The sequence below is a fragment of the Acanthopagrus latus genome, chromosome 20, assembly GCF_904848185.1.
Source record: "Acanthopagrus latus isolate v.2019 chromosome 20, fAcaLat1.1, whole genome shotgun sequence".
Lineage (NCBI taxonomy): Eukaryota > Metazoa > Chordata > Actinopteri > Spariformes > Sparidae > Acanthopagrus > Acanthopagrus latus.
Genome location: NC_051058.1, coordinates 22,462,430 through 22,579,679, shown reverse-complemented (window position 1 = coordinate 22,579,679; position 117,250 = coordinate 22,462,430). Strand labels below are relative to the sequence as shown.

Below are 117,250 nucleotides of genomic sequence, written 5' to 3'. Positions count from 1 at the left end.
ATCTGTCTCTGACCTGGTGCCAGACTCTCAGACACTCTGGGGCCCTGGCAGAAGTGCAGAGTGTCTGACTCAGGCTGGGATTTTAGTCTCCTACAAAGCATTGAGCCATTTATTTCACATCTAACCTTGAGAGAAGAAGCCAAGGATCTTTTATTGAAATGATGATTGCTGGCTTGAGGAGGGATAAGTGAAAACACTGCGCACATATCACATGTCCCCTCACCTCAAATGTATTCAAGGGAAAAACAGTTACTGGTGGCTGTTAAGTTGCTCTTCTCCGGCGGTCACCAGTTACTCATGAAATTTTGCAAAAACTAATGGATTCAGGAATGACTTTTATGATTCAATATTTCCACTGCAGAAATATCACTCAAAACTTTTCATGCTCTGTGCCAAGGCTGGCCTGCAGTTGAACCCCTTTAAAGGGTGGCTGTCCTCCAGTTCAACCCCATCAACAGGCCAAATGTGGGGTCTTGTTCCACTACATCTGGAGAGATTGTCTGCAGCAAAGGAGCCAAAGCTTTCATGGAGAATGGCTCCACCGGGGCGAGCAAGACAGGTGCAAGGCCACCGGTGGCTCCATCCTTCCTGTATATAAGAGACAGAGAGAGGGGGAGGGTCAGCTGTACCAGGAAACCTTGAATCTGGTGAGTAGCACTGGACATAATATGTTAAAGGGGAAACTGGTAGATTGGATGAACCTGGTGACTGGTCTGTAATGATCTCCAATATTTTCAGAGTTGCTTTGCATGATGTAGTGGACTAATTTGCTCTTCTGCTGTCACAGAGCTCATTTGCAAAAGTTGCAAACGAGCTCTGGCTCAATTTCTGTCTTTTTCTCTTTAGAACTTGTAGATTCAGAGCAGAACGGTCTTGTCTGATTCATGGAGTTTCTTTATAACCTCCAGCCAGTGAGGAGAAGCTCACATTCATCTTGATAAGAGAGTTCTTGAAGTGCAAATGTTGGTGTGAAACTGAGGGCAGGGAATAGAGAAGAGGAATGATGAAACAACCAGTGGAGTCGCAGTAATACTCTGTTTGCTTTCTGCATACATGCTAATGCTGATCTGCAATCAGAAACAGTCTCATGTGATACGCACAGACTGACATGACGTGTCGTCTGAGATCAGCGTTTACAGATATTAGCAAGACTGAGACACAAAATATCTGTGATCTACCTCAGAATGAGTAACCCATCTATGACTAATCACTTAACAAAGTGAGCGAGGTTGTATTAATGTGGGCAACGTTCAGTGTAAGCGGTGATTAATAAGCCTCTAAATCTGCCAAGAAATTAAAGACAGAAGAGCTTGTTGGCTTGTGACCAGGAATCATTGTAGGGTGATGAGCAGGTGTTACATTTCTAACTATACAAGCTTGAGTGCCATGTTCCAACCACCGCAGGACAAAAGACTTCCTTTATATATCTCATATATCATTTTGAGAAGAAAATATTATATGTATTTTTTTGATAAAGGTTTTTATAATAATCTTTCTCATATATTTTTATGTGTGACAGACATCTGTCCACTCCAGTAGCTGTTGTGCACTGAGAGGTATTCTTCCTATTTAGATTCCACTTTATTTTGTGAGGTTATTAAACATTTTTAATGTTATTCACACTGGAATAGCAGAATAGAACAGCTTTTTATAATAGTTTAAAGATTGGACCTAAATATAGGTACATTAAATCCACATGTAGGCCCAATAGCTAGATTTGGGTTTATTTCCACTCATAAAATATCTTTGGTTAAAAAATTATTATTTCCACATATCCTAAAAGTTTTACAGTAACACTAGAGTCACTTTTCATACCACTGATGCCTTGAATGCAGTGAACATTACAGCAGATCTTTCAAAATGTACTATATCATATTAAAGAAGTTATAGGCATGAGTTTGTTGATACCTTGTACCTTGTATCTCCACGATTTAAGTGAGAAGTTAGACAAATTAATCGTGTCAAGTCAATTCCACCCAAACAGCCCAAAGAGAAGGTTTTTCTATCCTTTGACCCCCTTGAATCAGATAGCAAAAAGGAAAACAAAGGAATATAGAACAGAAAGAAAATAGTACTGAGAGAAGAGGAAGGGAAGCAGCACGGAATGACAGAAACAAAGTATTTAACGAAAAGAAATCAGCAAAAAAGAAAGTAAACTTCAACATTCAGGAAAATTAATATTTTGCTTTCTGGCAGAGATGAAGGTCGCTGGAGCCAGGAACAGTTGCCCGGCAACCACTGCTCTAATAACTGCTCCATGAAACATTAAGCGTTGTTTACACTTAGAGTTCAGAGTTATGCTAAAAGGCTGCTGGCTTCATATTTAATGTACAGGCAATTATTCTCAATTAAAGTCTGCTAGAAGCTGATTACTTGCATCTCCCAAAATACTGTAATATCTTATATTTGGTATGTAAAATCATATTATGATAAGTAACAAGTGACTGACAGCTTGTAGATAACCAGTATTTCCTACTTACAATAAGACATTTAAGATTCAGTATAAGTAACACAGAGTTCAAAATCACACGTGAATAAATAGGTGAAGAGTTAATCCCATGACATACTTTCAATAACAGCCTCCTTGTTTGCATAATCAAGCAGAAATGCATAAAAGAAATGTTAAAAAAAAAAAAAAAAATGAATAAATAGTGAGACAATAGGGAGAAAAATGAAAAAATAAGGCAAAATAAATGTATTATTTACATTCATGCCATGGGTTTTCATTTTTGGTGCATTTAATGGAATAATAATTTATTTCATTATTTATTTATTCCTCTATTTCAATTTATGCCAGCGTCGGTCTTCCAAACACGATTATAATCCGTCACTAACAGCTGAATTATCACAGTCATGTTATCCAGCTCAGGACGCACCTGAAGAACATGGAGGAAGAATTTCGACCACAGATGAAGAAGATGGCTGTGGCCATGGGCGCTTCTCTCACAGAGCAGGACATCGACCACATGCCTCCAGGGATGACATCACAGGGTGACACTCTGTGTGTGTGTGTGTGTGTGTGTGTAAGAGAGAGCTTTTGCGATGGCAGTCATTAATCAACAGTGACAGGTATGATGAGTTACGTGTGCGTCATGATGATGAACTCACTTGTCTGACGTCATCTTCTGTGATTCTCTGCAGGAATCTTCCACTACAGCCGGTTTCTGGAGTACATGAGGCAGTTCAAGACCTCCGAGCAGCGAGAGGAGGCCATCAAGAAGGCCTTCAGGATGCTCGACAAAGATGGCAGCGGCTACATAGAGTGGAATGAGATCAAGTATGAACCCAATTCTCATTTAAAGGAAAATGCTGATGTTTTACATAATACATATCATCCACATATTTATAGAAAATATCAAAAACAGTCATTATCTGTGCTCGTCTCTGGATAGACCAGCCTGTGAAACTCGTTATTATACTATTCTTGTTGTTATTATTACTTTTTTATAGTAATTCTAGTAGAAGTGGGAATATAAAAACCTTTGCTGCATAGATTTGGTCATTAACTTGAGATCTCTTGCTCGTTTCTTTTTCCAAAGGTACATTCGGTCAACTGTGCCAACTGCAACCCCATCAGCTCCCCTCTCTGATGAGGAGGTGGAGGCCATGATCCAGGCTGTTGACACTGATGGAGACGGACGCATCGACTATAGAGGCAAGGTGTTTTACATTTTACTCTCTGTGGTGCATTGGCCTGTAGTCACCACTAAGGGTCAGCAGTTAGTAGCTCTTCATATCTGAGGGTAAAATAGACTCTTAACATCAGGCTGAATCACACTGTAGTCAGAACATAGAAAGTTAATAGAATGAACTCAACAAACTCAGCATAATGTCAATATCAGTGACAATATAATCAATGTCAATATAATGTCAAACGGTTATATTTAGTTCTTAAGAAATATATAATAATTGCATGAAGCAAAAAACAAGATCTAACAAACCAAACGCAGCTCCCAGCCTCACCTCGTCTCTTTGTGTTCCCCTCCCTGCCCTGCAGAGTTCTCTGACATGCTGAAGATGGAGAAGGAACTCAAGAAGTAACAGTCATGTGGTTCATCAGTGCTCAGGGTGTGACGACGAAGAGAGTGTGAAAGATGAGAGGAGAGGAAGACAGAGAGGCCCTACATACCAGCTGTACCCTCCCTGTAGGATGCTCTCCTCCGGTGGATCATGAATTCAGGGAGTTCATAAAACACGGTTACTTTATTGGCTACACGGCTTTGTGTACCCCTGCTTAAGAATGAAAGAAATATAATAACATATAAGAAACATCCTCATTATAGTTCTTTATTTCCTTATTTACACTAACTGTGTATATAAAATAGTCAAAGACAAGTGATTGGGAGGATAAACAGCCTATACAAAGCGTAAAATGCAAAGAAATACATAAACTTGTATAATTCCCAAGTTAGAAAATCTACATAAACTGTATAATACCATAACATGACGCATCAATCATCGCATGTCTGGCATGTTAGTGGCTCAGGAGAGAGGGAAGGCAACAGAGAGTGGGTCTCCTGTCTACCTGATCACTAGTTGGCTGTTGTGGTCTTAAGGGCAGGAATTAAAGTTCCGATTAGGGAGGCAAATTTTAAGTAATTTCCTTAATTGATAGTTGGCTGCCTTAACAATCGATTATCGATCAATCAGTAACAATACATGAAATATGTTGGATCTTATTCCAGTAGCAAAATATTTTAACCTCTGACATGATCTATGTTTGATTTAAAGTCAGAAACTCTGACCTGGAAACTCAGGATCTTCTTGCTGTGAGGAAACAACTCTAGTCACTGTGCTGCCATGATGTGCGGCATAATACTAATTTAAACTGCGGTGTTCAACACTTATTTGTGGTTGTATTATCACGAATGAGCCTGAAGGCCTTGTTGATAAATTTGTGGCAAATGTTTTCTTTCCTTTTTCATTTACATGATTTAAAAGAAAGACATGAAAAGGATTCATCCAAAAACAATGACACAATGAAGGACTTTGAAACCATTTTACTAAAACACTCTGCATCTGAACAGTTCTATCCTGAATGTACTCTCTTGTGTTTCATAAGATTTCTCTGTTCCTTAAATCTTTCGCCACAAACATCACAGCCAAAGGGTTTGTCTCTTGAGTGGACAATCATGTGTTTCTTAAGATTTCCCTTTCCTGTAAATCTTTTTCCACACTCACTGCAGCCAAATGGTCTCTCTCCTCTGTGGAATCGCATGTGTGTCTCGAAGCTTGACTTAAAGTTGAATCTTGTCCCACAAACATCACAGCCAAATGGTTTCTCTCCCGAGTGGAGTCTCATGTGCGTCTTCAGACTTCCCTGCTCTGTGAACTTTTTTTCACACACGTCACAACTAAATGGTTTCTCTCCTGTGTGGACTCTCATGTGTAATGTCAGACGTCTTTGCCCCCTAAATCTTTTCCCACAATCGCCACAGCAAAACGGTTTCTCCCCTGTGTGGACTCCCATATGTCTCTTAAGATTTGATTGAACACTAAATCTTATTCCACACACATCACAGCCAAATGGTTTTTCACCTGTGTGGACTCTCATGTGAGTATCAAGGTATGTCTTGCGGTGAAATTTTGCCCCACAAACATCACAACTAAATGGTTTCTCTTCTGTGTGGATTTTCATGTGTGTCTTCAGAGGTCCCTGTAGTGTAAATCTTTTCCCACAAATGTCACAACCAAATGGTTTCTCTCCTGTGTGGACTCTCATGTGCGTCTTTAGACGTTTCTGCTCTCTAAATCTTCTCCCACAATCACCACAGCCAAATGGTTTCTCTCCCGTGTGGACTTTCATGTGTTTCTCAAGAGTTTTTTTAAGGCAGAATGTTGCCCCACAAACATCACAACCAAATGGTTTCTCTCCCCTGTGGACTCTCATGTGTCTCTCAAGGTGTGACTGCTGGTTGAATCTTTTTCCACACTCACCACAGCCAAAAGGTTTCTCTCCAGTGTGAATTCTCATGTGTGGCTTTAGATTACGCTGTTGTGTAAATCTTTTCCCACAAATATCACAACCAAATGATTTTCCTCCGCTGTTGTCTCTCGTCTGTGTGTTTACCTTTTTCTTCAATCCACAACATTCATCATCATCATTGTCATCACTCTCTTCAGTTTCAGGTCCAGAATCTGACAAAGGTTCTTGCCAATCATCAGAACTGACCTCTGTCTCAGAAAAGTCTGAACCCTCCTCATCAGTATTTAGCTGTGTATGACGATCTGGTTCTTGGTTCCTTACAGGTTCAGATCCCCCACTGTCCTCTCCATCAGTTTCTGCTTTTATCTGTGTTGCTGAGCTGCTGGCTGGAGGCTCTGCCTCTCTGTTGTCCTCAGTTTGGATTTGATGAAACTGTGAAGTCTGAAGTTTCTCTTCATCATCTTCACTCTTCACAGTGAAGGCAGTAAATGATGGCCTGGTGATATCAGCCTCCTCCAGTCCATGAAGCTGCTCTCCCTCCTGACTGGTCCAGAGTTCCTCCTGTTCTTCTTTTATGTGTAGGGGCTCTGGGTCCTTCTGGTCCAGCCTGGGGCTCCACTCAGGGGAAACCTCTTCTTTAATCACCAACAGCTGCTGGACATCTGCAGGGAACACTGAAACACACACAAGACAAATGTTTGCAGGGACTTTCCAGGAAACTATTATTTTTTTCTAAAAAATATCACATCAAAAATGTGAAAGATGGAGTCCCCTTAAGTAACATTTGAAATCAGAACTAGAACATTAACTATCTGGATGATGCAACCATCAGTGATGATAAGTGAGCAGGGATTAAGTCTTCATCACTCAAATATTTGTTACAACAAGCTCAAACATGTAAACATGTAGAAAATAATATTCAATCTGTCTGCAGCCTGTCATCCACTGCGATGTACTACACAAGCACAGCACACTAGCATGATTGATACTGTTAGCAAAATATTAACATAAAAACAGCACACTAAGAAGAAATCAGACAAACGCTTGTGAGACAGCCCCTCCTGCCTACCTGTAGGGTTTGAATCTCATCAGCAGAGAGAGGAGGACTTACTGATTTCTGTGTTCTCCATCTTCTTCAGTTTACTCGGTATTTTAATTTCAGCAATATTGTTTTATTGAAAGTCTGTTTCCACAGAAGAATTATTTAGTTTGTGGTGATTTTTTAAAATCAAAATGAGCTGCAGCCTCTCATTAGACCTCAAGAACTGAAAATAAGAAGCTCAAAGCAGTTTAACCAGCTGTGTTTCATCAATGAATCAAAAGAAACAGGACGCGTACAACTGATAGGCATGGCACACATACCTGTACACCATGACCGCAGTGACATTTCAATGACGATTATTAAACATGAAAAGGTTGATAAATTATTAATCTATGGAGCTGAAACAGAAATGTCTGTGGACGCCTTTACAAAGTAGGGTTGAGCAAAATTTACTGACATATGAAGATCTCCACTATCAATCATCATGATGGGCGATGACGTCCCTGTGCCAGATTTTAAAATGTCTGCATCACTGCACCACATGTTCATAACTTGGCTGATTTCAGCCTAAAAAAGCTAAAGTTAGCCAGTGAGCTATACTGAGAAAGATAAGCAATGTGTTACTTTAATATCAATGATCCTCCACGTCCCAAGCATGGTGAGACTTCTGTATGATGAGCTGGTTGTCAACATACAAACATAGTTCAATATCGATGAAACGTTCATGACCGTGTTTGATGTTTTACCTTAGTTAAGGTTTTCATAGTAAACATATTCTGGAAACGTTTTGTAAAATACATTTAATTTATATAATAGATATATGTGCTCACATACCATCATAGGTCCGAATATTTCTGAAAGTGGCTTAATTGTAAGAACCAGATGTGGCAGTAAATGAAGAGCTGATTTTACCCGTTTTGGTGACGACTGTACTGGTGTTCATGATGCTGAATCTGGTCAACACTCCTCGGTGTTTGGTTCCGGATGGTCCAGGTCCTTCGGTATTGTGGTCCGGTTTTGAGGTGAGAACGGCAAATCGGGACAAAAAGAATCGATACGAAAGGTTGTTGTGTCCGAAAAGAGGAATTTAGTTATCTGGTGACAGGGCGGCGCCATCTTGGATCTCGCGTCGTCCCGTGTGAACGTAGCTCTCACGAGACAGTGCGAGATCAAAGATGGCGGCCCCCACCCACTACACTGCTGTGTAAACAAACCTCTTTCCTCGGAACATTTAAACATTTTTGGTTTAAATTTTCGTCATCTCCTGTTTCTCGTTGTCAATCCAAAACCGGACCACAACACAAAACGACCGCGGGCCGCCTGGAACAAAACACCGACGAGTGTTTTAACAGATGTGGCATCATGAACAAGGACGAAAGACGCTCCAGCGCAGGTACACCAACATCCACATCCCCTACAACACACAACACACTGTTGTAAGCAGTATTCATACAATGGGGACATACTACTTCGTGATGAACTTGAACTTTGACCCTCTTGCTCGGATATCCGTCGCAGTCTTAGCTTGAAACTCTGGAGCACAAATAACGTGGTATTTATACTTTAACCTGCTTTCATCTGTCATCTGTCAGTGAGCTCTCAAATGTTTGTGCTCTCTGTGCTTTGTTTACATTTGCGTGACACACAGTGACTTATGCGACGTGTCTTCCGCTGCGCAGAGGATTGTGGGTCAGAATCAGAATAACCAGAAAAGCATGCTGGCTCCAGTACTGCAAAATGCGTCCAGATTTATTTCGACATCCTGGTCTTTAGCCAGGCCTTGGTGACAGCTATATTGAAGTCAGTGGGAGATGATGGAGAAAAACACTAAAACCCAACATATCTACGTCGTATGACTTCTGATAAAGAAATGTTTCTAGAAAATGAAAGAAAAGATTACATTTCAGACAGTAGGCTAACCACTGGATTTCCTCCAAATGATTGATAAAACAGGTTGGTCTGACCAGATATCACTGATGAGCCTGCGGTCAGACTGCAAAAAGGAGCCTTCCCACCAAAAAATAAAGGGACGAACAACATGCTTACATTGCATACATTTTCTGCCAAGTCTATAATCTAATTCACATTAGTCATGCTCCAGATACTCAACTAGCCCGAGGAAGGCCAAGTTTATTGCTTCACTAATCAGCAAAGCAGTTTTCAGGTGTGCTGACACATTCCTACAAGGGCTTCAAGTGATCAAAATGTTTTTCATCACAAGAAACTTGGCTTAGCTTGCACAATGTGCAATTTGACCATGGAGTGATGTTTGATTGCTGGGTTGGTGTTCCTTTGTGCACCTTTGTAAATATTGCATTATAAATCTGCCATTTCCATCTTGTTAGATTAAAGTCTACCTCATTGCTCACTACTTCTACTGACACATGCCCATGTCCTGTAGCCAAACATTTCTTAAGGGAGTGCCATCTTTCACATTTTAGCAAGGTTTTAAATCTTTTCCTATGTGTTTTTTATATATCCAAGAAAAAACCTCCCATATTTCTTTGTGTGTTTAAATGTTTCCATGCAGATGTCCAGCAGCTGTTGGTGGTTAAAGAAGAGGTTTCCCCTGAGTGGAGCTCCAGCCTGTATGAGGAGGACCCAGAACCCCTCCACATAAAAGAGGAAAACAAAGAACTCTGGACCAGTCAGGAGGGAGAGCAGCTTAACAGGCTGAAGGAGGCTGATATCACCAGGTTCCCATTCATTGCCGTCACTGTGAAGAGTGAAGATGATGAAGATAAACCTCAGACTTTACAGCTTCATCAAAGTCAAAATGAGGACAGCAGAGCGGCAGAGCCTCCAGCCAGCAGCTCAGCAACACAGATAAAAGCAGAAACTGATGGAGAGGACAGTGGGGGATTTGAACCTGTCAGTAACCAAGGACCAGATAGTCATACACAGTTAAATACTGATGAAAAGGCTTCAGACTGTTCTGAGACTGATGTCAGTTCTGATGATTGGCAAGAACCTTTGTCAGGTTCTGGACCTGAAACTAAAGAGAGTGACAGTGGGTTGGAGGAGACCACGGCACCTGAGTCAGGTTCAAATGCTCCAAAATATATAGAAGCTCATGTAAATGATGTGGGATGTAGTGCTGGGGAAAGTCTTGAGACACACAGGAGAGTCCCCAGAGGAGATAAATCATTCAGTTGTGATGTTTGTGAAAAACTATTTACAGATCGAGGAAGTCTGAGGAGACACATGAGAGTCCATGCAGGAGTGAAACCATTCAGCTGTGACGTTTGTGGAAAGAGATTCATCCAGCAGGGACATCTTGAGACACACATGAGAGTCCACACAGGAGAGAAACCATTTAGTTGTTGTCATTGTGGGAAAGGATTTACAGAACAGGGAAATCTGAATAAACACATGAGAGTCCACACAGGAGAGAAACCATACGGCTGTGGTGATTGTGGAAAAAGATTTACACATCAGGGAGGCCTGAAGAGACACATGAGAGTCCACACAGGAGAGAAACCATTTGTTTGTGATGATTGTGGGACAAGATACAGCTTTAAGACAAATCTTGTTACGCACATGAGAGTCCACACAGGAGATCGCCCATTTGGTTGTGATGTTTGTGGAACAAGATTTAGCTTGAACACAAATCTTAAAAAACACATGAGAGTCCACACAGGGGAGAAACCATTTGGCTGTGATGTTTGTGGAAATAGATTTACAGAAAGGGGGAGTCTTAGGAGACACGCAAGAGTGCACACAGGAGAAAAACCATTTGGTTGTGTTGTCTGTGGTAAAAGATTTACACAACAGGGAACTCTGAAGACACACATGAGTGTCCATTCAGGACAGAAGTGTTCGGTTGCCGGGTTTATTGTAGAATAGATTCATTGTGCTTCATATTTCCATTGTATTTTGATGGGTCTTTCTCATATGTTTTTTTTAAATTAAAGCTTTTTTCATTACTATGTTTTACAGTGTGTCCACAAAATGCCTTTATTTGCCTTTAACTCTGCAGATTTACATTATAGACAGGTGCTTACATATCTCCTGTAAAATAAAAAATGTGTAATCTGTTCATTTTTAAATCATGTCAGAAAAAAACATTCAAAACCCTGCCTGTAAATGTATTTTGGGCTTGTCTGGAATAGGTGTTTTAGGATATGTTTAAATACATTTTTGGGAATAGGGTTAGGTAACGTTTTTTCCATATCTGAGTTGTATATTTCTTTAAAATTATAAGCGAAGAGCATCTGGACATTTACGTTTGCTCTCTAAGACTCTACAGATAAAAGGCCTCTTTGCTTTGCTTTAACATTATTATTTATCAAATATTTAGACTTGTTGCCAGCCAGTAATTTTTATTTTTAGTGTGAAAAGATTTATCCAAAAGAAAAATCTTGGGACACACAGGAGAAAAAAAACATTTAGCTGTGGTGACTGCGAGAAAAGATTCAGTCCGAGGAGAATTCTGGACAAATACATGGAAGCCAACACATGAGAGAAACCATATATATGCAATTTTTGCGTAAAAGATTTACACAACAGGGAAATATGAGAAAAACAGATGCAAGGCTTTCACAGGAGGCACACCACTTTGTTCTTTCATTTGTGGTACAAGAGTTAAAAGTCCACTCAGCCAAGAAACATTCTAATTGTAATGGTTTTTCTGTGAAAACTGTCTTTAATGTTGTTTTCCAATCTTTCATTGCATGTATTTTTTTTTTTGCTTTCTCTTGTGTTTATTTTGAATAAAATACTTCCTTGACGGCTATTTTTTCCTTTGTTGTTATCCGACCGAAAGAAATCCCTGTCTGAAAATGCTGCTCACCTCTACAGTTGCTCTGCATGTCTAATAATATATGTCTCAAAACATCCGCTGCTGCTGAGAAAGCTGTAATGGCATTATAAGTCATAATAAGCTATTCAGACTTGACTCTACATGTACAACATGCAGTCACAATGATTATGATCGAACAGAAAATGGCTAATTTGTCAGAAGGTAGATGGGTGAGATAGATACAGTTCTAGAACTGCCACATTACTGTGAAAAATTATACTGTTCTTAATCCTGACACTTTCCTCCCTACTCTAGATGAAGGCGAAGAAAGCAGACTGTATAATCAGAGATAAATATTGGTATGGGTTAGAGTGGGGGGTGTGAGGAAATTAACAGATAGTGGCTCATAAGAGGCTTTACTAATTTCCTGCCAAAATTGTGTGTGACTTGTCTTCTAACAACTCAGGTAAGAGTGTTTGAGTGAGTCTACATGCACCTCCAGAAAAATCTCTCACTCAATTGCAAACGGATTTCATTGAGCTAACTCCAAGTGAGGGAAAGAAATATTGCTTTGTAATTGTTGAAATGTTCCAATATAGGTTGAAGTTTTTCCCTTGAAACAAGATGCAAGCACTGTCACACAAGTATTGATCAAAGAATCTTGTCTTGAGGGGCAAGGTGTTCAAGGGGTAGGACTGAAACTTGGGAATGAGTCTATTTGAAAGTCTATGTGACAAACAAAATAAACACTTAGATTGACAGATTTTTGGCACATTTTTAATTTCTTACAAAGACAAAGACAAAACAAGAATTTATTTTAAAAATGAACATAATCCCCAGGGAAAGAAAAACAAGAACAGAAAAAACAAGTCATCCCCCTGAGAAGTTTCTAACCCAAGTAACTTTGATCTCGAGACTTGCATGTTGTGTGAATGTTTTCCCACATGAATCGCAATCAAATGATTACGAATCCTCTGTGAATTGTCAGAGACCTTATCTGAAAACTTTTACCCACAAACATATGTTTATTATCCTGTGTGGACTTTCATATGTGAACTAAGTTTAGCCTGAAAGGTAAATTTTTTCCCACACACATCACATCCAAATGCTATTTTTCTTGTGTGGACTCTCATGTGTCTCTTCATATTTCCTTGTTGTATAAATCTTTTCCCACAAACATCACAAGCAAATGGTTTCTCTCCTGTGTGTACTCTCATGTGTCTATCCTGAGTTTTCTTATGGCTAAATCTTGTCCCACAAATATGACAACTGAATGGTTTTTCTCCTGTATGGACTCTCATGTGTGAACTAAGATTTGCCTTAAATGTGAATTTTTTCCCACAGACATCACAACCAAATGGTTTGTTTCCTGTGTGGACTCTCCTGTGTGAACTAAGACTTGCCTGAAAGGTAAAATTTTTCCCACAAATATCACAACCAAATGGTTTCTCTCCTGTGTGGACTCTCATGTGTCTCTTCAGATTTCCCTGCTGTGTGAATCTTATCCCACAAACATCACAAGTATATGGTTTCTCTCCTTTATGGACTCGCATGTGTCTATTGTGAGTTTTCTTATGGCTAAATCTTGTACCACAAACATCACAACCAAATGGTTTCTCTACAACATTAGCACTCTTCTGCAAATCAGTCTCTGAACAGTCTGACCCCTTTTCATCAGTATACAATTGTGGATGACTATCTGGATCTCTGTTTGTGGAGGGTTCAGATCGTCCACTGTCCTCTCCATCAGTTTCTTTTTTTATTTGTGTTGATGACTCGCTGGCTGGAGGCTCTGCCTCTCTGTTGTCTTTGGTTTGGCTTCGATGAAGCTGTGAGGACTGAGATTTCTCATCATCTTCACCACTGAAAGCACTAAATGAGGACCTGGTGATGTCATCCTCCTCCAGCCCATTCAGTTCCTTGATACAGAGTTCTTCCTGTTCCTCCTTTACTTGTAGGGGCCCTTTGTCCTCCTGGTCCAGGCTCGGGCACCACTCAGGGGAAAACTCTTCTTTAATCTCCAACGGCTGCTGGGTATCTGAAGAAAACACTGAAAAACACAAGAAATGTTGGGAGCCATTTCCTTGGAAATTAATAACAAATCAAAAATCAATGTGAACTAATCAAGTGCATGAGAGATGGAGATCTCAGTAAGATCCAGGACAAGTTGAGTCCACTTACTTTTTCATGGTACAAAGAATCAAATCACCAAAGAATCTATTCCAATGAAAATTAGTAATTCCCACACAGGATCAAGCACAAGAACATGTTCAATTATAGAGAAGGTATTGAGCTGCAAGGTAGTCTTTACACCTTTACACCTCCAATTTTAATGTTTTTAACTATTTTTAGGTCTTTTGAGAACTAAAAATAGTCAAACAGAGACAAGCATCCTATTAATCATTATGTATGTTCATGTGGGTGTACATGAGCAAGCTTGCAGTATAACATTATGTTCACAAGTGTGTGGGCGTGTGTGTATATGTGTGTCAGCCTGTTTGAACACATTCTTTAAACTGAAAGTCACAAATTTCAATCAATTATACACCTCACCTGTGAATAAAGAGCAGCTCTTTGCTGTGGAGACCAGTTGTCTCTGTATACTTGAACCCATTTGTAAATTCTATAGAAAAACCTTGACTAAGGCAGATTCTTTTAACTGTTGTTTATTTTTCATGGCAACCACAATATACAAAAACAAAAAATAAACCCAGGAGGGCTCTCTTTAAACAATGAATAGAAACATAAGAGAAATGCATGTCTGACCTGAGAGAACGTTAATGTGTCTTGAGTCTTGCTTGTTGACTTAATCCTTTCCCACTAACCTCACAGTCAAATGGTTTCTCTACAGTGTGAACCCTCATGTGCTTTTTCAGATTTCCATGCTGTGCAACTAATTTTCCACAAATGTCACAAACATTTCTCTCCTGTGTGAACTCTCATGTGTGTCTTAAGATGACACTTCTGGATGAATCTCTTTCCACAAACATCACAAGCAAATGGTCTCTCCCCTGAGTGAATTTGCATGTGTATCTTCAGACTTCCCTGTCTTGTAAAGCTTTTCCCACAAGAACCACAACCAAATGGTTTCTCTCCTGTGTGAACTGTCCTGTGTCTCTTCAGACTTCCCTGTCTTGTAAAGCTTTCCTCACAATAATCACAAGCAAATGGTTTCTCTTCTGTGTGGAGCCTCATGTGTGAAGTAAGACTTGCCCGTTTCGCAAGTCTTTTCCCACAAAGCTCACAAGCAAATGGTTTCTCTCCTGTGTGGATTCTCATGTGTGTCTTCAGATGTCCCTGGTCGATGAATCTGTTCCCACAAACTTCACAAGCAAATGGTTTCTCTCCTGTGTGGACTTTCATGTGTCTCCTTAGATATGCCTGCTGCGTGAATCTGTTCCCACAAACATTACAAATAAACCATTTCGTTCTTCTGTGGACTGTCATGTGTGTCCTCAGACGTTTCCCTTTCCCAAATCTTTTTCCACAAACATCACATCCAAATGGTTTCTCCCTTGTGTGAACTCGCATGTGTAGAATAAGACTTGCCGGTTCCACAAATCTTTTTCCACAATCACTACAGCCAAATGCTTCCTCTCCTGTGTGGACTCTCATGTGTCTCTCTAGATTTCCCTGATATTTAAAGCGCTCCCCACAGTAATCACAACCAAATGGTTTCTCTCCTGCGTGGACTCTCATGTGTCCCTTCAGATGTCCCTGCTGCATGAATCTGTTCCCACAAACATCACAACTGAATGGTTTCTCTCCTCCGTGAACTCTCATGTGTCCCCTCAGACTTTGCCGGTCCCCAAATCTTTTTCCACAAACATCACAACCAAATGGTTTCTTTCCTGTGTGGACTTGCATGTGTCTCTTCAGATGTCCCTGCACGATGAATCGCTTCCCACAAACATCACAAGCAAATGGTTTCTCTCCTGTGTGAATTCTCATGTGTCTTTTCAGATGGCTCTGCTGGATGAATCTCTTCCTACAAACATCACAACTGAATGGTTTCACTCCGGTGTGGACTCTCATGTGCCTCCTCAGACTTGCCAGTGCTGTAAATCTTTTACCACAAACATCACAGCCAAATGGTTTCTCTCCTGTGTGAACTATCATGTGTCTCCTCAGACTTTGCCGGTCCCCAAGTCTTTTTCCACAAACATCACAACCAAATGGTTTCTCTCCTGTGTGGACTTTCATGTGGCTCTTCAGATGTCCTTGCTGATTGAATCTCTTCCTACAAACATCACAACTGAATGGTTTCACTCCGGTGTGGACTCTCATGTGCGTCCTAAGGGTTCCCAGTGCTGTATATCTTTTACCACAAGCATCACAACCAAATGGTTTATCTCCTTTCAGAATTCTTTCCCCAGCATCCAAAGCACTGTCACTCTCTTTAGTTTCAGGTCCAGAATCTTGCCACTCACCAGAACTGACATCAGTCTCAGGACAGTCCGAACCCTCTTCATCAGCATTTAACTGTGGATGACTTTCTGGTTCTTGATTCCTGGCAGGTTCAGATCCTACACTGTCCTTTTCATCAGTTTCTGTTTTTATCTGTGTTGTTGAGCTGCTGGCTGGAAGCTCTGCCTCTCTGTTGTCCTCAGTTCGGCTTTGATGAAGCTCTGAACGCTGCGGTTTCTCTTCATCATCTTCAGTCTTCACAGGAACAGCAGTAGATGGGAACCTGGACATATCAGTCTCCTTCAGTCCATTAAGCTGCTCTCCCTTCTGACTGGTCCAGTGTTCTTCCTGTTCTTCCTTTATGTGTAGGGGCTCTGGGTCCATCTGTTCCTGGCTAGGGCACCACTCCGGGGAAACCTCTTCTTTAATCACAAACAGCTGCTGGACATCTGAGGGGAACATTGACACACACACACAGAAATGTTGGGAGCCATTTCCTAGGGCATTAATAACAATTAAAAATCAATAAGAACTAAACAATTGCATGAAAGATGGAGTTCTCAGAAGGATCCAGGACTAGATTAGTCCACTTACATTTCATGGTACAAAGAATCAAATCCCCAAAGAATCACTTCCAAAGAAAATCAGTAATTCCCACACAGGATCCAGGACAAAAACATGTTCAATCATAATGATGGTATTACGCAGCAAGGTAGTCTTTACACCTTCTTTTCACATCATTTTCTTCTAATTTTCCATTCTTTATTCTCAACAAACTTTACTTATTTAGTCAACTGCAACATTTTTGGTGCCACTCTAGATTCACTGTCTCTTCAGATGTCCCTGCACGATGAATCGCTTCCCACAAACATCACAACCAAATGGTTTCTCTCCTGTGTGAATTCTCATGTGTCTCTTCAGACTACTCTGTTGCATGAATCTCTTCCTACAAACATCACAACTGAATAGTTTCACTCCAGTGTGGACTCTCATGTGCCTCCTCAGACTTGCCGATGCTGTAAATCTTTTTTTTTTTCCCTAATTTTCCATTCTTTATTCTCAACAAACTTTACTTATTTAGTCAACTGCAACATTTTTGGTGCCACTCTAGATTGACTTAGTGTGAACTTGTGACAACAGCAGGACAAAATAATTTTTGAGCGACCCAAAACAGTTAAAAATCAGGGCGAGCAGCGTGTGCAAAAAGCACAAGCTGTGCACAAAACAGGACACAAAGGTGGAGAGGCAATCCTTGCATTATATCTGTTGTTCTTTAGTTAATGTGTGAGTTATTTTTAAATTATTTGTTCAGAATTCTTCATTTTGTATAATTCATTAAATAAAATATTGTTCTATTGTTACACATTGTCTATTCTATTTAGTAGTTACAACTTAAGAACAATTTATGACCGCAAACAGAAATAGTGCTACTTTTCAGGGATTGACAAGGGACAAGGGATTTAATGTTTTCTTTTATTAAGATCTTAACATTTACAACTATTTGCCAAAATTACAGCATTATTATTCACTATTAACAAAAACAATTGTCATTAAAAACAGTATTATAACAGTTATAGATGATGGACAGTAACAGGCTGAGCAGGAGTCCCTGCAGTGCTGCTGGGCTGGATGGTGTCAGTGGGACATCATCTGGGTCGGTACTAAGGGTGTTTGGGGGTCCTGTCTCCTCTGTCCACCACATCATCCATCAACTAGGTCTGCGGTTCTGACTCGATAGACGGCTGCCATGTCATTAAGAATGTTTTAAGAAAGAGGCAAGAATGACAATTTAATAATAATTATAATAATAATAATAATAAAAATAATAATAATTGTTATAAATCATTCCAACAAACAAAAATACTAAACTAAAATACAATTTAAACAGGAATAACGCCTTTAAAATTAAAATAAAACCATACGTGGTGATCAGCAGTTTATATGTCAGCATTAACCTAATGTATCGGTATGTTTTTACCCCTAACTGTTAGCTAGCTAATAATGATAATATTGATAACATTATGTGGATTCAATAACAGGTTTACCTCTCCACGGTCCTCTCAGCCGGACATACACCAGAGCCATTTCTCCTCTAACTCCACAAGCAGGAGGATTAGAAAAGAAATCAGGAACTCCTGCAGCTCGAACCGATCTGACAGTCAAACTTTACTTTACAGTTTAACGGATCTGGGCTGCATACATCGTGACGTACGTGTAGGGGCGGGAACATCTGGTGACGCAACCAGGAAATGCTCCGAAGGGTAGACTGTCCCATTTAAACAAAGTTGACGCGGCCTGCGGGGCCACACTGAAGTACACTCCTTCGGGAAGACCGCAAAGTGCGGGTCCTTGACGTGTGCAGACCCTGATTCGGGACACAGCTACAGTCTGTGTGGAGTTTTAATAGGCTGTGTTGATTTTGGGGTTTTGAACAGCCGTCGGCATTCACACACTTCCGCAACCGCAACGTCCGCAAAAGTCCGGACATTTGGATGCAGTCTAAGTCGCTTACTTGTATATAAGATGGTTGTGTAGGAGATGTGGGTGGTGGTGTACCTGAGCTGGAGGGTGAACTCTGTCGGAGTCTTTTGTTGCTCCGAGTCGAGCGGGTTATTCCCGTGTTCGCTCCGGCTGTATCGTCCTCGTTCATGATTCAGATTCTGTAGAAACACCCGTCGATGTTTTGTTCCGGTTGCTGCGGTGCTGTGGTCCGGTTTATAGTGAAGAAGAAACAGTAGATGAAGAAAAATAGAAAAGAAACCAAAGTTTTATGACGGAGGAGAGAAGCTCGGACAGATAGGCGCCGCCATCTTGGATCTCGTACGGTCTCGCGAGGGTTGTGTTCCCAGTTGTGCAGAGATCTCACGAGAGACACAGGAAACAGGATAATAAATACAAACTGAGATCTCGCTTCTTTCTTCTTCTTCTTCTTCTTCTTCTTCTTCTTCTGGTTTTACAGCGATTGGCATCCAGCTTAATGGTGCATTACAGCCACCTTCTGCTCCGGAGATCCCTGTTCTCTGACAATTAATCAATACCTTCATGTAATGGAATGTATTTGTTTCTAAATACACAGAATAGAACAAATCAAATTAAGTTTACGCCTCAGCTGAACAGATATAAGTCATAGTCTCACATGACTTCTCACCTGTTCATTGATCGGAACAGTGAATTATATTGGTCAATAGTTTGTTTGATGTAAATTCCAATAATAATGAAATTTTAAAGTGCACAGCTTAGGACACATACAACAAGTCTTATTTCTTCTCACTGTAACCTGCTGATGGGTTGAAGTGTGGTGGAGTGGATGGCGCTCAACTGCAGCACCAACATGCAGCAACTAAAAATAACATAAGATAATAATTAAATAAATAAATGTCTGAACACATCTTGAATGTGTATGGTCAACTCTCATTTCAAACAAGGGAATACAGATTACATATGCTGACCATCTTTCAGATCTGTGTCTCTTCTTCCACCCTTCTTCCACTAAGGATTCCTGCCAGTTTCTCACAGGGTTGTAGAAGATTTTAGAAATAGTGAGGTCATGCGTCATTTTGAGAGTTTCGACAGAAGCCTGCATTCAACAGAATATAAGTGCCATTTTAAAATCACAAAGTTTCATGTCAGGTTCTTATTGCATTATAATCACCTTCACTGTTGAACAAACTGACTGGAGCCAGGAACAATGTTGTTTTTATCATTTGTTTTTCTTTCATGCCTGGGTGTGAGGTATGTGTTTTTTTCAGATTTCCGTGCTGTGCAACTCATTCGCCAAAAACATAAACATTTCTCTTTTGTGGAGACTTGTATGTCTCTTCAGACCTCCCTGATGTGAAAATCTTTTTATACAATCGCCTCAGCCAAATGTTTTTTATTTCTCATTGTACTCTTATGTGTCTCTTCAGATTTCCCTGACTTATAAAGATTTCCCCACAATTAACAAATGGTTTGACTCCTGTGTGTACTTTCATTTGTCTCTTCCGAATTTCCTCTTGTGAAGCTTTCCCAAGAAACTTTCTCTTTGTTGTGGACTCGCACGTGTCTGTGCGTTTTCTTAAAGTTAAATCTTGTCTGACAAACATCACAACCAAATGGTTTCTCCACAACTTGTGCAGCCTTCTGCAAATCAGTCTCCAAACAGTTTAAAGAGAATAAAGAGCAGCTATTTGCTGTGGAGACCAGTTGTGTCTGTATACTTGAACCCACTTGCAAATGCTGTAGAAAAAAAATTATACCGAGACAGATTCTTGTAACTGTTCTTTATTTTTCATGGCAACCACAAATGTCACAAACATTTCTCTCCTGTGTGGACTCTCATGTGTCTCTTCAGACTTCCCTGTGTTGTAAAACATTTCCCACAATAGCCACAACTAAATGGTTTCTCTCCTGTGTGAACTAGCATGTGTCTCTTCAGATTTCCCTGTCTTGTAAACCTTTCCCCACAATTAACACAAGTAAATGGTTTCTCTCCTGTGTGGACTCTCTTGTGTGTACTAAGGCTTTTCCGTTGTGCAAGTCGTTTTCCACAAGCGCCAGAGCCAAATGGTTTCTCTCTTGTGTGGACTCTCATGTGTCTAGTTAGATGGCTCTGCTGGATGAATCTGTTCCCACAAACATCACAAGCAAATGGTTTCGCCCCTGTGTGGACTCTCATGTGCCTCCTCAGACTTTCCCCTTCCCCAAATCCTTTTCCACAAATATTACAACCAAATGGTTTCTCTCCTGTGTGGACTCTCATGTGTCTCTTCAGATTTCCCTGACATCTAAAGCTTTCCGCACAGTAACTACAACCAAATGGTTTCTCTCCTGTGTGGACTCTCATGTGTCTCTTCAGATGTCCCTGCTGGATGAATCTCTTCCTACAAACATCACAACTGAATGTTTTCTCTCCTGTGTGGAATCTCACATGTCTCTTCAGATGTCCCTGCAGGATGAATCTGTTCCCACAAACATCACAAGCAAATGGTTTCTCTCCTGTGTGAACTCTCATGTGTCCCCTCAGACTTTGCCGGTCCCCAAGTCTTTTTCCACAAACATCACAACCAAATGGTTTCTCTCCCGTGTGGACTCTCATGTGTCTCTTCAGATGTCCCTGCCGAATGAATCTCTTCCTACAAACATCACAACTGAATGGTTTCACTCCTGTATGAATGCTCATGTGTCTCTGCAGACCTTGCCGGTCCCCAAGTCTTTTTCCACAAACATCACAACTAAATGGTTTCTCTCCTGTGTGGACTTTCATGTGTCTCTTCAGATGTCCCTGCCGGATGAATCTCTTCCTACAAACATCACAACTGAATGGTTTCACTCCGGCATGGATTCTCATGTGCCTCCTCAGACTTCCAAGTACTGTAAATCTTTTACCACAAACATCACAACCAAATAGTTTATCTCCTTTCAGAACTCTTTCACCAGCATTACATCCAACATCACTTACAGGAGTTTCCATGTTTTTCTGAGCATTTAAAGCCGAATGGGGCGTCCTGGTCTCCTCCGACCCACTGTCACTCCCTTTAGTTTCAGGTCCAGAATCTTGCCACTCACCAGAACTGACATCAGTCTCAGAACAGTCTGAACCCTCTTCATCAGTATTGAGCTGTGGATGACTATCTGGTTCTTGGTTCCTGGCAGGTTCAGATCCTCCACTGTACTCTTCATCAGTTTCAGTTTTTATCTGTGTTTTTGAGCTGCTGGCTGGAAGCTCTGCCTCTCTGTTGTCCTCAGTTTGGCTTTGATGAAGCTCTGAACGCTGCGGTTTCTCTTCATCATCTTCAGTCTTCACAGGAACAGCAGTGGATGGGAACCTGGACATATCAGTCTCCTTCAGTCCATTAAGCTGCCCTCCCTTCTGACTGGTCCAGTGTTCTTCCTGTTCTTCCTTTATGTGTAGGGGCTCCGGGTCCATCTGTTCCTGGCTAGGGCACCACTCCGGGGAAACCTCTTCTTTAATCGCAAACAGCTGTTGGACATCTGAGGGGAACATTGACACATACACACAGAAATGTTGGGAGCCATTTCCTAGGGCATTAATAACAAATTCAAAATCAATAAGAACTAAACAACTGCATGAAAGATGGAGCTCTCAGAAGGATCCAGGACTAGAGTGAGTCCACTTCTTGTGACAACAGCAGCATAACATTACAGTTACAAATCTGCGTGTGCAAAATGTGCAAGCTGCGCACAAAACAGGGCAACAGCACAAAGGTGGAGAAGCAAAGAGAAGATTTCAGTGCTCGAGGCACAAAAACTGCTTCTGGACAGTTTTATTTGTTGCTCAAACACAAACAGGTGAGCATGTAGAAGAGAGAAAGTACAACTAATTCCGTTGTATCATAATATGCCATGATATGGATTAGAACAGTAGTGGAATGGGGCTATTCACTGTAATGAACTGTGTACTAACCCTAGCTCTGCACAATAAAGCTGATGGTCTCAAACACATCAAGAAGGCAAGAACCTACACAATCAACTGAAAAGCATTCCAGGTGACTACCTCGTAAATATGACTGAGAGAATGTCGTAAGTGTGCAAAGCTCATCAAAGCAAAAAGTGGCTACGTTGAAGAATGTAAAACATAAATCATATTCTGGTCTATTTAAACTCCTTCATGTTTACTATGAAAGCGAGATTATCCTTTAAAGTAATGACGTGGAAGCTTGATATTTGGTGCAGAAGACTGGCGAAAGTTCCGAGTGCAAAACGGATGCTGATCTGATAAACCAAGATCACAGATGGTCTGTGTGGAGTTTAAATAGTCTGTGTTGATTTTGGGTTTTGAACAGCCTTCAGCATTCACACACTTCCGCAACCGCAGCGTCCGCAAAAGTCCAGACATCTGGATGCAGCCTGTGTCCTCTGTACAACATGACGGTGTAGGAGATGTGGGTGGTGGTGTACCTGAGCTGGAGGGTGAACTCTGTCGGAGTCTTTTGTTGCTCCGAGTCGAGCGGGTTATTCCCGTGTTCGCTCCGGCTGTATCGTCCTTGTTCATGATTCAGATTCTGTAGAAACACCCGTCGATGTTTTGTTCCGGTTGCTGCGGTGCTGTGGTCCGGTTTATAGTGAAGAAGAAACAGTAGATGAAGAAAAATAGAAAAGAAACCAAAGTTTTATGACAGAGGAGAGAAGCTCGGACAGATAGGCGCCGCCATATTGGATCTCGTACGGTCTCGCGAGGGTTGTGTTCCCAGTTGTGCAGAGATCTCACGAGAGACACAGGAAACAGGATAATAAATACCATAGACATATAAAGAGTAGACGCCGCAACGGCTGCCGGGCAGGGAGAAATGCGGCGGCCATCTTGGGGCGGTCATTCTACTCCGAGTTGAATGAATGTAGGCTACTAAGAAGAACATATCATTGACCTGATATGAGTCTATATATGATTTATATATATTTTCATATTCTCTGATATATAAATCTATCTATCTATCTATCTATCTATCTATCTATCTATCTATCTATCTATCTATATATATATATATATATATGAATCATATTGATACTCTACATGATTTATATATATTTTCATATTCTCTGATATATAAATGTATGTATGTATCTATCTATCTATCTATCTATCTATATATGTATCTATTACATATATGGATAGATATATATTATTTATATTTTTTTTCATATTCTCTGATATATAAATGTATATATAATATATATATGAACATATTGATACTCTACATGATTTATATATTTTTAATTTTCTCTGATATATAAACGTATCTATAATATATGTGTGTGTGTGTGTGTGTAAATATATATATATATATATATATATATATATATATATATATATATATATATATATATATATATATATATATATATATATATATATAAATATATGTATATAGAGAGAGAGAGCCTATATGATTTCTGTTGTGTTTATAGTGTTTGCAAAATACCTATCATACATAACATATATAATGAATAAAATACGCCGGCCAGTTTCTATATCAGAGTTACGATTGATTAAATGCGCTGACACCTAATCGCGCCTGCTGAACAGATTACACTGAGTGGAACGGGTGACCGCCCCAAGATGGCCGCCCCAATTCTCATCAGCGCCAACAGGCAGCAGCGTTCGACGCGGCGTCTACTCTTTATATGTCTATGATAAACACAAACTGAGATCTCGCTTCTTTCTTCTTCTTCTTCTTCTTCTTCTGGTTTTACGGCGATTGGCATCCAGCTTAATGGTGCATTACCGCCACCTTCTGCTCCGGAGATCCCTGTTCTCTGACAATTAATCAATACCTTCATGTAATGGAATGTATTTGTTTGTAAATACACAGAATATAACAAATCAAATTAAGTTTACGCCTCAGCTGAACAGATATAAGTCATAGTCTCACATGACTTCTCACCTGTTCATTGATCGGAACAGTGAATTATATTGGTCAATAGTTTGTTTGATGTAAATTCCAATAATAATGAAATTTTAAAGTGCACAGCTTAGGACACATACAACAAGTCTTATTTCTTCTCACTGTAACCTGCTGATGGGTTGAAGTGTGGTGGAGTGGATGGCGCTCAACTGCAGCACCAACATGCAGCAACTAAAAATAACATAAGATAATAATTAAATAAATAAATGTCTGAACACATCTTGAATGTGTATGGTCAACTCTCATTTCAAACAAGGGAATACAGATTACATATGCTGACCATCTTTCAGATCTGTGTCTCTTCTTCCACCCTTCTTCCAATAAGGATTCCTTCCAGTTTCTCACAGGGTTGTTGCCAAGATTTTAGAAATACTGAGGTCATGTGTCATTTTAAGGGTTTAATTAACACAACACATACAGGAAAACTGAGCCAGCATTCAACAGAAGATAAGAGCCATGTTAAAATCACAAATGTTCATGTCAGGTTCTTATTGTTTCATAATCACCTTCACTGTTAAACAAACTGAGGAGAAGAGAAATACTGCAGTGTGGAGGAGTGTGAGGTATGTGTTTTCTCAGATTTCTGTGCTGTGCAACTTGTTCACCAAAAACATAACAAACATTTCTTTTTTGTGTCTCTCATGTGTCTCCCCTGTCTTGTAAAGCTTTCTCCACAATTACCACAAACAAATGGTTTCTCTCCTGTGTGGACTCTCATGTGTCTATTCAGATGGCTCTGCTGGATGAATGTCTTCCCACAGACATCACAACCAAATGGTTTCTCTCCTGTGTGAACTCGCACGTGTGTTTCGAGAGCTCCCTGTCATGTAAACCTTTTTCCACAATTACCTCAGCCAAATGATTTTGCACTGGTATCATCAGTATTTAGTTGATGATGACCATCTGGTGCTTGACTCCAGGCAGGTTCAGATCCTCCACTATCCCCCTCCATCATTTTCTGTTTTTATGTGTTGCTGATCTGCTGGCTGGAGGTTCTGCCTCTCTGTTGTCCTCAGTTCGGCTTTGATGATTCTGTGAATTCTGCAGTTTCCCTTCATTATCTTCACTCTTCACAGTGACAGCAGTGAATGTGAACCTGGTGATATCCGCCTCCTCCGTCCCATTAAGCATCTCTCCCTCCTGACTGGTCCAGAGTTCCTCCTGTTCCTCTTTAATATGTAGGGGCTCTATGTCCTCCTGGTCCTGGCTACAGCACCGCTCAGGGGGAACCTCTTCTTTAATCACAAACTGCAGTCGGACACCTGCATGAAACATTGAAATACACAAAGAAATGTTGGCAGCCATTTTCTCAGAAAATAATGGAAAAAAAGAGAAATAAATAAAAACTAGGGAAAAAATAAAAAAAGGAAACAGGACAAAAACACAAAGATGCACACCATCGTCAACAAGCAGTCAGGTGGCCTTTGTTATACGGGAAACATTTTGGCACAACATCAGAAAGAAGCATATCAATATCTGGGAAATGTGGCATTTAAAAAAATATTAATAAATCAAGCAAACCTACCCATAATTCATCCAACATCACTGCCACATTATTAGTGTGGTGATCGATCAGGAATAGTTCCATTCACGCACACTTTTTCTATGGAGAAAAAAATCATCTTAGAATTTAGAAGAAAATGTAAACAATGAAATTAGAACAGGTGAAGGTGACTAGAAGTGAAATCACAGAAAACCAAGACAGGGATTGTGTGTATGTCTTATTTATTAGGCCTACTAAACTGCTGACAAAGGACAACTCTTCAGCACAAACAAATACAATGACAAGACAGCAAACAAATTATTAATTATAAACTTCAGGACTCTCAAAAATGCAATAGATAAATAGAACTACCACTTGGCGGTAATATGCCTTCATTATAAAGAAGGTACAGCTCCTAAGAAGCTACAATTTGGTACAAAAACCCTTTGACTTCACAATATGTCAGGTTGCACATTTGACCTCCATATCTGATCAGTTCATGCTTGAGGTCCAAGTGTAGGTTTGTGCTAAATTTGACTAAATTTTTCTCATAGCGATCTTGAGATATCACATTCACAAGTTGTGACGTTTCAGTTACCTTTGACCTCAAAAATCTAATCAGGGCATCCTCGAGTCACAGTGGACATTTGTGCAAAGTTTGAAGAAAATCCCTCAATGCATTCTCGAGATATCACGTTCACGGTACTGGCCCGTACACCAGCAGAGGCATACAAATGAATGAATGGAATGAATGAAAGAATGAATATGGTTGGAAATGGCCATCACTATAGCAGCTGGTGACATTGTTGGTACATTTAGAATAGCGTTTTTGATAAGAATCCAACTGTCATTTCCAAACTGACCCAGTTAGTAAACAAAGGAATGTATTTTTACTTGGGTGGCCCGTGAGTTGGCTCAGAAAGCTAAAGAGATGTGTTGCAGATAATTCTGTGCGTGGGTTAAGTGCAGAGGACATGGCATGAAATTTAGATTCCCAATGATGACAGGATGGGTTCTTATCACTGGCAACACATTTACAGTGACAGCCTTTTCCATACAAAGTTGAGAAGGAAATTCAGAAATAAAACCAACCAGTGCAGAATTACCTGTAGCAGTTTGTAAAGAATTACTTTAGAATTTCAACCTAGATCAACTTTGAGCTTTTGTCTTTTGAATGATAGCAAACTTCTTACATAGTAGAGAATATCACATATACACATTCTTACAATAAGAAAAGTAACACTGTAGCAGTCAAGTTCTTGAAAAAGAGCTCTTTGTTTGGGAAGAGGGAACGTTCGTGAATTCCTCAGAACGGGGAAATGGAAGTGCATGTATAAAAGGGCCTCTCAAAATTCCTGTGAAGTTCTCTTTTTAGACACACTTAGACTGCAGTTCAGTTTTTCAGTTCCATGAGTTAGGCAGTAAGGTCTAATATTTTCCTTTCAATCGGATTTGCAGAATCTTTCACTCTTTTGCATGGAATTCCAAGTAGGTTTACAACTGGTCACACCTGAGTATCTGTCCCCTGCTGTGATAGGGTGTCTAGGTGTTGTCAATGGAACATTCACAGCCTTTACAGAGCCATTTGGTGGAGGAGAAACTTTGATTATCTCAAACTATGTGAACCTTCATGTGTTTCTTCACATTTCCCTGTTGTGTAAACCTTTTCCCACAAACATCACAGCCAAATGGTTTCTCTCCAGTGTGGACTCGAATGTGTTTCTTCAAACTACTTTGTTCTACAAATCTTGTACCACAAACATCACAACTAAATGGTTTCTCTCCTGTGTGAATTCTCATGTGTGTCTTAAAATGCGTCTGCTGATTAAATCTTTTACCACAAACGGAGCAGCCAAACGGTTTATCTCCTGTGTGGATTCTGACGTGTCTCCTCAGACTTCCCTGCTCTGTAAATCTTTTACCACAAACATCACAACCAACTAGTTTCTCTCCTGTGTGGACTCTAACATGTGCCTTAAGATCTCCCTGTTGTGTAAATCTTTTCCCACAAACATCACAACCAAATGGTTTCTCTCCTGTGTGGATCCTCATATGTGTCTTAAGATCTCCCTGTTGTGTACACCTTTTCCCACAAACATCACAACCAAATGGTTTCTCTCCTGTGTGGACTCTCATGTGTCTCTCAAGATTTTTCTTCAGGCTAAATCTTGTTCCACAATCAACACAGCCAAATAGTTTCTCTCCTGTTTGGACTCTGATCTTTGAATCTGTCTTTTCTTTCACTCCAACACATTTATTTATATCCAAACAGCTGGAGGACCCTTTCCCAAAATCACACATTATGTGTCTCTGAAGAGAACTCTTGTAGTGAAATCCTTTACCAAACATAAAGCAGCTGACAGACTTTTTTTCAGCGTTACATCCCACATCACTTACAGGGGCATCCTTATATTTCAGAGCATTTACACCTGAATCAGGTGCCCTATTCCTTTTCCAATCACTATCACTGTCTTCAGTTTCAGGTCCAGAATTGGACAAAGGTTCTTGCCAACCATATCTGACTTCAGTCTCTGCCTCGTCATTAGCATTTTGTTGAGGATGACTACCTGCATCTTGGTTCCTGGCAGGTTCAGATCTTCCATAGTCCTCTCCATCGATTTCTGTCTTAATCTGAGTCGCTGAGCTGCTGGCTGGAGGCTCTGCCTGTCGGATGTCCTCAGTTTGGCTCTGATGAAGTAGCGATGTCTGAGGGTTCTCTTCATCATCTTCACTCTTCACAATGACAGCAGTGAATGTTAACCTGGTACTATCAGCTCCCTCCAGCTCATTAAGCTGCTGTCCCTCCTGACTGGTCCAGAGTTCCTCCTGTTCCTCTTTTATGTGTATATACCCTCGGTCTTCCTGGTGCAGGTTGGGGCTCCACTCAGAAGAAAACTCTTCTTTAATCACCAACAGCTGCCGGACTCCTCGAGGAAACACTGAAACACACACAGAAAAGTTGGCAGCAAGTTTCTAGGAAGTTAATTGTTATAAAATTACAACAAAAAAGGATAAATCAATGAAATTAACCAAACAGAAGTTAGTGTTTCCACTTGTAACACCGTCCAAAAAAGCAAAAACAAAATGATCACAAAAGGAAACGTGGCAGTTCTTAGAGGTCGTGTGACCTAATGACTAAAATCAATATCACAACTCTCAATGAAAAATCCAAATGTCTATTTCAATACCCTTCCTAATTGGAGAGACACCAAAAAAGACCCATTATCGTCTCTCTTTCATTCTGCAAAGGAACAAACTGTTAAAACGATGCCATGAATGTGTGTTTTTTGTCACGTTGATATTGTGACAGAAGCCTCAATCACAGCTGTGGCCCAGACATTGTAAACATGTTGAGTATTTGCCTCAGTTTGCCTTGTAGTCACTGCTGACTTTTCTTACGTGATGAAATATCAAACATCCTGCAGGCTGCTGCAGCTGAAACAGAATCTACAGCTTTAGGATGCTTGTGGCTTCAGGTGAGAGACAACAGATCTAACCGACAGGTCTGAGTGACGTCGTTTGTTTTGCTAGAAGACTAAGACATTCACGGACACTGCAAAAGATAAAGGTGCTGTCTTTTATATGTTAACACTGAACAAATATACTTAATGTCGCAAGTATTTAGCAACACAAAACGTCCAGCAAGTGGTGATGAAGTGTTGGTTTGGACCCTCAGACCTCCCGCAAGAAGCGTGAAGTCCGGACATGGAGCCTGAGTCGCTTACCTCTGTACAACGCGGTGGTGTAGGAGGTGTGGGAGGTGGTGTAGGAGGTGTGGGTGGTGGTGTAGGAGGTGTGGGAGGTGGTGTACCTGAGCTGGAGGGTGAACCCGGTCCGGAGCTGGCTTTATCTGTTTCCGTGTCGGCTGTGTCGTCCGTGATCATGATGCAGATTCTGTGAAAACACTGGTGGATGTTTCGCTCCGGATCTTTTGGTTTGTGGTCCAGTTTGGGGGTAAAAAGGGGAAACTGTAGATGAAGTGATATAGAAAAGAAACAAAAAGGTTTTCTTCTTAAACGTTTCCGGACAAAAATGTTTTATGTCCGAAAAGTTTAGTTAGTTACTTTAACAGTCTGACAGCACGGGGGCGCCATCTTGGATCTCGCACTGTCTCGTGAGAGTTGCGTTCAGAGTCTCGCAGTATTGCCAGATCTCGCGAGAGAAACAACCAACCCTTTCCTTCAGTGGATGGAGGAAGATGCTGCTTGATTAACTTACTCCTCACATACAGTATATTAATACATTTATTTACATTTCTTTACAAAACATTTCAGAAATACTGGAGTTTGTGGTTTTACATCTTTCTTTCTTTTTTAAAAAACTTTTTAAAAGAAATAAAACAAATCCAGCGTGCCAACACACAATGAGGACATATAACACGAGTCTGTAAAAATGTAAAGGAGCTGAAATATTAAGCTAAAGATTTTCACCTTAATGTGTGATGAAAACTGATTTCATGAATTTAGTGTCAAAAAAAAATTTCTTTAGGAACTGATATCGAAATCAAGGTATTGGTATCAATATAATCAGATATCAATCAAATATTTTTAACAAAACCCAGCCCTACTTGAACATGGTATATTATCTGGACCAGCAGACTTTTCCACATCCACTGTGTTTACTGACAGTGGCGTGTCCTCTGGAGCCGGAGAAGGAGCAGTTATACTTCCTGTTTACATCCACTGAAACATTCTGTGGTTCCATTATGTCTAATGGGGAAACATTGCCTCAGATTACTGAGACCAAAGACAAATGAACAAAGAGGTGGTTGGTCCTTCCGTTCACCCAGCCCTCTTCCAGTGAGAGCTAATATATACTGAGGTGACTGGGATGCACATTAGCTGTAATCCTGACAGACTTCATGTTCTCACTGGTCCTGCAGTCATGATGCTCGCTGGCTTCCTCCTTCTTCTCCTCCTCACAGGTAAGATGTCTCTCATCCTCACAGTGTCTCTGTCGCTCCGGATATCCACAAACCTCTGTGAACAGCTGTCTCAATTAGTGAAGTCTGAGGCTAATCAAGAGCGACATGGACGTAGTTTCTGAAGAGGTGTTGTGTGTTTTTTAAAACGTGATGCTTCATGCTGTGAGCATCTCGAAATAAAAGTCCATCCTCCAAATAAACTGAAAACTATCTGAATCACTAGATACTACAAGAAGTTAAAGTGGTCACACAATCCTTAATCAACCCTAATGAGGCATCGTACGTTTGTTAGAAACAGTTTTCTCAGCATCATGTGTATTATGCTATTATTAACACTTAAATGTTATTAATACAGTTATGTCTGGGCTGTAAATGACACATCATTCTTCCATTCAGTATTTTTGTGCAAACATGTACACTCTAAATAAAATATTCTCATCATTCATGGGCATATGAACATTATGTGTTACATTATTTGTAAAAATGTTCAAGGTAATACATTGCTGATTCTTATTATATTTGATCTTGCACAGAATTCATTTGATGGATGAATGATGAATGAATCCAGACACAGATGATACATACAATGATTTTCTCAAAGAGAAGTCAACAAAATAACTTAACGCAAAGCTGCTCCGAGGTTCCAATTTAAAGTCAAAATTAAAACTACAGTAATCAGCATCATATTTCCTGATTTCTTTTTGTTTAAAGCCAACCTCTCTGACAGATAATGTGTCGTGATGTTTCCTCTGTAGATGGAGAATCATCCAACAGTAACTGCAGTTATCGGGATCTTTATCAGTTTTTAAAGTCAGAAGGTGTTGGGACGAACATCATGATCCGGCCGGTTAAAAACCACACATCACCCACTGTGGCAGAACTACTTGCACAAATCTATTCCGTCCTAGATGTGGTAAGTGTTTTCTTACGATTATAAATTAATTATTAATGCTTCTGTCAGAAAGATTATTTTCATTGCTCTGGTGCTTTTCTTTTTCCTGTTGTGAAACCCTGGTACTGAAGAAGCAGATTACACTGTATGTGGACTGAGAATGACGATTAATTGTATCTGATCGGTACATGGCAGCTGACTGGTTCAAATTGGCAGATCCAAATCCAGCCTACAGGAAGAATTTGTAAGATATGGCCAGAATTTTGGTTTGAATCAGTCACAAAATAAATCAAGTGAGTGTGAAAAAGTGGTGATATGATGTCAAAGACATCTTTGGCAGTGCAGAGATGTCTTGCTGTACTAACCAGCTAGCCCCGGCCCGTCCTGTCTCATAATACCAGTCCTAAAGCTCACGTAATTTCAGCCGGCAGATGAATGCCAGAAGTTGTCCCGTCTTACTAATTAAGACTCATTTTTCATTGTCTTGTGCTCACAAATTGCACCTTAAATAATATCTTAACTTTGTCAGTTAATGAAACAACAATATATTTTGTACAATGTTGGTAGTTGTTTGTGAATTCTACCTTTAGTTAAGATTCAACATAATTTGTTTAGTCTGCTGCCTGTTCTAAACTGTGTTACATGAACTCTGATGTAGTAAGTTGTATTAACACTGGATTTGGCTTTCAACTCATATTTCTTTGTTCATAGAACGAGAGGGAACAGAAATTTGTTTCCTACATTTGGATTTATTTGGTGAGTCCCGTCTGAGGAAGAAAACATTTTGAATTCTCATCTGGGAAAATCACATTTATTTTGTTAGAATTAAATTTTCTCCCTGTTTTTTCTTGTTTTTTCTTGGTAGAAATGGCGAGATGAGTACATATCTTGGAATCCTGAGGATTTCTGTGGTATTGAGCGCATTTTTCTTTCTAACGACCAACTGTGGAAGCCAGATATAATTATTGAAGAGATGTAAGTGTATGCACACTGGTTACAGCCTCAGTCCTTATATGATTATGATTATCTTTATGATTATGATTATGATTATCATTTTATGAGAACAACATAAAATTGAGTATATACACTCCTGAACACAATCTTAAGACCGGGGGAAAATTACAAGCATTTGCATTTGGCGGTGGTGGATTGTAACCAGGTTGTAAGTAGAGTTTCAAAATGCAAAGATGCAAGAAGTAAATAGAAGCACTTGTAATAGTAAAGTAACAGAAGCAAAAGACCAAAAATATGGTTACAGTGGATGAACAGCCTGCTTTTCAATAAATGTAGTTTTCAATAAATTTACTACTTTATATTTTTTGTCTTGGGAATGTCAGAAACGCTGTAAGAGCAGCCAGAGCTCACTGCTAGTTTTGAGCAATTCACAGCCACAGGAGCGAGTTGGTGGATGAGCTTCCCCCCCTGCTGCAAGAGCCGACAGACACCTGCCTCACAGCAGATGCCTACACTGAGCGGCAGCCCGAACCTGGAAACATGACAGCAGGTGTTTTGGATTCAGAGTTGCGAGTCTCCAACAGCGACGAGGATGACAACTCCTGAGTGGATTGGGTCGGGCTGCGAAGCCCACAGTTGCAGACAACTGTCAGGATGGGACTGCTCCACCATCAGCTGCATTGCATTTGAGAGATGACAACTAAACTGTACACAAAGCAGTGGGAAGAGATCTGCATAGTCACTGACCACTGCCTTCACCTCGGTAAAGTTGCAGTCCAGGCCACGGGCCGATCAATGGGCCTGATGGTCCTACAAGAGAGAGTCAGGTGGTTAAACCTCACCGACCTCACCATGAGAGAGAGGAGGATCTAGATACACCTGTTGACCCACAGCGTCTCTTTGGCTCAGCCGTAGCCTCAGAAGTGATGTGAGGACAAGAAGAGGGAAGATTAAGCCTGAAAGCTCTGCCTGCCCAGGAAGACTCGGCCGAGCACTGCGGGACCGTCCACTGCAGACATTTTAGCAGGCTATGATGCACCCCGCACCCAGCTTCAGGATCTCCACTGGGACCAGCTCGCAGCACTGTGGACAACCAGGCAAAATGCTGAGGTCACATGGTAAAAAGAAAAAGAAAACTCTTTACAACTAATACGGCCTCCCACATAAATCCAGTGGGGATCACAAGCACCTCATTCTCGTTTCACATTAGCAAGGAGGGTGGTCTGTTGAGACTCTCAGTCATGCTACTTAGACAACCGGGGTTATGCGAATAACCTAATTTTATGGTGTACAATATGTGAAATTCAGTTTAAATAACGCGTGTGTTTGTTCTCATGCAGGACAGATAAGGACAAGATCAATCAGTCTCCTTATCTCACTGTTGACTACCAAGGTGAAGTCTATGTCAAGAACGACATAAAGGTGATCAGCACCTGCGAGATGCACCTTTACAAATTCCCTTTTGACAATCAGAGCTGCAACCTTTCCTTCAGGTCTGCTATGCACCCAGGTTAGTCCTTTAGCTGTATTCTGATTTCCTATTAGTTGTTTTCTTGTGTCTTGAATGACTTAGTCTTTTTTCTTATCTCCAACTGTAGACAAGGAAATTAAGCTTCGTCTCCAGGCTGGGTATGCAGAAACCAGAATGATGCTCATGGAGAAGTTCAAGACCCATGAATGGATACTGTTAAGCTTGTACATCTCTAACCCAGATGTTGGCGATACTGAGACCGAGCAGAGCATGGTGGTTTACGAAGTAAGTATTTCTGGATACAGACAAATGGAGGAGGAAAGTGAAGTTTTTCCATTTCACCTCTGTGTCTCAAGGAAGTGCAAGTTCTTTCCTGAAGTATTTCCATTTTGTGAGTCTTTATTCCATTTCATTTCAGAGAGAAGCATTGTTTGTCACTACACAAAAAATACCTGACATCCATAATGTGCAGGTCAAAATTTTACTGATTCAGCATGAAGGGTTTTATTTTGCCTATTTTGTCAGAGAACTCCACAGGACATCATGTGCCTCTTTAAACCCTAGAAATTTCCAGAGAAGGACTCAGTCCCTATCGAGGAGTTTTGCTGCCAAACCAAGTGTGTCCAAGTATATCACTTTGGTGCAACACAACCTCCAGCTTAAGTCCAATGTGCAATTTACCAGTATCGATGGAATAGATTCTTTACCATTTTGAATGATTTTAAATTGATATATATCGCCTGGAAGGCCAACTTCTGAGCCCAGATCGATGTAGTTGGATGAAGTTTCCTTTTCCTTTTCAGCCTTCCTCTTTCAAAGCTGCATTTAGTTAGTTGCAGTTTTTCTTGAACCAGTGTAGACATGAGGACTATCATGTTTTTACCATGTTGCTTTAGTTCAGCCTTTTCTGAGTCAACCACCTGATCCTTCAGTATTGTTTCACAGATCAACATGGGCAGGCGCTCTGCACTCTACGTTGTCAACTTCATGCTGCCTGTCCTGTTCTTCTTGGGACTGGACTTGTCCTCCTTCCTGATCTCAGACAGCGGGGGTGAAAAGCTCAGCTTCAAGGTCACTGTGCTGCTTTCTGTCACTGTGATGCAGCTTATTCTGAGTGAAATACTTCCTTCTACTTCAAACAGGATTCCACTTATAGGTAAAGAAGCTCAGAGTCACTGCGCGTCATATGAGCAGGAACAGCACATGCTGTGTGGTTATTTGTTCACATTAATGATGATGTCTTCCCCCTTTAGCAACCTACATTATGGGGATTTTTGGATTGATGATGCTCAGCCTCCTGGAGACAATTCTGGTGAAGTATCTGTTGGAGAAAGATTCAAAAGTAAATGAACCGAACGGGAGTCAAAGCCTGAGTGAGGACTGTGGCGACAAACAAGGCAAAGTCAGCCTTAACGACTGCTGTAGAGGTGAGATTCACAGCTACTAAAAGGGAGGTTTGAATAACATTTATGATCTCAGATCAAGTTTAAAACATTCAAAAAATGGACTAAAATGATCAGCAGGATATGAAGAAATATCAGTTTTGATGTCGTGTCAAAAGCCATTCCTCCCCAGTTTTATCCTCCACCTCCTTCTCCCAACGGTCTCATGCTTCTGTGCTAGCACTCCAAACACCATCAGTCCCTGTGCTGAGCTCCCAAACAGCTCAGTTATGTTATTTTAAATGTGCACTAACCATGTTTCATGTCTAATTTATGATTTCAGGCATTCACTCTGCCTGTGTCTGTGACGTCTCTGCCAGTGAAACACCACCTGAACTGCTGCCGGTGGGCCAAGAGGTTAGGGAAGTTTCTTCCTGCAGTATCAAAGCAAAAATATCCTCTGACTTAATAAAATCCAGGTCTGTGACCAGTTAACTGGAGCTATTACCCAATACTGCACTCCAAACTAACAGTGAGAGTGGACTATCTGTCTTTGCTCCTCTTAAATTTAGAAAGAAAACATACAATCCAACTCCATGGCTCACTGAACACACTTCCTAAAAAGGCAAAGAAGAACAGCTGGATTATGTACAAGGCTAATAGGTTAGACTATTGAGTTGGGTATAAAAATAACAATTGAACACAGTGTATTAAATCTTTTTCAGGTAAGCTGCAGCCAACAGACGGAGGAGTCCCATGACTTTGGAAAGCTGTCAGAGGAGCTGAGAGAGGTGGTGAAGACGCTGTCTCTGCTGCTCAACTGCAGGAAGGAAGAGACGAAGCCTGGCTACTGGACCAGAGTGTCGAACAAAATCAACAAAGTTTTCTTCATTTTTTATGTCATAGCTGTCACTCTGTTTTTAATCTATATGCTTTTCTGTTGGAATACAGAATAGTGCGGTAAAAAAGTGTTAATGCAAGGTAAACATCAGAAGTTGTAGGTTGTACTCTGAACCCACAGGGGAAAATCTAATCAAAATGTCTTTGGATGACTGACAATGAGTGACACTGCAGCTGAAGGTGAAACTGAGGTGATTATAAAGTCTCTGCCACAAACTGTGGTGCCTAAACGTCTGTTACTAACCACACGTTACACTTACTCCAACCCCAAAGAGGCACAATCCTTCCTAGTTTGCATGTTTCACACAGTAGTTCAGATCAAATGTAAATGTTGTGGTTTAGTATTCTTATATACTATGCAATGAAGATGTAGACTTATGTCTTGTAGTTCAAGAAATCCACCAAAATACATATCAAATTAAAGCTGCGAGCAGCGTTGGTCAGGCCCTCGCAGTCCACGCACCTCGGGGCATGCTGCCGTCAGGGCTTCCCGCACGCAACGCCTCGAAGAAGCCGTTTCTTTATAATTTGGTGGCCTGCTCCCGCTGGCATTAAGTAATGCACGCTGAAGACAGAAAAAAGAGCGTGTACTGCTGCACGATTCCCCAGACAAAGACTGAGATGACGGTCCGCTTCTGGAGCTGGCTGACGAAAATGTCCACATGAGCCATGATGCAATGAAATAGTTTCGGGAAGAAGCTGAAAGTATCATCGTCCAGTAGCTGAAGAGAATTTTTTCTCCAGTTCTTCCAGCTGCTCTACACTCTGGCGATGATGTCACGCATGCAATACACACCCATTATAAAATCAGAAGAAGGCCTAAAAATCCGTAAAACTAAAACTGTGATGATTTGGAAACCGTAAGAGATTTTTAAAAACTGAATACATGCCCAACAGTTCAAGGTCTTCTCACTCTTTAAAAGGTGGAATAGTATCTGTAGCTCAAAGTATGAAGCACAAGAAGAGGTTGAAAGTCGATGAGTTTTGAAGAGGATTTTAAGATTTTCCCATTTACTTTCCATTCAAACTAATCAGACTGCGACCAGATCGCCATCTATTGGCCGATTTGCACCAAATTTTACACAGAGCCTCATCAGTCCATGGAACACAATTATGAACATTTACGTGATAATCAGACCATATTTTGTTTAGATGTGCAAGATTGTCTGCTTTCAACACAATATGCAGGAATTTTGTTGCAGGTTCCCTGCTCGGGCCCTAATAAAGAATCGCTTCAAAAACAATAGGGTCCTCGCAGGTTCCCTGCTCGGGCCCTAATAAAGGATCCATGGCGGGACTCAAACCCAGAGCAGAAGCAAAGCCTCCATTCACATCCTGCTCTACCACCTGAGCTAAACACCATTATGAGTTCACACTGGATGAATAAACACAATGAGTCCCGCCCACAGACTTTCTGACGAATGCAGGTGGAGCGCGCCGAAAAGGGGCGGTCTCGCTCGTTTCCCGCGTGAAATTAGTGGATTTCCCTCCAAAACTGTAGATGTGTATTTAAATAGCTGTTGGATCGTCACTCTGGTTCCAGCGGCTCTACTCTGAGGACACGAATACGGTCAGTAAACGCTTCTGTACGAATCTGCTTTATGTGTGTGCTTACCTGCTCAGTTCAGGTGTGTTCATGTCTGTGTGGGAGTTGTATAGATATCAGGTGATAAGCCCAGGTGATGTTCCTTTATATCAAAGAGCTCCACATTGCAAAGTAACCTCCATGTTGTCTCAGCCTAGTGCCGGTTAAAATGGAGCCAGCCTCCCTCTCATGTCCGTCAGATTTGTTTTTGCCTCAAATGTTTCTGAAATAACTCTGAACACGAAACTGTAGACGTCTCGTGTAACTGTTTAGTGTTGAGATAAATTCGGCTGGAACATAATTCTGTAATTACATCCACTTAAACGCGCCGCGGACTGTATGTTTTGCCCAATGCACCAAACTCCATTGTGATTTTGGCCGTTTTATATCTGCGGTGTTTATTACATGAACACTGCACAGTTAAGTAAATTTGGGTCACTGTCTCAGAACAAGTCGCTAGTTTCGTTAAATTCGGCTTGAAGTATTATTTATTTATTTATTATTTTAAACGGCATGAAAGCTGGTTAGCTAACGTTTACTGGTCAGTTTAAGTCAGTGGTTATGTTAGCTAGCTGAGTTTAAATTTGTTGGAGATGCAATGCAAGGTTTGGAAACATGTTACCAGCGGCTCAGCTGCTTTATTAACGGGCTACTGACACTATAATGAGCTTATAAAGACGTCTGGGTCATTTCATCGTTGTGTTTTTACAGACGGGTTTGCATGTTAGCTAAGGTGTGTGTCTGTTGGAGAGTGTTAGCATGACGCCATTATCGTGCTGTGTAATGTTAGCTTGTTAATACTATCATCTTTACAGCTGAATATCTGAGTACAGCACAGTTAGCTAACAGGCTCCAGGTGCTCAATAATGTCTCAGTATGTTAGTATGTCAGCATCTAGAAGGTCATTTTGAGCAGCTAATGTAGTTTATACACAAAATAAGCAGCCTCATTGTAGCTGCACAGCATGTATTCAGTGTGTTTGTCTCAGTTCTGGTTTAATGTGTTACTGCAATCACTGCACTGTGTGTCAAAAGATAGACTTTGAAATCATATTACTCGTGTATAAAGCTCTTAATGTTCTCAGAACTTATTACATTTGGTTTACATTTGTTTTACCTTTAAAAAACACATTTATTAAATCAGATGAAAGTAGATTTTATAGTGCAGAGTGATGTGAGACTCCTGAGGTGATGTCATGCACGTGGTCACAGACCGCTATATCATTCTTTATTATGAAATGATAATCCTGTAAGAAATCCCATTTTGCCAGATGTGTCTATACTCTGTCCATACATCTTTTTTCTGCTTACAATCAGAATATGTGTATACACACAGACATATATGCATGTAGTCATCATGTTATACTAAAGTGCCTCCTCCTCTCTCCAGGTGAACAGTGGGACTTGTCTTCAGCTTCAGGTGGAACAGCTCTGACCTGTATGGTGATCAGACCCGGAGAGGAGACACACCTGGTCCAACCAGGTCAGTGCAATATAGGTGCAAAAATTAGAGGCAGAAAGTGTGAGTTTTGTCAATTTCTGCTCATTAATACTCTATGATCAGTAAATGATTTTAGAGGATAGTCGAGTCTCATTCACAGGTCGTTGAATACCGACAGTTTGGGTTGGCAGAAGCCATGACAGTGTCACTGTTGGGACACTAGTCTCTCTCCCTCTTTTTCTGTTTGTCTTTAAAAAAGCTAATTAAAAAGGCAAACAAATTTGCAAGCAAGCAATGTACAGGTTAGTTCAATGGGGAATAAAAGAAGGAAGTCATAGTATTTTAATATTTACTAAGTGCGATATTGTAGCCAGCTGGCATTGTTTCAGTTTAACGAACACCTGCATTTATATATATTATGAATTATATAATTATATTTTATTTAACATGTATATCTCCACTGTTCAGCCACAACATTAAAACAACTGACAAGTGAAGTGAACATTGATCATCTTGTTACAATCAAATGTTCTGCTGGGAAACTTTGAGTTCTGTCATTTCTGTGGATTCTCTTTGACAAACACAGCCACCCAAACACCGTTCAGACCAACTGCACCCCCTCATGGCAAAGAACCCAAGGCCTCAAACTGGTCTTCTCATTGTCCAGATCCCACTTCAGCTGAGCATCTGCTGGATGCGCCAGAACCAACTCCAATCCATGTTGGGGCCCCCATGGATCGGTCTTGGCTCTGACTGCATCCAGTGGAAGCTCAGTTGGATTGAGATCTGGGGAATCTGGAGGTCATGTTGACACCTTGAGCTCTTTCCCACGTTCCTCGGGTCGTTCCTGAGCAGTTTTTGCAGCATTGCAGGCGCGTTGTCCTGCAGGGGGCGCACTGCCACCAAGGAGTGCTGCTGCCATGAGGGCGTGTACTTGGTCTGCAGCTGTGTTTGGGTGACTGGTGTTTGTCAAAGAGACATCCACACGAATGCTGGGACCCATAGTTTCACAGCCGAACATGACATTGGAACAAAATCATCCATGTTATTTATTTCACCTGTCACTGTTATAATGATATGACTCTCAGTGTATACACATGTTAAATACTCTATATATGTCTAAAATATCTATATGTCTATATTTCCTCTCAGTAAATCAAAATCTGATTGACCTGATTTGATTTGATAAAGCAAAACCTGTTTGAAATACTTGTACTTCCTTTGAACCCTGTTGGTTTTTAGCTGGGACTTTTACATTTAAATGGACAGCTTCATTTATGTAGATTCAACACTAACATTAGCCTCGGCGTATTCCCCTAGCAGGCCACTAATAAGGATCCTATTCAGTTTCTGACGTGCAGCTGTGTGGTGGTGAAGTTTTTGGTTTAGAAGCGGTTCTTGTGGTCACATTCATGGTAGAGGTGCAGCAAACTGAGCTGTAAACACCAGCAGAATGACCGGAGACATGTTAATTTTTGGTGGCTTGTGTAAGGTTTGTTAGCAGTAGCATTCTTATTCATGGTAGAAGTGCAGCGGATTGAGAGCTACGACACCAGCAGAACTGAGCTGAGACGTGTTGTTTTGGAGGCCTTGTGGTGTAGAGCTTTCTGGGGACAAAAGTTCAGTAAGAGCAGTCCCGTTGTTAGTGGTCTGCCAGGCTTACCTGGTGTTATTGTAATTTATAGTTTAACTTGGCCAGACTTCAGCTATCTTCAATGGCAAATGCCCGAGTGCAGTCCATCGGAGCTGTAAGCAGTGTTTTCCATGAATGGCAGTAGTCAGGCCTTTGATCAGTTGCTGGTATTGGTAATAGCGTATCTTACGAGCCCTCGTGCGATCCCGCCAACTTACAGGTCCCTCATGTTCAGACACCTATGGTTGGTAGAAGCGTTCACATAGTGTGCGTGTTTAGCTTGGGCTTCGGCCTGGCTAGGGACATGCTCAGGGCCACGGTAGAAGCTAGCCTGACGCCACTAAAGCGGCTTGGATCTCTGCCCTCAACTGTCCATGACGATTTCCCTCGCGAGTTCAGTGTGTATGGGCGCGATGCCTTTGCTTGAAGATAATGTTGAACCTCTGTGATAAAACTAAATGAAAACAATTGCAGGAATTCATTTTCTTTGCAACTGTGTGCAACAGCATCCTGCTTGATAACACCAAGCAGAGATCATTACAAAGCTGTTACAGGGCCCTCGGCCTTAATGCCCAGCAGACCACTGATAACGATCTGAATGTGTTGTGGTGACATTTTTTCTTTGGAAGCAGTTGTTGTTGTTGTTGTCATGTTAATGGTAGAGATGTAGTGAAATGATAGCTACAGATACTTTGAGTGGTTGTTAATTTGTCTGAGTACTTCTGAGTGTATTGAAGGTTTGTTTTTAGTTCTTGTACATGTGCATTTGAGCGCGCAACTGTGTGCTCAGAGAGTGCTTGATAAGCTTTATGAAGCCTTTGGAGTTGTTGTCTTGTGAACTGATAGCTAGGAACAGCTTGAGCGGTTGTTAGTTATTTTGCACCCTTCGGAGTGTATTGAAGGTTTGTTTTTAGTTCTTGTACATGTGCACTTGAGCGCGCAACTGTGTGCTCAGAGAGTGCTTGATAAGCTTTATGAAGCCTTTGGAGTTGTTGTCTTGTGAACTGATAGCTACAAACAGCTTGAGCGGTTGTTAGTTATTTTGCACCCTTCGGAGTGTATTGAAGGTTTGTTTTTAGTTCTTGTACATCTGCACTTGAGTGCGCAACTGTGTGCTCAGAGAAAGCTTGATGAGCTTTATGAACCCTCGGAAGTTGTTGTTCTGCTGGCGAAAACATCGTGGTATGAAGCTTTTCAGGCTAACATTGTTAGCTAAACAATGTTGAGTGCCATAAGCTACAATAGCCAGTTCGCCACTGTAGAGTTCCAGGCACCAAAGGTCAGTAATAGCAATCCAGTTGTTTGTGGTCAGGCTTGTGTGAACTGACCAACCAGACCAGACTTAAGTCCCACCTCAAAACCCATAGGATTCAAGGAGAGTTTTTACAGCCACTGGATAATCACAAAAAATGTATATAAAAAATGTATCTTGAAATAAAATGTAATTGAAAATACATGTCTTCTCACTGTTAACAACTTGACTCTCTATGAGTCCTGTTAATAGCTCACAAAGTGCGTTATTTGACGACCTGAGAATGAGACTCAAAAAGCAGCTGTCTTTGTACAGAATTGCTTTATAAGTATGCCGGCATCATGCAATATATCAATTAATTAATAATTGTCCTCCATAATGCAGGACACTGGCTTGTCTCACATGGCCTCTCTAAGATCTCAACTTTCTGCTTTTAATGCTGATTAACTTAATCTATAATAATACATCATGTTTCATCAGCAAATGTTTAATATTGATATGAATCGACAAAGTAACTAGTAACTAAAGCTGTCAGACAAAGTACTGTGAAAGTATGAATAATATAGTTAAAACTAAATTTATGCAAAATATGAAAATTATTTAACATATATATATATATATATATACACTGTTCAGTTGAAACATTAAAACAACTGACAAGTGAAGTGAACATTGATCATCTTGTTACAATCAAATGTTCTGCTGGGAAACTTTGAGTTCTGTCATTTCTGTGGATTCTCTTTGACAAACACAGCCACCCAAACACCGTTCAGACCAACTGCACCCCCTCATGGCAAAGAACCCAAGGCCTCAAACTGGTCTCCTCATTGTCCAGATCCCACTTCAGCTGAGCATCTGCTGGATGCGCCAGAACCAACTACCATCCATGTTGGGGCCCCCATGGATGGTTCTTGGCTCTGACTGCATCCAGTGGAAGCTCAGTTGGATTGAGATCTGGGGAATCTGGAGGTCATGTTGACACCTTGAGCTCTTTCCCACGTTCCTCGGGTCGTTCCTGAGCAGTTTTTGCAGCGTTGCAGGCGCGTTGTCCTGCTGGGGGGGCACTGCCACCAAGGAGTGCTGCTGCCATGAGGGGGTGTACTTGGTCTGCAGCTGTGTTTGGGTGACTGCTGTTTGTCAAAGAGACATCCACATGAATGCTGGGACCCATAGTTTCACAGCCGAACATGACATTGGAACACAATGATCCATGTTATTTATTTCACCTGTCACTGGTTCTAATGTTGTGGCTCTCAGTGTTTACACGTGTTAACTGCTTTTTACAGACACACTCAAAACCTCCCAAAAAAGGCTAAAAACTTCCACAAATACAAACAAAACCTCCACAAATACACAAAACATTCTCAAATATACTCAAACCTCCACAAAAAACTTTAACAAATTCACTAAAAATTTCCATAAATTCACTAAAAACTTCCACAAATATACACAATACCTCCACAAATACAGTCAAACCTCCACAAATCCACAAAACGTCCATAAATTCACTAAAACTTCCACAAATATACACAAAACCTCCACAAATACCCTCAAACCTCCACAAATACAGAAAAAACTTAAACAAATTCACAAAAAATTTCCATAAATTCACTAAAAACTTCCACAAATATACACAAAACCTCCACAAATACACTCAAACCTCCACAAATACACAAAACATCCATAAATTCACAAAAAATTTCCATAAATTCACTAAAACTTCCACAAATATACACAAAACCTCCACAAATACACAAAAAGTCCATAAATTCACTAAAACTTCCACAAACATACACAAAACCTCCACAAATACACTCAAACCTCCACAAATCCAGAAAAACTTTAACAAATTCACTAAAAATTTCCATAAATTCACTAAAAACTTCCACAAATATACACAAAACCTCCACAAATACACAAAAAGTCCATAAATTCACTAAAACTTCCACAAACATACACAAAACCTTCACAAATACACTCAAACCTCCACAAATCCAGAAAAACTTTAACAAATTCACTAAAAATTTCCATAAATTCACTAAAAACTTCCACAAACATACACAAAACCTCCACAAATACACTCAAACCTCCACAAATCCAGAAAAACTTTAACAAATTCACTAAAAATTTCCATAAATTCACTAAAAACTTCCACAAATATACACAAAACCTCCACAAATACACAAAAAGTCCATAAATTCACTAAAACGTCCACAAACATACACAAAACCTCCACAAATACACTCAAACCTCCACAAATCCACAAAAAACTTATACAAATTCATTAAAAATTTCCATTAATTCACTAAAAACTTCCACAAATCGACACAAAACCTCCGCAATTACACAAACCTTCACAAATATACTCAAACCTCCACAAATTCACTAAAAACTTCCACAAATAGACACAAAACCTGCACAAGAGACGTGAAACTACCACTGCTCTTCTTTCTCATCTTGCAGGTGATGGACAGTTGAAAGGACGAATCACCAAGATGAGCCAATCAATGGAGACGAGCCGCCACAGGAGCCTGAACCTGTACTTCACGAGGGGGATCAAACATGGCTGATATATCTGCAGTTCACTGCTTGTTTCTCCAGAACGAGAGCAGCCAGGAGCTGAAAGTTGTGGGCAGAGGAACAGGCTGCTGAGGACGAGTTGGACGACGGTTTCCCGAAATGAATCCTGATTTCCTGTAAGTCAAGTTTTTTGGACTGACATGTTGTTCTCAGACTGTGAGACTCCCGAACATCCTCATCAAAATAGACTCTTTGGTTTCTGTCCGTCTGTGATGAAGCATCAAATGAGTCTCTTGTGAAACAGACCTGGTTCAGTTTGTTCACTTAATTCACATCATCTTTCTACAAACTCCCCTGTTTTTTATTGGCATTTTGCTTTTATTAAAGCAGAGAAGATGGAAACAATTAGGCAGCTACCGACCTACTCATCCTGTACGAGAAGCTTGGTTTTTTAAACTGAGTACTTACTAATAACAAATAGAAGATGAGACCTGGTGAGCAGAAATGTACTAATTTGAAAAAAAATCAAATGAGAAAACATTTAAAAATATGTAATGAAGAATATTTTCGATATTTTTTTCTTTGTAACCAAATGGAATCAAAATAAAGACATTTTCTTTGTAACTGTGTGACTGAAATGACTTATGTGACTGGTGCTTCTTGTCAACACCGTTTAGCTCTTGTGTGGGACATTTAATGTCTTAAATGTAGGCCACATGTTCACACCTTCACATCTAAATGTTGTTTAAAGTCTTATTTCACCTCTCAACTTTGTTTTTATTCCAACTGTGTTATGTTATTGTATACAGAATCGCATCCTCGCCCGTGGAGAAAGTGTTGCAGAATAACTGCAGACAAAGTGAACCAGAACATACAGTTCACATCAGCAGTTACGTCATATCATTCTCAATTATTAATTGATTATTATTATTATTATTTAGCTGTTTTATTAAACTTTACAAGGGGGACAAACGTACAACATCTAAACTGCTCTCACAGTTAACATATAAACCTTGACAGTGGTTTACTTTTAATTTATTATGTTAATATTTATTTTTGTAAGGAGCAATATTTTAAATAATCTAGTGTGTGGTTCTTTGACCTTAAATGTTCAGCTGCTAGGACAGGATTTAAGTGACAGAGCTGACATGATGTCATCTCTGTTTGTCGGTCAACATTTGAGGTGATGAGGGCGGCACATGACCAGGATGTATGTCTTATTGACCTTATTTATAAAAATAATAATATGTATAATAATATATTTATTTTTAGAGCACTTTTAAAAACAGTTTACGTATTTAGTTTCATTATGATTTTGATGATTTACCACACAGGCAGTATATATATATATATATATATATATATATATATATATATATATATATATATATATATATATATATATATATATATATATATATATATATATACACACATATCCATCCCTAACCCTAACTTGATGTTGTGTGTATATGTGTGTTGTATATATGTATATGTATATGAATGTATATATATGTGTGTGTGTGTGTGTGTGTGTGTGTGTGTGTGTGTGTGTGTGTATATATGTTTATATGTTTATATTTGCCCTTATATTTTGATTGTATTTGTACTTGAATGTATGCGCTGCTATGATAATAATAATTTCCCCTCTGGGATTAATAAAATTAACTAACTGTCTATCTATTGTCATGTCATTACAAGCTACATCATAGAAGGTGCAGGTCTCTTGTGTTTCATATGACTGACAATACAAGTTATTCCTATCTCATAATATATCAGACTTCAATCTTGTGTCTGCCTGCTCATCACTGTGTCCACAGACATTTGTGTATTTAAAAAGATTGAGGCTATTTCATTGTTACTAACTAACTAAAAAGCAGTGTAATGTGCCGAAAGTAACGTATCACTTTAAAATGAAGGTAACTTGGTATGTAATGTATTTCAGTTGCCCAGCCGTGTTCTTGCTGTACCTGCAGGGTGTCGTGTGTCCTCCGGTCCTGCGGGCGGCGCTGTTCGCTTTGACGTCACCGCGCTGTCGCTCAATCTGTGACGTGGATTTTCATTGAGGCAGTCAGTGCTGCCAAATACACAGACTCACCGACGTCCCACAGCTTCTGTCTGCTAACTTTCTCCGCATTTAGAAGTCGGGACAGTGATCGTCGTCCCTTCGTTCATCGCTCGTCGACACACGTCGGTCACAGGTGAGCAGATCCGGTCAGACGTGGACGTTCAGGAGGCTTCTTCAGTAACCGCAGTACCAACTGTTAAAATTCACAAGAATTCACTCGTGTGAGCGTTTATACTTAACTTTAACTCCACTGTGTGTTTCTCTCAGAGACTCCAGAATGAGTAAAAACAGCAAAGTGTTGAACCTGAAGGATAAAATCAGCGGGAATGAGATGGACCTGAGCCTGTGTAACCTCACCGAGGTGCCCGTCAGAGAGCTGGTGAGCTGGGTGAACATCCCGGATCATGTGAAGTGCAGACACGAGGCTGTGCTGCTGTGTGGCCTCATGTTTCTGTGTTAAAATGCTTCTGAAAATGTATTAAACTTTGCTTATTCTTTCATTTATCCAACAGGCTTTATTCACCAAAGCAACTGTACTGGACCTTTCTTGTAACAACATCACCTCCCTCCCTGTAAGTACAGTCACATATACTGAATTAAAACGCATCATTTCACTCCAAACATGATGTTTTCCTGCTTCTGGGCCTTTTTAAATTGAAGCATTGTGTGCTGATGGTCCCTCAGTGAGAGCAGCTCAACTGTTTTCTCTGATTGTCTAATTTGAAGGATCTTTATAGGTGTGAAGAGATAAAAAACAGTTTGAAACCACTAGTGTAAATGTTCCTAATATTTCAATTGAAAGTAAAAGATTTGTCATTAAAGTTAAAGAGGTGGAAAGTAACAAAATAACCTTTTATTTCTCCTCCTCACATTTCCCAAACAGCCTGATTACTTTAGCTTTAATGCATCTGAGGGGAATTATCCATTATTTTTATTTTGTGTCATTGCAAAGGGGAATGATAATATTCTATTAACATGGATTTTAACTCTTTGTTGGGCCATCTGTCTTTTAGCCTGACCTATGTCACTTTTCTCTTTGGCTCTGTTTCTTTCATGTAGCCAGAGTTCTGCAACCTGACCCACCTGGTGAAGGTGGACCTGAGTAAAAACCAGTTGACCTGTCTGCCAGACGACCTGGGGAACCTGAGCAGCCTTCAACATCTGGACCTCTACAACAACAAGCTGAATGTCCTGCCTGTCAGCTTCTCTCAGCTCAGGGTTGGTGCCGGACACAAGCACACTGATTCCTGCTGACTAACCGCTCATACTTCAGAGAGGAAATAGTCTTGGGACCAATATTAGATGCTTGTAAAATCATCAAGTATTTTTCACATCTTCAGGCAGCTTGATACCAGTCTCACTCTTCTTTAGTAGTTTTAATATGCTTAGCACAAAGATTGGAAGTGGCCAAGAGGTGAAATATCAGCCGACCAGCAGCTCTGAAGTTTGAACTGGTAATTTGTGAGTTTGAACAGAGCTTGGAAATCTGTTTACTGTCTTCCTGCTAATTGGCTGCAGCTTCACATTTACATATAGTGCTGACCTCTGCTGATAGATTTCTGTACTCGGCACTTCAGTGTATCAGTTGTCAGAAACTGATATCCATGCAGAGTCAACTGAGTTAAACATCATATCCTTTCTTGCATGATGAGGCTTTGTTCTGACCTTGTTCTCTGTGTGTGTCTTTGCTCTCAGAGTCTGAAGTGGTTGGATCTGAAGGATAACCCGCTGGAGGCCGGCCTGGCCAAGGCAGCAGGGGACTGTCTGGATGAGAAGCAGTGCAAACAGTGTGCCACCAAGGTGAGAGAGAAAGAAAGCCCACGGACTGAGAGGAGATGAATAAAACAGGCATCAGTTTGTGGAACTCAAGGTTTTTTCTTCCAGGTTCTGCAGCACATGAGGGACATCCAGGAAGAGGTCGATCGCACACGAGAGAAACGCCTTCTGAGGGAAAAAGGTGTGTAGGTTTGCATTTATGAGGTCTCAAGTGCCGCAAACATTTAATCTAATATAATTTGTCTTCTTCCTTACCCTCCAACAGAGCTGGAGAAGAAGAGGGAGGCGAAGCAGAGGGAGCGGGAGGCCAGAGAGAGGGAGGCTCGTAAACGGGAGAAGGCGGAGGAGAAGGAGAAGAGGAGGAAAGAGTACAACGCTCAGATGGCGGCTGCAGCAGCTCGGGAGCAACAGAAGAAGAAGAGCGAGGAGAAGAAGAAGAAGAATGGACAGGCAGCAGGTGAGACTGAAGGTCTGGATAATGGACCTCTTAAAGGGATAGTCCTTTTTTTTTCTTCAACGATGAAGTAAAACATCAAGAGAGTACAGAATTTGTTTTTACTGTTTTCTGAGTTGCTTTAATGTCGCTTACTCTCGCTTCACACAGCAGATAAAAAGGTCGCTGTAGAATCGACAGCAAAACCTCGACGGTCTCTCATTGGCCTGGTGTTCAAGCTCCTCCTCCTGCTGCTTCTGGGATTGGCTGGAGTCGCGGCCACCTGCCGACTGACAGACCTGCAGAAGGAAGCCATGTGCGTGCCGGTCAACGTCGCCGTGGACGACGGCCTCACCTGGGCCAAAGAGCAGGAGGGCGTGGTCAGACAGCTGGTGCAAAATCTGTCAACTGCAGCGAAGGAGTTTCTTGAGTCAACGCAAGCGACCAAGAACTAAACTCTCATCTGCCTCCATCTGCTTCAGGAGCTGCAGGCTTTCCTTCCTGTGAATCCTGGGATTTATTATTTTTTTTTTTAATCTGCTGAAATCATGAATCTCGTTAAGATGGGCAACGCTGCATCGCCCTCACCCTCTGTGTTTGAGGGTGCTGGGAGGTGAAGAGTCTGTGCAGAGAGACGAAGGGGGATGGACAGATGTGTTCAAATCATCTTAAATTCCTATGGAATTGTTGTCACTCTTGTACCCTCTTTGTACTACAGCCTGTTTTTAAAAAAACAACACATCATCTTTAATGCCTCCCTGTCGCCCGTGTTCTGCACTGTGGCCTGAACACAGAGCTGGTTTGTGTTTCGGTGAATTACACGGAGCGTGGGTTGTATTTAAGAGATGTTCAGTGAAATGTCAGGTGGCCCTGTCTGTGCTGCACCGGAGTGTCGAGTCACATGTCAGCTGCCAGTCAGAGCTGAGCATCAGTCGGTGTTTGGCAGTCTGAGCATGTGCAGCGAAGGCTGTGTGAATGTAGAACTCACTCGTCTGTGGCCTCCTCTGTCTTTATAGTCTTACATCAGTCAAAGCAGCTAAATCTCACAGCTAAAACACATCAGCCCAACTGATACATGAGTGGATTTTTTTTAATCTTTTCCCGGATATAAATAATGCTATCAGGCTAACAACTAACAAGAAAGTGAAGCACAGAAAGTTATATTTGAGGTCTTTAAGGCGTTGTCCACGTTTACAGATATTTATCCCTGTCATAAAAAAAGATTAAACATAATTCTGTCCACAAGACCATTATGCCAAGAACACCAAAACAATTCAACAACAGGTCGATCAACAAGAGAAGGACAATTCTGAACATGCGTAGCAAATTTTTCCTATTTAAACAAAATGATTCAAAGCAGTTCTTAGACCTCACAGTGCAAATTAAACATTTGCATTGGTGCTAACCAACCAAACCACTAGTGCTCTGTTGTTGTTTCAGGCGGCTGCTCATCATAAAAAACATCGGCCTTGGCAAGTTGAAGTGATGATGTATTTATTTTCCAGATGCTTCTGTTTACACGCCCATACAGACGCATCGTTCTGAGAAATTCTAGCTTTATTTTATAAATCTCTGTTTAAGTGACTGAGAGGCCAAAACACAAAAGAAAATCTATAGTTTTGCAAAACATCAGACAAGTGTGGACGAGGCCTTTGGTACAGTGTTGTTATCAGATCGACTGTCCACCAGAGAGCAAAATGTCTGTTCGGTCCTCAGTATTATACTGCAATGATAAATCAATACACAAATTTAGTTGTTGATTATTTGTTTCTGTTGATTGATGGACCAATTAGTTGAATAATTATTTCAGCTTTGGTTTATCTTAAAAAAAATCATCTGATAAATTATAATTTGTTTTTCTGACCTTTCAAACAGTCACATCTGTGTTGGCCTCAAGTGTTTACTGTTCTCTATGAAAAGATCTGTGTTTGAAGAACCACATCAGTAAAGTGCTGCGGTCAGGATCCTTAAATCATCTGGTGAATTAGGATTGTGTGCTGATCTGGAACAAACAGTCCAATGTCTTAATTTCCTCTAATCAGTCAACATCACGAACTACAGAATTAAGAGACGCATGTCAGATTATTTTACTCTTCTTTCAGTTAAACTTGTGACTTCTGATCTGATTTTTATTTGTTGGGACGTCTTGATGCAAAAAAAAGAGGAAGCTGCCTTTGCTGCTGCGGTTGTTGTACAGCTCTGTCCATGCTCAAACATTGTCAGCGTCAATAAATGGCTATGCACTGCAAGAAATATTTGAACAATGAGATTTATTTTATGTTCTGCAAACATATTTTGAAGAATCAGCCTTCAATCCAGTGATGCAGAATCCTGAACATTTTCGCTTTTGTCACTTGGAAAACATGAATCTGCTCCAACAGCGTCTTTTTCTACAGCTGTGTTGTTCTTGACTTTCTTTGTTGCAGTTCCTCTTCACTGAGGTTTAAGTATTTTTCTGTAGTTGTTCATCATCATTTAAACTTCCCTCTTCTGCGAGCTTCATTCTCACAGCTCCTGTGGACACATTACACAGCAGGCGCCACCTCCTCCCTGATCCCAACACAGTATTTCCACATCACCTCCTGTTGTGTGCTTCGTGCGTTGTCCCGACCTGATCGTCCAGAGTTCGTGCGGTAAAACAGTTTATGAAACCGGTTCTCGTCTGTCGCTGCAGGTCTGTCTGTAGTCTCTCTCCTTCACGTCGGCCATGTCTTCCAGCAGCCTCGTCCGAACTGACTCGTCCACGGTCATCTCGAGCGTCACCTCTTTGAACACCTTACACACCGACACCTGCAGCAGACACGAGGATGATTCTCAGCAGGGCTTCACACTAACTTTTGGATTTGTATTATTGCTGCATCTTACTGAAACTTTTAGGAGCAAATGCAATTTCATTTTTCTGTCATGGCTGAATCATAAATCCTGAGGTAATGAAAAGACAATTTAAAGCTGTCCAGGAGTTTTTGATGGTAGGCTGCAGCACCTATCAAAACTGGATAATATAAATAGATGCTTCTTTATATAAAACTTTGTCGCATTGTCTCCAAAAATGCAACTAGAAGTTTGCAGTCTGGAGAACAGTGTGGCATCCTCTGATCCTCTCACCTCCTGGAAGTCGAGCTTCTTGAACATGGCGATGCTGACCTGGTTGTCCAGTCCAATTTTTACTTGAAACTTTCTGATTCCAAGTTTGGTGACTCCTGGTGGAAGAAAACACACTTTTCACAAACTACTATTCACTAAATGTCACCAGATTTGTTGAAGTGTTTGAAAGCTTTATAAATTCGAAGGCATCAAAGAACTTTGGAACTACATGTGATTATTGCATCTTTCTGACATAATAAAAAATAAAACACGCCTTCAGAAATATTCTGCTCACCGTAACACATCATCATGCGTGTCACCTCTTTCCCGATGCCTTTGCCTCTGTAGCTGGGCTCTGTTAAAAACAAGAAACGTCAAGGAACTAAAATACACAACAACTGCAGGAAAATAGTGTCAAACCAGAGAGATACCTGAGGAGAAATGAGCGCCGTGTTGAAAACAAATCACACCTTAACTGATGTTTGAACATTTAATTATTTCTCAGGACAAAAACGTTGGCCGTCACCTGCTATCATGATCTCCAGCTCAGCCAGCGACGGGTTGGTGGGGTCAGTCAGGAAGATGTTGACATCTCCCACCATGCACTGCTCCTCTTCTACACTGGTGTCCGCCCACCGCTGCTTGTCTAAGATGATGAATGTGCACTCTAGAAAGATATAAATTAAGAAATAATATTTAAAAAAAAGTTTTATTTTCTTGTTTTCATTTCACCAGTAAATGGCAAGAAAGTATGACAAATCTGAAGGATGAAGGTCTGAAGGTTTATCGAAGACTAACAGTCACTTTAAACCTGAAACAAGCTCTTCAGAGAATTTTTGAAGCCTGAACAAAGTGTTATTTTGTGGGCAGATGTCTCCTTACTGTCGTCGTCTTCCCTCCAGCTCTTCTGCATGTCGTACTCCTGTTCCAGGGTCAGCGGCTCTGAAGCCGTCAGCTGCTGCAGCTCAGGAGACTTCATCCACTCATGATACCTGAAACAGTTCCAGAAAAGACTGAAGCTGGTTTCTGATTCACAGCTTCTGATTTGACAGTGAAGAGAAACATACAAAGATTCTGGTTCTCTGGTAAATAATGAAACACGACTTTTGCTTTTAACAGTATTTCTACACTGTATTTTTACTTAGAATTAGTAAAAAGTCTGAATATTTCTTCTGCCAACTGACTGTAACATTAATATAAGAACCACATGGTTGATTTTTAGATGAATTCATCATTTAATTACAGTTTAAATCACACTCAGCCATGTGAATGAATAATCATATTAAATTGGTATAATTTATCTTTAATTAAGCTACAGCTCATCATGTTTAACTATAAATTGGAATAATAACAGCATATTTACAAAACGTGTTAACACCCTGTTGACCAGAGGACCTCAGGAGGTGAACAGATGAAAGAATTAGAGGGAATGAATACAATAAAAGAGAAGAAACTGAGAGAATGAATGAAAACAGCAGACTGTTTTGTTCACCTGGGCACGTGCTCTGCGTTGTAAGGCACCAGCACGACTCTCTGTCCCTCCAGTGACGTGTTCTCATTAATCCTCATGACGTCAAAACAAATAAAAACCACACATATGAAAGAAAAATAACTTTTTTAACACAGCTTCGCCTCTGCCTCCATGATGCCAGCTCAACTTCCGGTTCAACAGTCGCTGGCTCAAACTGCGGCTGCGCGAACTGACGCAAAGGCGGAAGTCGCCCCCTGCTGGACAAAACCAGGAAGTACAGACGAACTGGAGAAGTTAACTTCTGAAATTCTGCATTAAAACTCAGAGTGAGTTGAAAATATCGACACAAACAAACACACAATAAAATATATTATAAGATAAATATCGCCACAATATCAGAACTTCTCTTTTATCTCGTCAATGATGCATCTTTGTCTCATGTGTTGATTCAACGTTTGTCAGTTCCTTCTTCAGTTTGGGGAATTTTTACACTATAACTCAACTGAAGGGAAAAAAAAAACTTTAGGAATCCAACAGGTGGGTTTTTGTTTTGTTTAGTTTTTTTCTTTTTGTAATATAATCCAGAAACCTTTTTTATTGAACGGTGAGCTCATTTCTACACGATTTTCAGATTAAACCTTCTCTCTCTTAACTAACTTTAATATATTTATGACATTTATTTATGTAATGCATGTTTGATTTTTTGACATTTTGGCTTTGTATCACACTCATTCCTCTGTGCAGTACAATACAGTACAGTACAAACAATTACATATTGTTTTAATGGTTTAGATGACTAAACACACCCTCCATCACTGAGCTTGTCAACTTATTGGTGCACATGATGTATAAATATGAGGTTTGTTTTCATCCGATGAAGATTCAACTGGGATCAACAGGTTGTCTTAATTAAAGTTTAATTCCAGCTCATTTCAGAGTCACGCTTCGGACTGGCAGCTGACCCGTCCCAAAGCATTGGGAATGAGACTTGAAAATCAACTTTTTAAATTTTTTTTTACAAATAGCACCTTTAAAATAAAGAATATGTTTCTAAAAGGATCATAACCTTGGTTAACTGGGTCTGTCTGCTTCTTAAAAAACACACTTTAACTGTGTTGGCTTGTTTCCAAATTTTATTTCCCAGCATGTCCAGTCTCTTGACAATCTATTGCTTATTGCAGAGTGGTTTAAAACACATTGTTATTGACACTTAGTTGCTCCATTTAACAGCTGTAAACCCAAATGATTTATTATAAAGGTGTATTTGGACACTCAATCAGCAATAACAAGGAAAAAAACACATTAACATTTGGTATCAAGCGCAGCCACAGTAATATTTATTTTTGCTGTGATCGGGGAATAAAACAAGAGATTGTGAGCTGTAGAAAGGTTCGCCTGTGATCCAGATGAACTGAGGGTGATTAGGAATGATAGCTCTTTAGAAAGTCATGAAAGAGTATGTACATCATGATTTGGGTGTCAAGTGGCCCTGCACAGTCCGTGCCACAGTTTGACCGGCTCCTGTGGTGTGTTGACCATGTCCATCCAGTGCTGCAGCTGCGGGCCTCTGGCATACATGAAGGGACCCAACACCAGCACTCCCAGTAGGACCGGAGGCTCTGGGGGATAAAAATATGACCTGTGTTATTAGCTTGTGTCAAACAAACAGATAATATAATCCACTTTAGGATGAATCTTTCACCTGAGCGGACGTCCTGTGGCTGCTGCAGCTCAAACCTCAGACAGGCCTCGTCCAGGTGCTGCGGCCGGAGTTTAAAGGTCATCCTGTAGCTGAAATGCGTGTCGCTCTCACCTTTCACCACACTGCTACGCTTGATTTTCACCGCCTGAGTGTGTATCTGTAAGCTCACCTGGACACACACACCTGGGAAATGCATAGATGACATAACACTCATCCTCGAAAGGTTACTCCACAGATGAAGATCAGGTACATTTGCATACCTGCGTCAGTGAGCAGCTGCAGGCCTCGAGCTCTCAGGACGACCACAGAGAGGCGCTGCAGAGACGGACTGTAGCTGAGAGAAATCTGCACGTCACCCAGCTCTGAACACTGACAGAGACAAAAACAAACAAGGTGACAGATTATCAGAGTTTCTGTCCACATGTAAATGACCCGTGTGTTCCTGTGTTTACCTGGGTATCGTCCTCCGTCTCCAGGTCCCTCCACAGCACCCTGCCGGCCTGACCGAGCTCCCCCTCCAGAGGAAACAGCACCCGGCCCACCGCGTGACGCTTACACTGCTGCTCCACACTCAGCACACACACACTCAGGGTGCTCTGAGACACACACACTCCTGACACCTGTGGACAACACAATCAATGAGTTGTCAACCTTTAAATCAATCACCTGCTATTTTGATAATGATATTATACAATAATATCTTCACTGTGTGGTACAACTAATCTTTTTTTGTTGTTTTCTCTTGCATCAGGTTTACAAGCTCTAAACCTTCATGTCCTCACCTGGAAGACGAAGCAGTCGTTGAACTCCGGGTCGGGCCCCGTGCCCCGGGCCTTGGCCTGTCGGGGCCGCCGGTCGTCAGGGAGCAGCCGGAGCTCCACCAGCGTGACGTTGCCGTGGAAGGGAGGAGGGAGGTTGCCGAGGCGGAGCAAGGAGACCATGAGCTGCTCGCTGCTGTGTCGATACTCCACCGAGAAGCAGAGACGGGTGGCCATGCCGGGTGGAGGGGCCACCACCGCGTTCAGAGGAGGGACAGAGTAGAGACCGGCCAGCACCGTCCCCACCGGGTACCACCCTGACGGAGACGGGTTGTTTGTATTGATCTTAACTTCAAATCTTACAAGTGCTTTCTGACTTTCCCATTATTGGAATTTAATGGGATTATAATCATTTTGACATGTTGCCAAATAAAGGTAGTAATGACCTACTGCTCACTGACAGCGACCCACGATGAGCGAGTATGTCCCTGCGAGTCTCCATCTTTATCTCCTCCCCCTCCTCCTTCTCTTCCACATTTTTCAGGTTGTTGTGGTCTTGTGCCATGAAGCGAGGAGGCAAGGTGAAAGGGATCTCACCGGGCCTGTCACACAGAGGAATGTTGTTATTGAGACATCTGCAGTATTTAAATTTCAGGTGCAGCTCCTTTAAACCCAAATGCTTCCAAATGAATGTTGGTCTTTAGTGAGCAGTTCACAGTCCCACTGCTCCACATGAATAGTCAGTAAATGAACATTGGGAAAAACAATGAGAGAAGAGTACTATGGAGGATTTTGTGGTCCTAACTTGGCCAAAGAGCCCTGAGACACCAGGATCACCGGAGCAGAGCATGCTGGGATTGAAGGCACCGTCGAGAGCAGCTCCTCGTACTGACTGCGACCCTTCCTCCTCCTCTTCCTCCTCCACAGATAGCACAGCATCAGACCGAGCAGCAGCAGCGACAGGAGAGCCACGGACAGACCAGCAGCCAACAGTAACACCTGGTCTGAACAAACACACTCGTCAGCAGGTAAAGTTTACAGCAAGCATCGAGTGAATCACAGTAAACTGCTCACCTGTCATGTTTCAGTCGACAGCGGCAGGTAACTGTGTTCGTCTCTTCTTGTGTGAAGTGTTTTAATGTTTGTGAGGCTGAGGAGCAGAGAGAGGACGACACAGCCGGCTGGTTCTCACCGTTTCATGCTGTTATCTGCTTCTAGGTGAGCAGCTGCAGTCAAACTCCTTTAACCCTTCGATGCTCGAGTGATTGGACCCGACACTCTTCCAGAAGTGGGTCAAACATGACAATGTGTCAGAGAATCAGTGTGTTTTTATGATATTTTTGTCAATTATGTTAAGAATAATCATATATAGTAGATACTGTTTCATATTTTTGTCCATACAACAATCGTTTGACTTGACTGAGTTATTTTTATTTTTCACTTTTTAACATTTCGAAAGTTTTTATGATTGAAACATGATAATATACATGATAATAACACACACACACAGATACAATACACAGAGTTGTGTTACCTAGAACAATAACAGTAGCTAAATGAAGTTACCTTTATGAAATAGGCAAATTTGTTGATACATGATAATAACACACACAGACGCACTGAAACCAGAAACTAAAGAATCATTTTAGTCATTAAAAGGTCGACAATAGAAACACAAAGCAAACTGTCAAACAAATCAAAAACAAACATAAAAGGATTAAAATACGTGTTTTCTGAATAATGAGATGGTCGGAGGAGCAGCTGAACCTTAAGGGCTTGAATTCTGTGATTTTTAAATTCAATAATCACAGAAGTGCACAAACTGGCAACCACCTGAGGGGGCAGACGATTGGATCAACAGCGATGTTGTGATGTGATGGAAGGAGGAGATGGAACGCCACATTAAGAGTCTGAATATTTTCAGTAACACCTTTAAAGAAACAACATAGTGGATATTATAGTTTTTTCACCATTCAGCTGCAACACAATGTTGTTCATCAGCATCCAGCTGCCTCACTGTCTCCTCTTTCAGAACTGTTTCTGAGCCAAAATCAAGTCCCATCCAATCTGGTGCAGCGCTGTGCACTCTGGGTGTTGTAGTCCTTCTACCTTTTGAGTAGAAGTGAACACCACAGTCCTTTTACTCTGTTTTCTCTGCTCATGTAGCATCAAGTTGAATCAAAATATTTGTCTTTCTACTGCAGAGAGAGACATTTTTGTTGAAGGGCCGTTTTTCCATAGATCAAATACTTTTTTTACCTGCTTTGTTCCACTGTTACACACACCTTTAGGGGTAATATCTTCAGTTTGTTCCTAGTGTTAATGTATGGAAACATCCTCTCAGTGAAAGTGTGTGTGATGGTGTGTAGGTGTGTGTTAGTACCAGGATCAGAGAATGACAGCTTTCCTCTGGTCCAGTCCAGATTCACTCTGATCCTCTGGAGCTTCTTCTGAACTTTGAGATCAGTGGGTGGAGCTGATGGTGACCACAACGAGTATTTACCATTGTTTAATATTAGTCTCCATAATCCAGACAGTTTGTCTCCCTTCCTCTTGACAGACTCTGCTAACACACCCAGTGACCAGAATGTACTGTCTCCAACCTCGACGTCCCAGCTGTGAGTCCCTGATTTAAAGCCCTCAGATCCCAGGACAGACCTGAAATCATCAAACCTCTCTGGATTATCAGGAAGCTTCTGTCTCTCTCCTGCTGTCACACTGCTCAGATCTTCAGACAGGATGAGTTCTGGATTAGCAGTGTTTGGGTCCAGAACCACAGGAGTGTAGGAGACCATGTCCTTCATCTTGTTCCAGATGTTGAAGCTCAGGTTGCCCAGGTGTTTGGCCTGGTCTATCAGAGCTCCTGAGGGCAGCTGTGGATCCTCCAGCAGGGGGCGCTGCTGGACTCTTTCCACTGCAGCCTTGTAGTTGTGCAGGAATGAGACGTCTTCAGCTCTCAGCTGCTCCTCTGTGGCTCTGACTGTGTGTGAAAGAGCTGCTATCTCTCTGCTCAGAGCCTCCATCTTCTCCTTCATCATCTGACTCTTCTGCTCCTCTTCCTCCCTCAGTGCAGCCATCCTGGCCTCCTCTTCCTCTGCTAGAAACTGGTGCAGCTTCTTAAACTGATCCTTAATCTGCCTCTCTGTGTGTCGGGCCTGGACCTTCATGTGTTCTGCTGTCTGATCAAACTTCACTTTAACTTCTTCCAAAACCTTTAACTTCTTCTTTAAAGGCTCCAGAGTTTCCTGAAGTTTCTTCTTGTGTTGTCGTGCAACTTCATCGATGGGTCTGAATCTGTGGTTGGTGTGTTGGTCCGAGTCTCTGCAGACGAGACACACCGGCTGCTGATGGTCCAGACAGAAGAGTTTGAGTTTCTCAGAGTGCCGACTGCAGAGATTCTCTGAAGCTCTCTGATCTCTGTCCTGTAAGAAGCTCTCACACAGGTTCTTTAAAGCAAAGTTAGGGGGTGGTATTTCCTTTGAAGATCTTCTCTTACAGACTGGACACTCTCTGATCTCTTTCTCTGCCCAGCAGCTCTTCAGACAGTCTTTACAGAAGCTGTGGATACATGACAGGATGACGGGATCTTTAAAGATTTCAAGACAGATGGGACAGCAGAGATCCTCCTCTAACCTGGAAGCCATTTTGTCTCTGAGTGACACTGTGAACAAAACAGACAGTACAGTCAGTCACAGCTCCACTTTGAGTTCTTACTTTGAGTTCTGGTTCTGGTCGGACTCACCTTCAGTGTGTGGAGCGTCTGCAGTGTTGTAGTTTCCTCCTCCTCTCTCCTGTAGATGAACTCACTCAGAGGACGTTGTTAGTTCAGTCTGAAGGTGGATCTGATCGTCTGTCTGTGGTTCTGTACTAAAGAGACACACACACACCCAAAAACTGTTTCCTGGTTTGTCTCAGGTGAGTCAGGTGAGGGCGGAGCTTTGTCAGACCGTTGCTGAATGCTGTTGGCTCACATGTGACTCACTGAGTGTTTCATCCAAATGACTGATTTACTGCTGGAAATGTAACCTGATACACTTGTTATTTTTGTTGGAGGGGCTCAAGTCCAATCAGAAGGGGCGCCAGCACTGCCTGAACTCTATTGTTCTCGATTATGTTTTACTTAAACTAAAGGTTCATTATTTTCTGAAACTTGTCAAGAGGAAATATTAACTTCAAAATATATGAACTTAACACCACTATCATCATGTTCCGTTTATTTACTGTCCAGCCTTGATCCAAACACAAACCGACAGGAGAGCCACGGACAGACCAGCAGCCAACAGTAACACCTGGTCTGAACAAACACACTCGTCAGCAGGTAAAGTTTACAGCAAGCATCGAGTGAAACTCAGTAAACTGCTCACCTGTCATGTTTCAGTCGACAACAGTAGGTAACTGTGTTCGTCTCTTCTTGTGTGAAGTGTTTTAATGTTTGTGAGGCTGAGGAGCAGAGAGAGGACGACACAGCCGGCTGGTTCTCACCGTTTCATGCTGTTATCTGCTTCTAGGTGAGCAGCTGCAGTCAAACTCCTTTAACCCTTCGATGCTCGAGTGATTGGACCCGACACTCTTCCAGAAGTGGGTCAAACATGACAATGTGTCAGAGAATCAGTGTGTTTTTATGATATTTTTGTCAATTATGTTAAGAATAATCATATATATTAGATTCTTTTTTGTATTTTTGTCCACACAAGAATCATTTGAGTTGACTGCATTATTTTTATTTTTTACTTTTTTACGTTTTGAAAGTTTTGATGATTAAAACATCACGATATACATGATAATAACACGCACACACACACACACACACTGAGATCAGATACTAAGAAATCATTTTAGTCATGAAAAGTTTGACGACGGAAACACAAAACAAACTGTCAAACAAACCAAAAACAAAACATAAAAAATGAACATGCGTGTTTTGTGAATGGTGAGACGCCAGGAGGAGCAGGTGAAGCTTAACGACTGAAAAAAAATTGTTATGTCGAAATTAATTGTTCTGTTTATCTGTGTCAGAATTCTGACAGTTGGTTCAGCTCCTAATGAGGTTTGAGGAATAGTATGACATCAATATCTAAAATCTAAATTCTAGTTGGAGGATTAATAAGCAAAACACAAGTGTATCATTTAAATATTAGGATGCATTTATTCCCCCCCCCAAAAAAAAATAGTAACACCTCCCTCAATAAGTGCTGATCCACCTCTATGTTATGCTTTGACAAAATGAAAAAACAAAATGTATTGAACCAAGTTCGGATGAAATCAAATGTACCTCTGTTAACTCAGAGCTCCCTAAGTTCACAATAAAACCATTAACCAAAATGCCTCAATTGGCCAAATTACTGTAGAATAACCAAAAACAAAATCACTTCCACTGTAAAGTGGGATCCTCCTCATAAAAGAGAACGTCTTTTTTCAAGTTCAACTTAGTTCAGTCAAACGTTTGTAATCTCTTTGTCTCCTTGGTAGTTAGTTCAGTCTCAGTTCAGTTATGTTGGGGCCCCTTTATTTAATGTTCTGTCAAATCTGATCTGGAATCCAGTTGAAGCTGCAGTAGCGAAACCTCTGCGAGTCGCCGTCAGAAGTCAACCATAAAATAAAACAACCTGCATATTGTACAGTTTAACCTGAGTTAAAGTCCATATTGATTCTTTAAACTATACAGCATCAGTAGATCTTAGCAGCTCGTTTTGATATCTCTTTATCTTTTCTTACTCACACAGTTACAACACAAATACACACACTTTTAAGAAAATAAAACTTGAAAGGTTTTCATTTCTACTAGCAGTATCTCATACATCGTAAAATCAACAGTGATAAGCATTTTTTCCAGACACCTCACATTCCTGCGATTGTTTTTTTTCATCACTCAGGTTTGTGAAATGAGCTCAAGCTAACAAAGTTAAGCTAACACTGACAACACAACACACTCACTGGAGAATATTCATCAAGACACATTAGTTAGTCGTCCTCCTTAATCCTCTGGCGACACAACATCATCCCGGACAACTTTGACCTCTCAAACAACAATAATTTCGAACTTAATCAGTATATTAATGTTCACCCTGGCTGTTCAGAAAAGCCGCTTGTTTTTCAACTTCCTGCTTCTTCCTCATTTCTCCCGCTGGTTTTTAGACCCATTGGTGAGCACTCTGCGCCACCTTGTGGAAGTTCATGCGCTACTGCATGCAAAATCACAACACTTCAAATCATCATACTATTATGTTAAATTTATGGGGGCTACATTTGGTTGCTGACTGAGAGAAAGCTGAGCATGGAGACACATTCTGGTCCGTCGATCTCTGGCGTGCACTCTGAAAGCTGTGCAACTCCGTGTCTTTTCCTCTCCTGTACTCAACTGTCAGGTCGTACCGCTGCAGGCGAAAACACATTCTCTGGATGAGCATTGGAGTGGACAGCAGTGATTTCTTTTTGAAGATGTCTTCGAGAGGTTTGTGGTCATTGAACACTGGGACATGTGTGCCAAATATGTAGTTGTATAACTCTGCACAGGCATGAACAATAGAGAGTGGTTTCCACGCAAACTCCACATCACTCTAGAAGTTGATGTAGAGGAGCGTCCACTTCACTGAGGTTCGGTATGAACTTTGAGAGGTAGGTAACGAAGCCCAGAAAACGGCAAACACCATTTTTGTCATTTGGTTGCAACATGTGCTGCACTGCGTTGATTTTAGCTGGGTCTGGCTTGAGCCCATCAGCAGTTATCAGATGACCCACATATGGCACCGTTGGTGGCACTTCTTGAAGTTGCAGTATGTTACAGTCACCATCCGGCCGCCTCACTGTCTCCTCTTTCAGATCTTTCTCTGAGCCAAAGTCAAGCCCCGTCCAATCTAATGCAGCGCGGTGCACTTGGTGTTGTAGTCTTCCTACCTTTGAGTAGAAGTGAACACCACAGCCATGTAACTCTGTTTTCTCTGCTTTAACTGCTCTGTCCCAGTGTCACACACACCTTCAGGGGTAAAATCTTCAGGTTATCCATTGGCCAAATGAATGGAAACATCCTCTCAGTGAAAGTGTGTGTGAAGGTGTGTAGGTGTGTGTTATTGTCAGGATCAGAGAACGACAGCTCTCCTCTGGTCCAGTCCAGATTCACTCTGATCCTCTGGAGCTTCTTCTGCACAACGAGATCAGCAGATGGAGCTGGTAGTGACCGCACTGAGTATTTACCTTTGTAAAACTTTATTCTCCATAATCCAGACAGTATGCTTCCCTTCCTCTGGACAGACTCTGCTAACACACCCAGTGACCAGAATGTACTGTCTCCAACCTCGACGTCCCAGCTGTGAGTCCCTGAGTTAAAGCCCTCAGATCCCAGGACAGACCAGAAGATATCAAACCTCTCTGGATTATCAGGAAGCTTCTGTCTCTCTCCTCGTCTCACACTGCTCAGATCTTCAGACAGGATCAGGTCTGGATGAGCAGTGTTTGGGTCCAGAACCACAGGAGTGTAGGAGACCATGTCCTTCATCTTGTTCCAGATGTTGAAGCTCAGGTTGCCCAGGTGTTTGGCCTGGTCTATCAGAGCTCCTGAGGGCAGCTGTGGATCCTCCAGCAGGGGGCGCTGCTGGACTCTTTCCACTGCAGCCTTGTAGTTGTGCAGGAATGAGACGTCTTCAGCTCTCAGCTGCTCCTCTGTGGCTCTGACTGTGTGTGAAAGAGCTGCTATCTCTCTGCTCAGAGCCTCCATCTTCTCCTTCATCATCTGACTCTTCTGCTCCTCTTCCTCCCTCAGTGCAGCCATCCTGGCCTCCTCTTCCTCTGCTAGAAACTGGTGCAGCTTCTTAAACTGATCCTTAATCTGCCTCTTTGTGTGTCGGGCCTGGACCTTCATGTGTTCTGCTGTCTGATCAAACTTCACTTTAACTTCTTCCAAAACCTTTAACTTCTTCTTTAAAGGCTCCAGAGTTTCCTGAAGTTCCTTCTTGTGTTGTCGTGCAACTTCATTGATGGGTCTGATTGTGTGGTTGGTGTGTTGTTCTGAGTCTCTGCAGACGAGACACACCGGCTGCTGATGGTCCAGACAGAAGAGTTTGAGTTTCTCAGAGTGCCGACTGCAGAGATCCTCTGAAGCTCTCTGATCTCTGTCCTGTAAGAAGGTCTCACACAGGTTCTTTAACGCCAGGTTTACAGCAGGAAGGTCCTTTGAAGATCTTTTCCTACAAACTGGACATTCACGTGTTTTTCTCTCTGTCCACCAGCTCTGCAGACAGTCTTTACAGAAGCTGTGGCTACATGACAGGATAACAGGCTCTCTGAAGACATCTTGACACACCGGACAGCAGAGATCCTCCTCTAACCTGAAAACTATTGTATCCTCCAAGTGACGCTGTGAACACAGCAGACAGTACAGTGAGTCACAGCTCCAGTTCCTCCCTCACTTCACTGAAGTTTACTTTCAGTTTTATTTCAAGTCAGACTCACCTTCATTGTGTTGAGCTTCTGCAGTGTTGTAGTTTCCTCCTCTCTCCTGTAGATGAACTCACTCAGAAGATGTTGTTAGTTCAGTCTGAAGGTGGATCTGATAATCTGTCTGTGGTTCTGTACTAAAGAGACACACACACACACACAGACACACACACCGACAAACTGTTTCCTGGTTTGTCTCAGGTGAGTCAGATGAGGGCGGAGCTTTGTCAGACCTCTGCTGACTGCTGTTGGTTCCCATGTGACTCAGAGGAGTGTTTCAGTCCAAAATCAGCCAATGAGGATCTTTGTCTTCTGATTATATTTTGGTGAAACATGAGCGAGTCTGGAGGTGGAGAACTTAAGGGGTTTTTATTATCTGCTCACATGAAAATACTTTATTATAACGACGTAATTATCTCATTTACTCACCACCGTTACTTCCTTGATGTAGGATGCTTAAAGTATTTTTACTTTAACAACAATTTAAGTTTGAATAAAAACAATTAAGATTCTGTAAAAGTGTCCGTCAGTTATTTTATATGTTCAGATGCAGAGTGTGGAGGAGAACATCAAGCCTTCGCTCATTCGGATCAACGTTGTAACTGCCAAAAAACAAAACAAAAAACTGTTGAATTCAAAACAATTTTTCTCTCTGGAGCAGCTCTGTGTGTTAGGAAAGATTGTTTGTCATCTGAATCAGAAACCATCTCGTTGATCTTTGACTCTTGACAAGTAAATGTAACCAGAGCTGATGTTTGCTGCCTCCTGCAGGCTGCACAACCCAGAGCTGCAGAAAGAAAACCTGCACAGCTCATCACATCCAGGCAACTTTCAAACACGTCCGGAGCTCACTGTCACTTCTTTTATGCTTCCATTTTCATTTATTCTATTGTCTTTATTCCGCGACCCTGCAGAGGATTAAGCGGCGTACATATAATGTGTACAGATAATGGATGGATGGATGGATATTGTCTTTATTCATTGTTTGGTTAATTTTCTTATTCTCTCATATTTGGAGTTGCATTTTTGACCCTTCATGAAGAGATAAACAGCAGAGGTAGATTCAGTTCTTCCCTCAACAGCATCACATGAACCCAAACTGAGACGTCCACCTTAAATATAGAGCAACTTCTCCTCTCTGAACAGACGACTGACAGCAGAGATGAACTGATGGAGACTGAAAACAGACTTCCTTAATTTATTATATCAAAGGGGGAATAAAGAGACATTTACTGTATTTTTAATCATTCAGTATATTTAGTTTATTACAAACATTTCAAAAAACATTATAATCATGACTCAAATTTGAAGTAAAGCATTTGGATATGAACAAAGAAACATGCAGTTATTATGTCTTGTAAAAATGTTAACAACATTTTTATGTCATCAAATTATTTTAGAAATAAAACATCTACAGAGCTCGTACAACGGTACAGAATAAAAGTCCCTCTTTCCCTTAAAAACATTATTAAAACTCTAAATAAATTATTTAAATGATTTAAAATGTTTGTCAGGTCCAAATTAATTATTCTTTTTATCTCTTTTAGGCAGCTAGCCTTAGTAAAATCAGGTAGTGCACAAACTGACAGCCACCTGAGGGGGCAGATGATTGGATCATGATTTATTTAAGGGCTGTCTTTCCAGAGATGAAGTACTTCTTTAACTGCTCTGTTCCACTGACACACACACCTTCAGGGGTGATATTTTCAATGGGAGTTTATCCTCAGTGTCTATGTATGGAAACATCCTCTCAGTGAAAGTGTGTGTGATGGTGTGCAGGTGTGTGTTATTATCAGGATCAGAGAACGACAGCTCTCCTCTGGTCCAGTCCAGATTCACTCTGATCCTCTGGAGCTTCTTCTGCAAGACGAGATCAGCAGATGGAGCTGGTAGTGACAGCACAGAGTATTTACCGTTAATTAACTTTATTCTCCATATTCCAGACAGTGTGTCTCCCTTCCTCTGAGCAGACTCTGCTAACACACCCACTCTCCAGACTCTACTGTCTCCAACCTCGACGTCCCAGCTGTGAGTCCCCGAGTTAAAGCCCTCAGATCCCAGGACAGACCAGAAATCATCAAACCTCTCTGGATTATCAGGAAGCTTCTGTCTCTCTCCTCCTCTCACACTGCTCAGATCTTCAGACAGGATGAGTTCTGGATAAGCAGTGTTTGGGTCCAGAACCACAGGAGTGTAGGAGACCATGTCCTTCATCTTGTTCCAGATGTTGAAGCTCAGGTTGCCCAGGTGTTTGGCCTGGTCTATCAGAGCTCCTGAGGGCAGCTGTGGATCCTCCAGCAGGGGGCGCTGCTGGACTCTTTCCACTGCAGCCTTGTAGTTGTGCAGGAATGAGACGTCTTCAGCTCTCAGCTGCTCCTCTGTGGCTCTGACTGTGTGTGAAAGAGCTGCTATCTCTCTGCTCAGAGCCTCCATCTTCTCCTTCATCATCTGACTCTTCTGCTCCTCTTCCTCCCTCAGTGCAGCCATCCTGGCCTCCTCTTCCTCTGCTAGAAACTGGTGCAGCTTCTTAAACTGATCCTTGATCTGCCTCTTTGTGTGTCGGGCCTGGACCTTCATGTGTTCTGCTGTCTGATCAAACTTCACTTTAACTTCTTCCAAAACCTTTAACTTCTTCTTTAAAGGCTCCAGAGTTTCCTGAAGTTTCTTCTTGTGTTGTCGTGCAGCTTCATCGATGGGTCTGAATCTGTGGTTGGTGTGTTGGTCCGAGTCTCTGCAGACGAGACACACCGGCTGCTGATGGTCCAGACAGAAGAGTTTGAGTTTCTCAGAGTGCCGACTGCAGAGATCCTCTGAAGCTCTCTGATCTCTGTCCTGTAAGAAGGTCTCACACAGGTTCTTTAACGCCAGGTTTACAGCAGGAAGGTCCTTTGAAGATCTTTTCCTACAAACTGGACATTCACGTGTTTTTCTCTCTGTCCAGCAGCTCTGCAGACAGTCTTTACAGAAGCTGTGGCTACATGACAGGATAACAGGCTCTCTGAAGACATCTTGACACACCGGACAGCAGAGATCCTCCTCTAACCTGAAAACTATTGTATCCTCCAAGTGACGCTGTGAACACAGCAGACAGTACAGTGAGTCACAGCTCCAGTTCCTCCCTCACTTCACTGAAGTTTACTTTCAGTTTTATTTCAAGTCAGACTCACCTTCATTGTGTTGAGCTTCTGCAGTGTTGTAGTTTCCTCCTCTCTCCTGTAGATGAACTCACTCAGAAGATGTTGTTAGTTCAGTCTGAAGGTGGATCTGATAATCTGTCTGTGGTTCTGTACTAAAGAGAAACACACACACACACACAGACACACACACACCGACAAACTGTTTCCTGGTTTGTCTCAGGTGAGTCAGATGAGGGCGGAGCTTTGTCAGACCTCTGCTGACTGCTGTTGGTTCCCATGTGACTCAGAGGAGTGTTTCAGTCCAAAATCAGCCAATGAGGATCTTTGTCTTCTGATTATATTTTGGTGAAACATGAGCGAGTCTGGAGGTGGAGAACTTAAGGGGTTTTTATTATCTGCTCACATGAAAATACTTTATTATAACGACGTAATTATCTCATTTACTCACCACTGTTACTTCCTTGATGTAGGATGCTTAAAGTATTTTTACTTTAACAACAATTTAAGTTTGAATAAAAACAATTAAGATTCTGTAAAAGTGTCCGTCAGTTATTTTATATGATCGGATGCAGAGTGTGGAGGAGAACATCAAGCCTTCGCTCATTCGGATCAACGTTGTAACTGCCAGAAAAACAAAACAAAAAACTGTTGAATTCAAAACCATTTTTCTCTCTGGAGCAGCTCTGTGTGTTAGGAAAGATTGTTTGTCATCTGAATCAGAAACCATCTCGTTGATCTTTGACTCTTGACAAGTAAATGTAACCAGAGCTGATGTTTGCTGCCTCCTGCAGGCTGCACAACCCAGAGCTGCAGAAAGAAAACCTGCACAGCTCATCACATCCAGGCAACTTTCAAACACGTCCGGAGCTCACTGTCACTTCTTTTATGCTTCCATTTTCATTTATTCTATTGTCTTTATTCATTGTTTGGTTAATTTTCTTATTCTCTCATATTTGGATTTGCATTTTTGACCCTTCATGAAGAGATAAACAGCAGAGGTAGATTCAGTTCTTCCCTCAACAGCATCACATGAACCCAAACTGAGACGTCCACCTTAAATATAGAGCAACTTCTCCTCTCTGAACAGACGACTGACAGCAGAGTTCAACTGATGGAGACTGAAAACAGACTTCCTTAATTTATTATATCAAAGGGGGAATAAAGAGACCTTTCCAATATTTTTAATCATTCAGTATATTTATTTTATTACAAATATTTCATGAAAAATGTATAATCTGGACTCAAATTTCAAACAAAGTTTTTGGATCTGAACAAAGAACCATGCAGTTATTAATTGATTGATTTATTTTAGCCCATTCTTAAATTGGGTTTTTCATAGTTACACACACATAGAGAGAGAGAGAGATCAGAAACTAGGAAATCATTTTAGTCATGAAAAGGTCGACAATAGAGACACAAAGCAAACTGTCAAACAAAACAAAAACAAAACAGAAAAAATGAAATATGTGTTTTCTGAATGATGAGACAGCAGGAGGAGCAGGTGAAGCTTAACGACTTGAATTCTGTGATTTTTAAATTAAATAAAATCATGTTAACAATATTTTTGTGTCGACAAATCATTTTAGAAATAAAACATCTACAGTGCTTGTACAACGATGCAGAATAAAAGTCCCTCTTTTCCTTAAAAAACATTATTATGATTGTGAATAAATGATTTTAAAATGTTTGTCAGGTCCAAATTAATTGTTCTGTTTATCTCTGTGTCAAAATTATGACAGTTGGTTCAGCTTCTAACGAGGTTTGTCGGCCAATAGTATAACACAGTGTTTTGACCCACAGACGAAGTCATTCACTGTGGATCTCAAAATGGACTCTGAACTGAACTCAGTGTCCCAGAATTATCATTCTTCACACCTCGGTGCAAAATTCAGCTTTGAGCTCCAACTGGTCAGGGTGACAGACGCCCTCTGATCAGATGAACAAAACTCCAAAACCTTCCTTGTTCTTCCTCTCTTACTCTGCACTGTCAAGATCTCCACAATCCTTCAACCATTACTAGCTGTTATGGTGAACTTGGTTGTAGTCATTAAGTTTATTATTAATCAGAGCATTTAACACTTTAGTACCTTTATATTAGACTAAAATTATTAAATTGGCTATATTTTCCCTTCTTCAAGGGTGGTGCCCCTGGGCTGATCTAATGTAAACTGGATCATATTATTTGTCATAATTAATAATTATCCCTGATAATAATTAATTATTATTGATAGCCAAATTGAACCTCAAACATAATGGTGCCCCATGTGAGGAAGTGTACTGTTGACAGTCATTCATAAATGTGCGTTATTAATTTTAGCATTATTTGGACAGTGCTAATATTTCAGATTCACATTTTGAACCCTTTAGTCTACTACAGGAGCAGATGTTGATTTGTACCTAGAAATAATTAGAGTGTGAAGAGAATTTATTTATAAATCAAATTTCTAACCTATTTGATGAACCAAAATCTTTTGGGTTATTAAAGGGATATTCCGGTGTAAGTTTAATCGATAATAACTGTTATAAACTGGTGGGCAAGACACATATGAACTTTGATTGCATTTCCGTGGACCAATAATTATACATATTCATCCTTGAGCTGCTGAACTCTACTGCACTTGGTAATCGACTCGTCGGGCTTCCTCACAGGAGGAAGCTGCTGCAGAGGTGGTGAGTTGTGTTCACTTTACAATAGAAATCCAGCCAAGCTAGCAGATGTTTTATGCCTCAAACTATGTGCTGAGATCCTATTTGTACTGTTGCTGAAGTTTGGTGCTGTTCTGAGCATTATTTGTGGTTATGAGTGGTTTTTTTTTTATGTCGGTTTCATCTTGGAGGCATACACTGCAATGGACTGTTATCATGCGGTCTATTCTGAGGTTGCTAAAACTACGTAAGCTAGTGGTCTGCAAAACTGATCTCTCGAGGGGGGGTCTTACTCTGTGTCATGGTGCGTTAGACCATGGGTTAAATTTACACCAAATGTATGCCTTTAACTGGGTTAGGGTTACGTCCTGGATAATACAGTTTTTTCACTGTGAAATGCAGCACAAAATTGTTCGTCACCATCCGGCCGCCTCACTGTCTCCTCTTTCAGAACTTTCTCTGAGCCAAAATCAAGCCCTGTCCAATCCGGTGCAGCGCTGTGCACTCTGGGTTTAACCCTTTTCAGTAGAGGTGAGTACCACGGCCCTTTTACTTTCTACTGCACAGAGACTGTTTTATTTAAGGGCTGTCTTTCCAGAGATGAAGCACTTCTTTAACTGCTCTGTTCCACTGTCACACACACCTTCAGGGGTGATATTTTCAATGGGAGTTCATCCACAGTGCAAATAAAAGGAAACATTCTCTCAGTGAAAGTGTGTGTGAAGGTGTGTAGGTGTGTGTTAGTATCAGGATCAGAGAACGACAGATTTCCTCTGGTCCAGTCCAGATTCACTCTGATCCTCTGGAGCTTCTTCTGCACTACGAGAAAAGTGGCTGGAGCTGATGGTGACTCCACTAAGTACTGACCATTGGATGACATTATACTCCATAATCCAGGCACTGTGCTTGCCTTGTTCTGAGCAGATTCTGCACACACACCCAGTATCCAGAATGTACTGTCTCCAACCTCGACGTCCCAGCTGTGAGTCCCTGAGTTAAAGCCCTCAGATCCCAGGACAGAGCTGTAATAATCAAACCTCTCTGGATTATCAGGAAGCTTCTGTCTCTCTCCTCCTCTCACACTGCTCAGATCTTCAGACAGGATGAGTTCTGGATGAGCAGTGTTTGGGTCCAGAACCACAGGAGTGTAGGAGACCATGTCCTTCATCTTGTTCCAGATGTCGAAGCTCAGGTTGCCCAGGTGTTTGGCCTGGTCTATCAGAGCTCCTGAGGGCAGCTGTGGATCCTCCAGCAGGGGGCGCTGCTGGACTCTTTCCACTGCAGCCTTGTAGTTGTGCAGGAATGAGACGTCTTCAGCTCTCAGCTGCTCCTCTGTGGCTCTGACTGTGTGTGAAAGAGCTGCTATCTCTCTGCTCAGAGCCTCCATCTTCTCCTTCATCATCTGACTCTTCTGCTCCTCTTCCTCCCTCAGTGCAGCCATCCTGGCCTCCTCTTCCTCTGCTAGAAACTGGTGCAGCTTCTTAAACTGATCCTTAATCTGCCTCTCTGTGTGTCGGGCCTGGACCTTCATGTGTTCTGCTGTCTGATCAAACTTCACTTTAACTTCTTCACAAACCTTTAACTTCTTCTTTAAAGGCTCCAGAGTTTCCTGAAGTTTCTTCTTGTGTTGTCGTGCAGCTTCATCGATGGGTCTGAATCTGTGGTTGGTGTGTTGGTCCGAGTCTCTGCAGACGAGACACACCGGCTGCTGATGGTCCAGACAGAAGAGTTTGAGTTTCTCAGAGTGCCGACTGCAGAGATCCTCTGAAGCTCTCTGATCTCTGTCCTGTAAGAAGGTCTCACACAGCTTCTTTAACACCAGGTTAACAGGTGGAATTTCCTCTGAAGATCTTCTCTCACAAACTGGACACTCCCGTGTTCGTCTCTCTGTCCACCAGCTCTGCAGACAGTCTTTACAGAAGCTGTGGCTACATGACAGAACGACAGGCTCTCTGAAGACATCATGACACACCGGACAGCAGAGATCCTCCTCTAACCTGGAAGCCATTTTGTCTCTGAGTGACGCTGTGAACACAGCAGACAGTACAGTCAGTCACAGCTCCACTTCCTCCTTCACTTCACTGAAGTTTACTTTGAGTTCTGGTTCTGGTCGGACTCACCTTCAGTGTGTGGAGCGTCTGCAGTGTTGTAGTTTCCTCCTCCTCTCTCCTGTAGATGAGAGACACACACACACACACACACACACACACACACACACACTGACAAACTGTTCCCTGGTTTGTCTCAGGTGAGTCAGGTGAGGGCGGAGCTTTGTCAGGCCTCTGCTGAATGCTGTTGGTTCACATGTGACTCAGAGGAGTGTTTCAGTCCAAAGTACGGATTTATTGCTGGAAATATAATTTGATCAACTTGTTGATGTCGTTTCTGTTGATGCTGGATGCTGTTATCCATCATATTGTTACTTATATTAAAGGTTCATCATTTTCTGAAACTTGTCAAGAGCAAATATTCTATCTATATAAAATCTACCTATCTATCTATCTATCTATCTATCTATCTATCTATCTATCTATCTATCTATCTATCTATCTATCTATCTATCTATCTATCTATCTATCTGTCTATCTATCTATAAAATGGGTAACTGTTCAAAGTGAAGTAATTGTATTGTCTACTTTTATACATTTATACTAATTTTCTGCTTTTATTTCATTCATTTCAATGCAAATCCACTATATGATCACAGTGAACATTGTATTGCATGACATATAATTGTAGGACTGTGGGTGGTGCTCAGACCCGGGAGAGATCGACTGTGGAGACCGAGCTTGTGCTGATCCATTTTCCTACCATCCAGGTGCCCAATAAACCTGCTGTCAGACTTGAACTGCTCCACGTGATTCCCTCAGGCAGAAGACATCACACAGTGGTCTCATATTGTCTTCATGGTTCATTTTCTCATAATAATATTTGAAGTTTTGACCCTTTATGAAGAGACAAACATCAGAGATTAATTTCTTCAGTCAACAACATCACATGAACCCAAACTGAGACGTCAACCTTAAATACAGAACAGAGTTCAACTGATGGAGACTGAAAACAGACTTTGTTATGTTATTACATCAAAAGGGGAATAAAGAGACATTTACGGTATTTTCAGTCATTCAATATATGTATTTTATTACAAACATTTCTTATGTGTGATAAAACTTTGATTTTATTGCTTCAAAAATCTATTATCTGGACTGAAATTTGAAATAACATTTTCAGGTCCGAACAAAGAAACATTAAGTTATTGATTGATTGACTGATTGATTGACTGATTGATTGACTGATTGATTGATTTGTGACCATCCTTAAATTTGGTTATTCATGGTCACACATGCACACACACACACACACACACACACACACACACACACACACACACACATTGAGATCAGAAACTAAACAATCATTTTAGTCATGAAAAGGTCGACAACAGAAACACAAAGGAAACTGTCAAAACAAAAACAAAAACAAAACATTAAAAATGAACAAACATGTTTTCTGAATGATGAGACGGCAGGAGGAGCAGGTGAAGCGTAACGACTTGAATCATATGATGTATAATTTAAACAAAACTTTGACATCATTTGTATGTTGACAAATCATATTAGAAATAAAATGTATATAGTCCTCGTAGAATGGTGCAGATTAAAAGTCCCTCTTTTACTTAAAAATATTTGTCAGATTCAAATTAATTGTTCTGTTTATCTCTGTGTCAGAATTCTGACACTTGGTTTAGTTTCTAATGAGGTTTGTCGGCCAATAGTATAACACAGTGTTGGGACCCACAGATGAAGTCGTTCACTATGGATCTCAAAATGGACTCTGAACTGAACTCAGTCTACCAGAATTCCCAGTTCAACTACAACTGGTCAGGGTGACAGACGCCCTCTGATCAGATGAACAAAACTCCAAAACCTTCCTTGTTCTTCCTCTCTTACTCTGCACTGTCAAGATCTCCACAATCCTTCAACCATTACTAGCTGTTATGGTGAATTTGATTGTAGTCAAGTTAATCATTAATCAGAGTTATAAAGAGTTTAGTACCTTTTTATGAGACTGAATGATTGAATTGAATTGGCTATCTTTTCCCTTCCTGGACCATATTATTTAACCTAAAACTTGTGTGCCTCGTGTGATGTAAGACACAGCGTAATGGTGCCCAGTGCCTGGAAATGTCCTGTTGGCAATCATTCATCATTACTGCAGAGAGAGAAAGTTTTATTTAAGGGCCGTCCAGAGATGAAATACTTCTTGTATTGTGCTGCTCTGTTCCACTGACACACACACCTTCAGGGGTGATATCTTCAGTGGGAGTTCATCCACAGGCCAAATGTATGGAAACATCCTCTCAGTGAAAGTGTGTATGAAGGTGTGTAGGTGTGTGTTAGTATCAGGATCAGAGAACGACAGATTTCCTCTGGTCCAGTCCAGATTCACTCTGATCCTCTGGAGCTTCTTCTGCACTACAAGATCAGTAAATGGAGCTGATGGTGAGTCTGCTGAGTATTTACCGTTGTATAACATTATTCTCCACAATCCAGACAGTTTGTCTCCCTTCCTCTTGACAGACTCTGCACACACACCCAGTGACCAGTATGTACTGTCTCCAACCTCGACGTCCCAGCTGTGAGTCCCTGATTTAAAGCCCTCAGATCCCAGGACAACCCTGTAAACATCAAACCTCTCTGGATTATCAGGAAGCTTCTGTCTCTGTCCTCGTCTCACACTGCTCAGATCTTCAGACAGGATGAGTTCTGGATAAGCAGTGTTTGGGTCCAGAACCACAGGAGTGTAGGAGACCCTGTCCTTCATCTTGTTCCAGATGTTGAAGCTCAGGTTGCCCAGGTGTTTGGCCTGGTCTATCAGAGCTCCTGAGGGCAGCTGTGGATCCTCCAGCAGGGGGCGCTGCTGAACTCTTTCCACTGCAGCCTTGTAGTTGTGCAGGAATGAGACGTCTTCAGCTCTCAGCTGCTCCTCTGTGGCTCTGACTGTGTGTGAAAGAGCTGCTATCTCTCTGCTCAGAGCCTCCATCTTCTCCTTCATCATCTGACTCTTCTGCTCCTCTTCCTCCCTCAGTGCAGCCATCCTGGCCTCCTCTTCCTCTGCTAGAAACTGGTGCAGCTTCTTAAACTGATCCTTAATCTGCCTCTCTGTGTGTCGGGCCTGGACCTTCATGTGTTCTGCTGTCTGATCAAACTTCACTTTAACTTCTTCCAAAACCTTTAACTTCTTCTTTAAAGGCTCCAGAGTTTCCTGAAGTTCCTTCTTGTGTTGTCGTGCAGCTTCATCGATGGGTCTGAATCTGTGGTGGGTGTGTTGGTCCGAGTCTCTGCAGACGAGACACACCGGCTGCTGATGGTCCAGACAGAAGAGTTTGAGTTTCTCAGAGTGCCGACTGCAGAGATTCTCTGAAGCTCTCTGATCTCTGTCCTGTAAGAAGCTCTCACACAGGTTCTTTAAAGCAAAGTTAGGGGGTGGTATTTCCTTTGAAGATCTTCTCTTACAGACTGGACACTCTCTGATCTCTTTCTCTGCCCAGCAGCTCTTCAGACAGTCTTTACAGAAGCTGTGGATACATGACAGGATGACGGGATCTTTAAAGATGTCGAGGCAGACAGGACAGCAGAGATCCTCCTCTAACCTGGAAGCCATTTTGTCTCTGAGTGACGCTGTGAACACAGCAGACAGTACAGTCAGTCACAGCTCCACTTCCTCCTTCACTTCACTGAAGTTTACTTTGAGTTCTGGTTCTGGTCGGACTCACCTTCAGTGTGTGGAGCGTCTGCAGTGTTGTAGTTTCCTCCTCCTCTCTCCTGTAGATGAACTCACTCAGAGGACGTTGTTAGTTCAGTCTGAAGGTGGATCTGATCGAGACACACACACACACACACACACACACACACACACACACACACACACACACACACACACACACACACACACACACACACACACACACACACAGACAAACTGTTGCCTGGTTTGTCTCAGGTGAGTCAGGTGAGGGCGGAGCTTTGTCAGACCTCTGCTGAATGCTGTTGGTTCACATGTGACTCAGGGAGTGTTTCAGTCCAAAATACTGATTTATTGCTGGAAATATAATCTGATACACTTGTTGAAGTTGTTGAAGGGGCTAAAGTCCAATCAGAACCAGTGCCAGCACTGCCTGAAGTGTTCTCCCTTATATCATTACTTAAGGTTTATCTTTTTTTGAAACTTGTCAAGAGGAAATTTTAACCTCAAACTGAAAATTTTAATTTAACACCAATATCTTCATGTTCTGTTTATTCATTGTCCAGCCTCAATCCAAAAACAAATTACAAACTTTTATTCAACATAAAACGTAAAACAGGTGTTTCTGTTGACCAGTTGCAGTACTTAAGTAGTTAAAGTACTTTTAGTCTCTTAGTTTTGTTTTATATTCATCAGCTGCTTCCAGCAGTCTGACAGCCCTCATCAACGTCAACATACATGTAATATGACAGCTGACCTGATCCTGGCTCAGAATCATGATGCTCATTAGCCACTCATCCGCCCACCATTGTTTCATGCACGCACACACACACGCACACACACACACACACACACATACACTCAGGTTAGAGATTGGCAGGAGCTAATGAGATGACGGCTAATCCTCAGAGCTGAAGGAAGAGTTCAGCGATTGCCTTCTCTTTTACACACACGCACATGCACAGGGAGGAATCCTCAAATTCACACTGATGCCAACTTCACATGACATCGACGTGAAGACGTCCTGAAAACGGACGAGTGTGTGTTTGAGGGCAGCTGGAAACAAGATGGGAGATTTTCTTAAGAAGTGAGCGAGGATGAGGAGGAGGGAGAGACGCCATTAAGCACCACCGGCTCTGTGAAAGCAACACAAGGTGCATTCTTTATAGGTAAGATTTTATTTATTGGACTGTATTTTCATTCGTTTCTGTGACTTCACTAGGTGTATGTTCCCCCAGTGCAGACAAATTATTATTATTATTATTATTGGATGACAGCAGGTCAGAAACGGTACAAGGTCAGTTTGGGACAATGAAGAATGAACAGTTTTATTTTAAATTTATAATAAATTAATGTGTTTGTGCTGCTGAATCAGTCAGAGTAGCATTGAGTTTCAATAAGTGAGGCAATGAAGAACGAGCATAATGTGCTTTTAAACACATAAATATATATTTACAATATAAAGGAAATAAAAACATGTGCACTGACTCTCTGGGGGATAACAACAAATTAATCATAACTTCTCATATCATAACGTCCTCTATTCTGTCTTTTTCATTGTCTCTTCTGCTCCTTTGTCTCCGGACAATTAAAGACCAAATGCTCTCCTAAACTGTCTCCATCAATCTGCATTTTAATAATCTGGATTGTGTAATCCCATTAGGGCTAATCTGGGAGTGCCTGTGAATGTGTGGGCGTGTGTGTGTGTAAACTGGGATGAGGCTGTGTTTCAGAGTCAGACAGAAATAATAAAATGTAAACAAATAGTTCAACATTTTGGGAAATACAATGGTTTCCTGCAAGGGGGTCAGACAAGACTGTAAAGTCAATGTGAGGCTTGAGACAGCAGCCGGTAAATTTAGTCTGGCATGAAGGCTGGAAACAGGAGTCACAGCTTGTCTGGCTTTGTCCTAAGGTAACAAAATCCGCCGGAAAGCACCTTTTAACCTCACCAATTAACATGTTGTATTTCATTAGGTAATCCGCTCAAAAGGAAAATGTTAAAACTATAATCTGTAGATTTACAGGGGGGTTGTATGTGCGAGGAGTATTTCTCGGCAGGGAGCAGTGATGGCAAAGACACAAAGCAAGCTGTTCCCCCCTGTTCCTCCTCCTAATGCTAAGCTAAGCTAACGGGCGTCTGTATGTAGCTTCACATCAAACCTGGCAACATGAGAATGGTGTGGAGGGATAGCACGTATGTAATCGGTCAGTCGGATGAAACAGTGAGTCTCGCCACCTATCGTGATCCAGTCGGACACACTTCCGTCAATAAATCGATTCCCCCCTGGTGCCTGTGTGCTGCGACAGCTGGGCTATGACGGTAGCTCGATTTAAGTGTGCATGGAAACGTACTGACTGAGGATACTGTGTGTCAGCGTTTGTTTCTGCTGCCCCCAAGTGGCCAGAAAATCAGTCTGTGAAAGTTTAATGATAAAGAGCAATTAAACAATCAAAGATGTGTCTTCCTTCACAGGTTCGTGCTGTTGCCATGGCGAGGGCTGGGCGCCCTGCATCCGAAAGCTACGTGCCAGTCTGTTATTCAGGCAGTCAGTCGCTCTCGTTCTCCAGTGACGCTGGGACTGCAGGAACGGAGGATGAGGATGATCGCGCACCCATTTTCTCCCTCTCTAAGAGCTCCATGGATGTGGTCATGGCGACAGGACTTCCGCACAAGCGGGACCCGGCCTGGACCATAACGGACCTGAAACGCAGCTCCAGCACCAACACACCCTCTGAGCAGACCTCACTGTCACACAAGCCACTGCACCCTCACATGTGGCAGCACCTCAAGCCCACCAAAGGTCACGAGTTGTCTCTTTCGGCCCAAAACATAGAGGCGCACAATCCTCCTGCTGCCGTCAGCGAGCGCATTATCAACATGCAGCGCTGGAGCCAGTGCAGCGGCAGCACACACAGCCGCAGCAGCACTCCAGACACCATTGTATGGAAAGGTGGGACCTCACGCCCCTCGAGTCTAACCCAGGAAACCCCATATTCTCCTGCGCCAGAGTCTCCAGTGCCCACACCAACCACAATTTCTCCCCTCATCTCCCCCCTACAGACACCGACTTTACCACCAGAGGATGTTTTAACAACTTCTTCTTCATTTCTAATCCTGAACACACATCAGCGGAATGACTTACTGGTGTCCTCCTCGCCCCTACCGTCCCCACTGCTGCCTCCCCTGCAGCCTCACACTTCCTCACCCTTGCCGTCTAACTCCCCCAGTCTCAATCAGCGCACCAGCACAGACGACGAAGGCTTCCTAGAGAATAACTTGCTTTCTTTTACATTCCCTTCCCCGATCCCATCGTCTGTCAGCCTAGCAGAAGGAGGTGCTTCATCAGATCCTGGAAGCCTCGTTGATGACGTGATTGAAAAACTGCACAGTCCTGGAGGCATGCAGTTAACGGAGAGTGAAGTCAGAAGTCCAGCACAAACGTCAAGCTGCCTGACGCTGAATTCTCCAGCAAAGAGGCAAGAATCAGGAGCGTCAGTTTGCTATCTCGAGCTGCAATGGCAGCTGGGACAAAGCTGTCCAACAGGCCGAAGTTGGAAGTCACCCCTTGTTTCTTCTCTGAGCGACTCTCAGCTGGGTGACTGCTGCAAGTGCAACTTAAACATCAGCGGGGGCATCAACAAGGTTGAGATGTTAAGGGAGGAAGGGACAATGACTTCACGGCTGGAGCTCGTAGATGCAGCTGTGCAGACGATCACTCCTGTTGGCTCCGTGTGGGGCCTCAGGATGAACGCATCCAACTCCAACATGGGCTCCCACTCCATCTTAGGCTCGCCGCCTGGATCAAGACTGAACCTGAAGTCCTCAGTTGGCTCCAACTCTAACCTGGTGTCACCGTCCTCCAGCATGTTCCCAGTGAGCAGTGGAGAAGAGGAGGAGAGGCGTGGAGAGACGTGGAACTCCCCACAAGAGCCGGACAGTAGGAGGTCATGTCTGAAGATCCACGGGGAGGACAGGGACGAGCTGGGGAGGAGGAGCAGCATGAAGCAGGTGCAGTGGGACGAGGACGGGATGACGTGGGACATTCATGGAGCATCTTTGGACCCGGAGGTTCTGAGCACCGCCATACTGAAGCATCTGGAGGTCCAGAACAGCCCCCAACCGGTGAGACGTACTCTGAAGAAGAAGAAGGCACCGAAGCCTCCTGTCATATCAAACATGGTGAAGGCCATGACCCCTGACCTTAATCCACCTGCCATGATCATCACGTCGACTTGTGTAGCGGAGGCTGAGAGTAAGGAGACACCAGACGAGGGTGGGGAGAAGGAGGAGGAAGGCAAAAAGGAGGAAACAGTAGAAGCTGCTCGTAGAATAAGCCGGGCAGAGGCAGACACCGCAAAAGATGACGAGGTGTACGGCGAGGAAATCACCAGCAGTCCTAAGACACCCTCACGAGAGAGTGCACACGGCCGCAAGAAGAGCGTGATCAGGTCGTTTAGGAGGCCGGGATGGTGTGGAGCCTCCAGGAAGGCAAATGACTGATACTGGAGACTAATCTAATGGCTGTGAGTCCAAAGTTTGCACAAAGACACGACTAACAAACTCTGAATGGAGCTCGGAGAGAGATTGGGAGCAGTTCTCACTTTCACATAGGTAACTCAGGTCTTTGCATTACATGCAGCTTCCTCTGGAGCCACAAAAAGGCTTTATATTACTTTTTTTCCCCATATACTGTCTGCAGTATTAATCCTCATGACTGAGGCTTTATCTCCCTGGGTTTTGCCTTTCAGGCTACATTTAGCTGCCCTAACTTGTTGATTGTGGTTGTTAGATTTATTTTCTGTAACTTCACCGTGCCCCCCTCCCCACCACTTCTGAAAAAAAAACATACTTGCTGTCTAGTGACTGGTAGAAGCATTTTCTAGTGACGTCTTCATGAAAGTTACAGGCAATTTAGTTTAACAACAGCCTGAATGTAACGCATTCGTTCATGTAGATGTGCAGCAAAACCAAATGTTGTCTTCGTGTCTCTGCTGCTCTGAAAATGTTTGTTTTTAAATTAAAAGGAATTAAAAGTATGAAAAGTATTTCTATGGGTCCAGCTTTTAAGTATTTTTATTCTATGCTGTTTTGTATTAGTGCAAAGCCATCAAGGCACATATTCTTTAAAAAACATAGGATAACATAAACCCACCTGTTTTATATGGATACTGTAAACTGACATTATAGTCCATATTTAAAATATATTTGATCGATTGGATTCAGACGATGACTTGTGCACATTTGTTGTAAACTAACATTCTTACATATTGCCCCATTACAGCAGTGAAATGTAGCTCCACCTCAGCAAACTACAGCTGCAAAACATAAGTACATCAGTAATATAACAAACATGATATTCATAATAACATCTCTGCAAAATTTGTGAGAAAACATAATCTTCTCCTGCTAACATCTCCCTCTCGTTACAGCTGACAGATAATGTGATTAAATATTAAATATTACTTAAATATTTACTCAGATAATTACAACTCGGCTCAGAAACACACGGCTGGGACATGAAACCTTCCCTCCCTCTCCTCTCCCACACTCGCTCCACTCGTCCTCTGTGGAAAACAAAGCAGAAAGTCGAGTTGTGTGTAAACTTGGTGAACCATCGTCGGGAGGTTTGACCATTCAGGCGCTGCCATTCAGATGAGCGGGCACATTCTCTCTCATTCACCACAGAAAAAAGCTCCACTCACTAGTGGCTTCCACTGCAGGTATTGTTGTCGTATTTTCACAGATGTGTGTAGAGCAGGCGAGAGTCTCTTTTCATTTAATCTTAGTCTTATTTTCTGGTCTTAAAGGGTCTATACACCCAAATCATACAAAGATAAGTTCATTTGTTCTGGCTCGCTTGGCTTTGAGGTGTCTGTCTGTGAGCTTTCTGCCTCGACAGCAACAGTTTTGATCAGGACTGTTTATTATGTGGAGCACATTTCCACTGACAACTGTAAATATGTTATTGTAAATATTAGAAAGAATTATATACATGTTTGCTCTAAATGAACTAACAACAGCTGGAAGGATTCTTGATTTTTGAGGGTAACAACAAATATAATGGCTCAACATTGCGTGACAATACATTTGATAGAGATAGCTATTTATTTTTTATTTTTTTAATGTGATCAAGGCATGTAAAGTAGTAGCTTTGAGAGGCTGTAGCCTACTCATACTTCTTTTCCACTAGTCAAAAATCCCACTTAAACCAGCTAAGATTGATTTTTTTGTGCGATGGGAATGTGTAAATTCTGCATTTACACCTGGGTCACTGTAAACAATTTAACCTCTTCTAGACTTTCCAAATGTTAATAGACCAAATGGCTCAAATTGTGTCGGTGAAATGAGTCATTTCACTCAAAAGAATTTAGCCAACATTGTACAGTCGCTTCTTTCACAGTGGGTCTGTTGTTGTTTTCTCTTCTGTTACAACTGTTTCCGGCGCATCTGTGACGTAAAATGTAACTTCGATGTCTTTAAAAAACCTGTGTAGACCTGATCATTTTTAGCTAAAAGCTTATTGTCATATGCATACGCTAACAGTACCAGTGTGAACATACGTGTGTTTAGCAACCATCTGTCCACCATCTTGGTCTAGCATGTCAGCATGCTAACATTTGCTAACTGGCACTAAACACAAAGTATAGCTGAGACGAGGTATGTCTGCTGGTTGTGTTGCTTACGAGTGTGGTGGTGAATATGTTAAGTAGCAAACGTGACATGATCGTAAAAACAAATTTGGTTTGGTTTAGTTTTTAGAGTGTCGTAAGTGTCCAAACACCGGGACATTTGTGTCGAGGCTGATCGATGAGTGAGCCGTACGCTCTGTGGTTTGATTCCCACATGGAGACAAGCTCTTTTCATATCCTGCTATTGTAACAGGAAACAGAATTACGTGACTCTCTTCTGTGAGTGGAACCAATCACGTTGCGATCTGTTGCACACTGATGAGGTCGACTTGACGTGGCCCTGAAACATGTTCACAATAATGCTCGCTGAGGCTGGTGAAAATCTTTCAGTACTGCAGTTTTCATTTGTTTGTTGGTTTGCGAGCAGGATTACACAAAAACTACTGAACGGATGTCCATGAACCATAAACAAAGGATGAGTCACGGCCACAGATAGACCCCATTAATGTTGAGCGTTGGTCCAGATAAAGGGACGGATCCAGGAACTGTTCTTACTGTCTTTAACATCGTGAGATATAGAAATCAGTGAGTATGATTTGATCCGGATCCAAATAGAAATTCAGAGCCAGCAACTGAAATGTTTTCTTTGATATTCTAATATGCCTGACTGAATTAAGGAGACTGAGGTGTGCACTCTACTGAACGCCATTCTAGTTTTGACCTGTGATATCAAATGATCACAACTCCTCTTCAGCAGGAAATGAATGTCCAACAACATTTCTCCTGAGTCATGTTGACACAGGATGAACTATAGTCGAGATTCGGGATATCAGAGATTGAGGTCACGCTGAGGTCACTGTGTCACTGCTCTGAGTCACATGACACGTTGTTTGTTTGTGTACAGTGTTGTGTTTCCTTTGTCCTGTGTGCATGTTGGTGTACTGTGGCCGTACTATACTGTATGTATGTGAAAGTGCTGATGGGACCCCCTGAAATCCTCTTTTTTCTCAGCAGCAGTAGAACATCACAGCTACAGGAGAACAATCCAGGGCTTTGTTGTGACACGGCTCATTGTCCCCGGAGGTGTTTGCTGGTGTGTGTGTGTGTGTGCTGTATGTGTACCTGTGCATGTACATCTGTGTGTGCTCGCTGCCTGGTATAAATAGCGTGGGATGTGTGCCGGCCGGTGATTCTGCGTGAAGACGATGGCTGTGCCTGGACCTCCTCTGCTTCTGCTTCTTCCTCTGCTGCTGCCGCTGCTGTCGAGCAAGGCGTCTCTGCCCGCAGCTGCATACACACTGACCCCCGGACGACAGCCACAGCACAAGCTGCTCCACCTGGGTGAGGGCGGGAACACACCTGGAGACAGCTACAAACTAATTTCAACACACTTTTAGATTCTCTCAGCTTGTTGTGACTTTTTTTCTGAACGTTTTTTGTGCTTCCTGTCCTCAGACTGGCCCAAAGACTGTGGCATGGCTCACTTCAAGCCCAACATGGCCGAGAGGATTGTGTCTGGGAACGAGGCCAGACCTCACTCCTGGCCCTGGCAGGTCTCTCTGCAGGTAAATCTGTCTGTGTGCATCAGTATTTTAGGGAGCAGGGAACTCGTGAACTGTTAGCAGCTGCACAAGAGGCTCGTCTCCGTTCTATAGGCTGCATGTTTGACCTCAGTGACAGAATGTAACTGAGTAGATCAAGTACTTAACCTAAGGATAATTTGAAGTACTTGCACCTTTTAGAGGCAAATGCTCTTAATGCACTTTTACTGATAACTTATTTTGCTGCATCAGAGACAGGGTTTTTAAAAGTCTAATATCCTTTCTATCGGTTAAATGTCAGAATATTAGTGAAAAAATAAACACAGGACAAAAGTGACATCTTCAAAGTGCTCGTTTTGTTTGACTGGCTGTTTACAATTTTCAATAATTATCAAACTACTCGTCAGTTAATTTGCTGTCAGTCTCTTGATTAGCCAATCAGTTCAGCAAATCCCCACTTGAATAACTAAAATTCAGGATTTAACCAGGTAAATAACTTTATATAAAAAGAACAAATGGCAGGATGGATGAGAAGTGCTGCATCATGAACACAGGCGTTGAAAAACAGCAGCTGTTTGGATCCAGGTGCCAAAAAAACAGGTTAGACTTAGATTAATAAGTTAAAACCAAAATATACTAATGGCACAAGGCTTTTTAATCTTTGCAGAGCAGTTTGCACTGGTATTTTTGGTCTTCCCTGAGTTTTCTGGCTTCATGTAAATAAATTAGAGTTATTGATGTATTTATATATTAACTTTTAGCCCTTGAGAGCTCTGTGCTTGGTGAACTGCTCTTTCCCACACACATAATCTTTCCTTGAGAGCTACAAGGAATATTAAAATGTTCACGTTTGAGTTGGCCGCTAACAACACGTCACATCACTGAGGTGTCCGTCTGCTCTCCATCGTAGGTTCGACCCAGAGGAAGTAAACATTACATTCACGTCTGTGGAGGAACGCTTATCCACAAGAACTGGGTCCTAACTGCAGCTCATTGTTTCCAAAAGTAAGAAACTCATCACAGAAATATCAAGAATAACACAGTGAGAGGTACAGAGGCCTGACTCTACGTCTTCTCTCAGGGGTAAAGCAGAGGATGCTGGGAGCTGGAGGATCGTCCTGGGGAAGCACCAGCTGAAGCGCTCAGAGACGGCAGAGAGGATTTTCCCGGTGAAGAGGATCTACAGACACGAGAACTTCCGATACCCGGCTCACAGCGAGCTGGACTACGACATCGCCCTGGTGAAGGCTGCCACAGACATCAACCCGTCAAACTTCATCCGCTACGCCTGCCTGCCGCGCAAGCAGACCAGCCTCAACCCGGGACACTACTGCTGGGTCACAGGCTGGGGAGACACCCGGGGTGAGTGGAGGGAAGAGAGGGGGAGTAAAGAGTCTGGAGGAGTTCAACAGGGATATTGATCTGATGTGACACAGGATAGTTTGTTGCACAATGTAACCCAGACTCAATATTTATTTTGTGATTTAAAATGCAGGCGGGAAGGAGAACATCTCTCTGGCAGAAGCCCTGAATCAAGCACGCCTGCCCATCATCGACTTCAAGACCTGCCGGCAGAAGAAATTCTGGGGCGATCGTGTCCGAGACTCCATGATCTGTGCCGGGTTCAGAGACAAAGAGGACCCGCCTGCTGCGTGCCAGGTCAGATAAACAGCCGAACCAATATTATCGTGTGTAAATGTTATATTTTTTCACTCTGTGGCCTATGGACCTCACCATGGACAGCCCAGTTCTAAAGTCCAGTTTAACTTGGTTATGAAACAGTCTCAGTTAAATACTGACGCCTCTATACGAGCTGCAGCTTATTCTTAATGCATTAAGAGCTGGGGGAATTCCCAATTTCGCCCACAGGGGCTGCTAGAATCAACAAAACTGAACGTCCCTCACAGCAGCTTTAACTAAAAGGTTTTTTCCTCACCTCGTTTATAAAAACCCTGTCATCTCTTCTTCAGGGCGACTCCGGTGGTCCTCTGCTGTGCCAGCTGGGACGTGACCGCTGGGAGGTGCACGGCGTGGTGAGCTTCGGTCCAATCGGATGCACCGTGGAGAACAAGCCAAGTGTTTTCACCCGCACAGCCGCCTACATCCCCTGGATCGAGGCTACACGCATCAGGGACTTCTTCCTGCACTAGGCGCCACCACCCGACTGACAGCAAACATAAGCTCTGCTCTGTTTCGTGTCTGATGTCCACAGACTGTTTTTCTAAAAAGCCACCAGGAACTTAAACCACTTCAAGATGTAAATACACGTTCTGAATGTGCAACAATTGTCTTCTAGCAGTCGACGCTACACACTACTCTGGTTTGGAGCGCTGCATAGTAAACATTACTCATGACCTTTTACACCCAGTCAAACATTTGTGCAATAAAATCTGCTAAAAGCAAAAAATGTTGTCGATATTTCCCATTTTTTTATTATAGTTTTTAACACAGCGGGTTTATGGAAACACATAAACAGCTTTACAGTGACGTCAGAGAGCACTGCTTCAATAAATACAAGAGTAGAACTGACCGTAAGGCTTCGCTCTGTGTTTGTAGACAGTAAATCTCTTTGCTCTTCACCAACTGAAGAGTCTTTCAGTCCAAAACCAGAACATGAATCACTGCCATTCATCCAGTGAACCACATCCACCATCTTACAAATTGGCTCTTTTAACCCACATTTCATGGGTTCAATGATTTTAAAACTAGCATCAAAGAAGACTAATAAGTCTCCCATAAACAAAGATATGACAAACAACACTCCTCTGTTCATCATCCTCTCAGGGTCTAATTCAGATCGGTGACAGGATGCATGAAGAGACGGGTGTTATAGGACGGTCTACATCTGGAGCTCCAGTGGAATTGAGTCCGCATTTTCACATCTTGTCTTTCCCAGAATACACCTGGAAAGTAAAAGTGGCGACGAGGGGGATAAACCAGCGATCTGGGATCGGCTCACGTCCCTGAAAAGCACACTGCATTTGACCAGAGTCCTCTTAGCGCTGTGGTTAAAGGCTGTGTCCTCGGAGAGATATTTGGCCCTAATGTGGAAGCAGATGTGTGTGTGGGGGGGAGGAGTTAGTACAGCCTGGACGACGATGAGGAGGAGCCGGTGATGTGGTCCCAGTTGTTGTAGAGAGCGTAGGCACCAGATAAGGCTAAACCAGCCAGACCTCCTCGGGCTACACCCTTTACACCACCTGCAAACACACGGATGTAGCAGAATGAGTGATGGAGCCAAATATGACCATCTGCCAGACAGCTAGTTACTTTAATTTAGACAGATGAACAGTGATTTGTCAATTCTCAGACATGCAATTTTCGTCACCTTTAAGTGCTTTACAGTAACATTTCATATCAATATTGTTTATTTTTGTATCCTCGACATTAGACCGATTATCATGGCTGATATTCAGCATGAATTTTTCTGTCAGATTGCCCATTAAAATAAGCAAACTTCAAATGTCATCTTTAGCTCTGATGCAACATCCTCTCACATAACGTACCACCCACGACACTCAGATGAGTAACATGTTAAAAGTTATAGCCAATGCTCACTGTACACAGTGTACACAATGTCCACGGCGCAGTAATGACAGGTATTACAGAAAAGACACCTACTTCCTGACTTGAACAGCATCCCAGTTAGCGTCCCAGCAGCCACTGTGTTGATGTCATCTTCTGCTCCTCTGGCTTTCTCTATCGCTACGCCGAAGACGCTATATGACAAGGCTGCAACAGAAGAGGAGCCGCACTTAGTTTTGTTTTATCAGAGGCTGCAGAATAATATTTTACAACACATCCGTCTTATACATTCACAGACATTCAGAAGAGGGAGACTTGAAAACTGACATAGGAACCATCACAAACACAAATGTACATGTTGTGCGTGCATTTATTACATTTCTATCCTTGAGATTATCGAATATGCTCTATGCATTATTATTTACATTTACATTTTAACAGTCTTACCAACAGAGCCCAGAGAGTTGGCCCATGAAGCACCCTGTCGGGTCACCATGTTGATAATCCTGCAGAGAGAGAAAGCAAACATTTAGAGGACAGGTCAACTAATCCATGTGTGATATTAGAGATACTAATACTGATAAACTGAACTCTGGCCTCATACTCACTGTACATTACGAGGTTTGGACCATGCCATGTCTCTGGTCTCCTTCAGACCCATCCTGAGACCGTTAACAGCTCCGAGTGCTGCTCCTGTCATCAAAACAAAGAGGCAGAAACACTGAGTGACACAATCAGCAGAGACACATAACACACAATGGACACTAAACACAGTCTGATGTTTAACTTCCAATTACACTAGATATGATATCCACTTAAACATGACTGAACATGTCACTCTCAAACACTGAGCCTAAATCCACAATTTTAACACGCTTCACTCTTCTGATGCCTTGGTCAGACTACAGGGCTTGTAAAGTCGACTGATCACTGTGCTGTTTGCACTACAAACTCTCACAACATGTGACACAGAAATCGATCCTAACAGTTGTTTGTGCATTGATTTACATCAAGAAAGAAGAAGATGATAATAATAATATGGTTGAGAAGACAATTTGAATGCATGGGTAGCAAGGATTGCTGCTGCAGCCGACTGCAGAGTGGAGAGGTAGAAAAGTGAGAGGCGTCTGCTCTCACTGGCTTTAGCTCATGCTGATGTCCAACACGCCAGATATTCAACTACATATTCAGCCTGATAGATATCCAGAAGTTTTTACTATATAAATTATCCCCCTTTAAAAAACAGCCACAGTCAAGCCTAAAGTAAAGGAAGCTGAGTGATCTGTCTGGGCTGTCTACACACGTATGACTACTCTATGTTTCCGCTATGTAAAATACAATCCTCTCCCCTTGAACATAAGTAATCTGATTGGCAGTGAGATGTAACAGGTGTTAGTGGTCTCTTACCTGTCATGCAGGATCCTCCGATGGTGAAGAAAGCCAGCTCAAACCTCCCTCTTGTTTTATTAGCACCTGTCGGTAAGATGAACTCATCTGTGTCCTGAAACACAACATCAGCAGCTGTTAGTCAGAGAAATACAAACACATTATTCCACTACCCAGAAAACAGCTACAACTCCACGTTTAGCTTTAGTCGTAGCTCACCTGAACCAGGTAACGAGGGTCGACATTGAGGTAAGGGGACAGAGGACTCATCCCAGTCACTGAAATGACATTACAACATATATGTTAGCTAAATCTTTCTATTAATACGCATGTAAACACAAATAACAGAAATATAAAGGCTATAAAGCGAGCTGACAGTACAGTTAGCCGTTTGGGGTAGCTGTTAAGCTAACCATAGCATTCTGTTAGCAGCTAACTTAGCTAGCGTGCTGGTAACATTACATCAGGCTTACAGGGAACACCGGCGAGCTCCGTGTTGGAGTATTCAGGGGCACCACCCCCGAAGAGACCCCCGAGACCGCCCTTGCCTCCTCCCGAGCCTTGCGAGTTGCTGTCCATGGCTGTGGCAGATGTGAGGGGTCACCTGGCGAGGACTGGAGCCAGGGGGTGGGGAGCTGCTGGAGATGCTAGCCGAGCCGACCGGGCTAACGTTAGCAAGCGAAGCTATGTCGCGAAACTCAAAATCCAAGACGAATTTATCAGTGACGAGCTGCAGGATTCACCGGCAGCAACAGTCGCTGTCCCGCTGAAGCGTTTGTTAAATCCTTCGTGATTTTTTCCCAAGTGAAAACACCGGGTTCTCGTTTCAGACTACCGAGCTCGAGTTCTCGTCATGCCCCTGACCTCCAGCAACACGATCTGCCGTAAAGCGACGACCGACGCAAAGATGTCGTTATGTCACGAAAACAAACCGTGAAATATGGGGGGGAAACTAAAAAATGTTGTTATAAAAATCATTTTTATCCCATGATTTCAAGACTATAAATCCTTTAAAAGCGATTAGTTAAGCGATAAAACCGTCTTCATGACGTTTGCGAGTTTTACGACACCTCCACAGGTCTGAGATCAGTTTACTTCATCCGAGGACTCACGATGTGAAGCCGGCAGGACGTCACAGGACTGACCGCAGAACAGCCGGAGAGATTTACAAGGTCAAAACCTCAAATGCTGAGTTTTTAGGCCTAATTTGATCATACTGATGAACAAATTTACAAAGAAAATAATCAATAACGGTGGAAGAAAAGAAGCAACAGGCTACCACCAAGTATATTTGGAATACTTTATATTATCTGTAATATAATTAAAATAAACAATAAATATGATTAAAAAATGCAAGTATAGTTGACTGAACTTAGGTTAACAAGCAATCAAATGCTTTTATAAACTATGTATTAGCAATTGTTTATTTAAAGGTTGCAGCTGATGTGCGTAATGTTTTTTAATTAGTTAATAAATGTGGTGTAGTTAATTTATGAACATTATTTTAATGGCCATGAGAGAGCTGTACACCAGTATTTAAAATCCTGGCTGACAGATGTGCTTCGATATATATTGCCTCTTATAGCTGAATGTCCACGGAATTTTATTTTCTGTTTTCATTAAAAATAAAAAATGTTCTTTTAGTTAAAAATCTTTCTTGATCAATTACCAGAAGCAGAATTCCTTTATTGTCAGTAATTAAGTGAACGGTCCTCCTGACAGTGCATTCACACAACAAATTAAGAAAAATAAAGAAGTAGGGTCAGAGTTCACTCTATGCACAATAATACCAGGAATAAATACACGTAATATTTAAAACATAAATATACATTCACTGTGCTGCTGGAATATAAACATGTAGTGTTCTGAAAGTGTAATTGTAAACATTTATAGTGCTGATAGTTTTATTTACAAACAACCACAATATCCATCCATCAAACCATCACGTCGTCAGAGCCGAGGAATGTAAACATAACAAAGTAACACAGAATAATAAAATACCCCAATAAATCTCCAGCTCACATGCAAACATCAATACAATCAGTACAAAGTGCCTGTTTCCATTTCATGCTAGTTTTTACTCCTCAACGTTTTGGAGGCAAATCATTTTCTTTTTACTTCATAACATCTTTTTAAGAACATTAATCATGAGTTACTGTGCAGATTCAGATTCATAATAACCAACCAAATATAAATCAATTCATACATTTTAATTCATTGTTATGGATTAATCTTACTAGACTCTCCACCTCCACCAGTCTCACACATCATCCAGAGATATTATCACTCTGAATCATTAAATCCAGGTGCTGTACTGTAGGTAACTGGACTTCTGGAGAAGAGTTGGCTGGATTTCAAACTTATGTCCTTATAATGTTTACATTTAGCTTTAGTACTTCAGGTATATCTTGATGTCGATAACCCACATTTGTTGTTTTACTATGTTTTGAGTCCAGCAGTGTTACTTCAAAGTGTTGAAACTTGTGAGAAGAAGCACTGCAGTTCCTTCCTCTCACCACAGGGAGGCAGCAGAGAGCTGACAGTGAATCCTGACCAGCTGTTAAAAAAAAAGGTCAACCCTCTTGGGTCTGCTGCTCCTCAGCCCTCATTCTAATTAGGCCTGATTTAATTGACTGATTTAGTTAAATCCGTTCCCGGTCAGGACGGATACGAGTCGAATTTCCACGACTCTCTCCTGCATCTGCTGGGATTAAACAGCTCCCACATGACACCTGTCACGCCTTCAAATGCTTCAAATGTTTCCACAACTTTTTTTTTTTTTTTTTTTTAAAAAGCTGCTGGATGCTTACCCATGATGCAACAGGAGAGACAGAGAGAGAGACCACACACACATGCACACGTACACGCACGTCGTTGCAGCGCAGGCCCCGGCCATCTGCTGCCGGTCAAAGGGACAGAGGCACTGAAGGAATTTAGTGTGTTGAATTTCCCGAATAACAGAGCATCTTATTTGGATTCTGCCATTGTATGTGTGTATTCAGAAGGGGCCAAGTGGAGCGATGAAGTTTGCCATTGTCGCCCAGTGTGGGTGTTTTCAGACTCTCTGGCATGATCTGTGAGTTAGTGTTCTCTGTGTTGCTGCCCAGTGTGCCCACTGTCTTTCCCACAATGCCCCATTCAGCCCTGGGCCTCTCTCTCTCTCTCTCTCTCTCTCTCTCTCTCTCTCTCTCTCTCTCTCTCAGACTGAGCTGCGACCCATTTTGTGCCTCTGGCTAATCATCATCATCCTCATCATCATCCTCATCATCATCATGGTCGGGCTACGAACCAAATTTTTAGTTTTGGGGACAAAGTAGTCGTGATGTCATCCTCGCTATCCCCCTTTTTTTTTCAGCCACTCTTGTTTTCATCTTCTCCCTTCATTTCCTCTCTCTCTCTCTCTCTCTCTCTCTCTCTCTCTCTCTCCCTCTCTCTTTCTTTCTGTCTCTCTGAGCTCCCAAACACAAAAGACAGAGAGGCCACGACAGGACCCCAGTGTATGCTGGTTGTCAAGGAGACAAGGAGACAGTGTTGGGTCTTTAAACTCGCCTCAGAGGGGTGTGTGGAGTTAGGGGGAGTTGGCCTTATTTACATGGGAAGAGGACAAGGGGAATGAGAGAGAGAGAGAGAGAGAGAGAGAGAGAGAGAGAGAGAGAGAGAGGGGTTTGAAATACAACTTTCTGAGCAGCTTATAGGTTCTCGCTTAAAATCATTCCCGCCGCTCGGTCATCAAATATTTACCAAGCAAGAGGAAATCTGGAGCTGTTCATTATGTGGAGAATGCCCGTGCATACATAGTAATGTAAATCAACCTGTCGTCTCCTCTCACACTCACACACACTCACACTCACACTCACACACACAGCCATGCTTTTGATTGTTGGGAGCTCTGGGCCCCAGTGTTGGCAATGGTGGGAGAGCTGACTGCAGAATACATTACCAGATGCTCGAGGTAGTGTTTCTCAGCAGGCTGAGAATGAAACACACGAAAGCACTACAAAAAAAAAAAAAAAAACTTGACTGAAAACAGGAAAAACAGACTGAGAAGTGCTACACCCATGAACCTCCACCCATCCACGTCCACACGGGCGTCTTGTCTTCCTGATCCCGTCCAGAGGATTGTCAGCGAGGAGTCACATTATGTCCTCTCTCTCTCTCCTCTCAGTGATCGTGAGGGGGCTGAGGTTGCGGGCTCGACTCCAAAGCCTGAAGTTCAATATCAGCCCCCCAAAAAACTCCACAATGAAGGCAGGAAGGGCAGGGAGAGGACGAATGAGCCACCCACTGCTGCATTCACGGCAGAAAAAAAAAAAAAACCCATGTGACTCTCTTCTTTTTCTCTTTTTGTGTGTGTGGTTTTTTTTTTTTAGAGGGAAACTTTTAACTTCACTGATATTTTGTGCGTGTGTGAAAAAGCAGGAATAACAAAAACAAACATGGGTCACGAGAGGTGTGACTTCAGGGACACACTGTGTAATATTTACTCTGCAGATGTTTGAGGGCGAGCTTGCACAATCAATTTCCCTTTAATTCCCCAGACATCTCCAAAACCTGAACCCTCCTCCCCCCTCCTCCTCATCCTCCTCCTCCTCCTCCCTCTCCTCCTTTTTTCTTTCTGTTCTACATGTGCATGCCTCGTAGAAACCATGGAGAGCTGGGTGTGTTTTCTCCTCTCTTATTACACACATGGACGTGCGTGATGTCCACTTAGACAGCCGAGAAAGAACACAGGAAAAGGAGAAGTGGGAAAAACGCCATGTTGTGGCCTTTTCCCTTCATTTTGTCTCAAGTATCCGCTGTTTTTATTCTCCCCCTTCTTTCCTCCCCTCTCTCTCTCTCAGTATCTGAGGCGTGTTTGGTGATTAGTATGCAGAAAGGAAGCTGATTTGCATAATTAAGAGCTACAGAGAAAAAGCGACAAAGTTTTGTTAGTTTTATAGCTACGAGTTTAATAGTGTACAAAGAGTTATTTCCTGCTCCAAAAAAGTTAAAAGTTCATCGTTCAACACATATTTTTTCACTGTTTTTTTTTTTAGACACACATGTAATTCTTTTTAAAAAGGAATTCAGACACAGTGGTTAATAATCACAGAAGTGGTAACAAAGTTAGTAACCTACACTTGAAGAGTAGATTAATGTTTGTACTACACTGTTAATTGTCACACTCATAGTTTACAAAAAGGCACAGAAGGCAAGCGATGCTGATCTCAAAGGCTCCAGTTAATACAGAGAAACATCAGAGAGACTCCAGTCAATCAGGACAGTGATTACTAATAAATGACACGTGAAGGATGTTATGTTCACCAAATTACTCTCCGTAGTAAGGCATAAATGTTTCTTATCTGAAAAGGTCATTTAATGTTATTTTTCACGTACAAAATAGAATATAAAAATACATTATAAACGTGTTACAGATGTTACGACTCCATGATTTTCTTTTTGTTCTTTCTTTCATATGTCAAGGCATCAGTGTGTGTCTGTAAAACTTCTGAAAACAGCGGATACACATGCAAAAATATATTTATATATGGATGACTTCATCTCCAACAAAACAAAACAAACAAAGAAAATTCAAATATAACACTGTTCTCTGGAGGTATCCCAAACCTCACATCAACATCTCACACACTATAGCTGCTGCTTTAATACTGCGTCGCACCTCCAATTCAAAGGAAACACTTTTTTTTGTTCAGTTTTTTTGGCACTGAGATCTGAACAGAGAAGAGTTCTGGATGTAAAAGCCATAGAAATGTGTACGACGAGACATCTGATCAATCTGCATAAACCCAAATGACGTGATCGCAGTAGATTTAGGTGAAACATTGTTCCATCGCTCTCAATAAATAAAGGCACTGCCGTTCAAGCTCATACAATACTGTAGTGTGAAGAAGGCAAAGGCATCGTTGTGTAAGTCCTCCAGATTTAGACAAAGGAAGTGCACGCTTCCCTCTCTGTACTTGGTATTTATACTGTATATGTTGATTCAGTGGGATGCAAGACGCAACAGTTCGCCTCAGAAATTAAAGATTCAGTCACTATCTCCTCATCGACATGCAGACGGAGGGTCAGGAGAAGTTTTGCAGTCAAACAAAACATTTCTGAAGCTTCACAGTAAAGAAGTGTTGCAACACTCTGCTAAACAACAGAAGTAGCTGGAGACTTTAAAAGAGGAAACAAATACAAAAAAATGCTGCTTGTACAGAGCAATCCACGTCTACGGAAGCCCAGAGACGACACATGGATTTGAAAAGACGTTATACACACCCTTTACTCGCGGCTGAGCTCGTGAGACTTTGAGCAGACTCTGGGTGTAACCTTGTGTTTTTCCAGCTCGCCTTGAGACATCCGATCACCAGCACGACTAGATGTCGGCGCTCAAGAAGGTTGTTTTGAAGCTTATTGGCTGACTGATGCTGATGAGATTAGAAGGTATTAAATTTGGTATCAGATGTCAGGATGTGTTTTGATGCTTGGTAAGTATTGAAGTTCGATACTTGGCCTGAAAAGCACTGAAGATTTTTCTCTTAAACTGGCAATAGAAAAGTTTTTGCTCCAACATGTCATTATAATAATGACACCATCAGCGTTTAGATTATTTCCCCATGAACTTCGCTTTTGTTATGTCTTTCTGTCGCCACCAGCCACGAAATCATCTGTGGAAAATGAAGCCTGACTGGTGATCCAAGCAGATAGAAATGTTGCCGCCTGGCATCGTTTCGATTTGCTTTCCTGTCTCCATTTTGGACTAAATGAATGAATAAACGCAGGTTTTGTCCTGTTGGCTCTGAGAAAAACAGCAACAACAATAACACCACTTGGAATCGCCAGTAAAGGTCAATCAATTTAAGATCTCAGGACTCGTGGACACGAGGAGACGTGGATTAGGTCAGCCGAGCTGTTTGGAGACATTTTACATTTGTTGCCAGCTGTTTTGTAACATTTTAAATCAAGTCTCCATCTACTTCAGTTGTTTAGGAGAATGCTACAACGCTGTTTTGCTGTGAAGCTCCAGAAATGTTCTGTGGGCTACAAAGCTTCACCTGACTTTCCATCTGTATGAGTGCGAGTTGATAAAGACTGTAGTTTAATTTCTCACTGTTCCTGTAAGAAAAACTTTAGAGACACTCTGAATTTGAATTTTGGATTCCAGTTTGTTATTTTTCCTCACTGAGCACCTTTACTGGATTCACATGTTACATTTCAAGTGAGAGAGTGTGTTAATATACGAATACATCAACACTGATTATGATTTGTTATAATGAGTTATGTTAAAGTACGTTGGCCCAAAAAAAGAAGCTATAAACTTTTCCAGGTTAATCAGAAGGTGCCAGATGAGGAAAAACGTAACAAAATATCAGCGTCTCTTTTAGTTTAGTGTTCACGGAGCGTTCCTGTGCTGGATGAGTACCATCGTTATCAGTATAGTTACCATGTTATTAATGAGTCATTAATATTATTGCATCACATGGACTGAGGGCAGGGCAGCTCAGGGACACAGTTTGGCACAGCCGGGCTTCAGAGCCCTTCACCAGTTCAGGGGCCCGTCCCCAGTAAAGTCTACTGGTGTGACAGATTGGGATTTCAACCGTCGAATGATTCTGTACCATTCTGGCTTTGGACTTTGGGGAAGGAAGGCACGTTCGGTAAAGTTTAGGTTAGGACGTGGTGATGGGCGGGGTCCTGAGGTTTATTCCCATGATCGCCGTCATCTGGTTGGCTGGTTAGACAGAAGCAGCCGGGTTGTTCCCAATGTGCTGGTCTGGTTGGCTGAGCTGAGGGAGTGGCGGGGCCGTGGGCCAATGAGCACGCCAGCGGGGCAGAGATGGGCGGGTCATCAGTGGGCGGAAAGGTCAGAAGGTCAAGGGGTCATGGGTTAGTTGCCGTGGCAGCTAGAGTTAGACAGACAGAGACGGACAGACGTGGAAAGGAAACAAAAAGGGCACATAAAAGGGGACATAAAAAGAAAAAAAGATAGAAGAGAGATTAGTGTCAGCTAGTGGCGTCAGGATGACAACAAGGCAGATCTACTGCAGTCACACAGCATGAGGGGCGCTACAGAAGAGCCGCGCAACACCTTCACGAGCCCGGCATAACCATTCAGAAAGACTTACATCAACCACCGGGTGGTGACATAAGGAATGGCTGGTTAGCAATGCTGATGTGGACTCGTGAAGGTGTTTGCAGGGTTAGGTTAAGGAGAAGATGCCCCTCCTGTCGTGTGACTGCTGCTATAGTGATACTACTCATGCTAGCTGGGCTACGTCTAGCACAGACAGACAGTGAAACCATGAGACAGAGAGGGAGACAGCATGGTTTCATGTGGGTGAGAGAGTGACCTTTATGTCCAAAGAAAAAGTGCCTGGGCCTCAGAAATACTTTCACTCACTGACAAGAAGAGCTGTTGTTTAGCAGCAGGCGTAGGATCTTGATGATTAACAGTTGTGATTAACTGATTATTGATTATCTTTGTGCTATGGAGTATTAGAAGAGCACCTAGTGACTACAGTAAGCGAAGAGGCACCATAGGAGACAGTGATGAGAGGTTAAGAGATGGTGATTTTAGAGGAAACAATTTAACAATAGACAGACTAACTACAAGAATTTAGAGGCTTTGGTTTTCTTTAGAGATTTTTTTCAATAGTCATCTTTATTGCCTTTTAGTGTTTTTTTGTCCATCGTGTACAACAAGAGCGCCACCGCTCACATACACACATATATTGTAGCTAGCTAGTCCATTTTTCTATTGCATAAAACAGTCACGAGGCCTGTGAATTGAGAAGGTCACCTCATCTTAAATAGACAGAGCAAAACACTGCCTTCATTGCCACCTTTTTTTTTTTCGCAGGTGACTAAAACAGTAGTAGCTACACACCTTGAATAAAGTTTGAAGTTTACATGGAGACACTTCATCTATAAAAAGCATGTCGTAAAAACAAAAATAAAAATTTACAAACTAAAAAAAAACTAAAAAAAAAAAAAAAAAAGGAAAAATACTACAAGTATTTCCAAGCGATCTTGTTCCATAAGCTTCATATAAGCACTTAAATCCTTAAAATCCCTATATACAAATTTATTTTGCAGCTAAATACATGGTAACAGCACCACTCTGGCTAGGAAATATATGAAAGATGTAAACAGCCCCAATGATAAAGTCCAGTGGGCGACTGATAAGACCACAAACAACAGTATTTCATACAAAAGAGCTTGTAACACAGACCTCAGTAGTCATCACACGCTGTGTTTTAGTAGTAAAGACCAAAGATCATATTGAATTGAATGACCTTCAGGAAAAGAGACAATCACTGTTACTTTAAATGTCATATAGTCATTGGGCACAACACAGGATTTAATTAATCATAAAAAAAAACATTTGTGGAAATCTACTGGAATGAAGTTGGGTATAAATAAAAATTCCCACAGTTTAGGGTCAAGAGTAGTAGTGAAGAGATAAACGACGACAACAAAAAAAAAAAGGAAAAAGTTTCTGAGAAGGACTCCAAATCCAGAGTCACAAGGACCGAGTCACATGAACGGAGCGATCCATTCTAATTGAGAGGGTCCCGGCACCGCGAGCCGTCCAGTTTATCTAACAGGCGAGCAAAGATAACCGCTGCAGCTGTCACCCCTCACATGGTTCCTCCCAATCTGCTCACTTATTTCACTTTCACTGCAACGAACACTGTTTCACATTTTACACTGCTTCAGCGTGTGACCTTTTCGCCTGATACAGTAATTTCTCTTTTTTAGGCATGCCGTTTTACAGACACATGTAAACTGAAATTGGTCCATTGGTCTGCATGCACGCACACACACACACACACACACACACACACACATATACATGTACACATAAAGTGGCTGGTGAGCTAACTAACCTCTGTCTGGGGTCACTACCCTTTGGTAAGGATGGATTCTCTTGTCGTGGCGTCGTACCTTAGCGGTCATGGCACCTGCTAACAGCCATTGACATCGCCAAAACAGAACACAGAAGGTTACTCATCAGAAAGACATCAAACAGTCCACCCATGGCACCAACATCAGTGAAACCAGGAATTTTTTTTTTTTTTACAAAAAAATAAAAATAAAAAGTGTTCAAGGCTGAGGGTGAAAATCAGTCAAAACGCTTCTAAGAGACAGAATATCTTGTTGTCTTGTGGTCTTCTGCTCTCTAAAGAAAATATTAATCCAAACCACTAATTTCTCACTAAGCTTCACTAGTAGATTCAACATCAGCTGTAAGCAAAGTCACTCTAGAGCTCTGTGATTAAAATAAGCTTTAACATATATTAAATCACAAACAGCGGCGCTAAAATATCTATGGGTTCACTAAAACGTGTTAAAAATTACAAGCGGAAGCTGAACTATTAAAAAATGTTAAATAGCTGTCACACCACAACACTAGTCTGCTAATACAAGGAGGAAATTAACAGGAATGGACACTTGACTACAGAATGACTGTCGAGGAATCTGTCATCCTAAAGTATGAGCAAACTTTGAGTGTTTGCTCTGCGGGACAAGTATGTAGGGGAGGAGGGGGAGAAAGGGGGAGGAGGGGGGAGTCTCTGCAAGCCAGTCCATGTGTGTGCTAGGAAGGGTTGCTATTGCTTAGCCTTTGGTTGGGAAAGCCATACCTGCAAAAACACAGGGAGAAGGGACTGTTAGCCCAGCAATGAGCTTCAGAATTCATGTGTATGTGCCGCAGATGTATTACAAGAGCTGGATACTGCTGCCAATTGTTCCAGTGTCAAACCGCAGTACTTCTACCTGCTGCCTATCGCGACATGAACACATCAAGTGTTTCGTTACGTTTGGGGGAACAGGCCGTGCCCAGACCACTTAGATCCTCCCTCTGTTTTGCGCGTTCACACCTGGAGGTACGACGTCATGACTCGTCAGGTGATCAGGTGAAGTGTTGGGTCTAGAGGCACATTACAAACCGAGGTGTTCCGAGAACTTTGTTGTTTCAACATATTTTGGTCCTTTTCTGTCTAACAACCACAGAATTGCTTTTTGTTTGCTGATTTCTCGCGGCTAACTAGCTTGCAAGCTAGTGTCAAATTTTGACATATTTCAGTGTTACATTAATTTCCTCTGATGGCTTATGACGCCTGAAATTTAACTAAACTCCAGCAACAAAGTTGCTTCACTTTGTAACGCTCCTCTAATATCAGTTTGGACTAAAATGGTCGAAGCACAGTTGGACAAACGCCACCGCCGTCAACTGGAGACTTGGTCTTGTCCCAATTCTAACGAACAGTAATGTACAGTGGCTGAGAAGTGCTGAACGACCAGCATATCCAAACGCCTTCAAATCTTTACATCCAAAATGTAGAGACGTGAAGGTGTGAAGAGCTTTATGAATCGAGAGGGAAACGAGTTCTGAGTTCAGTCAGGGCTGAGCTGGACACAAACTATTTGTGTTAGAGGTGCCTTAACAAATATCCACCAAAAGTGTAACTGTATATCTAATTTGTGTGTAGACTTCTTGATTGGTGCTGGCTGAGGATGCAAAATGAATTTCATTGTAAACAGACAGTAAAGTTGTATCGTATCATACAAACGGTCTGTATGGTCGTGCTATCATCTGTCCAGCTGGTACAGAACTGTCGCGGGTGAATGAAGAGAGACGGCACAAGCAGACGAGCGGTAAAAAGACGCAGGACAAGAATTTCATTTGATTTCTAACTGACCACATCTTTATAGTTGTAGCTACAAGACAGGTTGAAGTCTCGACTAGTGCCGGAGCAGAGAAACTCAAATTATAAAACATGTCTAAAGAACTGATTCAAACCAAGGAGGTTAAACGTTTGTAAATCTTCCTTACACACTGTTTTGATCCAGTACAATCAACACTGGGTCAAAGCAACCCATCGCTCCTGGGTCAACATAACCCGGTACTGCATCAGTGCTATATCGACCTCACACTGGGTGAATTTTTTAAGTGGTTTTTAACGTGCGAAGACCAGAAATGCGGTCATCTCCAGTGGGCGGGGCCAGTGACGGAGACACTAATCGACTGAAAGGGTTATTTACGCGTGTGATTGGAGTCCAGTATCCAGTTCTCATAATACATCCATTGACCATGTATGAAAGTGATGAACTTTTGATTATAATACCTAATACTCCAGTTGAGTCAATCGGGTATTCCAATATGGAGGGCGTGAGTGTGTAGGGATACTCGTACGGCGTGTAGATGATTCCAGATTCGGGCCCTTGCTGCACCAGCGCCGGGTGTGGATTCCCTCCCGGTACGAGGGCCGAGCTCTGGATCTGACGAATCAGAGGCATGATGGTCGGCGTGGTGACGGGGGCAGGGTTGCGCAGGTTCGGAGGCAGGACGGGCGTCGGGCCTGTGATGATCCGAGGCGCCTGAGGGGTCCCTAGAGGGAAGGCGGCGGTGGCTGCGCAGCACACAAATATACATAATGCGAGTATGCGCACACCCACACGCAAGCACACAAAGTGCACACACATACAATAGACAGGGAAGAAGAGGAGAAGACAAACAGACTATTTAACAGGAGAAACAGAGGCTTTGTTCAAATATACAGTGGACTCCTGTACCGAGACCCCTCCTTTGTCTCCCACCAGCCCTCCTCCACATGTTAATTATGATGTCATCCTTACGCGTCTTGACATTGGCGTCTCTGTAGGTCCCGTTGAGAATGGCCAGCTCCATCAACTGCATTTTCTTCAGGTTGTCTTCCCCCTCAGCCTGCACCAGCACACACACCAGCAGAGCAGCACAATCAGCGCACATAGAGAGGAGGATTGTCATTCAGCCGTTCGACAAGTGAATGAATTCACTTCTGTGAGAGTCGGGTCAACAAGTCAGCAAACATTTCAGCGCGCTGAAAAAGTAATTATGATTCAGTTTGAGTGTTTTTCTGAAGAGAAAAACTTCAAAGTCTCAAACGCAGCTGACCGGACCTTGAACGCAGCCACTGCATCCCCCCGAATATATTCAGTGTCAGACGTCAGACCTTCTTAGCTCCAGTTACAGCTCGGTGAAAAGCTCGGCTGATTTACAGTCAGATGGCAAGGTTGGCTGGGTTAAACTAACATATCATTAACTTCACCCACTGCACTCACACAGCCACAAGCGGAGATTAACAGGTGTTCGGCTTCTGATTGCCTATAGAGACTTCTTACTTTTATCACCGACCGATGCTCTGCTGTGATTGGAGCGGAAGTGACGGCTGATTGCCACAATAGAAATCCTCCCTGCTGGTCTTTTCAGTCTGTTTCTATTGTTGCAAGTAATACAGAGGGGGAAAAGGAAGGAGCCTTGCTATTTCAAAATATGTGCCTTTGTCATGTTTGCACACATCTATGCACGTATGTATGTATGTATGTATGTATGTATGTATGTAAGCGAGTGGGGGTGGAGGGGCAGATAGGTGGGCTGGAGAATGTGAGAAATGTTGAGGAGTGCAATCAAAATGTCCTCTTGTGTGGACAACAACAAAAAAAGGGGGGGGGGAGAAAAGAGGAATACTGTAGCCAGTAGTTTGGGAATGAAGTGAGTTGTGAACGAGTGAAAGGAGTGATGGAGTGGGGAGAACAAGTGAACAGACTCTCCATTCATTCCCTCAGCCTTTCAAACAACCCGGGGTTACCATGGAAACCCCTTTATGCGTGTTCCCTAATTACCCTAACCCCTTACACATACTCTCTCATACACACAGAGACGCACACACGAAAACACAAAAAAGACACAAACACACACACTTTTTGGACTGACAATCCCCTTCCCCCTTCCATGCATACCAACACAGTGAACCCTCATCCAGTCACACACAGCTTTTCCATCAGTCCAGTCCCGTAATATTTGACGCTGAGGGGTTCGGACTTATACTCACAGCGGGCACCAGAAGTTTCTTGACCTCGTTGATGGCCCGCTGGAGTTTGATCTTGGCCCGGTTGTGTGTGTCCTCCACTGTGATCAGGACGTGGAGGTCCTCGCTGAGGTGCTCCCAGTTGGGCTTCCCTCGGTTCATCTCCTCCTGAAACACACAAAAAAAAAGGTTTTAAAGAGCCCCGTTTGAATGCACAGCACAGGCTCGGTCCGTTGCTGCAGAGAGGGAACAGGATTTCACTCTTCTTCTTGTTTGTCTCGGTTCTGTAGCTTGGCCTCAAACTACACACAAATGCACACAAGGCTCAAGGTCCCTGTGATGCAGCTTTGGAAACGTTATCAAACTCCTGTTGCACTTTGGTCGCTACAGAAGTTTGGTGCTACAGTTTATTGACTCTTTCTGGAACATTTCCCCAAATCACACCACGTTTTTTTTGTCACAGTTTTATCTCTTTGCTAAAATGACTCATTAATTGGTACAACATGTAAGAAGTGGCCTCCTGTCCAAGGTCACTCCAAACAAATTGGGGGCATCATATCAGCAAAGTAACCACTGACTGCTGCTAACTGTCAGTGGCTCAGTTAGCCATGCAGCTAGCGATCCAAACTGGCAGTGGTATTGAAGGTTGGACTGGACTGACGTCTTCGCAGCACAGCACAATGACTTTGTAAGACGATATAACGTCAAATCTGTTGTTGTTCTTCACACTTTTTGGTTAATTTTTTAACAAATTTAAACTTTCATTGATATCTAGATGTTGATTCAGTGACAAAAACAACTCACTTAATGAGTCACACTGTTGCTGGTTGTATTTGTTAGTGTTACTGATAAACAAAAAATATGTCTTTTTTGAATTACCTTATGTGCCAAACACAAGTTCGATTCGCTGCGTTTCTCTGTTTCAGATCATTTTAATATTTGCATTTTTTTCTCAGGTTCATCAGACAAATTAAGCAACTTGAAGAAAAGTCTAATTGGAAACGTGTGACAGACATTAGGTTTTATTTTTAGCGACACCAAACTCTTGGGACGCTCATCAGTTGGTGGTGGTTCAATCTTTAATTCCATCCAGACTGAAATATCTCAATAAATTTGGAATGGACTGTCATGAAATTGCGTGTAACCTCAACATTCATGGATGGTGGTTGGATGAGAAGACTGATTTAACGTTTCATTTGAAGCTGCAGGCAAGTAGTTAGCTTAGCTTTGCATAACGACTGTAGCAGCTAGCCAAGCTCTGTCCAGTGGACAAAGCTGGACTGATAAATACTAAAAATGGTCACAGAAACCACAAACAAGCATCTGTAAAACTCACTAAAATCCAAAATTAAGACTAAAAATGAGAAGTTGTGGTTTTAAGAGGGGCTCAGCTGACGGTATGCCTCTTTGTAAAAGTTGGCCGGATATTCAAATAACAGTTTTGGACTCTATAGCTAATTAACTCACTTGTTCAAAATCATATTAAGGCTTTGCGCTTCTTTCAACCCGAGCTCCTATTTTTGTCACGATGGCGAAGGCAGGAGCCGCCACACTGAGCTTCACAATGGCTCCTCAAAAACATTGATGGAGACTCTGTCCATGTTTTATACAGTATATGATTTACACCTGCCCACCAGCTGCTGGGGAGGTAATAACATAAGCCCTGTTTGAACTCTCCTGCTGTCTTCTGTTATTCTTGATGCTTCACTTTTCATGTGAAAAACTGAGAGAAAAACTACCAACTTCCTCCAGGAGAGATTGTCCGAATATGTGCAGCGTTAATCCCGGCATGTAAAGGCTATTGGCTTCTCTCTCCTCTCTATGACGGCCAAATTTGATTTTCAGTCAGGCTTCATTTTCGTGGCCGGAGGCAGACAAATTATAGCAAAAGTACGGTTAATAGAGAGCCAATCCAAATGCAGATGGTTACATTATTTTATAGCCTCTACATTGCACAATCAACATTTACTTTAAGTGCTTTTAATTTGTGCCGTGGTTTGACAAGAAGTCGTACGAAGTAGATCTTCTCGATCCCAACCTGACCTTTACAGAGACTTTACTCTCCAGGCCGCCTGTTTTCCCCCCTGTAACTGGTATTAAACGGACAGATCCAAGAGTGGTATTGATCTTCTTATCTAAACTCGTAATTCCGAACCATTCAAAGCTTTTGACAGCCTGAACTATCAGTTAATCACAAAGAAAAACCCCTCTGATTAATCTACAATGAAAATAAGTGTAAGTTGCAGCATCGTTTGAAACTGAAATCATGAAGTCTTCTCTCTCAGTATTGTGTGCTCGGACACTCTATCCTCTGTGGATGTTTTGTCAAGTGAGATGTATCACTCTGAAAAACACCAAAAGTCAACATCTTTCTCTCGTCTCCCCCTGTTGCCTCCCACTGTGTCTCTGTTTTCCTTCCTCTCTGTCTCTCTGTGTGTGTCTGTGTGTTTGTGTGTGTCTCTCTCTCTTTCTCTCGGAGGGGCGTGCGGGGTAGGGAATGTTCTGGAGAGAGAGGGTGGGTTGGAATGCTGGACTTGCTCCACCTGCCGTTTGGAAAGCTTGAGCCGACTCCGTCCAACAGCACACACCAGGGGAGAGGAAGGGAGAACAGATGGACCGAACACCAGGACAGGAGAGGGAAACTGAGCTCCGAAAAGTCATTGTGAGAGAAGGATAGATAGATAGATAGATAGATAGATAGATAGATAGATAGATAGATAGATAGATAGATAGATAGATAGATAGATAGATAGATAGATAGATAGATGAGTGCTGTGGGAGTGTTTGCCCCCAGCTCTAAAGTTAAACTCTCCCTCAGTGGGGAAATACTTGGATCAAAATCCACAACTATCTTTGTGTTACATGTTGGTATTTTGGTCTGTTCAAACGTATTCTTACATCGGAGCAGAGCTCTACTTTCACCCATTTGGATTCCGTTCACGTTAAAGCTGCTCGGGCGCATTTGTACATAGCGTTCTTGTTTGTTTTTGTCCGTTTTGTTATTGCCGAGTGGCCATCCACCCCCCAGATGAAATCAATTTGAAGCACAGCATGTAACCTTCAAAATAATTGAAGTACAAATAATGATCGGTATGACAGGATACTTGTCTCAACCATAATCAACTTTAACACCAGATCTTGAAAAAAAAGGAAAGTATTGATTTAGATGAGATGTTTGTGTCTTTACTGTAAATGTAAGTATAAAGCAGTCAGTTAGCTAAGCTTAGCATAAGACTAAAAATAGGGGAAAACAGCCAGTTTGGCTCCATTTGAATATAACAAAATCTGCCTAGCAGCACCTCCAAAACTCACTCATTGTTCACTAATTACAAGTTATGTCTCCTCTGTTTAATCTTTACAAATACTGCTCTGTAGAAATGATAAGTTGGGTGTAAACAAATTGTGACTACCTGGAGTTTGGCACTATAACCATATCTGGACGAGACGGGAGGATATTCTGATTGGATCTGACTTAGAACCGGCGCACAAGCCGGGGTAGTGACTGAAATCACAAGACAGCTCAGCAATAAAGAGCATCCACTTTATCGTCTATTTTAATCTTAATGGGACGATTATTTACTAAATGAAGATCACGCTCTGTTGAAAAAGACTTCAGCTTAGCGACTGAGATCATAAACTCATGAGGAAACTGTTCAGTGTGGTGAGAAGTAGGGTCGTTTTCTCATACGCGTACATACAATGAAACTTCCTTTCTGAAACCAGGGTAGTCACCCCCTGCTGGCCATTGGTAGGAGTTGAGGTTTTTAAAGGTGCAATATGTATAAACTGTCCAAATGTGAAATGAGTAGTAAGCAAATAGGGGGCAGCAAACCATCAGAGTAACTGCTGGGAGCTCCAGGACAGGGTTAGCTGGTTAGCATGCTAACTTCAGTTGGTATCTCTGCAACACAATGCACTGATAATAAAACTGTCATTTCTTTCTTTCTTTCTTGTTATTTTGTTTTCAACTAAAACCCAACATCTTGCATCTTAAAGGCAGTAGAATAGACGAGAGGAATTTTGTTACCTTTGGACTGAGTCAGGCTAGCAGTTTCCCCCTGTCTCCATGTCTTTATGCTAAGCTAAAGCTCCTGGCACTAGCTTCTCATTTAACACCCGGACAGAAGAGAGGTATCAGTCCTCTAAAGAGTTTCAAAGAAAGCACTCATCAGAGTGTGTGTACCTTCTTCTTGTCCCTCATGGAGCCCTTTCCTCGCACCATAATCTTGCAGCCGGTCTCTGCCTCCAGTTGTTTGGCTGTCAGTCCACGCGGGCCGAGGATCCTCCCTACGAAGTTGAACTACACAAAAAAAAGAGCAAAAACAACAATGTGATAATGAAACGAGGCCCGACACATTTTACTTCACACACTCAAACTGCCCCTTTACAACGTGTGTGCATTTGCAAACATGTGTGTCACCCTAACACCACAGTGTGTCTTTGAAGTTTGTGCATCTGTGATGTGTTTGTGTTACTAAGACGGACAAAAATAGCTCATTATATGGGAGCTGGCCGGTGCTGGTGGCATGACAGGACAGCGGCGTTCTCTTAACCTTATCTGTCACTAGGACTGAGTGATTAACTAGACAGCTGCTCCTGTGTGTGTGTGTGTGTGTGTGTGTGTGTGTGTGTGTTTCTTTGCCACTGTCTATACTTTGCTCATGACATTTGTGCAGCCTCTTCCTATTCTTTCAGCTTAGTATAACCTAACGTTCACTTTGGTTGCAACACAATTGCTCTAGGATGACCCTCGACTCGCTCTCTCTCTCACACACACACACACAGATTCAGATAGAGGAACTGCAGCTCTCTAAATTTAACCTTGACTTCAACCGTTTTCCAGTGCCCTCCTGTCTGTGTGTGTGTGTGTGTGTGTGTCCTGTTAGTCTTCTGTCATGTGAGTGAGGACAGCCTGTCATTGTATTCGGTGATTGGCGAGCTGATGCACGGAGAAAGTCATGTGAGCCATTCAATCTGGATCAACGCAACTCATATTGAAGTGCTTAACTGTACTTGGCGAGAGCGGGTATGTACTGGATGGTAAAGTGTTCTTCACTGCACCGCACTTGTCTTTATATTTGGGGGGAAAGACTTAATCCGGCCTTCTAAGCTCTTGTAAATATTTATAGTGTAAACTTATGGTGAAAAACTGTGTCGCAGAGAAGGAATGTGCATCAGTATGTCGCTTTCTTTGAGTCTTTCACACCTCGTTATTCTGAAATATTCATTTAAGTTTGTCAGAAAAGACTTTTCTGGGTCATTATTGATCGAGCCTTGATTAAAAGCCTTGCTGACTTTCTGGCAGCAGCTCTGTAACTGAGAGGAGATAAAGTGACAACAGCAAAAAGTAAACAAACTCCTCTGAAAGGTCAAAGGTCGTGTGTTTGTCCACTCACGTCGGGGTACTCTTTGACAGGAACGTAGAGCTTCTCCTGCAGCTGAGCCACGGGGCCGATAGCTTCAGGAAGCTCCTCCATGTCCCGTCCGTTGAACATGCCGCCGTTCACTGTGTCGTTGTACATGTCCTTGCGTACCCTGCCGATTTCTGCGAGACAGAGGAAGAAAGACACGGGAGTAAAGTTGAGTAAAATTATCTGTGGACATGCGGGAAGGTGTCAATGAGGGGCGACGAGTGTCACGTTTCTTCACACGTCCGTTTCTTAGGACGATGACTCACTGTCACCAGAATTACAGCATGCTCTGAGTGCGTCAGGCAGACAGACAGACAGGCAGCGAGACAGTCACAAGTATTCTGCACCACAATGTAGAATCTAACCACTGACTGCTTTGCAATTATTACAGGCAATTTCTCTCTTTCAGTTTCTCCCTCCAAAACACACACACACACACACACACACACACACTGTTTCCCCGTTCACTGTGTAAATAATGAAAAAAACATGCATGTTAGTGGGGTCACAGTGACCTACTCTACCCACCTGTGTTCATGTCACTAGTTATTCAACAACCACACGGACAAGGCAATTATTATAAGGTAACACGGCTGCAATTAGTGATATTTTTTTCATTTTGATGAATCTGCAGGCCATTTTCCTTATCATCTGATAAATCTTCCGGTCTATAAAACGCCCAAAATTGTGATAAATGCCTATTTGACGTTCTCCATTTTTTTTGGTTTTGGTCAGAGCAGCAGTCCTGGTCACTAATCACATCTGACATTCAGCATTTTCTCATTATGATGTTGTTGGTTCTTCCATCAAATTGCCGATCAAATAGATTTATTTAAAAATGGCCTCCTTTGGCTCGGATGTAACCACCTTCCTGTCTGCAGTTGAGTCTGTGGTTTCACTCAATGTCCCGCCCACAAAACCATCTGATTGGTTACACGTCAAGAGTAATATCACTGAATAATCTGAATTGGCAGAGTAACTCCTAGCTAAAGTTATCAAATAACTAAAGTGGAGTAAAAAGTACAATATCTGAGTGTTAGGGAGTGGAAAATGTAAATACTCAAGTAAAGTACAAGTGTGTCAAATTGTACCAAAGTCGAGGACTTGAGTAAACTGAACTTAGTTACTTTCTATTTACTGTTTTTTTTCAGATTTTCATTTGAACTGCAAATCTATATCAGTTCCAAATATTGCTTATAAGTCTCCGTGATTATCAATAATCAATAACAGTAAATCCATACCAAATAAATGTAGTTCACAAAGCACAGAAACATGGCAAAATTGTCATTATATCTGAGAGTTTTCATTATTTCTGCTTTAAAAACCGACGGTTAAACGGTCGTTTTCTTGCCTTGGGTTTGGTGCCGAGACACCATCATGAATGAGACTGTGTTTGTCTGCCTGTCTGCTTGTTTAGTGTCGTCTCAATGACCGATGCTAACCTCTGATGCCTTTGTAATGACACGCTAGCACAATAATAACCGACTACTGCATCACACAAACACATACGCAGCAGATACACACAGACCCCAGGCTTGAACTCACACTCACACACACACACACACACACACACACACACACACACACAGAATAACCGCCTTGAGTCACAAATATCATCTGACCTAAGCAGCCTGACAGGCATGTCTGCCTGCTCTCAGAGTGATAAGTCTGACCGTAATAACTACAGTAGGATGCCATAATTACAGCCACAGCTACAGTGACAATGATGATCCTCTAATAACCAATCCTGACCTGTTTGAGACCAAAAGTGACTATTACAACACACACGCATACACAAACAAATCTGCACAGACAAGCCGCTCTTGTGTCACACTTTTGTTCAGTTGCAACTTGCTGAAAGAAAACGAGAAGTGAGAGAAGACAACAGAGTTAAAAGAGTGCAAGATAAAGGGGGGGAGCTGTAGCAGGCCTTATCTGAACACTTCAACCTGTCACTGGTTTATATATAGGCCGGACGCCACCGCAGTGTTTCCAAATACGCAACAAACACGCACCCTGACAATATGTGTGACTGGCAGGCTTTCATGTTACCCCCGCTCAAACTTTTTGGTGCTGTGTCCTTGTCCACATTACTCAGGCAGAAGACACAGCCAGGCTTGGAAATGAGCACGGTACAATGCCTTTCATTCTGACCATGGGTGTCACATTATCATGTGCGAGGGATGAATGTCCTCGACTGTCAGTCTTCTCCGTGAACGCACACAACTAGACATGTTAAGATGCCCTATTTGTCAGGCTCTGGAGGTCGTCTGGTTTGAGTGCAACCTTGCTGCGTCATGAGACTTGTCACAGAGCAGCGAGTCAGGACCTCGCTGATCCTGATGTGCAACAACAGTAGCGAGAATCACACTGAAAACAAGTGACACGTATTAAAGATTGGGGACTTTTGTCGCAAATGTGAGATGGCAACAAGTTTAAGTGCAGGCGGTCAGCTGTGCAGACGGCGTGTAAGTGGCCTCAAATCACACATTTTGCACAGTGACATGCTCTCCTGCTCAGGGATGGGCTGCAGCATTCACATAAGCCTGCGCATTAGGTCACTGGGAAAGACTAACAACTGTCTGTTTGTTCCCATCACCAACTGCCCAGTGTGTGTGTGTGTGTGTGTGTGTGTGTGACAGAGACAGAGAGAGCTCATCTGCTGCTCTCAACAAATTAAAAAATGTGATTTAACAGCCAATCAACAGAAACATTTGATTCATGTTATTGTGAATTTAAACACCGCAGCTGTGTGAATGAATTCAGTGTTTGGTAATGAACCATTAGCATCTCTCGGGGTCGGATGGATGACACGACTTGTCACGTTTCCAAGGAGCCAGAGAGGAATTCCTGCAGTTAATGACTTACTCCATAAAGCGAGTCAGTAACGTTGCTTTTATTAACACTCGCCATTTGAAAAAAAAAACAAACAAAAAACAGAAACTCAACGCTGAATTAGCCATGGAGGATTGTCCCTCTGTAATGTTAATGTGCTTAAAAGTGCCGACTTACCTTCATCCAGCAGCCGCTCCAGATGCGTGAAGATGCCGCTGAAGTTGGGCAGCGAGCTCATCACCTTCCTGTCGTTCATCAGCTGCATTAGGTAGTCCGGGTTGGACTTGGGTCTCTCCTTCACCTCTGTCTCCCCGACCATGGCTTCGACAATAAAGTGACCTAGCTAGTCGAAAAAAAAACTTAACTTACGGGAGAGAGAGAGAAGGGGGTTGTTAAAAAAAAAAAAAAAGAAAAGAAAAAAAAAAAAAGACACGCCCCGGCAAGCGATGCGAGGACCGCAGGGGATTCCACCGGCCGCGACCCGCTGACCGCCTCACTCCGCTAGCTAATCAGTCGACCCTCAGCCCGGTTAGCTCGACTCCTGTTCGGTTAACGTCTGTGTGTGTGCGCCCTTCTTCTTCTTCTTCTTCTACTACTTCTTCTTCTTCTTCTTCTCCCCCCTCCTCAGTCCGACTCTCTCCGGAGTTTCAGAAAAGTTCCTTTAAAGAGGGAGAGTGGTTCTTGTTTGACACTTCAGGCGACACTTTTCAAACCGACTCCTCGCGCTGCTCCAACGGCTGCACGTCTTCCATCAACTGGCGTCCTCCGGCCCGGCTGCTGCGCTGTGTCCGCCCGGTGTGTCGCTATCTGCGGCGGATCGCCTCCCTATCATATGATTACAGTACAGCGGCCGCACGAGAGGGCTGGCGGGAGTGCGCCTGCGCGTGCCCGCTCTCACAGGGGAGGAGGCTCGTGCTCGTGCTCGCCCCCTCGCAGCTCGCCCTCCCGCCTGTCCGTCGCGCGCGCGCGGCCCCCCAACGCCCACAGTACAGCAGCAAAAAGAGCTCGCGGAGGTTTGTACACCTGTTCTGACACCTGTTCTCACCAGCTGCGGTCCACCACTGTGTGTGGCCAGGTGCCCCCAGGAGCTCAGGTACTCTGCTGATGGACTGTAACTGAGTACCTTTACTCAAGTACTGCTTAAAGACAGTATTCAGGTACCATTCAATTAAGTTACTTTTTAGATTACATAGAAAAAGTTTTCTTTATTTGTACTTTTGATACTGAAGTACTTCCACTCCACTACAATTTGGAGGCAAATGTTGTACTTTTATTCCACGACAGTTACTAGTCACTTTCAGATAACACTACAAATTACATCGATTTAAATATATGTATAATCAGAGACTTTTACTCACATACATTTGATTTTAATCAGTCATGGCATGTAACTAAGTACATTTACTCTAATGCTGCTTATGTACAATTTTGAGTTACTTTACTTGAGTTTTTTTTTTTTGCCACCTAATACTTCCACTTCTCTACAATTTGATACAATAATGTTGACACTTAAGTACATATATTGCCAAAAAAAATGTATTTTGAAACTTAACCATAATTGTTATCAGGTCCTGTGAGACTTTTACTTTAAGTACTCTTCATATTCACTCTTACCAAAGTAATATTTTAACACAATGTCTTTACTTTTATATTTAAATGTATTTCAAATACAACTTAAATTATCAAAGCTATTTCTAATGAACTTCTGAAGATGTCTTGATGTCAATAATTAGAACAGGAAAGAATTCAAAGAAAACAGGAAACTCAGCGACACACGTGTGTTCATCTATTTAGACTTCTCTGTGACGTGCCTTTTATTCTGAAACGTTGGACGATTGCTCCTCTCTGGGCCTCAAACAGTTCAGGTTTAACTTTGTGTGAAGTTTAAAGAGGAACTGACTCTTTTGTGAAACCGCTGACGTCTCAAAGGCGTCTGAGACGTGGAGGAAATCTGCCGAACGATCCAAATAAACAAACTCTCTTTGTCTTCATGACCGAGTAAACTGAACAAACAAACTGACCTTAAAGGACGACACTGTTTCATACTGTTTCACTTTGTTTGTGTGTGGCGGACCCTGCCACCGTCCTAGCTTCAAACAGGGCTCTGGTGACCTGAGAATAGATTATTGATTCACCTAGAGAGTTTTTGTATTAATAATTCTTTAATACTGTAGTTTGATTTTCTACAGAGTGCCCCTTTAATCTTTACATTTTAATTACTGAGTGTAAGTCAGGTTTTTTTTGTTGGTTTGTCAGCAGGATTACGCAAAAACTACTTGACGGATTTCCATGAAACTTGGATGGAGGACGCGTCTCGGCCCAGAATAGAGCCCATTAACTTTTGGTTCAGATCTGAGATTTTTTTTTCTGTCTTTTTGGTTGTTTCTCAGAGAACTTGATGAAAAAAAATAATCACTTCCTGATAAAAATGATGATCCAGCAGATTTAAAACTATGTCTCATGTGTTATAATGTCTACTTCTATACGTGTACATAAAACTTTAAATGCGGGACTTGTACTTGTGACGGTCTTTTATTGGTACTTTTACTCAAGTGACCGACCCGAACACTTGGTCACACCCTCGGCTACGATCAGGACTCGTCTTCTGAGATAATAAGAAGGTGTGATGTGTGCCCTGCTTTTCTCTGGGTGGCTGCTGCTGCTCAAATGTTATTGCTGAAGGAACAGATAGGTGTGAGGGTCTAAACTTAACCCGCTGTAAATCACACAAACACACACACACACACACACGGGAGGCGACACAATATGTGTGCCCATGCATGCCTTGACTTAAGCCTTTTGTCAGGCGCTGCTGGCCTCCCACCTGGTTTCTCTCCTCTGTCTACTGTTGGCGTTTTTTTGCCTTGTAAGACTAAACTTATGATTGAGGTTGGGTGGGAAGCTGTGTGTGTGTCCGTGTGTGTGTGTGTCCGTGTGTGTGTGTGTCCGTGTGTGTGTGTGTCAGAGCAGTGGGGATTGTAATGGGGCAGCGGCGGCGGCAGCAGCAGTGTTGGTAATGGCTGGTCAGCTGGTATGGCGAGTATTCAGGGCGGGGGCAGTGCATTGTCCTCTCATAGCTCCAACAATGCCCCTCTGAGCAGGCCACACATCTACCAGTCACGGGCCTCTCTCTGCCTCTGTCTCTGCTTTTCTTTCTGTCTGCCATATTTATTCAGGCCCGTAGTGAAGTGCAGAGTGAGAGGTGATACGTAGCTCCGGCCCTGACCTTTGCCTCAAACACCAAGGTCAACCTGTAGCCTCGGTTCATATTAGAGCACGTGTCAGTCACCGGCGCTCTATAAAGACATCACATCGTACGTGTTTAAATCATGAATCAATCACCGCAGCTCCTTTTAATGCATTAATAATCACTCACATCAATTAATTAGACACATTCTGGATGCATAGCTGGGTTTCTTTTTTTTTTATCTCCTACATGATCTACTGTACATGTTCGCGCGGGTCTAATGTAAATCACTCTTGTGCCGAGTTTTTTATTTGATTAGTCATCTCACATGAATCTAAATGTCAAACATTCTCTGATTTTAGCTTCTCCAACTAGAGGAGTTGCTGCTTTTCCCTGTATCTCCTGGACGAAATGAGTCATTTGAAGGCGTCACCTGTGATGCAACAATTAGTCCATTGACAGAAAAGTAATCAGTGACAGTTCTGAATGATTTTTAGACACTTAAGATGCAAGAAAGGCAAAAAAAAATCTCTGACTTCAGCTTTCAAACGTGAAGATTTGATCTTTGATTGGCTGTAAAGTGTCATTTATGAAACTTTCTTTGTGTAAGCTTTTCACATGTAAGGATTTTATTCTTTTTGTTGTCTTGAGTCATTGGATATATGACATTTTGAGGTTTCAGGTGTTGGATGGACAAAAAACAAGTAATTTGAAATTATAACTTTGCTGCATTGATGAGTCAGTGGACTGAAAAGTTTTTGAATCACTTATCAAACAAAAATGGCAAATAGTTTTTAGTTTTAATGATATTCATTGTTTGAGCCACAATAAGCTCATTCATCTTTTATTTGATCAGCAGAAAATTATCTACAACTGTTGTAATAGTCATAATGATTTGTGTTTATCATCATTTATTAAGCATAAAACAATAAAAGTTATCTGCTTTTAACTACTATAAGGAGAGGATTTTATGCTTTTTACAGTTAAATCATTGTATAATTAATGTTTTGGGGGTTCGGAGTGTCGATTGGACAAGATAATAATCAGTTAAGGTGAAATTTGAAGCTTGTGATGGTCATTTTAGGAGCTGCAATGATTCTTACATGGACAGAAAATTAACCAGCAGCAATTATGATAAATGATGAATCAGTTTAATCAGCTAGAATAATTGTTAATTTACTCTTTTGGTGATTGATGTTAGATGATTATGTCTCTTCCTCGATCCACAGAGAAATATCTACGAGTACTTTGATAAATAATCTGGTTTTAACTTCTAAACGTGAGAACTTGAAGCCTTTTCCTGTTTCACATCACATTGATTCAATATTTGGGTTTTTTTGAAGCGTCGGCTGGACAAAACAAATCATTTAAACTTGTAATCAGCAACAATTGTGATAATCAATGATTCATTTAGAGCAAACACTGGAAACTGAATGTTTTAGTGTTTACTTTGTCATGTTCACTACTGTCTGACGTCCTGTAGAATAAAATGATTATCAGAAAACAATCAGCAGATACTATAACTGATAATCAAAAAAATTTGTCAGTGTTGTTCCTGATGTTCATATAATGTTTAATTCAATCAAAACTCTAGTAGTTAACATCTCAATCTGCTGTAATGTTCATCGTGGATTAGAACCGATTCAAAAAGTAGATTTCAGTCAGAAAAATATCGAAAAATCATCTTTGTTAAAAACCTGTGAACTGTAAACAACCAAACTAAAGAGCTCAACATTTCTGATATTTCATGCGCTGAGCTGCTAATTGATTAATCAGAAAAGTCATCATCTTTTTTTTTTTTTTTCTCCACCTTGATCCATCTTGTTTGGAGGGAACAGGGTTCTGGTTCTGCCTCAGGTGGTCCACCATCCCTGTCAGCACGTCATCATTATAAATGTGTATATGAAGGCTCTTCACTGCAGGAGCTTCATGTGTTTTAAACATCGAGCTGAAAAGCTGAAATAACAGTTTCTCCTCACTTTAGAGGTTTTCCCAGCAGTGGGGCGGGGGGCCTGTGGCAGGATCCCTGATGGGAAGACGCCCTCTTGTGGACTTTGACTGTACGTGACGTGTTGATGCAGCACAGCAGATTTATCACCGACTGGAGGAAGTTTTGAGACATTTGGCATCAGAGTGAATTGAAGAGACAAAGCATGAACGTTGGCTCTGAGCAGAAACAGTGTGAGTGTCTGTGAGTCGGCTGGAAACATGACTGTGCTTCAGATTACTGCTGGAGATTAGATTCACACAGTCAGGCTGATTCTATTTTACCTTCAGTCACCAACAGAGAGCAGCAGAAGACAGACGACACACAGGATCCGGATGGATGTTTTCTCTGTGTGAGACGGTTTGTGTTGCTCACAAAGGAGATGTTTCATCTGGCTGATCACGTGAACAAAAAGGTAGTTTTCTTCTACAATTGTGTGAAGAACAGGAGCTCTTCTCCCTCAAACTGAGAGGCTGTTTGTCATTTAATAAAAGTGGCATTAAAAATAGAAGTAAAACCAACACTGCAGCCAGAGGTGGAATAGTATAAAGTATATTTACACAAGTACTTCAGTCTTAAACCACTTTATACTTTCACTGTACTATGCTACTGCTAACATGCAGCACAGGTTTACAACACCTGAAGCACAGTTACCCAGCTGATAGAATATTTAAAGTAAATAAAATGAGCTCCATCTTCA

The 117,250-nt window shown here is 42.0% G+C and overlaps 19 protein-coding genes and 2 long non-coding RNA genes across 34 annotated transcripts; 8 read left to right on the top strand and 13 right to left on the bottom strand.

Annotated features, from left to right (window-relative positions):
- Positions 1–2,667: 2,667 nt before the first annotated feature.
- LOC119009433 (parvalbumin-like EF-hand-containing protein) lies at positions 2,668–4,127 on the top strand. 2 transcript variants are annotated; one of them, XM_037080695.1, is made up of 4 exons: positions 2,668–2,991; positions 3,142–3,277; positions 3,540–3,655; positions 3,998–4,127. In XM_037080695.1, the coding sequence occupies exons 1-4, from the start codon at positions 2,886–2,888 to the stop codon at positions 4,039–4,041; spliced, it is 402 nt and encodes a 133-aa protein (XP_036936590.1). In that variant the 5' UTR covers positions 2,668–2,885; the 3' UTR covers positions 4,042–4,127. The 2 variants fall into 2 exon arrangements, with proteins under 2 accessions (XP_036936590.1, XP_036936589.1); XM_037080694.1 differs by having other exon boundaries at positions 3,540–4,084.
- Positions 4,128–4,273: 146 nt separating this feature from the next.
- Positions 4,274–9,457, bottom strand: LOC119009428 (gastrula zinc finger protein XlCGF57.1-like). 3 transcript variants are annotated; one of them, XM_037080688.1, is made up of 3 exons: positions 7,881–8,084; positions 5,807–6,600; positions 4,274–5,722 (listed from the first exon to the last, which is right to left on the bottom strand). In XM_037080688.1, exons 1-3 carry the CDS (start codon positions 7,909–7,911, stop codon positions 5,030–5,032), a joined length of 1,518 nt encoding a protein of 505 aa, XP_036936583.1. In that variant the 5' UTR covers positions 7,912–8,084; the 3' UTR covers positions 4,274–5,029. The 3 variants fall into 3 exon arrangements, with proteins under 3 accessions (XP_036936583.1, XP_036936582.1, XP_036936581.1); XM_037080687.1 differs by lacking the exon at positions 7,881–8,084 and adding an exon at positions 8,435–9,457 and having other exon boundaries at positions 4,274–6,600; XM_037080686.1 differs by having other exon boundaries at positions 4,274–6,600; positions 7,881–8,087.
- LOC119009431 (zinc finger protein OZF-like) lies at positions 8,132–11,697 on the top strand. Its single transcript, XM_037080693.1, has 2 exons — positions 8,132–8,361; positions 9,499–11,697. The coding sequence occupies exons 1-2, from the start codon at positions 8,331–8,333 to the stop codon at positions 10,812–10,814; spliced, it is 1,347 nt and encodes a 448-aa protein (XP_036936588.1). The 5' UTR covers positions 8,132–8,330; the 3' UTR covers positions 10,815–11,697.
- A 773-nt stretch (positions 11,698–12,470) lies between these two features.
- Positions 12,471–19,132, bottom strand: LOC119009426 (zinc finger protein 260-like). 4 transcript variants are annotated; one of them, XM_037080684.1, is made up of 3 exons: positions 18,673–19,132; positions 16,140–16,565; positions 12,471–13,759 (listed from the first exon to the last, which is right to left on the bottom strand). In XM_037080684.1, the coding sequence occupies exons 1-3, from the start codon at positions 18,764–18,766 to the stop codon at positions 12,738–12,740; spliced, it is 1,542 nt and encodes a 513-aa protein (XP_036936579.1). In that variant the 5' UTR covers positions 18,767–19,132; the 3' UTR covers positions 12,471–12,737. The 4 variants fall into 4 exon arrangements, 2 of the variants coding, with proteins under 2 accessions (XP_036936579.1, XP_036936578.1); XR_005071733.1 differs by having other exon boundaries at positions 13,636–13,759; positions 14,476–16,565; positions 18,673–19,121; XR_005071734.1 differs by having other exon boundaries at positions 13,659–13,747; positions 14,476–16,565; positions 18,673–19,121.
- A 1,229-nt stretch (positions 19,133–20,361) lies between these two features.
- On the bottom strand, positions 20,362–23,295 carry LOC119009427 (gastrula zinc finger protein XlCGF57.1-like). The gene is made up of 2 exons (XM_037080685.1): positions 23,017–23,295; positions 20,362–22,089 (listed from the first exon to the last, which is right to left on the bottom strand). Exons 1-2 carry the CDS (start codon positions 23,108–23,110, stop codon positions 20,405–20,407), a joined length of 1,779 nt encoding a protein of 592 aa, XP_036936580.1. The 5' UTR covers positions 23,111–23,295; the 3' UTR covers positions 20,362–20,404.
- Positions 23,296–24,906: 1,611 nt separating this feature from the next.
- LOC119009430 (zinc finger protein OZF-like) lies at positions 24,907–30,111 on the bottom strand. Of its 2 annotated transcripts, XM_037080692.1 has the most exons (4): positions 29,816–30,111; positions 28,572–28,943; positions 26,047–26,124; positions 24,907–25,783 (listed from the first exon to the last, which is right to left on the bottom strand). In XM_037080692.1, exons 1-3 carry the CDS (start codon positions 29,886–29,888, stop codon positions 26,078–26,080), a joined length of 492 nt encoding a protein of 163 aa, XP_036936587.1. In that variant the 5' UTR covers positions 29,889–30,111; the 3' UTR covers positions 24,907–25,783; positions 26,047–26,077. The 2 variants fall into 2 exon arrangements, with proteins under 2 accessions (XP_036936587.1, XP_036936586.1); XM_037080691.1 differs by lacking the exons at positions 24,907–25,783; positions 26,047–26,124 and having other exon boundaries at positions 26,232–28,943; positions 29,816–30,109.
- A 198-nt stretch (positions 30,112–30,309) lies between these two features.
- LOC119009429 (5-hydroxytryptamine receptor 3A-like) lies at positions 30,310–36,712 on the top strand. The gene is made up of 10 exons (XM_037080690.1): positions 30,310–30,928; positions 31,684–31,841; positions 32,532–32,576; positions 32,686–32,795; positions 34,115–34,284; positions 34,373–34,530; positions 35,191–35,401; positions 35,499–35,672; positions 35,971–36,044; positions 36,353–36,712. Exons 1-10 carry the CDS (start codon positions 30,835–30,837, stop codon positions 36,581–36,583), a joined length of 1,425 nt encoding a protein of 474 aa, XP_036936585.1. The 5' UTR covers positions 30,310–30,834; the 3' UTR covers positions 36,584–36,712.
- A 1,119-nt stretch (positions 36,713–37,831) lies between these two features.
- LOC119009434 lies at positions 37,832–45,065 on the top strand. Its single transcript, XR_005071735.1, has 3 exons — positions 37,832–38,097; positions 39,502–39,594; positions 44,901–45,065. It is a non-coding gene; the product is annotated as an uncharacterized LOC119009434 (long non-coding RNA).
- Positions 45,066–46,959: 1,894 nt separating this feature from the next.
- On the top strand, positions 46,960–51,487 carry lrrc59 (leucine rich repeat containing 59). Its single transcript, XM_037082464.1, has 8 exons — positions 46,960–47,158; positions 47,293–47,404; positions 47,538–47,597; positions 48,085–48,243; positions 48,721–48,825; positions 48,910–48,982; positions 49,067–49,258; positions 49,406–51,487. Exons 2-8 carry the CDS (start codon positions 47,303–47,305, stop codon positions 49,687–49,689), a joined length of 975 nt encoding a protein of 324 aa, XP_036938359.1. The 5' UTR covers positions 46,960–47,158; positions 47,293–47,302; the 3' UTR covers positions 49,690–51,487.
- On the bottom strand, positions 51,488–54,013 carry nat9 (N-acetyltransferase 9 (GCN5-related, putative)). Its single transcript, XM_037082468.1, has 6 exons — positions 53,811–54,013; positions 53,201–53,310; positions 52,845–52,985; positions 52,614–52,673; positions 52,340–52,434; positions 51,488–52,024 (listed from the first exon to the last, which is right to left on the bottom strand). The coding sequence occupies exons 1-6, from the start codon at positions 53,885–53,887 to the stop codon at positions 51,878–51,880; spliced, it is 630 nt and encodes a 209-aa protein (XP_036938363.1). The 5' UTR covers positions 53,888–54,013; the 3' UTR covers positions 51,488–51,877.
- Positions 54,014–54,035: 22 nt separating this feature from the next.
- Positions 54,036–56,377, top strand: LOC119010374. The gene is made up of 3 exons (XR_005071958.1): positions 54,036–54,115; positions 55,968–56,082; positions 56,243–56,377. It is a non-coding gene; the product is annotated as an uncharacterized LOC119010374 (long non-coding RNA).
- syt15 (synaptotagmin XV) lies at positions 54,880–57,560 on the bottom strand. 2 transcript variants are annotated; one of them, XM_037082462.1, is made up of 8 exons: positions 57,324–57,560; positions 57,055–57,253; positions 56,700–56,851; positions 56,274–56,566; positions 55,944–56,111; positions 55,752–55,860; positions 55,492–55,674; positions 54,880–55,408 (listed from the first exon to the last, which is right to left on the bottom strand). In XM_037082462.1, the coding sequence occupies exons 1-8, from the start codon at positions 57,328–57,330 to the stop codon at positions 55,269–55,271; spliced, it is 1,251 nt and encodes a 416-aa protein (XP_036938357.1). In that variant the 5' UTR covers positions 57,331–57,560; the 3' UTR covers positions 54,880–55,268. The 2 variants fall into 2 exon arrangements, with proteins under 2 accessions (XP_036938357.1, XP_036938358.1); XM_037082463.1 differs by lacking the exon at positions 57,324–57,560 and having other exon boundaries at positions 57,031–57,153.
- A 143-nt stretch (positions 57,561–57,703) lies between these two features.
- Positions 57,704–60,474, bottom strand: LOC119010367 (nuclear factor 7, brain-like). The gene is made up of 2 exons (XM_037082461.1): positions 59,992–60,474; positions 57,704–59,910 (listed from the first exon to the last, which is right to left on the bottom strand). Exon 2 carries the CDS (start codon positions 59,891–59,893, stop codon positions 58,505–58,507), a length of 1,389 nt encoding a protein of 462 aa, XP_036938356.1. The 5' UTR covers positions 59,894–59,910; positions 59,992–60,474; the 3' UTR covers positions 57,704–58,504.
- A 430-nt stretch (positions 60,475–60,904) lies between these two features.
- LOC119010365 (nuclear factor 7, brain-like) lies at positions 60,905–64,848 on the bottom strand. Its single transcript, XM_037082458.1, has 2 exons — positions 64,695–64,848; positions 60,905–64,599 (listed from the first exon to the last, which is right to left on the bottom strand). Exons 1-2 carry the CDS (start codon positions 64,698–64,700, stop codon positions 63,193–63,195), a joined length of 1,413 nt encoding a protein of 470 aa, XP_036938353.1. The 5' UTR covers positions 64,701–64,848; the 3' UTR covers positions 60,905–63,192.
- Positions 64,849–65,980: 1,132 nt separating this feature from the next.
- Positions 65,981–68,022, bottom strand: LOC119010364 (nuclear factor 7, brain-like). The gene is made up of 2 exons (XM_037082457.1): positions 67,847–68,022; positions 65,981–67,751 (listed from the first exon to the last, which is right to left on the bottom strand). The coding sequence occupies exons 1-2, from the start codon at positions 67,850–67,852 to the stop codon at positions 66,339–66,341; spliced, it is 1,419 nt and encodes a 472-aa protein (XP_036938352.1). The 5' UTR covers positions 67,853–68,022; the 3' UTR covers positions 65,981–66,338.
- A 970-nt stretch (positions 68,023–68,992) lies between these two features.
- LOC119010366 (E3 ubiquitin-protein ligase TRIM39-like) lies at positions 68,993–76,336 on the bottom strand. Of its 2 annotated transcripts, none has more exons than XM_037082460.1 (2): positions 76,239–76,336; positions 68,993–72,487 (listed from the first exon to the last, which is right to left on the bottom strand). In XM_037082460.1, the coding sequence occupies exon 2, from the start codon at positions 72,468–72,470 to the stop codon at positions 71,076–71,078; it is 1,395 nt and encodes a 464-aa protein (XP_036938355.1). In that variant the 5' UTR covers positions 72,471–72,487; positions 76,239–76,336; the 3' UTR covers positions 68,993–71,075. The 2 variants fall into 2 exon arrangements, with proteins under 2 accessions (XP_036938355.1, XP_036938354.1); XM_037082459.1 differs by lacking the exon at positions 76,239–76,336 and adding an exon at positions 72,583–72,647.
- Positions 73,819–76,351, bottom strand: LOC119010363 (E3 ubiquitin-protein ligase TRIM39-like). Its single transcript, XM_037082456.1, has 2 exons — positions 76,239–76,351; positions 73,819–76,143 (listed from the first exon to the last, which is right to left on the bottom strand). The coding sequence occupies exon 2, from the start codon at positions 76,124–76,126 to the stop codon at positions 74,693–74,695; it is 1,434 nt and encodes a 477-aa protein (XP_036938351.1). The 5' UTR covers positions 76,127–76,143; positions 76,239–76,351; the 3' UTR covers positions 73,819–74,692.
- A 58-nt stretch (positions 76,352–76,409) lies between these two features.
- Positions 76,410–81,628, top strand: LOC119010362 (flocculation protein FLO11). The gene is made up of 2 exons (XM_037082455.1): positions 76,410–77,376; positions 78,684–81,628. The coding sequence occupies exon 2, from the start codon at positions 78,699–78,701 to the stop codon at positions 80,709–80,711; it is 2,013 nt and encodes a 670-aa protein (XP_036938350.1). The 5' UTR covers positions 76,410–77,376; positions 78,684–78,698; the 3' UTR covers positions 80,712–81,628.
- Positions 81,629–83,370: 1,742 nt separating this feature from the next.
- On the top strand, positions 83,371–86,788 carry zgc:112285 (uncharacterized protein LOC561476 homolog). The gene is made up of 7 exons (XM_037082465.1): positions 83,371–83,425; positions 83,855–84,181; positions 84,296–84,405; positions 85,292–85,386; positions 85,463–85,743; positions 85,877–86,040; positions 86,352–86,788. The coding sequence occupies exons 2-7, from the start codon at positions 84,046–84,048 to the stop codon at positions 86,529–86,531; spliced, it is 966 nt and encodes a 321-aa protein (XP_036938360.1). The 5' UTR covers positions 83,371–83,425; positions 83,855–84,045; the 3' UTR covers positions 86,532–86,788.
- timm23a (translocase of inner mitochondrial membrane 23 homolog a (yeast)) lies at positions 86,789–90,197 on the bottom strand. Its single transcript, XM_037082467.1, has 7 exons — positions 89,766–90,197; positions 89,512–89,570; positions 89,314–89,407; positions 88,515–88,599; positions 88,354–88,412; positions 88,003–88,113; positions 86,789–87,581 (listed from the first exon to the last, which is right to left on the bottom strand). Exons 1-7 carry the CDS (start codon positions 89,869–89,871, stop codon positions 87,460–87,462), a joined length of 636 nt encoding a protein of 211 aa, XP_036938362.1. The 5' UTR covers positions 89,872–90,197; the 3' UTR covers positions 86,789–87,459.
- A 4,023-nt stretch (positions 90,198–94,220) lies between these two features.
- On the bottom strand, positions 94,221–111,695 carry qki2 (QKI, KH domain containing, RNA binding 2). Of its 5 annotated transcripts, none has more exons than XM_037081608.1 (9): positions 111,554–111,695; positions 108,527–108,675; positions 107,314–107,430; positions 103,155–103,298; positions 101,920–102,007; positions 101,409–101,693; positions 99,924–99,947; positions 99,168–99,245; positions 94,221–97,181 (listed from the first exon to the last, which is right to left on the bottom strand). In XM_037081608.1, the coding sequence occupies exons 1-9, from the start codon at positions 111,693–111,695 to the stop codon at positions 97,159–97,161; spliced, it is 1,050 nt and encodes a 349-aa protein (XP_036937503.1). In that variant the 3' UTR covers positions 94,221–97,158. The 5 variants fall into 5 exon arrangements, with proteins under 5 accessions (XP_036937503.1, XP_036937504.1, XP_036937505.1 ...); XM_037081609.1 differs by having other exon boundaries at positions 99,168–99,242; XM_037081610.1 differs by lacking the exon at positions 99,924–99,947.
- Between the last annotated feature and the right edge of the window lie 5,555 nt (positions 111,696–117,250).

Excerpts from the sequence above, each read along its gene's own strand:
- LOC119009426 (XM_037080683.1), bottom strand. The coding sequence starts at position 18,766 with ATGAACGAGGACGATACAGCCGGAGCGAACACGGGAATAACCCGCTCG. Across the intron at positions 16,566-18,672 it reads GAGTTCACCCTCCAGCTCAG|ATGTCCAGCAGCTGTTTGTG; the intron begins GTACACCACCAC and ends TGTTCCCCTCAG.
- LOC119010363 (XM_037082456.1), bottom strand. The coding sequence starts at position 76,126 with ATGGCTTCCAGGTTAGAGGAGGATCTCTGCTGTCCTGTCTGCCTCGAC.
- LOC119009429 (XM_037080690.1), top strand. The coding sequence starts at position 30,835 with ATGCACATTAGCTGTAATCCTGACAGACTTCATGTTCTCACTGGTCCT. Across the intron at positions 31,842-32,531 it reads TCTATTCCGTCCTAGATGTG|AACGAGAGGGAACAGAAATT; the intron begins GTAAGTGTTTTC and ends CTTTGTTCATAG. Across the intron at positions 36,045-36,352 it reads TGCTGCCGGTGGGCCAAGAG|GTAAGCTGCAGCCAACAGAC; the intron begins GTTAGGGAAGTT and ends AATCTTTTTCAG.
- nat9 (XM_037082468.1), bottom strand. The coding sequence starts at position 53,887 with ATGAGGATTAATGAGAACACGTCACTGGAGGGACAGAGAGTCGTGCTG. Across the intron at positions 53,311-53,810 it reads AACGCAGAGCACGTGCCCAG|GTATCATGAGTGGATGAAGT; the intron begins GTGAACAAAACA and ends GAACTGTTTCAG. Across the intron at positions 52,025-52,339 it reads AGAAGCTCGACTTCCAGGAG|GTGTCGGTGTGTAAGGTGTT; the intron begins GTGAGAGGATCA and ends TGTCTGCTGCAG.
- LOC119009431 (XM_037080693.1), top strand. The coding sequence starts at position 8,331 with ATGAACAAGGACGAAAGACGCTCCAGCGCAG. Across the intron at positions 8,362-9,498 it reads CGAAAGACGCTCCAGCGCAG|ATGTCCAGCAGCTGTTGGTG; the intron begins GTACACCAACAT and ends GTTTCCATGCAG.
- syt15 (XM_037082462.1), bottom strand. Across the intron at positions 56,852-57,054 it reads TCTCAGGGCTCTTTGGCCAA|GCCCGGTGAGATCCCTTTCA; the intron begins GTTAGGACCACA and ends TCTGTGTGACAG. Across the intron at positions 55,675-55,751 it reads GCAGCTGCTCACTGACGCAG|GTGTGTGTGTCCAGGTGAGC; the intron begins GTATGCAAATGT and ends TGCATTTCCCAG.
- LOC119010362 (XM_037082455.1), top strand. The coding sequence starts at position 78,699 with ATGGCGAGGGCTGGGCGCCCTGCATCCGAAAGCTACGTGCCAGTCTGT.
- LOC119009428 (XM_037080686.1), bottom strand. The coding sequence starts at position 7,911 with ATGAACACCAGTACAGTCGTCACCAAAACGG. Across the intron at positions 6,601-7,880 it reads TACAGTCGTCACCAAAACGG|TGTTCCCTGCAGATGTCCAG; the intron begins GTAAAATCAGCT and ends TGTGTGTTTCAG.
- timm23a (XM_037082467.1), bottom strand. The coding sequence starts at position 89,871 with ATGGACAGCAACTCGCAAGGCTCGGGAGGAGGCAAGGGCGGTCTCGGG. Across the intron at positions 88,600-89,313 it reads CGGAGGATCCTGCATGACAG|GAGCAGCACTCGGAGCTGTT; the intron begins GTAAGAGACCAC and ends TTTTGATGACAG. Across the intron at positions 87,582-88,002 it reads GATGCTGTTCAAGTCAGGAA|GTGGTGTAAAGGGTGTAGCC; the intron begins GTAGGTGTCTTT and ends GTGTGTTTGCAG.
- LOC119009427 (XM_037080685.1), bottom strand. The coding sequence starts at position 23,110 with ATGAACAAGGACGATACAGCCGGAGCGAACACGGGAATAACCCGCTCG. Across the intron at positions 22,090-23,016 it reads GAGTTCACCCTCCAGCTCAG|ATGTCCAACAGCTGTTTGCG; the intron begins GTACACCACCAC and ends TGTTCCCCTCAG.
- lrrc59 (XM_037082464.1), top strand. The coding sequence starts at position 47,303 with ATGAGTAAAAACAGCAAAGTGTTGAACCTGAAGGATAAAATCAGCGGG. Across the intron at positions 48,826-48,909 it reads GCAAACAGTGTGCCACCAAG|GTTCTGCAGCACATGAGGGA; the intron begins GTGAGAGAGAAA and ends TTTTTCTTCCAG. Across the intron at positions 49,259-49,405 it reads GAAGAATGGACAGGCAGCAG|CAGATAAAAAGGTCGCTGTA; the intron begins GTGAGACTGAAG and ends CGCTTCACACAG.
- LOC119009433 (XM_037080694.1), top strand. The coding sequence starts at position 2,886 with ATGGAGGAAGAATTTCGACCACAGATGAAGAAGATGGCTGTGGCCATG. Across the intron at positions 2,992-3,141 it reads TCCAGGGATGACATCACAGG|GAATCTTCCACTACAGCCGG; the intron begins GTGACACTCTGT and ends GATTCTCTGCAG. Across the intron at positions 3,278-3,539 it reads ATAGAGTGGAATGAGATCAA|GTACATTCGGTCAACTGTGC; the intron begins GTATGAACCCAA and ends CTTTTTCCAAAG.
- LOC119010367 (XM_037082461.1), bottom strand. The coding sequence starts at position 59,893 with ATGGCTTCCAGGTTAGAGGAGGATCTCTGCTGTCCCATCTGTCTTGAA.
- zgc:112285 (XM_037082465.1), top strand. The coding sequence starts at position 84,046 with ATGGCTGTGCCTGGACCTCCTCTGCTTCTGCTTCTTCCTCTGCTGCTG. Across the intron at positions 84,406-85,291 it reads CCTGGCAGGTCTCTCTGCAG|GTTCGACCCAGAGGAAGTAA; the intron begins GTAAATCTGTCT and ends TCTCCATCGTAG. Across the intron at positions 86,041-86,351 it reads ACCCGCCTGCTGCGTGCCAG|GGCGACTCCGGTGGTCCTCT; the intron begins GTCAGATAAACA and ends TCTCTTCTTCAG.
- LOC119009430 (XM_037080691.1), bottom strand. The coding sequence starts at position 29,888 with ATGATCACGGACGACACAGCCGACACGGAAACAGATAAAGCCAGCTCC. Across the intron at positions 28,944-29,815 it reads GGGTTCACCCTCCAGCTCAG|TGTTTCCTCGAGGAGTCCGG; the intron begins GTACACCACCTC and ends TGTGTGTTTCAG.
- qki2 (XM_037081608.1), bottom strand. The coding sequence starts at position 111,695 with ATGGTCGGGGAGACAGAGGTGAAGGAGAGACCCAAGTCCAACCCGGAC. Across the intron at positions 99,246-99,923 it reads TTCTCCCTGTGTTTTTGCAG|CAGGTGCCATGACCGCTAAG; the intron begins GTATGGCTTTCC and ends AATGGCTGTTAG. Across the intron at positions 97,182-99,167 it reads GGTAGTGACCCCAGACAGAG|CTGCCACGGCAACTAACCCA; the intron begins GTTAGTTAGCTC and ends GTCTAACTCTAG.
- LOC119010366 (XM_037082460.1), bottom strand. The coding sequence starts at position 72,470 with ATGGCTTCCAGGTTAGAGGAGGATCTCTGCTGTCCGGTGTGTCATGAT.